The sequence below is a fragment of the Abrus precatorius genome, unplaced genomic scaffold (assembly GCF_003935025.1).
Source record: "Abrus precatorius isolate BTA unplaced genomic scaffold, Abrus_2018 Scaffold10, whole genome shotgun sequence".
Classification (NCBI taxonomy): Eukaryota; Viridiplantae; Streptophyta; class Magnoliopsida; order Fabales; family Fabaceae; genus Abrus; species Abrus precatorius.
This window is the reverse complement of record NW_020874292.1, coordinates 6,213,938-6,354,871: the sequence shown is the minus strand read 5'-3', so window position 1 is coordinate 6,354,871 and position 140,934 is coordinate 6,213,938. Positions and strand designations below refer to the sequence as shown.

The 140,934-nt window shown below is 31.6% G+C and overlaps 18 protein-coding genes and 1 non-coding gene across 32 annotated transcripts; 11 read left to right on the top strand and 8 right to left on the bottom strand.

The window, feature by feature from the left end:
* The first annotated feature begins 1,217 nt into the window (after nt 1–1,217).
* Nucleotides 1,218–12,824, top strand: LOC113864313 (E3 ubiquitin-protein ligase RKP). Of its 2 annotated transcripts, none has more exons than XM_027497911.1 (10): nt 1,218–1,502; nt 1,906–3,611; nt 4,508–5,323; nt 6,742–6,902; nt 8,458–8,596; nt 8,866–8,949; nt 10,134–10,415; nt 10,514–10,645; nt 11,106–11,305; nt 11,522–11,825. In XM_027497911.1, exons 2-10 carry the CDS (start codon nt 2,109–2,111, stop codon nt 11,745–11,747), a joined length of 3,543 nt encoding a protein of 1,180 aa, XP_027353712.1. In that variant the 5' UTR covers nt 1,218–1,502; nt 1,906–2,108; the 3' UTR covers nt 11,748–11,825. The 2 variants fall into 2 exon arrangements, with proteins under 2 accessions (XP_027353712.1, XP_027353706.1); XM_027497905.1 differs by lacking the exon at nt 1,218–1,502 and adding an exon at nt 12,199–12,824 and having other exon boundaries at nt 2,109–3,611; nt 11,522–11,726.
* Nucleotides 12,825–15,974: 3,150 nt separating this feature from the next.
* On the top strand, nt 15,975–17,809 carry LOC113864325. Of its 2 annotated transcripts, none has more exons than XM_027497923.1 (5): nt 15,975–16,355; nt 16,444–16,494; nt 16,582–16,715; nt 16,817–16,914; nt 17,311–17,809. In XM_027497923.1, exons 1-5 carry the CDS (start codon nt 16,101–16,103, stop codon nt 17,484–17,486), a joined length of 714 nt encoding a protein of 237 aa, XP_027353724.1. In that variant the 5' UTR covers nt 15,975–16,100; the 3' UTR covers nt 17,487–17,809. The 2 variants fall into 2 exon arrangements, with proteins under 2 accessions (XP_027353724.1, XP_027353732.1); XM_027497931.1 differs by having other exon boundaries at nt 16,008–16,355; nt 17,322–17,485.
* A 4,539-nt stretch (nt 17,810–22,348) lies between these two features.
* LOC113864335 lies at nt 22,349–24,770 on the bottom strand. The gene is made up of 2 exons (XM_027497943.1): nt 24,384–24,770; nt 22,349–22,623 (listed from the first exon to the last, which is right to left on the bottom strand). The coding sequence occupies exons 1-2, from the start codon at nt 24,687–24,689 to the stop codon at nt 22,420–22,422; spliced, it is 510 nt and encodes a 169-aa protein (XP_027353744.1). The 5' UTR covers nt 24,690–24,770; the 3' UTR covers nt 22,349–22,419.
* A 3,400-nt stretch (nt 24,771–28,170) lies between these two features.
* Nucleotides 28,171–28,887, top strand: LOC113850571 (protein MIZU-KUSSEI 1). The gene has a single exon (XM_027481157.1). It carries the CDS (start codon nt 28,171–28,173, stop codon nt 28,885–28,887), a length of 717 nt encoding a protein of 238 aa, XP_027336958.1.
* A 1,571-nt stretch (nt 28,888–30,458) lies between these two features.
* LOC113847658 (4-alpha-glucanotransferase, chloroplastic/amyloplastic) lies at nt 30,459–35,249 on the top strand. Of its 3 annotated transcripts, XM_027476902.1 has the most exons (17): nt 30,554–30,641; nt 30,688–31,028; nt 31,126–31,188; nt 31,260–31,348; nt 31,421–31,481; nt 31,663–31,741; nt 32,374–32,510; nt 32,622–32,780; nt 32,881–32,957; nt 33,283–33,422; nt 33,503–33,534; nt 33,614–33,688; nt 33,826–33,898; nt 34,001–34,089; nt 34,383–34,427; nt 34,519–34,671; nt 34,850–35,201. In XM_027476902.1, the coding sequence occupies exons 2-17, from the start codon at nt 30,711–30,713 to the stop codon at nt 34,952–34,954; spliced, it is 1,695 nt and encodes a 564-aa protein (XP_027332703.1). In that variant the 5' UTR covers nt 30,554–30,641; nt 30,688–30,710; the 3' UTR covers nt 34,955–35,201. The 3 variants fall into 3 exon arrangements, with proteins under 3 accessions (XP_027332694.1, XP_027332703.1, XP_027332711.1); XM_027476893.1 differs by having other exon boundaries at nt 30,459–31,028; nt 34,850–35,249; XM_027476910.1 differs by lacking the exon at nt 34,850–35,201 and having other exon boundaries at nt 34,383–34,389; nt 34,519–34,665.
* A 112-nt stretch (nt 35,250–35,361) lies between these two features.
* On the bottom strand, nt 35,362–35,442 carry TRNAL-AAG. The gene has a single exon. It is a non-coding gene; the product is annotated as a tRNA-Leu (tRNA).
* An 8,920-nt stretch (nt 35,443–44,362) lies between these two features.
* LOC113864907 (F-box/kelch-repeat protein SKIP6) lies at nt 44,363–46,016 on the top strand. The gene is made up of 3 exons (XM_027499137.1): nt 44,363–44,378; nt 44,409–45,555; nt 45,713–46,016. Exon 2 carries the CDS (start codon nt 44,478–44,480, stop codon nt 45,540–45,542), a length of 1,065 nt encoding a protein of 354 aa, XP_027354938.1. The 5' UTR covers nt 44,363–44,378; nt 44,409–44,477; the 3' UTR covers nt 45,543–45,555; nt 45,713–46,016.
* Nucleotides 46,017–48,923: 2,907 nt separating this feature from the next.
* On the top strand, nt 48,924–50,797 carry LOC113865189 (60S ribosomal protein L6-like). 2 transcript variants are annotated; one of them, XM_027499588.1, is made up of 4 exons: nt 48,924–49,288; nt 49,518–49,624; nt 50,156–50,337; nt 50,445–50,797. In XM_027499588.1, the coding sequence occupies exons 1-4, from the start codon at nt 49,032–49,034 to the stop codon at nt 50,598–50,600; spliced, it is 702 nt and encodes a 233-aa protein (XP_027355389.1). In that variant the 5' UTR covers nt 48,924–49,031; the 3' UTR covers nt 50,601–50,797. The 2 variants fall into 2 exon arrangements, with proteins under 2 accessions (XP_027355389.1, XP_027355397.1); XM_027499596.1 differs by having other exon boundaries at nt 48,994–49,288; nt 50,156–50,341; nt 50,445–50,712.
* On the bottom strand, nt 50,624–56,197 carry LOC113865159 (shikimate kinase, chloroplastic-like). 5 transcript variants are annotated; one of them, XM_027499571.1, is made up of 11 exons: nt 56,120–56,197; nt 55,543–55,785; nt 54,172–54,230; nt 53,947–54,001; nt 53,785–53,857; nt 53,370–53,457; nt 52,060–52,142; nt 51,847–51,976; nt 51,611–51,689; nt 51,411–51,475; nt 50,624–51,277 (listed from the first exon to the last, which is right to left on the bottom strand). In XM_027499571.1, the coding sequence occupies exons 2-11, from the start codon at nt 55,766–55,768 to the stop codon at nt 51,230–51,232; spliced, it is 906 nt and encodes a 301-aa protein (XP_027355372.1). In that variant the 5' UTR covers nt 55,769–55,785; nt 56,120–56,197; the 3' UTR covers nt 50,624–51,229. The 5 variants fall into 5 exon arrangements, with proteins under 5 accessions (XP_027355372.1, XP_027355365.1, XP_027355356.1 ...); XM_027499564.1 differs by having other exon boundaries at nt 56,093–56,129; XM_027499555.1 differs by lacking the exon at nt 56,120–56,197 and adding an exon at nt 56,013–56,106.
* Nucleotides 56,198–62,377: 6,180 nt separating this feature from the next.
* On the bottom strand, nt 62,378–64,851 carry LOC113850565. Its single transcript, XM_027481144.1, has 6 exons — nt 64,785–64,851; nt 64,541–64,702; nt 64,317–64,466; nt 63,298–63,972; nt 62,896–63,138; nt 62,378–62,682 (listed from the first exon to the last, which is right to left on the bottom strand). Exons 1-6 carry the CDS (start codon nt 64,849–64,851, stop codon nt 62,378–62,380), a joined length of 1,602 nt encoding a protein of 533 aa, XP_027336945.1.
* A 4,362-nt stretch (nt 64,852–69,213) lies between these two features.
* On the top strand, nt 69,214–71,200 carry LOC113845817 (60S ribosomal protein L6-like). 2 transcript variants are annotated; one of them, XM_027473423.1, is made up of 4 exons: nt 69,214–69,532; nt 69,762–69,868; nt 70,400–70,581; nt 70,689–71,200. In XM_027473423.1, exons 1-4 carry the CDS (start codon nt 69,276–69,278, stop codon nt 70,842–70,844), a joined length of 702 nt encoding a protein of 233 aa, XP_027329224.1. In that variant the 5' UTR covers nt 69,214–69,275; the 3' UTR covers nt 70,845–71,200. The 2 variants fall into 2 exon arrangements, 1 of the variants encoding a protein (XP_027329224.1); XR_003501581.1 differs by having other exon boundaries at nt 69,219–69,628; nt 70,689–71,019.
* Nucleotides 71,201–71,689: 489 nt separating this feature from the next.
* Nucleotides 71,690–80,259, top strand: LOC113863554 (developmentally-regulated G-protein 3). Of its 2 annotated transcripts, none has more exons than XM_027497194.1 (10): nt 71,690–72,139; nt 72,804–72,857; nt 73,735–73,908; nt 74,461–74,532; nt 76,628–76,687; nt 77,294–77,403; nt 78,250–78,549; nt 79,101–79,292; nt 79,639–79,690; nt 79,825–80,232. In XM_027497194.1, exons 1-10 carry the CDS (start codon nt 72,098–72,100, stop codon nt 79,873–79,875), a joined length of 1,107 nt encoding a protein of 368 aa, XP_027352995.1. In that variant the 5' UTR covers nt 71,690–72,097; the 3' UTR covers nt 79,876–80,232. The 2 variants fall into 2 exon arrangements, with proteins under 2 accessions (XP_027352995.1, XP_027352987.1); XM_027497186.1 differs by having other exon boundaries at nt 71,946–72,139; nt 79,787–80,259.
* A 1,442-nt stretch (nt 80,260–81,701) lies between these two features.
* LOC113863571 lies at nt 81,702–84,323 on the bottom strand. Of its 2 annotated transcripts, XM_027497213.1 has the most exons (3): nt 84,176–84,323; nt 82,911–83,153; nt 81,702–81,872 (listed from the first exon to the last, which is right to left on the bottom strand). In XM_027497213.1, the coding sequence occupies exons 1-3, from the start codon at nt 84,296–84,298 to the stop codon at nt 81,825–81,827; spliced, it is 414 nt and encodes a 137-aa protein (XP_027353014.1). In that variant the 5' UTR covers nt 84,299–84,323; the 3' UTR covers nt 81,702–81,824. The 2 variants fall into 2 exon arrangements, with proteins under 2 accessions (XP_027353014.1, XP_027353006.1); XM_027497205.1 differs by having other exon boundaries at nt 81,702–83,153.
* A 7,090-nt stretch (nt 84,324–91,413) lies between these two features.
* LOC113864843 (ABC transporter F family member 5) lies at nt 91,414–96,936 on the top strand. The gene is made up of 9 exons (XM_027499020.1): nt 91,414–92,432; nt 92,887–93,228; nt 93,772–93,912; nt 94,022–94,201; nt 94,330–94,485; nt 95,137–95,238; nt 95,324–95,452; nt 96,293–96,397; nt 96,499–96,936. Exons 1-9 carry the CDS (start codon nt 91,587–91,589, stop codon nt 96,592–96,594), a joined length of 2,097 nt encoding a protein of 698 aa, XP_027354821.1. The 5' UTR covers nt 91,414–91,586; the 3' UTR covers nt 96,595–96,936.
* A 1,815-nt stretch (nt 96,937–98,751) lies between these two features.
* LOC113852692 (programmed cell death protein 2-like) lies at nt 98,752–101,424 on the top strand. Its single transcript, XM_027483036.1, has 5 exons — nt 98,752–98,879; nt 98,961–99,396; nt 99,506–99,743; nt 100,386–100,587; nt 101,056–101,424. The coding sequence occupies exons 1-5, from the start codon at nt 98,775–98,777 to the stop codon at nt 101,173–101,175; spliced, it is 1,101 nt and encodes a 366-aa protein (XP_027338837.1). The 5' UTR covers nt 98,752–98,774; the 3' UTR covers nt 101,176–101,424.
* A 947-nt stretch (nt 101,425–102,371) lies between these two features.
* LOC113852892 lies at nt 102,372–108,137 on the top strand. The gene is made up of 3 exons (XM_027483289.1): nt 102,372–102,693; nt 106,268–106,348; nt 106,445–108,137. Exons 1-3 carry the CDS (start codon nt 102,600–102,602, stop codon nt 107,989–107,991), a joined length of 1,722 nt encoding a protein of 573 aa, XP_027339090.1. The 5' UTR covers nt 102,372–102,599; the 3' UTR covers nt 107,992–108,137.
* A 3,854-nt stretch (nt 108,138–111,991) lies between these two features.
* On the bottom strand, nt 111,992–114,052 carry LOC113850557 (probable WRKY transcription factor 50). Its single transcript, XM_027481131.1, has 3 exons — nt 113,820–114,052; nt 113,353–113,502; nt 111,992–112,196 (listed from the first exon to the last, which is right to left on the bottom strand). The coding sequence occupies exons 1-3, from the start codon at nt 114,050–114,052 to the stop codon at nt 111,992–111,994; spliced, it is 588 nt and encodes a 195-aa protein (XP_027336932.1).
* An 8,028-nt stretch (nt 114,053–122,080) lies between these two features.
* On the bottom strand, nt 122,081–123,827 carry LOC113850548 (glucan endo-1,3-beta-glucosidase 8). The gene is made up of 2 exons (XM_027481121.1): nt 123,466–123,827; nt 122,081–123,185 (listed from the first exon to the last, which is right to left on the bottom strand). Exons 1-2 carry the CDS (start codon nt 123,825–123,827, stop codon nt 122,081–122,083), a joined length of 1,467 nt encoding a protein of 488 aa, XP_027336922.1.
* A 1,452-nt stretch (nt 123,828–125,279) lies between these two features.
* On the bottom strand, nt 125,280–129,333 carry LOC113852504 (protein SLOW GREEN 1, chloroplastic). Of its 2 annotated transcripts, none has more exons than XM_027482799.1 (4): nt 128,580–129,333; nt 127,670–127,816; nt 127,453–127,533; nt 125,280–125,826 (listed from the first exon to the last, which is right to left on the bottom strand). In XM_027482799.1, the coding sequence occupies exons 1-4, from the start codon at nt 129,219–129,221 to the stop codon at nt 125,641–125,643; spliced, it is 1,056 nt and encodes a 351-aa protein (XP_027338600.1). In that variant the 5' UTR covers nt 129,222–129,333; the 3' UTR covers nt 125,280–125,640. The 2 variants fall into 2 exon arrangements, with proteins under 2 accessions (XP_027338600.1, XP_027338599.1); XM_027482798.1 differs by having other exon boundaries at nt 127,453–127,551; nt 128,580–129,323.
* Nucleotides 129,334–140,934: the final 11,601 nt, after the last annotated feature.

Below are 140,934 nucleotides of genomic sequence, written 5' to 3'. Positions count from 1 at the left end.
AACTTATGCTGAAATTATATATATATATATATATATATATATATATAGAGAGAGAGAGAGAGAGAGAGAGAGAGAGAGAGAGAGAGAGAGAGAATATAATTATTTTCCTAAGGTTTTTTATTTTATTTCATCATTAAAGTTTAATTTAAATTTTAGTTTAGTTATTTAACATTTTACAATTCAATTTAATACTTTTTACTTTTTTTATGTCAAAATTGTCCTTTAACTTTGCTCAATCTCTCAACTCAATTTTTTAAAATAATAATATTTTGTGCTAAGTTTAATTTTCCTTAATGTATATTTTGTTTCCATTCTAATATGTTAAATTATCATTCAAAATTCTCAATTAATTATTAAAAATATATTTTTGTAAACGATTATTAACTAATTAATTTTTTAAATATTTTTTTTAATTTTAAGAGTTTAAATTTAGTACATTATAAATGTAAAAAAAAATTATTAATCAATCAAAAAACATCATAAATATAATTTTTATATTAATTATTATAAAAACAAAAGATAGTTGTTAACATGACAATATGATTATGTAATTATGTAAAATTTATTAACAACAGTAGTAAATTTAAATTAAAAAATATTTTTTAATACCTAATAACCACATCCAAACCATATTATTAACCAAATTTTAAAAATCTAATATTTTTATTATATACTTATATTACATCAAATACTAAAATGTTTGTTAAGTAAATGAAAATTAAAAAAATGGAACAAGCTGTAGACAGTTTTTGGCACGAAAAACAACTTAAAGAACCAAATTACATTAAAAAAATCGAAAGACTAAATTAAAATTAAAAGATAAATCAAATAAGAAAAAGTTACAAATTATAATTAAAATTAGAAAATAAAAATGATAATCTCATTTATTATTTCGATATATTTTATATTGTATTGAATTAGTCAAATATTTATTATTGAGAAGATTAATTAATGAAAACATAGAATTATTGGATTAAAAGGAAAGAAAGAAAAGGAATTAATTTTTGTCCAAGACCGAATATGTCCCTTCAACAGAAGCGCAGGGAAGCGTAAAATTGACCTAACAACAGCAAAATAGATAGAGGAAAACACAGCGATTCAAAGAACGGGTGGCCCCTATCGTGCCAGTTGCCAGTACCACTACCTGTCAAGTCAGCAGCCAAGTCACCCATCCCAACCGGTGCTTTCTCCGACACGTGTCAGTCGCAACTCCATTCGCTACGGTTCGATTCGAGTCAGCGCGCACGGGCTTCTGCTTCCTTCTCTTTGCCTTTGCCCCCAAACTTTTTGGCGAAAATTATTAGCAACAAACAGAATCATTACTATTACAAAACAATTATAAAATCATCCACACCATTTCTCCCTCGGAAAATTCCACGTTCTCTTTCTCTCATATTACTACTATTCACTGTGTTACTGTAATCGAATCTCAAGCAATGGAGCCTGCAAAACCCTAGCAACCTTCCGCCGCCTTTTCTTTCTCCTCAGCATGAACTTTATCTGTAAGTTTCTGTTTTAAATTAATTCATTCTTTGATTAATAACACCAATTTCGAAGCCTTTTCATATTATTAAGGTGCTAACGCTTTTTGGTTTAATTTATGGGGCGATATACAATTTTCATCTTTTTTTTTTTAAATTTCTCGTTGTCAACGAATCTTCAACCTTTCGTGTATCTTCCTCCTTTTTTGTTCTGTTTATTTTCCGGGAAAAACTGATATATATATATATATATATATATATATATTATTTTATTTTTATTTTTATTTTTTGGAATTTTGTAAACTTGTTGAGATTTGTTGTTTTATTTGACATGAGCATAAAGTAGACTTGTTTGTTTGTTTTCGAATTTTTGTTCATTCAGGTTAATTTTTGAGCATATTGTATTTGTTACGCTTCTTTGTAGTTTTTCTGTTGTAGCTGTGTTGTGGATTTTGGGCCCAAACTGTTCATACGGCATGTAAGAGAATTCATAATTTTGTTTTAGCATGGATCACGAATATCTAGCGAGCTCAATTGACTTTGTGACAGTTGACGGGGATTTGAAATTGGAAAAGCTTTCAGCTGGCTTCGGGCTAGTTGAGGGATAGTGCTTTCTGTGTGTCACAGATGGGTGAAGATAGCCCGCGAGTTGGTGGGTTTTCAGCTGGTCTGGCTGTAATATTGAATGGTGAGGACAGTAAGAAAAATTTGCCAAAAACTCGGCTGCTTTCTTGCTGTGATGATTTAGGGCAACAGTCTGTGGAGCGAACCCTTGAATATGTGTTTGGCTTCCCCAACAGATCGCTCAATTCATTGACTGGTCCGGTTGACTGCAATTTTATTCGGTCTGTCATTCATAATGAATTCTCAAGATATAACATGAAATTGGGTGATTCTTATGGTGAAAAAGATGGGATTTGTATTAATAATAAAAATGGCAATGGGCCTGAAGTTGTAGGCCTAGAAGAATCCAGCATCTGTGGTGATATTAAAGTTATCAAGTCACCTTTTCTGATAGAGAGCTTGGCAATGTTCAGTAGTGCCAGGGCTAGTGCTTGTGTTTGGAAAGGAAAATGGATGTATGAAGTTATGCTAGAAACATCTGGCATACAGCAGCTTGGTTGGGCCACTCTTTCTTGCCCTTTCACTGACCACAAAGGTGTTGGTGATGCCGATGATTCTTATGCCTATGATGGGAGACGAGTTAGCAAGTGGAACAAGGATAATGAGACGTATGGTCAGTCATGGGTTGTTGGTGATATCATTGGATGTTGCATAGATTTAGATCAAGATGAAATTCTATTCTATAGGAATGGCAATTCACTTGGGGTGGCATTCCAAGGGATCCGAAAAATGGGTCCTGGTTTTGGTTATTATCCAGCAGTTTCTCTCTCTCGGGGTGAAAGATGTGAATTGAATTTCGGAGCCCGACCATTTAAGTATCCAATTGAAGGCTACCTTCCTCTTCAGGCTCCTCCATCTAAGAGCTACTTTGTCACCCAATTGCTGCAATGCTGGTCTAGGCTATTGGACATGCATTCAGTGGAACGAGCTGAGCATTCTTTAGTTCAGAAATTGAGAAGAGTGAATAGGTTTGTTTCACTGGAAGAAATTTTCCAACCTGTCTCCCATGCTATATGTGAGGAATTATTCTCTATACTTGAAGCAGATGTTGGGATCACAGAGTATATGGTTTGGGGTCCACTGTTGTCTTTCATTTATGAAGTTTTTGGTTTGCATGCACCCCATGATTACTCAAGCTTGGATAAAGTAGTAGAGGTTCTGCTACAATTTCAAGGATCACATGTGCTATTTGAGCACATCCTGTATGCCCTTTCCTGTGGTTGTAAAATAGCCTCATTAGCACTTACTGAATGTCCTTATTCTGGATCATATTCTCACCTTGCATTGGCATGTCATCTACTAAGACGAGAGGAACTCATGGTGCTTTGGTGGAGGTCACCAGATTTTGAATTCTTGTTCGAAGGTTTTCTGTCACAAAAGACACCAAACAAGCAGGATCTTGACTCCATGATACCAACTGTTTGGTGGCCTGGTTCATCTGAAGATGCATCTTATGAAGGTAACATGATGTTGACAACCACAGCTTTATCTGAATCAATCAGTAAGGTAAATTCTTTTTCTCCTTGATCTAGATCCATTTTTATTTATAATGTCTGAATTAAATATATTTTGCCTCATTGTTGCTATCGGAACTTTGAAGAAGCAAGCAAACAATTAAACTAACAAATTTTTGTATGCAATAATTATAAATATTTTCAAATATCAATTTGAATTGTTAGTTTACCTGTTATATAAAATTATCTATTGCATTATCACGATTGATGGAATGTGATAGTAATGAAAAGTAAAAGAAGAGTGTTAAAAGTGAATAGAAAGAGTGACATTTGGTTTATTCTACTTTTCTGCCCCTAGGCAATGGAGTTTCTTTTCTTTTTTGTTTTAAATGACCCATGTAACTAAGTCCCAAGTCCTATATTTGGGGAATAATGAATGTCACAGATCACAGAAATGATGCTGCGACCTGTCATTCATGCATGAAGCTGAATAAAATGAAAGAAACCTAATTAAGTTTACCAATGATTATGAGTCCAAATCTTATCAATTTAACACATTCCTCTCTTAACTAATCATGTGATCTAATTGCTGAATATGCGCATTTTCTCTTATTTCTGAAGTGAATTTATTTTCATTTTTGTTTTATATTCCTTTCCACCATATTTCCATTAGGTCATGGCATGGGACTCGGGATTAGGGTTGTGGTAAACTTATGCTATCTGAATTTTCTGCATTAGAAGTAATTTTTTCATTTACCCACTCATTTTTATCATATAAACATCATTATCATTATATAACTATATAATGCAAAAAATAAGGTTGTTACTATGAATTTTATGAATAATATTTCCTTCTTATTTGAGGGTAAAATTCTATGAACTATTGTGCTATTGGATACTCTTTTCATATTTTCCTTCATTTCTGAGTATACCTAATTTTACATGTAGATTGAGGAGAAACATAGGGACCTCTGTCGCTTAGTGATACAATTTATACCACCTACGAATCCTCCCCAGTTACCTGGAGCAGTATTTAGGACATTTTTACGTAGTCTTCTACTGAAGAACAGAGGAGCAGAACGAAATGTGCCACCCCCTGGAGTTTCTAGCAATTCAGTTCTTGTTTCAATTTACACAGTTGTACTCCATTTTCTGTCGGAAGGATTTGCATTGGGTGACGTCTGTAGCTGGTTAAAGAGCTGCAAAGCTGATGTTGGTTTCCTTCATAGAGGTGGTGAACAGAGTTTTCCAGCACATTTGTTTCTTAAAAATGATCCCCATAGAACTGATATTTCCAGGCTTGGGGGATCCTATGGCCATTTATCAAAGCTACACCCTGCAATTGATCATGAAATGGAAGAGATTCGATGGGATGAAGGTTGCATGGATGGTGAAGAAACCAGAGTCACTCATTTGACCAGGCAGAAGCCATGCTGTTGTTCTAGTTATGATTCTGATTTTACAAGAAATTTCAAGGTTCCAGCTAAATACCTGGCCAAAGGTTCTCGTGGTCATTGTAGCTCTATTCCTGAAAGACCTGCTCATGTTGCTGCTGAGTGCAGCGATGGGAGTTTGAATGATGAGATAACAGATAAACCTAGCTCCAGTGATCAATCAGAACCTGAGTATGGTTACCGCCAAGTGCACCAGATGAATTCTGTACCAAAGGATACTAACATGTCTACAGCTACGCTACAAGAAGAAGAGCTGCTTGATGCTCTGCTGTGGTTGTATCATGTTGGTCTTGCTCCAAATTTTAAGCAGGTGAGATCATTTTGACATTTTTTTTGTAATATAGCAAGTTTTGATGGTGAACAGCTTTATTTTCTCTGAAACGCATGAATTTTTTCTAAAGATTGAGAAAGAAAAATGTGAAGGAGTTGTGGTGGTACTCAAGACTCATACAAGTCAGTCCCCAAATCAAGAATAACTAGTTAAACTCTACTAAGGTCAATTTCTTCCACTTTAACAGTCAATGCTTACACTCAATATTATACAAATGATTGAAAATTAATCTAAAACTAAGATTCTGACTGGGTGTGTGTTTGCATTGGCTTATTTCGTGTTTGTTAAGAAACTTGGACCTCACTCACTCCCAAAAGTTAGCTCATAGGAGGAGGACTACCTTAGTACTTATAAGGAGTATTCTGACTCTATTCTTAACTAATGTAGGATATATTAACAGTGTTTAACACAACTTATAATTAAAATCTTACTAAATGAGCTTTTGAAAAACATAGCAAATTTTCTCCCAAAATGAACATAAAACAAACATGCATTTGAAATTTTAATTCAGATTAACCTAACTTGAGATTTATCTAAATTACACTCACATACACTATTGCTTAGTATTTGGTTTTTCACCTGTATGGAATGATATATCTGGAAAGAATTTAAACAGGATAGCTGTTTGATGAGAATTCGACCAGAGGTCAATCAGTGTAATTTCTGAAATAAGAGGAGAGGTTAGTTTAATTCACAATCATGGGAGAATATCTGTGTAATTTAATCTTAATTCTTTTTTTACTACCATCTCCATATTTTTATTTTGGCAAGTATGGTGAGAAATGATGTCTAGGGCTTGCGTTTCAAAACCATTTTCTTTGTAAGTTAATATGGGAGGGGGAAAGGAAACCAATACACATGGAGTGGAGATCAATTAAGACCATTTCAATCTGACACACTTACACCATTTAATAATCTTCTGTAGAAAAAAGTTTTTTTTTTTTTTACCAATCCAACTGTTGAGTATCAAATAACCATTATGCAGATCTTATACATCATATTCTAAAAAATCAGAATAAGAGTAATCTGCAATCAAATGGTTGGTATTTTTGTTCACTATAAACACAATTTCTATGTTATTTTTAGGCATCTTGATTGATTATTGATCAATTTTTGGTAAATGTAAAATTCTATGAGCATGATTTGCATGAAACAAAATTTCCATCTAGTAGTGAGTTTTACGAAAAAGTACCCTACAAAAATGATTCAGCAGTATGAATTGGACTTTGCTTTACAACGATGTCAATTATTCCTATTCTGGACTCTTCATCTGCTCATCTTCATTTTGACTGGTGTAATTTTCAATTTTCCAATTACTTAATTGATTTTGAATATCATTTAAATTTTAGGGAAAAGATGGAAAAGATATATGAATGTTATTCTTCCTGCTTTTGCAGGCATCATACTACATGACTCATCAGGCACAGTCAATTTCCCTTCTGGAGGAAACTGATAAGCAAATAAGAGAACGAGCTTGCAGTGAGCAATTGAAGCATTTGAAAGAAGCTCGTAATGATTATAGAGAAGAGGTCATTGATTGTGTTAGGCATTGTGCTTGGTAAGATAACCATTAGAAGTAGCACTTAGCAAATTTGTCTTATCTGTTTATACTTTCCCTAGTGTGCTTTATTTTTTTTTTTTATTTTGAACTGGCTTTTTACTTCACCCAAATGACATTAGGTTGAAATTTTCCAGTGGTGATGGTTACGTAGTAGTTCTTGTTCTCAACTTATCATTATGTTATTGAAAACCTAGTTTGATAACTTACATTTCATGACAACAGTCTGACTGTTCCTTAATTTTGTAAATTTTGGTGGTACACATTCTCGCTACAGATAATAAGGAGCTCCAAGCTCTGGTTGATTAACTTAATAAATGCCTGTTTCTCCATTCCTTTTCTCACTTTATTTACATATTTTGTTTATTGGACTCTACTTATATTACTAAGCTATAATAATTCTAATAAAGAGAAAGTTGTTGGATATAATTTGTAAGAATTGAAATATAGTTCATATTTTGTAAACAGCAGAAGTATGCTTTCAAAATGTTGTGTTTCTTTTCTCTGTTTTATGTTTCATAAAACTCGTGCTATACTTAAGGTCAAAGCTGTCAGTTTGATGGTTACTTTGAGAAACTCGCATTATAATTTGCTCCTAGTTTTAATAATTGTTTTTTGAGATCTAGATTTTGAACATTGTTGTTAATTATTAATAAAAAGTTAAATTAATCTGTAAGTCCTTGAACTGTTTGTGGATTTTTAAGTAAGTTCTTATGTTTTAAAAGTTTGTAATTAAGTCCTTGAACTTATAAATCATTTTTAATTGGGTCATTAACTAGGTTTCTGTCAATTACAAGAGTCTAATTCAAAATTTTCAAATAGTTTAGACTCCAGTTTACTAGTTTAATTATTAAGTAGGTCTCTAAACTATTTGAGTTCAAATAGGTCTTTGTACTTAATTAAACCTTAACAGAACCTTAATCAGGGACCCAAATTGAAAATAATTTATAAGTTCAAGGACCTAGTTATGATAGATTTTAGAAGGGAATGGCGGGCAAAATTTTTGTTCCTAATAAACATGATCAAATTTCATGATTTTTTTAGAATTAAAAATAAAATGATATATTAGTATAGATTTAATGTATTAATCTTTTATTTACTCTTATAAACAATATATGTGATTCTCTTAATTAAAAAATAAAAATTTGCTCTCCCCTTTCTCTTTCCTTACAAAACCCAACTCTCAATTCTCAAATATACCGTTAAGATATAAGGACCTATTTAAAGATCCACAGATTGTCGGGCCTTATAGATTAATTTAACCTTAATAAATTTATCATTTCAAAACTCGCGTGCTTTCACTTCAGAATTTTAGTTCTGATTGAACTTTTCAGGTCAGTGTTTTATGGCTACCTCTCTTTCAAATGAAGGCAACACATGACAGAAATTTAGGAATTTACATTATTAGAATATATTGTGTTTTGTTTGCTTTCTGGATGCTTCTCAAATACTAATATCCTTTAAAAAAAGCCTAGCATTCTAAGGATAACATTGGGTTACATGTCAATGTTGTTTCCTTACATCCTCATTTTTTGTGACATTTCTTGCTTTACAGGTACCGCATCTCTCTATTTTCTCGATGGAAGCAGAGAGGAATGTATGCAATGTGCATGTGGGTTGTCCAATTGCTTCTGGTTCTTAGCAATATGGATTTGGTGTTTATCTACATCCCTGAATATTATCTGGAAGCTTTGGTAAATAAATATTTATCATTGGTTTAAATTTAACAGCAGTTTTGATTCACTCAGTTGTGAGTACAAAACATCTTCACCAGCTATCCATTTTAATACATTTATTTTCTGTTTCTTATCCATCAGACATATTAGAATGGATATCTGATGCATTGTGTAGAGGGAAAGGGTCGTCATAATAGAAAAGCAATGCATTAATTAAATTTTCTCTTATCATTTCATATAATTATATAAAAAAATCTCTTGGCTTTAATATTATCTCCATCATACAGGTTGATTGCTTTCATGTGTTGCGGAAAAGTGATCCTCCATTTGTTCCATCCACAATTTTCATCAAGCGAGGACTTGCTTCATTTGTATGTATCACCCTTTCAATCTCTATTTCTCCAGTTTTCCTATTTTGATAATTGACTTGTGGTGGATGTAAATTAGATCCGGCATTTGTTTCTGGATTGTGAGTGAATGAAATTTGAACTACAGAATGTGTAGAAAATTTTTTGGGCCATTTATTCATGTCAACACCTGAGAAGAAATTAGATGATTTTTTTGGTCTCATAGTTTCATTGCCCAACATTTGTTCAATCACACAATCAATATAGTAAAGGAAGATATATATATATATATATATATACACAAATATGTGGCTTTTTAATTAAAGTGGTGTCCTTGTCTCTTATATGTTATATGGGATTCAGTAGATTTACTACATTGAGATCTATTGTTCCTTGATGTAATATACCTTTGCCTTTGTCTTTTTCAAGGATGATATCCTATCCTCTTCTCCCTCTGTAATATTCTTCTGTGTTAATAGAATTCTTCTATAAAAAAGGATGTAATCATGTAGGCCTGTCCCTTTGAACAGGCTAACTATACCTTTCAGAATAGACTGGTTGCTTGTGGTTGACTGAAAAAAAAAAAATACAGAAGTAATTGGAGGTGTCAGTTTAATGTCAATAATCCAAGACCTAGAACATGCTTATTATGATTCCTCTGTTTGGCAATAGCTTATCTCTACTGTTTACAAAGAGATCGTTTCCATTTTTATTTTTTGTCTCTAATGTTTTAAAAATATCTCTATCCTTATATATTAATTGAGCTAATATATTACTTATGTTTACAAAATTAATGTAGAAACTAGTTTGACATTTCAAAATACCCAAGTCCCGATTTTCTCTACGAACATCTTTTCCTTTTCTTTTACAACCTTCACTAGTTTTTCTTTCCTGCTAACGTTGTTGGTGATTATTTTTTTGGCCTCATGGATTTATCAGGCTCTCTTTTTTATCAAGTAATAAATTGCAAGAAAGAACTGCAGGGAAACACAATAAAAAAACTATGCTTGTTGAAGAGCTGATTAGTTATGCTGTGATGATGAAATTTTTGTTCATATACTTGTTGAAACTAACATATACCTGAAGATTACAAATGAATCTGTCATTTCTGTTGCAGCATGCTTGATGCTTGTAACCATTGCTTTAGTAAGGGTTTTGAGTGATCCTCCCTTTGGTTTTAAGTTCTGCTTGGATATCTTTTTCACTAGGTCACCTTTGTAGTTACCCATTTCAACGATCCAAGAATATCAAGTGCAGATCTTAGGGATCTTCTTCTTCAGTCTATATCTGTCCTGGTGCAGTACAGGGAGTACTTGGCTGCTTTTGAGAGCAATGAGGCAGCCACCCAAAGAATGCCAAAAGCTTTATTATCCGCATTTGACAACAGATCTTGGATTCCAGTGACAAACATACTCCTTCGATTGTGCAAGGGTTCTGGTTTTAGTTTTTCAAAGAATGGGGAATCATCTTCATCATCAGTTCTTTTCCAAGTATGTAACGTCCTCTTTTTTTTTTTTCTGAGTAATTCTTGCTTGGATTGATTTCTCACTGTAAAGGTTTTTCCCCTTCGATTCTTGATGCAATGCAGAGGTTGCTAAAAGAAGCTTGCATATATGAAGAAGTATTGTTTTCATCATTTCTAAACCGTCTGTTTAATACACTTAGCTGGACCATGACCGAATTTTCAGTTTCTGTTCGAGAAATGCAAGAAAAGTACCAGGTATGAATATCATTTTGAGATATGCTAGCAACACACTTTTTATTATTGGCTGAGACTTAATGAAAATCATAAAAAATATATGGGTCTCATATTCCACTCTTGTTTTTGTACTTTTTAATAAATTTCAGCCAATAAATGAGAGCGTGTTATTTTGCTATATAGAATTTCCATCTTGGTTTGTTTTCTATCCTAGTTGCGCAAGTTAGAGTTCTGTAGCAGTAGTAGTACATATGCTTCATGTGATAAGGGATTTCATATTTTATGTACTTACTTTTGTAGTTGATCTATTTTTCTGTTAATTTACCTTGTAGTTTATTTCCAACTTCCAAGTCATTGCATGCATAAAATTGAAGGTTTTTCTATTGCTAAAGTGATTGCTGGGCTCAATCAGAGTCTGATATAACCTGTCATCCTGTGTACTTCATGCCATTAATTTATTGTTGCACCACTTCTTTCGCAGGTAATAGAATTTCAGCAAAGAAAATGCTGTGTCATATTTGATCTCTCGTGTAATCTTGCAAGGATTCTAGAGTTCTGCACTCACGAGATTCCTCAAGCATTCCTGTCTGGACCAGACACAAACCTGCGGAGGTTAACTGAGTTGATTGTATTTATCTTAAATCACATTACTTCTGCAGCTGATGCTGAATTCTTTGACTTGTAAGTTCCAAGCTTGTGACTTAAACTTGGGTATATGGCCAGAAGTGAATGTGTGTGTATTGAAAATTTTACTTATCCATCTACCATATATGGATATTGCTTAATGAGAGACCGGTAGTTCAAGGGTCCTTTAGAATTTGGGACCATGTGGGTTAATTGAAAATAGTTTTTATTTATTGAATTTTGATGAGAGGTTATCCTCTTTTTCTTTTTCAGATCCCTTAGACGGCATGGCCAATCTTCAGAGAAAGTAAATCGAGGCATGATATTGGCACCTCTTGTAGGAATCATCTTAAATTTACTGGATGCTACTAATTTGGCAGAATATCAAGAAAACAATGATCTTTTAGATGTTTTTGCAAGCATGGACTGCCCAGATACCGTTCAGTATGGATTCCAGTATCTTCTGGATTATAACTGGGTTAGTTATTGTCACCTTTAATCTATGTTCTTGATTCCTCAATGTTCAGATAATTGCCTTTTGTTTCTAACGCAATCTTTATCGAACTTTTGTAATTTCCAATTGATTCAATTTATTTTGTTTATTTCAAACTTGGTGCTATGTAATGCGAAATTAGTAATGAACTCAACCAGGAAAGTTCAATATTCATAACAAAAAGTGCTCGAGGAGATATTAGTTCTGACATTAGTGGGATACAAACTATATGATTCATATTGGTCTTTCATTGGGACAAATCCCTCACAGTTTTGCAGACTTGCATTATTACAATATTAGAAGTTGATATCTTGTTACCTCCATAATATCACCGGATGATTTTCATTTTAACAAATTGAACATTTTATGTTATAATGTCAAATGAAAAGAAAGCTTTGGAAAAATTGACAATTCTTATATATATGATTACCATCTTTTTGCTCTTTCATTTTCTCAGGATGGATCTTTTCGGGGGGAAGCTTATGTGACAAAATACGAGCAGCTAGAGAACTTTCTGAGCCTTCTTACATGCCGCACTGTGTTACAACAAGATAAAATAGATAGCGTGGGAGACACAGATCTTGATGATAGCTTGTGCTGCATATGTTATGCATGTGAAGCAGATGCTCAGATTACACCTTGTTCACACAGATCTTGTTATGGCTGTATAACCAGACACCTTTTGAACTGCCAGAGATGTTTCTTTTGCAACGCAATAGTAACAGATGTTAGCAGAATTGGTGAGAAGACGAGCTAAGGAGCTTCTATTTTGTGATTGCTTGGTTCCTGGTGAAAGTTAGCCAGTCGGTAACTGATTATTTGCTTATTTGTGGACTCCATATACAAAAAATGACAAGAAATGTAGAGGAAAAGATGGGGAGAAGGAAAAAAAATAAAAAAGAGGGGGTGGGGTAGTCGGGTAGGAGTTAATACTGTTCCGAGATGGTGAAATGCTTCTTCATATAGGCTAGGAAGTCGCCATCGTTGAATTAAGAATTTTGTAGGCTATGTTAGAGGGTATTATGCTGTAAATATGCGATGTAAATGGCAGGCAAAATCATCAAAGTAATTTTCTTTCAGCTTGACAACTTGCATTATTCACTATATTGGCTTGGAAGGCCATAGCGTCAAACTCTGTAGTAGAGCAAAATAGATGCACGGGCATTAATGTTAAAAAACCTAGTACAGTTATAATGGGTGGAAAAGATGCCTTGACAAAGGTGACGTGGGGTGCAGGACTCACTTAAAATTAAAGCAGATTACATGTTTTGTTTATCATATTTAAAATACTTAAATAAATTATAATTGTAACATGAAAATTCTGAATTGGTGGTTTTTACACAAGTCAGTGTTCAATTTAGGTTTCAATCTTAAAACTGAAATGAATATTTTGAATTAAATAATATATTTTTAATAACAGATATTTAATGCTGAAAAAACATGTACTTGTCAGTTAAATTCAATCGGAGAATTTGGTAAAAGAAAAGTTGTCCTTTTTTATATTCTGGACCATCTACTAGCATGGTGGAAGGGTGATTTGTACGCAGAAGTATGTTCTGAATACGTTTCTATTTGCTTTCTTGGTCCATTTGATCACATTTCCAGTTTTGGCTGGAAATAGATTTGACAAAAAAATTCGAATCTGTCAGTTTGACTTTAAAACTTAAATTAGTTAACTCTGAAATACGGACAATCTAGGAAACTAAACAAGCGTAACATCAAAGGAAAATTCAGTCGTATCGTCTAACAAGCAACGTGGGTGATAATTGATGAAGGTCAATGGTATAAACTCATTTTGAAGCAGCTTTTATTATTATTTTTATTTAAAATGTTTTTTAGACAAATCAAGACATAAGGTCGATGTTTACATTGCTATTATATAGTTTTTGTTATTGATTTTTATTATTTTGTAAAACATATGACCTGACATTTTATATTAATTTCAAATTTCATTTAATTTAATATTTTATAATTTAAGGATAATAACGCTAACCTCTTTTGAAACTAGTGTTAGTTACGTTTTTACTTTATTATTATTATGAAATTAGACTTACTTTCCTTGTAAGTTTCATCTTTTTTATTGTTATTTGGATAGTGTGTATGGTTTTACATGAAAAATATATATATAATAGAAAATCTGAGTGATAAGTCTAAGAATTATATAAAGTAAAGTTTAATTAAATATTTGATCCTTAAAAATGTTGTATAATTTAAACATAATCTTTATATATATTTTTTGTTAGGATACAATCCTTATCTTTTTTTCTTGTACTTTACTTTTAGTTTCTCAAGTTGATGTAGTCTAACAAAAAACTAACACTACCAGTATATCAATAGACTATGTTTGTTAAACGGACTAAAAAAAAAGTACGAGAAAAAAGTAAGAATTATTTTTTAACAAAAAATTTAGAAGAACTAAGTAAGTTAAAATTATGTAATTTTTTTATGAATTAAACGCTTAAATAAGTCTATAAAATAATGAAAGAAGGTTTACTTTTTTAAATCAAGAAAAGTTTAAGTTGATTAGCATCATTTTTAAAAGAGGGCACTGTAACATTGTCAAATATGAAGAGTGAAAAAATTTGTTACCCTTTGTTTAAACAGTATGTGTTTGAGTCTAAACTTGCTAAAACAAGTCTTCAAATATTTAGGATAAAGTTTATCTCAATAACGCAACAAAAAAATTAGTAATCCAACAAAGAGGAACGCATGAAAGTCTGATAAAGAGATGTCCAGGATGCAGGCTGGATAGCAGAGCGTACATGAACATAAAAACAAGAAGCAGAATTGCATAAATCAACAAAGACAAGACAAGAGTGCAGTGATTCTCTTACAAATAAGATACAACGAAACATAGGGAAAGATTGAAACACTGTAAGCAGTTTAAGGGTACACCCCAAATCTGCAACCAATGTCAAGTCAACAACATGGTAAAGATGATGGCAAACATATTCACTTGTTACAAAAAGACAAAAGCTGAGTAGGAACATCAACATTGAGACATCACAAAATAATACAGATTTCTTTAAAAGCAAAGCATACAGCTTGACATGAGGCAAGTCTGAAACACTAGAGGTAAAGGCGAAGCATAAAAAACAGAGATCGTGTATTTCTAAAATGTGCAATTTGATCCGAGTTGTTCATCAATACAAAATGTTACTCGAAACTATCAACATCCTCCTATAAGCCACCCATTTTTTATGGAACCAACAAACTCCTTTTTAGTAGAATACAACATGAATAGATAACTTATGGGAGGAGAAATGAATGTCTGTCATCTTTCAAGAGCAATGTGTTTTGGCTAAAGCTTGGATTTCTTCGTTCTCCTTTGCAGAAAGTGACCTTATTTTGGATTCATGCAATTAATGTGCATTTTATCTATATTCACGCAAATGATTATCAATATGTGATCCTAATGTATTGAAAATAATCAAGATTGCAAACATTTTTACTTAACAGCAGTTTCTTTTTCTCTCACTTACATTATTAATTTTTTTTTATATATATATATTTCCTAAGCTTATGAACCCCTGTTCATTAATTTTCATCCTCAAATAGTATGAAAATAGGAAGAGGAAAGAAAATAAATGAAATGATAAAAATATCTTTGTTTGGATGCTATAAGAGAAAGGGAGGGATTTTATTTTTTTTGCCGGGAAAAGTTAACATGAAGTCTTTGTTAAATAAATAGAAAGAAAAAAAAAACTAAAGGAAAGGAAATAGAAAAATAAGTAATAGAGTAAAAAATATTTGATATTTGATGGGTTAAAATAAGAGAAAAAATAATAAAATAAAAATGTTTCTTCTATTTGTTTGAATGAGTGAAAAATAATTAAATTATATTAATAATAATTATAAAAAATTAAAATAATCTAAAATAATTTAATTTTTTACTGTAACATTTAAAAAATGAAAATTTTTATAATTTATTATATTAATATTTTTAAAAAAGTAAAAAAGTCAACATACCCCTCTTCCTCCCCCCTAACCCGATCCCTTTATAGTCTTATATGCCCCTCTGCAGCCCCTTCCTCCACTTTACTAGAAAAGGGGTTTTTTTTTTTTTTTGTGTGTGTGTGTGTGGTGGGACTAAAAAGATATCATTCATCCCTTTTCTTCATGCAATCCAAACCCAAATTGGGCTTTTCCCAGACACGAAGTTTCCTCCTTTCTTGGGCCCAAATTGAAGTCCGTTAATATAGAAACCGAGACCAACGTTGTATTTTTACAGAGAATGGGTCTGGTTCTAGTTCCGGTCGTTTAGTGTCGGAGAGTGCGAGGTGGAAACTACCTTCGGTGCTTTGTGTTCTGCGTCCGTATCACTGTGCCTGTGTATGCATCATCCACACAAACACAGAAATGCTTAATGCCCTCCGATTTCAAGGTTCAAACGCAGGCGTTGTTCTGCACACGAAAAACGCCTTCCCCACCAACATCGACTCACGACGTTCTCTCGCGTTCACAAGACGCCAAGCCTTTCCCCAACCCTTGTGCTCTTTCACCCTACAATCACCTCAATCGTCTCACTTCACTTCCACCGTTGGATCTTCACTGATTCAGCATTCGAACCTCACTCACCGCCATCTCACTCTTCTCAACGCCCTTGCTTGCGTGGTACTCTCCTAACCAATTTATCTCTCTCGTTTTTCAATTCATTTTAGGTTTTTCGGACGATGAAACACGTGCTTCTTGTCTCTACCAGACAGCGATATGTGCCACGTGGCTCTTTTGCTCTGCGATTCCTGCGCTTCTGGTTTGTGTTCTGGATTTGGTAATGGAATCAGTGTTTCTATTTGGAAATGCTTAATATTCTGATTGTGAGAATGTGCGTCCTGTGAAGGCTTTCAAGAAAGCGGCAGAATCACTGGAGAAGCTCATGGATGCCACCAGAGAGGAGCTTCCCAATACCATGGCCGCAATTCGATTATCCGGCATGGAAATCAGCGATTTAACCACCGAACTCAGTGATCTAGGGTTGCATTTTTTATTATTATTTTATTTTACTTCTGAATTTTGCTTTTGTCTAATTGTTTTGTTCCTGTGATTTTGATTTCACTTTCACTTTTGTGGTGTAGACAAGACATTACTCAAGGTGTTAGAAGCTCCACACGTGCAGTTCGGTTGGCGGAGCAGAGGCTTCGACGTTTAACGACTGTGCCTTCTTCTGCTTCAGGTTATTTACCATCAGTGGCTGTTCTAGGGTTTGGATAATGGTTTAGATTTATTCATTCAACAAGTTCTTATGATAGAAGGGATTTATGATTTGTTTGGAAGAGTTTACTTATAGAAATAGTCAGAAGGTCTTTTCTTTGAACAGGATTCTCAGTATAGTTTATTAAAATAAGTTATTTTTAAACTTATTTTTGGCAAGTTTTGTAATTAAATTTGATCATGAAATTTATTCACATAAGTTAATAATAATTTGAATAGGCTTATTTGAAATAAGGTAAAAAGAGTTTGTAAGAGTCATACTATTTTAATAAGTTCTTCCCAATGCACTTCACTTTATATTCCTATGATTTCAATTGGTGGCAAACAATTTTACTCCATGTTCTTTACTTGGTTATAGCTTCGTTGCAGGTAATGACGAGTCCGAAAACTGAGGATGACCCAGCGGTAGCCCGAACCGCCAGGGGCGTGAGGGAGGGCATTGTGAAGGGTCGTGCTATCTTGCAAATGTTTTTCACCCTCACCCGCTTTTCAAGGTTTGCTCTCAACTTTTTCACTGGACGTAGACAAAGCTAGCATCTCTTCTTGGGTCGTACAGAATGAACCACTATTCCTCAGCCCCACGTCTCTACTTGTCTGTTGATCTTTCTATTTGGTCATGGATGGTTTAGTTTGGTTGTGCACTCTTGCCATTTTCTCTATTGCAGATTGCAAAAGAGACATTTCCCTTTGGACATGAAGCAACAGGGTCTAATGTCTGTAACAATGTTTTTCGCAATTTCTAATGTTGACTTCGTTATTCACCTTAGTGATACGAGTAAAATAAAAATATATTTAAGAGTCATAGATCTGTACAGGAAGTGAGAACCTAAAATAAATGGACTACAGATTGAATTCACGAGACTCAGCACTCTAAAAATTCGTTAACACTTCATTTGTCTCTCCCAAGTCCAATATTCGTAAAAGTTAATAATGTCTTTATAAATATAAGATGGAGCAAATAATTTACGGAACTATTATTAATAACCTTTTTTTAATCTATTTTCATGTATTTAATCATGGGCCTCAAAGTTGTGCTTTAAACTATCCTTTGATCTGTGAAATTGTGTATCTAAGCTCAAAATGATAAGATAAGCCGAATAATAGTCAAGTCGGATGAGTGATGTATTTCCTTTAATTCCTTTGAAATGATCTAGACTAGAGATGCCTCACCAACAATTGTTACAGGGGTTTTTAGCTTGTACTTGTAGACTGTAGAGCACTGAATTGGTTGTGTGGGACGAAGAGATGCCATCGGCCCCGGGGTTTTAGTGAGATTCTTTAGGGGCTGAAGAGTAGAAAATTTTTATTACGAATTAGACAAAGATGAAGAGGGATTTGTTGGTTACCATGGACTTATCTTGTTAGACTCGTGACAATTCAGCTACGTTGCACCCCCGTGGTGACATACATGGGTTCCGGTCCATCGCCGAATGACCAAATCATTGCTCATCGTGCTGATTTTTGTTACCGTGTTTCTTCTGTGTCCTTAGACAAGTTGAACAGTCAAGTTACCCAAATAAATAGGGAACGACAGCACCGAATCAATTTCATTTTCTCGGCGATTCTTGTCACATCTGGGCATGCCGTAAATGAACATGATAATGCATGTAGCCCGAGCCAAATAAATCTTGAAAAGATAAACATTAACAATGTCAAGGGAGTAGCATTCTTGAATGCCTTGAAGAATAAACGAGACAAATGGTTGCAGCCATCTTGTTTGTGCACCTAGCAAGTTCAATGTCTTGCCTTGTTTCTGTTATGCACCCCCTCTTTAAGGTCGTTAATTTCGATTCATTAATAGCACATAAATTGATCTCTCAACATGTTAATTCCTTGTGTTGAATTTAGAATTTTCAGTAATGTATGAAGATGACCTCGTCACTTTATTAACCGAGTTACAAGGATAATATGCAAAACCAAAGTGGCAATATATATATATATATATAAATAAACCAACATAACTTTCATGTATGTCCTAACGGAAGGAAGTGGCAATATACAAATCAAAGTAGAGAGGTCAACAGAATTACAAGGATCCGTTTGCAAGAAAAGAAGCCTCAAATGCTGTAACTCTCTAGTCCTTAACCTGCTATGCCAAGGAGGCAAGGGCCCAGTCAGTGTAATTTCAAGGAAGCCTCTGGTGCCACCCTTCATTTTCAATGCGATGACTACTCCACAATGTATTACAGGGAAATTTGAGGCGAAGTTACAAGGTGAAAATCATGCACACACACATATATAGAATATTCTTACAAATTTTTAAAACGAAGAACGGTTGATTTGGCCCCCACGTCCCACGCTTAACGGTGGTCTCGGGGGCTTCCTTAGTGCTCGTGATGTTGCAGATGTTACTCCATCATCTTGCTCAAGAGGATCTTGTGCTCTTTCTGAAGTTGGATCAAAACCCAGGCATTTGTAGAAAGTTTTCACAACTTGTTCTATGAAATGGCATGGGCTGTGTGAATTCCATGCTGTTTGTCTTTCCCTCTGCACCTCTTCTGTTGGCGTCTCCATATTTCCTTCTCTTCTCTTCCCTTCCACTTTCTTGTGATGTCTTTGCTCTCTCTCTGATTTCACTAGTTTAGTGTGTGGCTTACATGCATCCCACTTTGGGTTTCAAAAGGGTGACAGCATTGCGACACCTGCCACAAAACACACACAGTTGTTTTCCGCTTTTGGCCGTTTGAGGTCTTGGTATAAGGTCTTGTATAAGTTTATTTGGACATCCCATGGCATCAGATGCACAGTATTACCTTGCATCTTACAAAAGCACAAGTAACAACAAACGTTATAGTTAGTAGTTCCGTCTTTTTGTAATTTTATACATTTTCCAACAAATTTTGTAAGTTTATTGAGGTTCACATTGGTTATTGATACGACTACTTTTACTCCCTATCCTATCTATGTTCCCATGTATTTAATGCATTAAAATTTTGGAGGGGGAGTGAGGGATTAGAAAGGTTTACTTTTTGTTTAGAAAATTTTTAATTTTTTGTAAAAGTTTTTAAAGTGAGAATTTTTGTAAAACTTTTTTAAAAAATAAAAAAATTAATTTAAAAATTATTAATTTTTAAAAAGAGAATTTTTTTTTTTTTAATAAAAAAGATAAAAAGTATTAATAATAAATATAAAAAAATAATATAATTTATATGATTAAATTTCATCTACTTTCAATTTTAAATATCTAAACAAGGAAGAGATTTAACCTCTTTCCCTTCTCCCTCCCTTTCTTCTTCTTTCAAACTCTTTCTTTCTCTTCCCCTCTAAACATCCAAATAAAGGGAGTAAGGATTTTAATGAATATCATAAAAATTACTCTCTTTATTTTTAACTAAATTATACAAATTAATCAAAGTAATTAAAATTAGTTTATTTAATATTATTAAACCTAATGTCCGTATCAAAACAATTATAATCTTATTTAATATTATTAAACCTAATGCCAGTATCAAAACTCACCTTCATTGATTTTAGTTTAGGTTTTTTCTATCTTTATTTATTAATAGTAAATAAAAAATAAATACTTCATAAAAATTTTAAAATATTTTATTAAAAAATCACTAAAATGTTCAAAATGTGAGTTATATAAAGAACAAAATAAATACTTATGATTGGTAACATTGGTATTATTGAAATAAATTGAAGTTTGGTTATAGATGATTACTTACAAAATTTTATGATTATAAAAATTATAATATTTAAAATTACTTATATCTGGGTAATATAATTAAAATTTACATTTAAAATTGCAAACATTTTTTGTTTTTCAATTAAGTTAAATAATTATATTTATAATGTTTCACAATTAATAATTTAGTTATCTATATTTTTAATTAAATTATACAATTTAAATTTAATTTATACTCTTTTTATTGAGTTCCTAATAATATTAATCTTATAATAATGTTTATATTTGGTAATTTATCGATCAAATGTACTACGAGAGGCTATATTAAAAAGAACTAAAATATAATTATAAATTTGAGTACCATTAACTAAGATGTGAAGTTTAATCTGTCCAGTAAGTCTAAGAAGAGCGTGGTCGTTATCTTACCAAGGATGAAACCTCGTTCAGTACTTGCTTTGATTGATGGTGAGGTGGGAGTGCGTGATGAGCTGCGAGTGGGTATTGGAGTGTGTAGCCACGTAGCCATCAATGGGTCCACGTGTACAGCCTCCTTCCTTAAATGAATTTTCGCTGCACATTGGGGGACCTCTGTGAGGTCACGGACTCACCAAGTTGCACTCACTTCCACTAATGGCTAACGAGTGCCTCTAGTTCAAAGCACTCTCAACTAAATAATATTTTAGTTACTTTTTTATTTGCACGGGTATTTAGAGTTACAATAAACATTCATTGCACATAAGTTTTTTTATTAAAATTATAAAATATCATAAATTTAATATATCAATATATTAAATATTATAGTTTCATATAAAAAATATTTATTAATTTTTATTATATATTTACATACTGATTAAAAACTTGTTATTTATCAGAAAGAATCAGTTAATTGGCACTCATCAATTATAGCAGGTTGGATTTTAGTCTTTTTTTCATTTGTTCTTGTGCCCCCACGACACTCAATTGAATATAGAAAAGTGGGCAATGCTATTTATAAAACATATGGTTTTACATCCATGTTCGATTGAATACGCTACTTAATTGAATTATCATATTTATTTTATTCTGTAATTCGTAAACCTAATTGTTAAATGTAACACTATTAACTCAATATAAAATCAACAGTGTGTAATTTAAACATCATTAGCTGGCTAAAAACATTAACTTTTTTCTCAATATCAAGTGGCAGGGTGTATTGAACGGCTATCTTAGTCTAAATTCAATCGTTCAAAATATTAAAAACGAATATATTATGTCGACATCACATATCAGAATGGAAAAAACAATAAGAAAGAGGAAGGTCTAAATCTTACTAACAAGAAGAAAAAAGAATGTCTACATCATATTCGATAGACACCAATAGCGTGTAATTTAGAAATGAGAATGCGACGGTTTTATAAATTATATGGTTTGGTGGGAGTAGTGTTTTTCAAGCCCTTTTTCTCGATATAAAGCAAGGTATATTGGACGGCTATCATCATTTCAAATATTAAAAGGGAAACGAAATCATCTGTCACCGACTTAGGCTGGACTTGATATAATTGTATATTTTAAATGTAAAAAAATAAATGAAGAGGTAGTATCGAAATCATATTGTGCTAACTATGGCAATTTAGTTTTTTTTATGCTTCTCTATCCAATTGTCGTGGTGTTAACTTGTTAAGTCATGCAAGGATCAATATGCTACAAGGAACAAAAGCTTTCTTCTCTGACTGCCACCAAATTGTGGAGAACATTGGGCTAAATGAAAATTGATGAGAAAAATGTTCAGAATGATGACATTTGCCTTTTTTTTCTTTCTTTTTTTCATAAGTGACAACAACATAATTTTCATAATCAGATTCATTTTCTTTTCCTATGTTTTCGTGTTGAAGGCCTATCAGATGTTGAATCCAGGCCGAAACACTTAAGAAATGCTACCGTGGCTAATTGAAAATAATGGCAAGGGTGAAAATCTAATGATGAAGCCTCCTCCTCCGTAATCTCTTCCCTTCTTATGCTTGGAGCTGTCGTTATCTCGCCTTTTGTAAATAGGTTCTGTCCACCCTGAAAACATTCTTTAAGTCAGTGCAAATACCTTGTTAAATCGCCTACTTCGAATTATAATGATAACATTAAATATATAAGTTATGTATATGAAAATTACTCTTGTATAAACTTGAGTTTGTGACAAGTTATCATATATTTCTTTGGATGTAAGTATTCGTATTTGAAGGAATTGATCTATAATATCCTCTTTGGACCACACCAATAGGAAAGAATAAAACTTCTAAATTAAGATCAATCAACAATCAACGGGAAAAGGCAAAAAAAAAAAGAACAACACAATATGTTCATACTTGCACTCCACATATTGCAGATCAACCATTGACCCACCTTCAAAACGAGTAAGGCAAGTATACAAAGAGAGGAGAAAGTACAAGACACATGAAGTGAAACTTACTTTGACAAGAAGCAATGAATCTTTTCATGAAAAATTACAGAAATCTATATTTATATCTTTTAACAGATATTAAATAAATATTAAGTAATAAGGCTTTAAAATTTATGAAAACTTATCAAACGAAAATTAGACACAGAATTTCCATATAATCATATTAAAATTTAATATGAAATGATTTATTCCATCTCGTTAGGTAAAAATTGTCTCTCTTTTGATAGATTTTCATAAATTTAATCGAACCCTACCTATTTAATGTCTCTGAGGAAAAAATATTAACACAAAACTTTTACGTGGCAAAAATCAAACAGAAGCAATATATCATGTGAGCGAACTCACGCATGGCACATGACTTGCCAAGTTTAGATTCAATATTTGTCAAACAGAAGCAATCCACGTTGGGTTCCATTCCAAACTATCACTTAAATTCAATATATGAAATGATTAATAAAACTCGCCAAACTTCTCTCACTCAGAATTCTAAATGGGAGTATAATTAAAATTTGGATATTCTCATTTTATTGAATATGATAAATTGATAATTCGAACTAATCAACTTCACCAAAAATCACAAGCTACATAGCTAAAGATAAGAACTAAATATATTCAACCTAACGAAACCAACTAATCTTGGGTGGCATAAAACAGACAGTTAACAATATACTAGTATAAAGTTTGGATCAGAGTTGTGTGTAATAATTTTTTCTGATACCAACTTTAAGAAGCAATAATTTGAGGAGTTAGCTCAAACAAAGCAGTCATAATTTCTCACACGCTTCTTTCTTTTTCATATTATTGCAGACTAGACACGAGACTTCCTCACATTAACTAGGCCCCAATATCAACCAAATATACCAATAAACAACCAATATCAAATGCATTATGCTCGGAACAAGAGAGCCAATGTGGTGACTCCATATCCATTTTCTAATTCAGATTAAAAAACGGTAAAATCAGATCGAAGAAGGCTTGAATAAATAAGGATTAATTTGATTTAAACTACACTATCCCACATAATAGGAGCAGAGGATTATGCAGCAATTTTTTTCACTTTTAACTTTCCAGAAAGAAAAGAAACGATTGCAATACTCATCCAAATTAAGAAAGAAACAAAAAAAATGTACATTTTACCTTCGCTGTAAGATTCTCAAAACCGAACAAAAAAAGAAAAAAACTGTCCTGAACTTTATTAAGCAATCAATTATCAATCAGATCTCTACGAAACAAAAAAAAATAAAAAATGAAGCCAAATACTTGGATTTCTTCGAGTAAAGATAATCAGTGCTCGTTAGAAGGATGTAAAAAAGAGGGGGAAAAAAGAAAAATTAATTAAAATGGTAAGAAAGGAAAAAGAAAAAAGGTTGACCTGCAGCAAACGGTGTTGACGGTGCGTTACAACAGCGGGCGTTGAACCATGGTTGGCGAGCGATTTCTGAATCTGCTGAATGTCATCCAAAGATGGAGAAGGGGAGGGCAGGGCGGTGATGTCGGCGATGACGTGACGGTGGTCGGTGGCGATGTCGGCGGTGGCAGGGCGGTTGTTGGGATCGGAGGGAAAGATGGCTAAGAAAAAGAGCAGGACAAGGAGAAGAAGCAAAACCCATAGCTGAATCCAAATCAACCATGGAATTCTAAAGCTCTCTATTGTCAGCTCGTCATCTATATCGAACATGTCAATCTAAGCACATGGAATTTTACTTTGTAGATTATGATAATAAGCAGAGAGAAAGAGAGAGAGAGAGGAACAGAGAAAGTGAGAAGACAGGTTGGGGGAGTTGAAGTGTTGGGTAATAGACGTTACACACAGCCAACAGGGTAGAATAACAAAGAAAATACGACACGTTCACACGGGCACTTGCTTCCAAACGTGTAGTGAATTAAAAAATAAAATGCGTCACGCGCCGTTTAACGCGTCTTCCAAAACGGAAACCAATTGTTCCTCCTTCCACCTTTAAAACGTCAACGACATTGAGGGTCGTGCGTTTTAAAGGTGTGGTGAATGAGATTATAACGATGTGGCCATGCAGCTCCGCCTCCGATTGACTAAGCTCCAATTGAATATTTTGTGATCACAGAAAGAGAAATGCGAGGTGCTTGTCGGGATTGTGCATGTGATTATCCTCAAGGCACTGCCTTTGCCCTTTTATCAATACGTTACTTGAAAACATGGATCCAAGTTTTAGATTGAAGTTGCAGAGGCGGTGAGGTGTGGTTTTGGAGCGAAGAATTGCATAAAGATGAGAGGTGGTTATGGTGACAAGTTGCAAAGATGACGAGGTGATGGCACAGCGATGGCTTGCAGAAAAGGTCATGGTGGCAACCTTGAAGAAACAACTCAATTTGCATGGATAATTCCATTATTGGTGCCTTAACACTTTTTATTTTATTTTTATGAAACCAAGATCATTTCTTAGCATGTAACTTTACTATTTTTAAAAGTCGACTCAATTAAGAATGAATTTCTTATATATGGGTGTGTTTAATGATGAGAGTTGAGAAATTGAGTTTTACCAACAGAGCCACTTGTTTAATCTGTGTAATTTTTAGCTCATTAAAGTGCAGTATTTAAAAAATATATATCTTTATTTTTTATATTACTTTTAAGTGAGATGGTTTACGATGGATGCATAATAAAAAATTTGATGGGTAATATTCGTTTTATAAAAATGCTAACCAATTTTTTTAACAGTTTTGATTAATGAATTATTTTAAAAAATTATAATATATTTATTATTGTATTTTTCAATACATCTCAATATAATTTATATATAAAAATATTATTTTATTGATTCCTTAACTATTATTATCTAAGGACCATGGCTTATTCGACCAGTAATCAAACATGTTATAGATCTGGACAACCCACAAATCGGGGAAGTAAACATCAATTAAGAACTGACCAGATTAATTGATATGAATCAAGTGTGAATCGATCTAAATCATCTTTATTGTAAAAAAAAAAAAAGGCTTTTTAAAAGAATTATAAAATAATTTTAAAAAATAAAATGTCATATGATATGTATTCGTGAAATTAATTAACAACCATTAAACTATATCTAATGGTTATTGTTGTTATTAAATTGTAAACTAGTATTCTCATTAGTTAATCACCGCCCTAATCTTAAAAGTATTACTAACGACGTTAATTAACAAATAATTGTTATTATTCTTTTATTAAATTATTAATCAAATTTATTTTTATCTTTTTTTTTTCACTTTGTTTCTATATATGTAATGAAATTTATGCTTCTCAAATGATGCTATATATATTTTTTCAAATATACATAAATAAAAATATTATTTTAATTCTTTAACTTTTTTTTTTCTAATTTACTTTATTTTTGTCTTCTAAATGTTTTTATTTGATCCTTTTATTTATTTATTTCTTCAATTCTCTAATTTTTTTTTTAATTCTTTAACTTTTTCTTAGTCCCTTTAACAATGTACAAAAATTAAAATTAAAATTATTGTCTCCCCCTTCTATCTTGTAACTGGCATTACTATCAAAATACCTCCACAAACTCAACAACAAGCCACTATACAAACTACCATAGTTGCCGCGTTCCTCTTCTTGGCAAACCAACATCATGTTACGTGCTCCATTCACCATATGAACACACTTAACAATCATTCTTAGAATTACTATCATCTTTGTCGTCCAAGTAACAAGACTCAATCAAAGAATCATCGTGTTGTTGATGTTGCTCTCTTCGATCCATTATTAAAGCGGATAAAAGCACTTACCCCAAAAGAAGAAAGAAAATTTAAAAAAAAAAGAAGAAAAATAAAAGTTGTTAAAAGAACCAAAATAGCGAGCAAAGCAAAAGAAAAAAAAAAGCTAAAAAATAGAAAATTAAAATACCATATTTCTTCCCTCCCACCCTCTCTCTATATAACTTTTAATAAAAAAAGGTATTGTTTATATATTTTTATTTCGTAGAAAGTATAAGAAAATATATAATAAAAAGTAGTTTTAAAAAGTCAAATTTTTGAGTTGTTTTGAAAAAAATGACTGTAACATATGAGATGGCCTTTTACACACACGTGTATATATATAAGGAAACAACTCATAGTATAATTCCTCAAAAGTTGTCTGTTCATATTACACGATTAATTGTAAACATCGATTGGGTTGGTTTGAAGTAAATGGAAAAAAAAAACATTGAGAGTTAATCACATTGTGTTGTAGATATTCTTGTTTCAAATGATATTATATTTTGTAAAAAATCTTTGTTCTTTAAAATAAAAATGTTTATAAAATTTATAATTTAAAATCTAGTTTAAAGAGACTGGAAGAGAGAAAAAGCTTTGAAATAGATCGGTAAATTAATAAAAATAAATTGTTTGAATCAATAGGTAATTCAATAAGGCACTAAAATTCAAATTTAAAAATATGAAAAAATTTGATATATATTAATAAATAAGTAATTAAATTTAATATTTTTCAAATTATTAATTTGATTAATGATATTTAAATAAATGCTTAATGTGTGATAATTAATATAGTGCTTTAAAAAATGTTTAAAAAAATAAATTTAGAGTAGGAACACTCAACCTTTGATAGATAAAAAATAATTAACACGTATAATTAAATTTACAAATTATATATAATAATTCTAATATGTATATATATATATATATAAAGGAGAGGGAATGAGGTTGAGACCCACCCCCACTCCCCTCTATATTTGTTTTTGAATAATAAAAAAAAGAAGATAGAATTGAGGAAATAAAATGTAAATTGTTATAGGTAATATCTTTTTATCTTTTCTATGAAAAAAAACATTTCCTTTATTAATTTAACTTTAGATTAGTTAGAGAAAACAAAAACTTATCAAAGGGGAAATAATTGGTCCATGCAACTTATCCCATCTTAAAGGAAAACGAAAGCGAGTCAGTATATAAACAAAATCCTAACAAGAAGAAGAATAAAAAGATGAGCTATTTAAAGCATGAAGAATTTACTTGTTAGAGGAGGAGGTGTAGGGAAATTAAGGTAGATATAGCAAAACGACAATTTAAGGTCCGAAGATCCATCTAAAGCCGCAAAACATAAACAAAACTTGGACGCTCACAGCATTGAAACCCAACCTCTCTATCTCTCTGATGGCATTGTCGTTGATTTTCTCTTCCTGGTTCGTGAAAATCGACCAATGGCAATCAGGGACCCAACATCACCACCCACGCCACCACCTCTCCCACCTTCACACACTATCTCTCTCGTCCAACCCTCCCACAAAAACAAACACAAACACAAACCCAAAGTCGTTCGCCTCTTCCGCTCCGTTTTCCGCTCCTTACCCATCATAAACCCCGTTTGCAAGTTCCCAACGCTCCCCCCCAACGGTTACCACAAGACCCTTAACGCCGTCAACAACGGCAAAAGAGTCTCCGGCACCTTGTTCGGTTACCGCAAAGGACGCGTTAGCCTCTCCGTTCAAGAATCCCCGAGGTGCCTTCCTTCGTTGGTGGTTGAGTTATCCATGCAAACAAGCATTTTGCAGAAGGAGATAGCGGCGGGGATGGTCAGAATCGCGCTTGAATGTGAAAAAAGGGAAGAGAAGGAGAAGACGAGGGTAGTTGAGGAACCGTTATGGACGATGTATTGTAATGGGAAGAAAAGTGGGTATGGTGTGAAGAGAGAAGCGACGGAAGAGGACCTTTATGTGATGGAGCTTCTGAAGGCTGTGTCAATGGGTGCTGGCGTGATTCCGTTGAGATCAGTTGATGATGTAGATGGAGGAGATTTGGCTTATATGCGAGCTCCTTTTGAGCATGTTGTGGGGTCTAAGGATTCTGAGACTCTTTATATGTTGAGCCCCGAGGGAAATACTGGGCCTGATCTTACTATATTTTTTGTCAGGATTTAAGATTCCAACGATTCATGTAGAATTTAATGGTCTTGTAAATATGTTTTATGAGGTTCTTTGTGGTGGTTGAGTGTGTTAGGATTGATCCATGATCCAGGATTAGGGCAGTCAAATCAATGTGTACTGATGTATTTTTTTATATGTTATGAATTTTTTTAATCTATTTTTTTAACTTCGATTAAAAAATTATATATAATAATATTTTTATGAAAATTATACGATTTAATGTATTCAAAATTACATAATAATATGCTATTTGTTAGTTTTATATTATATCGTTGAGTATAAATTTGAAAATTCATTTTTTAATTTCTTCTATTCACCAAGCGTTGTTGCATCATGCATGAGAATGTTTGGGCTTGATTAGCTTTTTGCATCATTGCAAAGAAAAATTTTGGTTTTTTGCACGTGAAATTTGAGAAGGTTTCAAATATGGCTTGAAATCGCCTTACACTTGATTGGCACGCCAATAAATAATGATATAAAATGAATTTGATGGATTCATATCCTCTCGACCTTTTAAGAAATTTCAATGATCCATCGTGTGCTTTCTTTGCTTGGGTTGTGGTGTTAAAACAGATAAAAATATCAACAATATGATTTTTAAAAACATATTCTTAATTATTAGCTTTTTATGTTAAAATATTTAGTTTACAGTTTTTTAAACTAATTAATCATAAAAATAATATTCAAAAGGACATGTTATTAGGTTTCTCAACACAAAAATATTGAGATCTTGTAAAATGTTAGATGGAAAAAAATTTGCCGTAGATAATCCAAACATGAATTTGATGGGTAGAAAATGAAATTACTATACACATAAATGAAAGAGAATGGAAATGGAAGCAATATGATCAAGAGGAATCAAATCATATGCGCAAGTTATACTCAATGTTTAATGATTTTTTAAATAATTTAATTACATATGTAAAATTTAATATTAATTTAATTTAAAATTATTTAATATTTTATTTATATACATAAAAGTTAATAATATATACTATAAAAATTTATAAAAATAAAGATTCTTTTAATAATAATACATAAATAATTCAAATAATATATAATTATAATTTAATAGTTGAATTAATAAAAAAATATTTTTTATATTAAATTATTAACGTTGAAATATAATTTGATTTTTTAATAATATTATATTATAATTTTTAAAAGAAAAATTATTAAAATTTATTTATATATTTATTTAAAATTAACATGTCATACCTTTAAAAAAGTTTCGTGTGAATCTCAAGGCGCATGTCATACCTCAAGTATCGTTGTGACTCTTAAAATGTGTAATAAAATTAGAGATTAAATTAAGTAATATAACTAAAAGATAAAAATAATTAATAATAATGAAAAATAGGAATAAAATTGATAAATTTTAAAATAAAAAACAATGAATGATTACTAATTGGAAACATTTATTTTCATTTCCCGAATATAAAGAATTAAAATAAGCAGCAATTAATTATACTTTGAGCGACTAAGTTCACGATCAGGATTCATTCTTGGCTTAGGTCAGCTAAGCTAACTTGAGTACATATTATCGTCATCCCAAGATGCAGATTGCAGTGCACTTGATGTTCTCGAAGTACAGTTACTCAAAAAGCGAAGGTACATTGATTGGTATTGCTGGGTTAAAGAGTGATGAGAAAGTGGTTCAAGTTCTACGGTCACGAGTTTCCTGCGACCACTCTACTCCTCACTTCCTCCGTTTGAGTGAACCTGCTGAAAGGCAAAGAAAATAGTAAATTGAACGATACTCCAATTCATTTCCGAGGTCTCTTCTAACTGAAAATTGAAAGATAAAAATTAAAAAGATGTCTCTCACTCTCAGCATCTCACACACTTTCCCTCAAGTAAAGTGGCCCAATTTCTTCAAGCCCACCAAACCCACTCTTACCTTCCCCATTCCCAATGCTTCCTCTTCCCATTCCTTAGCCCAACTCAGCGTCGGTGAAGATTTACCATCCAACTACGGTGATTGTCTTCCCAAGCCTCTCCTTCACCTTCGCAGAAGAGCCGGCGTTCTACTCCATCCGACGTCGTTTCGTGGCCCCTATGGCATCGGCGATCTCGGTCAAGAAGCCTTTCGCTTCATTGACTGGCTCCATAACGCAGGTTGCTCCGTTTGGCAGGTGAGCTCTTTCTTATCCTTCGCCTCACTGTTGTTTTCCTGTTTGTTATTATCGATTTACCTCCAACTATTTCAATCTAAACGTGAAATCTTCGCAGGTTCTTCCTCTTGTGCCACCTGGCAGAAAGGCTAACGAAGAGGGATCTCCTTACTCTGGCCAGGTTTTCGATTTCTGTTTTTGGTGGAGCCTCAACGCTTTCAATGCAATCTGGTTTGACATTTTGCTTTTCAGGACGCTAATTGTGGCAACACGCTCTTGATCTCTCTTGAAGAGCTTGTTCAGGATGGCTTGTTGGAAAAACACGAACTTCCTCAACCAATGTCAGATTTATCTTTATAACATACGCATATTTTTTAGCTTCGTATCTTATAGTTATTGTTAAATGAATGCAGTGATGCAGAGCGCGTAAATTTTTCAGTTGTTGCTGATATTAAGGATCCATTGATTACTAAAGTAAGATGTTTAGAGATTCGTTCTACTAGTATTGTTCTGTACTTCAACTTCCTTTTTTTTTTTTTTTTTTTGGTGACCCTTCCTTTGTTGCGCAGGCATTACTCTGCTTTGTACATTTGAGGTCCTTGTGTTGGTCTTGTATTTGATTTTAATTTTCCTCTTATTGAAATCCTACTTGTAGGCTGCCGAGAGGCTCATTTCGAGTGAAGGGGAACTGAAAACACAGCTTGAGAATTTTAAAAGGGATCCTAACATATCAAGTGAGACACTAACACTTGTTTAGTTGCAAATCTAATTTTAAATGTACGCATGCCTGTTGCATAGTACTTTGCTGATAAAATTTATTGATGTTACATGTAAGTTCATTGTAAGCTTATATGCTTCTTTTCGGGGATTCTTAACGTTCCTCTTTTGTGTTATTCTCTCTCTTAATGCATTTTTCTTTTATCTAAAGACTGGTCAACTGTGAAAATAAATAAAATTTAGAAGGTGATGGAAAGTCAAAGAAAATGCAATAACATCTACAAATTCTCCTCTCCTTAATTTCTGTTCAACGGTTGGGCCAAGTTAATTAATTCAAGCTAGAAACAAGTAAATTTCTTATAGATGCTTGGATGGTGGGGGTGGCTTTGGGATTTTAGGATTATGTGTTACAGAAGTTGGAAGGAAAGAAACATTAGGATTTGTGACAGTAATAAGTAAAATACTGAGGAAATGGAAAATTTGAACGTTGAGAATTGCTTATGCATTTCTTTTCTCAAGAATATGCACAAGCACACATGCATCTGTCTGAATGTTACCTACATTATTTGTTTCTAAGACTTGTGAGTATTATAGAAACTCATTGGAGGATTATCTTTTGTGAGGCTGTGATATCATTTCAATGTTGTAGGCTGGCTTGAAGATGCAGCCTATTTTGCTGCAATTGATGACAGTTTAAACACATTCAGCTGGTACAATTGGCCTGAACCTTTAAGAAATCGGCATCTTGTAGCTCTAGAAGAAATTTACCAACAAAAGTGTGATTTTGTAAGAACATAAAGAATCCTTACAGCTATAATTACCATCAATACTTTCTCATTGTAGGTCTACCTATAGCCAGAAGAGGTCTTGACGAGTCATTGATACTTTTGCATGCAGATAAATGTATTTATTGCCCAACAGTTCTTGTTCCAAAGGCAATGGCAGAAAATTCGCAATTATGCGCAGAGCAAGGGAATCAGCATAATGGGAGACATGCCCATATATGTTGGTTATCATAGTGCAGATGTTTGGGCAAATAAGAAACAGTTTTTACTGGTTAGTAGTCCCTAAAAATATGTCTCTGAGGTCTGTTCTAATATTTTTTCAGAGCATATTGTACCTTGTGATCATAGAATAATCTCCATCTGTCTGGCAGAACAGGAAAGGCTTTCCACTTTTAGTTAGCGGTGTTCCTCCTGATGCATTCAGTGAAACTGGTCAGCTGTGGGGAAGGTTTAAAGTTAATCCCTTTATATTTTTTCGTGACAAATCTTAATTTTCCATGTTCTTTATTCACTTATTGTCCTGATTTGAACATGAACTGATATTTCATTTTTCTTAAAAGATATCTGCTTATTCTGTGATCATGGTCAGCAAGACATCTTCCCTGACGTGTCATTTTTAGTTTCTTTCATCTTTCCATGCTTTAACCATCTATGCCTGCATATGATTTTTAATAATGGCTAACATATTATACTGTAGCTATTGCAGTAAGTATCCTGTCTCATTTAGATTACTGATGTCTCATTTTTAATATTTTCAAATTTTAATGAAAAAGCCCCCTGTACGACTGGAACTCCATGGAGAAAGATGGATACTCATGGTGGATACGACGTATACAACGTGCACAGAATTTATTTGATGAATTTAGGATTGACCACTTTAGAGGATTTGCTGGATTTTGGGCTGTTCCCTCTGGTGAGTCTGCACTAAGCTTATTTCACCTTTTCACTTGGTGAGATGTTTTTCTAACACGTGCATGCTTTATAAATATGCAGAAGCAAAAGTAGCTTTGTTTGGAAAGTGGAAGGTCAGATCCTGTCATTTTTTTCTACTTTTGATCTATTTGGTCAACTATAATCTGCTTCATATCACTTAAATGATAATAGGTAGGACCTGGAATGTCCTTATTTGATGCCATTTTCAGAGCCGTCGGAAGGATTAATATTATAGCAGAAGACTTGGTACACACTATTAAACTGAATTCTGAGATGTTTTAAAATTATCGCATAATTTGTTTCATGAGGGAGATTGCTTTTTATAATACCTGACTCTTGCTTAGACAAGCCCTTGAATGTTTTGCTTTTGTGATTTGCGGAAGGGAGTTATCACTGAGGATGTAGTGCAACTAAGAAAATCCATTGGGGCACCTGGAATGGCTGTTCTCCAGTTTGGTAATGATTATTTGCTAAATTTGTTTACCATCCTTCAGTATCATACTAGTAATTCTAATTCAGAGTACCAAGGTATTTTCTGATCTATTTTACTTGTTCCAGGGTTTGGAAGTGATGCTGACAACCCCCATTTGCCCCATAATCACGAATGGAATCAAGTTGTCTATACAGGGACTCATGACAATGACACAGTAAGAATTTGTTCTGCCATATATTTGTCAACGTTGCATATCTATCTTCTTAGAAAGGACGACCTGGGTATACTCTGTAGAAATCAGTCAAAGATTGCCAATGCAGCAAATAAGATTTGCTATTTGGTGTCTTTTTTCTTTTTGTAAAATGTTTTACCACTTGAAATAGATGCACGCAACCAACATGCATAGCTTATGATATCTTAGTTCATTTATTTCTATATTTTCATGTCTTGAAAAAAATATTACCTGACAACACTGATAAATCTTGACAAGAAATATCTCTGCTACAGATTGAAGGTTGGTGGGAAGCTTTGAACCAAAAAGAGAAATCCAATGTGGGTGCTATAGCTGATATGTAGGGTGAAATGTTTTTTATTTAACCAAGTTGGATGAGAGTTCATCTCATTCTTCATTTTCATGTTCCAGGTATTAAGTTATCTTTCATTAAGTGAGGAAGATAGCATTTCGTGGGGGCTAATCCAGAGGGTACTGGCTTCCGTTGCTCAAACATCAATAATACCTATGCAAGATGTTCTTGGACTGGGGAGTTCTGCCCGGATGAATATTCCTGCAACTCAGGTAAAATTTTAGTCATTATGTTCACAGTTTGTTCTGGCAAGATTTTGGTTTATTAAACGAGAAAAAAAAAATTATTTTAGATGACTTGTAACCTCTGGAGAAATTGTCTTTGGCACCCCCTCCCTGAAATACATGTATAAATAAAATCATGACATTGTTGATCTCGTGACTGTTGTAGTTCGGAAACTGGGGTTGGAGAATTGCAAGTTCTGTGAGCTTTGATAGCTTGGAGAGAGAGGCATTCAGACTCAAAGAAATGCTTTCAATGTATGGCCGGCTTTGAATATAGAATCCTTTTTTGAGTGTAAAGCAGAAGAGTTTGCTTTGTCACGGCAGCTTTAGTAGAAAACGCATGAATAAGCTTGATATTGATAAATCAATGTTGGGGCGTGTTGGTCCCGTAATTTGAGAAAGTTGGATGCTTTGATGGGAATTTGTAGGCGATAATGCAAACTCGAACAATTTTAAATGGCAGACAGAAACAGCCTTGCCATACACACGAAATTTGAATCCTGAAAGGTTCACAATGAACACGCGTGGATTTTCTCAAATTATTTTATAAAGTCAAACTTTGTTTTGCTTATGTGATTCAAAGTATAAGAAACCATAACATCTGCGATTGAGGAAAATTTGAGGGTCATATGTACCACAGATACTTCCATTAAAAATATTTTGTCAAAATATAGAAACTGTTGAGAGTGGGATTTGAACCCACGCCCTTTCGGACCAGAACCTTAATCTGGCGCCTTAGACCAACTCGGCCATCTCAACTCTGTTAACAAAACCTGAAGTTAATTAATTTAATATATTGTTTCAGTGAGTTTCCAAAAAAATGCCATTAGCGACAAATTTCAAGTTATGCAAGGTCCTTGACAATTCACCAGTGACTATTTTATGGCAGAGAATCTTTGAAGAGTTCTATCTTGCAATCACATTAAAGCCAATCCTTAAAAACTGTTTTTTAGTGCAAAAAATCACTGCAAGTCCTGTACCATGGAATCCCAACAACTTGTTAATAGCTAATAACGATTAAGAGGGTTACATATTGAGTTTGATGCAGAAAGGAAGCGAGCTCAGTGAGAAAGAGAAAAAGGAAAGAAATACCTAGAGAGAGAGTAGAAAAAGAGATAAGGAAAGAAAATGGAATTGTGACTAATATTAGATAGAGGGGTTTATTTTGAAAAAAAAATTCTAATTAAAGAAGTGGAAGAGAAATATATAAATTTTTTTTTTATGATTCTACCATAAATCTATGTAAACATATTTTAATATTAATTCACAATGATAATGTAAGCAATTCTAAATGTACAACTATTGTTCTTTGTTTATATATATATTTTGTAGGTTAAGTGTGATAGTGAATTTATTATTGATTATTGATATCATAAAAATATTGGATTAAATGTTATTAAATAAATTTATTTTAATGTATAATAATTTTTATTAATAAATAACAATTAATAAAAAAATTAATAATTTATTAAAAAATCTATTTAATGTATAACATATTTGTCTAATATTTACTAATTTATTTTGAAATTTAATTTTACATATTAACATCATAATATATATTAGTGTTCAATTATTTCATATTTTAGCAATTATATTTTTAATTGGTTTATTATTTGTAATAGGTGATGAGATTATTACGACTTATTAATAATGCCACTTAGGGATAAAATATATGATGTTTTATGACATTTTGGCCTTCATTGTATTGCTTTGTTAAATTCAAATAAATAACCTATAATATACTTGTTGAATAGTGAAAGTTAGAAACAAACATATTTCATTTTTCTTATAGAAAATGCATAATTATATTAAGAGATATTGCTATTTTACTTGGAGTTTGTATTGACGTTCTACAAGTGGTTGATTCTACTAATTCTAAAAAATGTAACAATCCAGGATATGTGAAAAGTTACTGAGCGACTAACTTGGATCCAATGATATTAAAGGATAAAAAATAAATTTAAAGTAGTTGCTTGTAGTTATGTATTATATTTATTAGAACATCATTACATCATGATAGCACAACTTGCTTGTAGTTTATGTATTATATTTATTAGAACATGTTCTAATGCCAAAGAAGAGGAGTGCTATGTCCATAAAAAATTCTTGCAATTGTTGGCAAGAGTGAATGAAATTAGACTTTAAAGTTTTGATCTATTTGGTAACTAGGATAAGAGTATACAGTATAGGATAACTATCATATATGTTTTTAATTAATTAAGTTTTTGTTGAATCACAAAGATATGATTAACTTAACATGTTACTTATCTTATTTTATTGGGCTAGTGTAACTCTTATCCTTAAAATATAGCTGAGTCAAAAAAAGAAAGAAATGTTATCAATTATCTTTCCAAAATACTCTCAGGGAGATGTATTAGTTTAGGATTTCATAGGATTTTAAAAGACTTTTTTTAAGTAAAAAAGTCTGTTGATATTTAATCAGGATTTTGTGCTACTTAAAAACAATCCAGTGATATTCAATCTGAATTTTCAAGATTTTTTAAAGAGTCAATTAAAATCCATTTGTATTCATTTGAAACTTTTTATAACTTAAAAACAATCTATTGGTATTAAAAAAATATAAGGATTTTAAATGATTGTTGTATTAGAGGGATTTTGAAGGACTTTTTAACGGTATCTATAAATACCAAATTCATAAAACAATCTCATCTAAACTCATCAAATTTTTTAGGATTGTTTGAAGTGACTTTTCAAGTGTTTCAAGAATTTTCAAGTGAGTTTTTCATCACTTTTTTTTCTATGCTCTTGTCTTCTCCATTTTTTTTTTCTGCTAATAATACTGTACTACTGCTTATATGTAATACTGTACTACTATTCTCATTTCATTCTCCTATTTGGTGAAAATGTAAATGATAGTGCTATTAACTTACTTTATTTTGTTCTATTTAATTGAGTTTATTTCTCAGATATATAATACAGAAAACGTTTGAAATTTTAACTTTTAAATGTTAATTTTTTTTAACACGTGTAAATAAAAGGAAAAAGTGAAAACTGAAATTGATATCATGATCTCTACAATCAACTATAGATCATCAAATACCATATAATATTTTTTTAGTTGAATAAATAGATGTTTAAATATCTAAAATATAGAAATAATAATTATACCCTATATATATAGTAGTTAAGCCTTTCACGGGGCTATAGTATTTTTTTAATTATATAAGTACCTATTAGGTGAAATATAAATTTAATAAGTATTCTTATTCAGAATTATTTATATAACTAGTTTCCAAATGATAGATTCACAAGGAAATAATAAATGATAGAAAAAGGAGAAAGAAAACTATGAAGCTTGGACTAAGGAGGATTCCGATAAATTGTTACAGCTGATAATGAATGCTATGAAAAGTGGACTGCGTGAAGCTAATGGGTCAATTAGCAAACTAAATGTGGAGAGAGTCATCCTTCCTCGTCTAAATGCTAAAATTAAATTTCGTAAAATATATAATCATTATTTGAGTCGAATGAAGTAGTTTAAGAAACAATATAACAATATGTCAACACTTATGCACAACAACTCTCGATCATAATTTTGAGTCTATTATTCAAACGCAGAAGCAAAAGCGAGAAGACGCTAATGCTTGAAGGACTAGTATAACTATGGATATGTGGGTGAATGTTATTTAGGAGGACATAATATTACGGAGAATTATTATAATTATTTATCCAGACATTGTTATTTTTTATTATTTTTATCTTTGACTCTTTTTAAATTTGAACGTGTAAAAAAAAATTAAACTTTTTATGTCAAAAATCCACAACACTTTGCAAAGTCCACAAAGTCCCACAGAATCCATTAAAATTTTGACTTAAAAGTCTTACATAATCCATTAAAATCCTGATTTGAAAGTTTTGCAGAATCCTGCAAAGTCTTAAAAGTCATGAAAATCCTACAAAGTCTTTTAAAATTCACAAGACTTTTTTCAACTAAAAAAGTCCTTTAAAATCTTAATCTAATACACCCCCTTAATTTATTTTTCTATCTCTATCTATTTCTATATGTTTTTAAAATATATTAAATTATTTATATATTTTCTATAAATTAAAAATAAATAACTTATATAAAATAAAATTTAATCTAATATATATTGATAAAATAGTAATTTTATAATTTTTTCCATATTTATGTCATATCTTTCTTTTTATAAAGTTGCATTAAACATTGGATATAATAAAATCTCATCATACTTTTATCTTATACTATTATCCAACATTCTTCTATCTATCCTGATTCTGATTCTATCCTAGCTACCAAATGGGCCCTTACAATTTAACATGTTTTGTTTTTCTTTATAAAGGGCTAAATCGTGATAACATAATGATGCTAAAGAAATCTATAAATATCCAATACTGCTTGTAATATTCTAAATTATACAAACTTAAATTCCTATGTTACAGGAATGAATAGGATATATGTTTTGAGGGATTTTTTTTTCTTTTCTTCCCTCTCTCCTTATCTTTTTGTTATATTTGTTCAAATATTAATTATTCACTATATTTGTTGGTTATTTATTTTTGTTTTACTACCCTGTCCCTTGTATGTGACTAACTTATAGTTATAGTATGATTGTAATCTCACAATATTAGATATTCATTATATCTTATTTACAAGTTTAATTTCTTGTAATATTACGAAGACCCTTGAGGTGGCCAAAGGGGATGACCCCTAATCGTGCATAGTAGCTCATTGTAACTCGGTCATATCGCCAACAAACTCTAGCCAATTCCAACGAAAGCACATATCACTAAGATCGTAGTAGGTCCATTCCTAAATGATATTGTAGAAGTATGTTGTGTCAAAAAAATTATTTATAAAACATTTGTGCTTTTATGCAGTAGGAAATGAAGTCTCCTGATTGCCTCTAACAAGGATGATTGAGTTGGAATGTGGAAGTATGATAATAAGTATCCATGCATTGCATCATTCAACATAAATGAGAATTTAATCTGTACTTGACTTATACCATGCCTCATCAAGCATTGTGATTAACTTGTGGTTAGAGTATAATTGTGTGAATAATCCCTCTTGTATATTGATTCATGAGATTAACTTGCTGGAAATTGTCTTGATTAGTTGAATATTAATGTGTATGTTAGACTTATCCTTTTTGTTTACTTGGTATCCTTTCTTGTGTGTTGTTTGTTAAATGATGCATGTGCAAATGAGTAAAGAACTAATTAAGATTTAACTGCACCCTAGGGAGGAGGACTTATGGACACATGATCCTAACCTCCACAAGCGCACTTATCGAGGGGAGATTACCCTCAGTTTTGACCATGTGATAGGTAGTGAGTGGGAGCCATAGTGGTCAGACAGTGTACTAGCTGAGATCCACATTCTTTTACTGGAATTTGAAGACCTTATGCCTTTTCCTACATTTATCCCTAAGCCTGTACCTACAGCACCCACTTCATGTCTTGTTGCACCCTTGCTAGATGATGGAAGCTTGCTCATGCAAACCCATAGTCTCATATTAAACACCTATATAGATATTGGTCAAAATATAGTTCCTCCTTAAAATCATTGAGTCCTTCATTTGCCCTCTTCCTGTTTCTCCATTTTTTATACCTACTCCAACCTCTGATAAGGCAGGTCCTTCTGTTTGTCGCCCCTCACTTCCACCACCTCAATATGTAACGCCCAGAGTTTTGTAATTTATTGATTATTGATATAAATATGTGAATTATTGTTTGGATGTGTATATATAAGTATGTGTGGTGTTGGGATGCATGATTTTGTTTTGTGTGAAGATGTGGATGCGTGTATGGTACAAATATGAGCATATGTGAGTATGTAAGTATGCAATGATTTGTAATATGAATATTGATTTGTGAATTGGACTGAAATTGATTGAGAAGTAGGCCTAGTGTGTACTATAGGTGCAGTCTCGCTGTAGAAATGGGGCTCGCTGTAGTAAGAGTATTGCGACCAGAAGGGTATTTGAAGTAGGAGTGATCGCCGGTCAATTTTGGGTGGGTTCAGGTCAAAAATTAACTAATTATACTTAACTGAAATGCTTAAAAAAATATCCAATGTTATCCAATTTTTTCTGATAATTTGGATTCGGATACGTCAGATAACTTCATAAGTCGGTTAATTAATTTGGTTAAATCTTATACTAATGGAGACCTTAGGACCTGGGCTCACTTAATTATGGTCTACTTTCTTGTGTGTCACGTGTTTCGCTTTTTTTATTACAACTGTTAATCACCACCAATAACGTGCATTTCATGCGGCTAATTGATTTTGTCTTTACCATGTTATGTTGGATTACTGGGTCTTAAGCTCTGTTGAATTTCAGACACACACATACTGTCGTACATATATATAGGAATGAAATCAATACCTACCCAGTACGAACGTATATCCACCGATAGTAATATGTTTATTCACACGTTTAAAAAGCAACACTCTTACACATTTCACATATATAATCGGTCGGTTTCTGATACCGACAGTATCATAATTTTATATCTGTCACCTACCTTATTTAATCATTTTAATCCAAAAACATTATTCTATTCATTCAAAATTTATTAATACCCGTTCTTACTCGAGTGGATTGTTCGGATTCATATGAATTGAAATGGATTGATCAGATATACTCACCTCTAATTTGAAGGGTTTAGGGTTTGGGAAATACATTTCTCACTTCTCCCTTCGAGCCCTCTTCCTATTCTCTCGATTCTCAATCCATTCTTACTGTTTAAATTGCCTTCAAAGCTGTTTGAGAGCTAGATTGAAGGTTGTTATTATGTTTGGAGCATTTGGAGGTAAGTGTGAGGGTTAAGGTTTATGTTTTTCCATCCTTTCTTGGTTCTTTCCAGTTTCTCATGGATTTCCTCCATGCATTTAGCTTGAGATATTGCATTGGAGACATTTTCTACTGTTAGATTGTATTGGATCTTCGATTTGAGGTAAGGGGAGACTCTACCTTATCTCTTGTGTTTAAATTTCATTTATAATACTATGTAATGGATTTTGGTTGAGTTAGAATATAGGAAATGTGTGTATTGATGGAAATTTTGTGCTAGTTATGATGCAGTAGACATTAGAAAATGTATATGTGATGAAATGACCTTATTTTCCATGAGATGGTGGTGGATGTTGAATAGTATTTATGATGGATGGAATGCATTGATTGGTATGGATTGTAATGGAAAATGTTGTGTGTTTGAATACAATGTGATTGATATTGAATAATGTGAAATGGTTAATATGTGTGGAAATGACAAGTCGATGTTGATTGTGATTGTGATTGAATATGTTGGAAAGCTATGAATAGTTCAACGATACACTGAGTGTGTAGAATATGAGGGCGGTAGATATACCTTGGGAAGAGAAAGTGGTGGTGACACCAACAGTGAGCGTGGGTGCACCACAAGCCACACACTTTCTTTCTGACTCGACCTCTGACTAACACCTTTGCTAAAGGATCCATGACCACACGTTGTATCCGTGAGGCGGAAGTTATCCGACGACCATTCACGGTGTTAACTGAGTAAGTCTCTAAGATTGAGTGCATTAGAAATATGTGATCATAGTGTCACAGTGAGCGTGATTACATGCAGTGAGCGCACGTATGTGTGGAATGTTTGTTAGTAGAGTGACCGCACCTCTCTGTGAATTGAAATGGAATATTTGAAAAGTGTTACTTGTGTTTATTGATGCTTGATTTAAGTTATACTAGAAAATATGTGGAGTGTGCAAGGTGAGTCTCTATACTTGTGTGTGTTGGATAGTGTAGAGTACTCACCCTTACTTTTATTTTTCAGGTGACAAAGACGATCAGCACCAGGCTCAGTAAAGGGATAAATGAAACTGCTATAGGACTTAGAAAGTTATTTTCTTAGAAAACTTTGATGTAATTGAACTAGTCCTGTAGTAATGACTTGATATAAATTGTAATTCATCTTTATTTTGAAACACTTTACCGAACTGTGTATTAGGAACTGTTTGAATGATAATTTTTTATTATTTTCTATTTTGTGAAATTTATTTATTTGAAAAATTAAATTAAGATATTACACAATATTTATCATGTTCATTAATACTTGCTTTTGGATGGAGGGATAGCGATGATGAATATCCCATTGATATTGGGCCAAGAGGAGTTGATACTTCTCTAGAGATCTTTGAGAGTTTTGACTCTAACTTTGAGTCTGAGCCCATTGAGATATATTCTCCTTTGAGCAAGGATGAGGATTAGTCCTTATTTTGTTGGTTTACAGGAATTGTTCTTAGTGTCTTTATCTTATACTTTTAGATGTTATGTATGACATGAATTTTGAGCGTGTTTTGCTCACTATTACTGTTTAAATCTCTTATTTTGATTAGGAAGGTTTATTTTCTTGTGTTACTCTTATTATGATTAATTATATTTTGATGACTAAAATATTCATGTATATGCATGTACGAGTGATGAGAATTAAACCTTGAGTAGTAATCTATCTTAGCTAAATGATTCTTTAAATTATATTATTACTGTATCCAAGTACTGCAATGCATGATTATTTTGCCTTTTAAAATTAGATGGAAAATTGATGTCAACATATTTAAGTTATATGTTTTATAACAAATTCAAACAATATTGTTTGTCTGGAATGTTACAAAAAATAAATATATATATATATATATATATATATATATAATATTATAAAGTGCATCTATAAAGAATCAATAGAGATGAACTCTTTTACTCTAAAATAATGAGATTAAATTATTTTTAAGTGTTTTAGTGCACTCAAAATATTATATGTTGTTTTGGCATCTAATTGTATGAATTAATTATTTATAATCTTTTCATTTTAAGATTAAGGTTGTTACATATAATGAATAAGTTATACTCTTAAATTTTTTAATATAACAAATTGTTCAAAATTTCTTAATTATTATTTGAAATGAAAAATTAGTTTTCTAATTATACTTTTGAAAAATATAGATAATATGTATGGTTGTACAAACTTGATGATAAGATGAGTTCTTACATACTTAAAACATAAGTAATATCGAGAAGTAATTTTAGAAAGGAAGTTTTTACTTTTCGATTATCATTAATACCATCCAATTTTAGAATTCTTTTAAAGTTTCAAAAAGGAGAAATTTTATATTGCAATTTCTTTTTTAATAATCATAAATAAGAGTTTAAGATAATATATCAAACATGTTGAAATTTATATTATAAAATTAATTTTTTTCTTATGACTATATCTCAAAGTGTTACAAATAAAAATGAGTTAAAGATACTTATAATGATACCGAAGGTCAAAATTTTCAAAGTAGATTTATAAAGAAATTTTTTGTAATGGCTTAAGATTAATTAAGAATTCGATAAATAAACATTAAATATATAATTAGATATTTATAACTAGACTTTCTATTTGATTCATGAAATATTTAAAAAATTATATCTGAACATTTTGTGATATTAATTATATTAAAAGTGCATGAGTTACACAAAATCATTATTATTATTTATTTATCGTCATTACAAATATTATATATATGAAGGAACTAGTGTTATTAAAAAAGAAGAGTTGTGGGGTGTGGACAGCGAAGAGGTTGTCATCTTACACGGTGGGGTGTGGACAGCGAAGAGGTTGTCATCTTACACGGTGGGACAAAGTGGATGAGCTGTCTTTACTAAGAAAGAAAATGGTAAAATATAATGGTAATGACAAATTGGGTGGGGACTGGGAAGAGAATAACCGAACAAAACAGAGTATGCCACTGGGTTGGGGTGTGACAGCACTCCCCACCAAAACAAAGCATGTCCTCATCTTCAGAGGTCGAAACAGAAACGGCGACACTGATCCCATGCCTCCCAGACGACGTCGCTTTGAACTGTCTTGCAAGGATCCCTCGCTCCCATCATCCGACACTCTCCCTCGTTTCTAAACCCATCCGTTCCCTCCTCTATTCCCCACTATTCTTCAACACTCGCTCTCTCCTCCACTGCACCCAGAACCTCCTCTACCTCTCTCTCCGCTCACGCGCTTCCACTCTCCAATGGTTCACGCTTCACCACACGCTCCTCGCCCCTCTCCCTCCCATCCCCTCCCCCGCCATCGGCTCCGCCTATGCCGTCATCGGTCCCACCATCTACGTAATCGGCGGTTCCATTAACGACGTTCCCTCCCCCCATGTCTGGCTCCTTGATTGCCGCTTCCACCGCTGGCTCCCCGGCCCCGCCATGCGCGTCGGCCGTGAATTCGCCGCCGCCGGCGTCGTCGACGGCAAGATTTACGTCATCGGCGGCTGCGTGGCCGACACGTGGGCCCGGTCTGCGAACTGGGCGGAGGTGCTGGATCCCGCCGTGGGGCGGTGGGAGAGGGTGGCGAGCCCCGTGGAGGTGCGGGAGAAGTGGATGCACGCCAGCGCCGTCGTCGACGGCAAGGTTTACGCCATGGCAGACCGCGGCGGCATCGCGTTCGACCCTCGCAGCGGCGCGTGGGAGAGCGTGGGGGGAGAGTTGGATTACGGGTGGAGGGGGAGGGCGAGCGTGGTGGATGGGATTCTGTATTGCTATGATTATTTGGGGAAAATCAAAGGGTTCGATGTGAAATTAGGGTTGTGGAAGGAGTTGAAGGGGTTGGATAAGGGTTTGCCTAGGTTTTTGTGTGGTGCTACCATGGCTGATTTGGGTGGAAATTTGGTTGTGGTTTGGGAGTGCCAAGGGAGTGGGAGTGTGAAAGATATGGAGATTTGGTGTGCGGAGATTGAGGTGAAGAAGAATCCCGATGGGGAATTGTGGGGTCACGTTGCTTGGTTCAGTAAGGTTCTTTCTGTTCCTAAAGGCTCCTCCATTGTCCACTGTTCTTCTGTTGCCTTGTGACCTTCCTCATCAGGTTTTCCAATATTCTTCTGTTTCCTGTTTTTGTTTAATTGGACAACTTAACTCTTTTTCTGAACTGGGCTTGACTTTTAATTGGCTAATAGATTTTGAGGTTCAGTATTGTCTTCTTCCTTCCTATTCATTCTAATATTCTTTCTGCTATCTTTCAGGTCCTGATATAATGTAAGCATTCCTTGACTTTACATTAAATTGATCTTGCAAGTTCCTTTCGAAGTTTGATCAGGTGACGTTTCAGCTCCAGTGTTGTCTGTAAATAAATGAACAGGTGCTGCTCAAATAGTAGTGCACTACCACAACTGTATAGTTAGTATGTAGTGTATTCAGTTTAGTACTTCCGTTGTGTCATCTTTCCCTTGTATTTCTTTTTGTATCTGAGTGAGTTTGTGAGTTGCACAGTTAGTACTAAATGCCAAATGCCCTCGTCCAATAAAATGCTGTTAGTTTTCAGGTTTATATTGTTCCACTTTTACCAGGTTTTAAGGAGATTCTTTGGATTAATTCATTCAAATTAAGTGAACAAGACCTCGTAGTGAATGTGAGCTTATTACCATAAAAAATTGCTGCAATAGGCATACTGAACAAATGCTGCTGCACAGTGCCTGGTGTAATGTGTGTAAAACTGTGTTAAGTTGATAATAATGTCATGTGACTCGTGCTTGTTTTGTTGTACTAATTGATATATGGTTTGATACGAAGCATTGGCTCTATAGAGTAATGCTTTATGGTCATCGCTTCATACTCAAATAAAATCCTACATGCACGAACGTCAATGTTAGTGTTTAGTTGCATAGAAGTTATGGTACGATCAGCTGGAATCAGATTATGGAAATTGTGCTGGTGCAAAGGCATGTAGAGTGGAAGTAAATCAAGTAATGTGTAACAAGCATTGTTTGTGAAATGAAAGTTAGTCTCCGCGACTTTGAAATTCAAAGGTTAGTACAGAAGTATCTCTGCTTTGAAATTTCAATGTGTCTGGATCTTAGCAATAATCTTAATACATGTCTATCCTATATCCATGACATGACATCCATTAGCAACATTTGGTTCAAGAAGTTTAATGTTCCTGAGAGTAGGGATTTAGCATTGTTTTCCCCCTTGGAGAGTACTGAATTGACAAACAATGTGAATATTTTTAAATGGTGACCTCATAAATCACTCTTTTGAAATTAAATGGTTAAAAAAAATTGAGTAGTATTCAATCTATGTATATAAATCCTGAAATTAAATGCACGATAATGTATTGAAGGATTTCAAATATTCTTAACTCAAATTAATACGCATTGGTTAACAACTTTTACCAATTCCAACTTCTAACATTGAAGTGATCTAAAATTTGATGATAATATTAATTTAGATAGAACATCTCGATTATATTTTATAATTTAAATTAATTATATCACAATAAATTCCATCAAATTATAAGTCAAACGGGTCGTAGGATTCTTCATCAACTCATTCCAAACCTTTTTTAAGGCCTACAAATTGTTTCATCTTGCCATTTAAATTAAGATTTAAATTCTTTCATGTAATGGTGTTCTACTTAGAGGAAAAAAGAAAGAAAGAAAAGACTTATTAATTATTTTTTTATATTAGATATGTGTAAGGTTAATTAATAAAAGAAGATTTAATTTTCTTTAATGATATACTCAAATGTTGTTAACATGTTTCTCTTTCAGGCAAATGTTTTCCGGTGGCATGATGCATATTTTATTTTAAGAGTACACGTAATGCTGTTCTTAATCATCTGTTTCTGTACAATTTATTATATTTTCTTCTAGCCAAACGAGTGTGCAGTTTTGCATCAATCAAATAATTTAACAATTAATTCAGAAGACAAAAAGTAATTGCATTAGCGTGCTTTATATTAGTTCATTCGAACAAAAAAACTATAATTTCTAATTTATTTTAATAAGTAAAAAAATACACTTATAAATTATTTAGTTCTTATATTTAGTGAGCTTTTTTTAAAACTTTTTTTTCCTTATATTTTTATGAATTTTTTGTTTAGACTTCTCTTGTTGATGTGACTAAAAACAAAAAAACAAAAATTGGCATGTTGTAACTTCTTAAATAGGTACCTCATCATAATCATTGGAGATCAAAAGTGATAAATTAAAGAAAATTTTTTGAAAGAACTAAAAGCAAAAATTTATAAAATTATAAAAAAGATATTGAAGTAAAAAAAAAAAAATATATATATATATATATATATATATATAATGGTATTAGTAGTTGTTTTTTTTTTTTTTAAAAAAACGTATCACTATTTCAGTTTTGCTTTAACATAAGTTTGTTATAAATATATTATTTAATATGCTTTTAATTATTAATTAAAATACAATAAACATCATAAAAGTACAAGGGAATTATTAAACTCAGAATAAAAGTTATTCAGGTAATCTATATTTTTTTATTTTTAAATAAATTTTAACTATTAACTAAGAGTGTATCGCTAGTATTTAGTATTTTTTTTTAAAATTAATTACTGAAAGACAGAAAAAAAAAAAACCCTATCTAAGATGATTTATGCTATACTATTTGTTCATTTAAGATGCATCTCACTTGCTAGTGGATACAAATAGAGATGAGCATCGATTAGATTCAACAAAAAAAAATTAAAATCGAAATAAATAAATCTTCGTATAACATGAATCATTTCCGTCCGAAACACTTATTTAATTGGAGTGTTGTCAATGGATGTGATAATAATGAAAACAAAAAAGCAAGAGAAAGAGAAATATGAACACCAATAATAATTAAATATGCATTTTGGTCTTTATATTTTATGATGTTTTAAATTCATTCTCATACTTTTTCTACTTCAATTCTTATATTACTCCATTATTTTTATTTTAATATCTTCTACTGATAGTATTTCACAAAAAAAAAGCGTCATAGTCTTTATTTAGCTATATCAATTACTAAAATATTGTTAAATATACAAAAATGAGAAACTAAACTAAAATATTTTTGAGAAAACAAAAAGTTTGTAAAAACGTTGAAACCAAAACACAATCAAGCTAAATAAAGAGTATACTTTCTAAAATAAAATTGTAGCAAACAAGGTATTAGTGTTTTGAGAATTTGCTAATAATACACTTTATAGCATATTTTTGCAAACACATATTTTTTTAGTTAAAACTTATTAAAAATTATAAATTTTTCATAAATCTCAAATTTGATTTAATAATCCTGACTAATATTTTAATAATAATTTTTACGTAATAATTAAAAATATATAAAAAATATATTTCTAACAATTCTTTTGATACTTCGTTATTCTCTTTGCATTAATTTTTTTTTTTTCAATCAAGTTACAGTTTTCTTTAGTAAAATGTATACAGGGCTATGAATTTTGGCAGATTGGGCTGCTTTGGGCCCAGTAGTGGAAAGGTCGAAGAGTATGTTTGATAGGAGTGGAAGAGGAATTAGGGTTTTGTGAGAGAGAGAGAGAGAGAGTGAGGAGCAATGGCGCCGAAGCAGGGAAGAGCGAGGGTTAGCAGAAACCCAGAATTGATAAGGGGAATTGGAAAATACTCAAGGTCTCAGATGTACCATAAGAGGGGTCTCTGGGCCATCAAGGCCAAGAACGGTGGCTCTTTCCCTCGCCACGATCCCAATCCCAAGCCTCAAGCACCCCCTCAGAAACCCCCTAAGTTCTACCCTGCTGAAGATGTCAAGAAGCCTCTTCTCAACAAGCACAAGCCCAAAGCTACCAAGCTCAGGTCACTCACTACTCTTCAACATCAACACCTATTTTGTTATCAATTGTTGAACATTTGGTGTTCTCAAACAAGTTATCCTTTGATATGAAACATAAGGTGGTCTAGATTGAGACTTTAGGTGGTGAATGAGCCCTATATTTTCTTTTCATTTTAGCTATAGTTTTCTTATCTTATTTAGATAGAGAATCTGTGTCTCTGATGATTTTAAATGGTTTGTTTTGGTTTTCAGGGCCAGCATTACTCCCGGGACTGTGCTGATTCTTCTTGCCGGCAGATTTAAGGGAAAGAGAGTAGTGTTTCTTAAGCAGCTTCCTTCTGGGTTGCTTCTCGTAACCGGTACCCCTTTTTAATCTTTCTGCTAAATTATTTATTTTCTGCGTGCGTGTGCATTTGAGTAACCATTGTTATATAAAGAGGGCAAATGCTGTGGCTGCTACAGTTTTATGAGGGAGTTTCATGTTGAAGTCTTTGTTCTTATCTTAACCAGTTGTATCTTGTATGCATACGTATTTTTAAAGATAATTAAGAATGGCTTGAAGAGGTATACTATTTCATTGTGAATATTGAGCATTTTAGTAAGGATCAGTTTAATGTTTACAATATTACCTCACATTTTATTTCTTGAATTGACTGTTACTCTTATTTCTTCACATTCTTAATGATGTCTCCCGTACTATTTTCTTTTGTGCATGTCTGTCTGTGGATGTTAGTGATTACACCTGTGCGTGGATTCTCTAACCTGTTTTACTTTAGCTTTCGGTACCAATTGATTTCTGTTTGAAGGCACAACACTCTTCCTATAAAGATTTACCCTACTTTCCAGTCTTATCTGCCCATTTTTCATAGGCTTCTTTCTCACCATTTCAGGTCCTTTCAAGATTAATGGAGTTCCTTTGAGACGCGTGAATCAGTCGTATGTTATTGGCACATCAACCAAAGTAGATGTTTCTGCAGTTAATGTGGATAAATTTGACGACAAGTACTTTTCAAAGGAAGTCCAGAAAAAGACAAAGAAGGGAGAAGGGGAGTTCTTTGAGGCAGAAAAGGAGGTTAGTTTGTCAAGTTTTGTAATTTCCCCGCTCTTGTATCAGTAACTTAGTGCCATGTTATTGGCTCATGTGTGATGTGTGCTGATCTGTGCGATGTCCCAATGTAGGAGAAAAATGTGCTCCCCCAACAAAAGAAAGATGACCAAAAGACTGTGGATTCCGCATTGATAAAAGCAATCGAGAGTGTTCCAGACTTGGTGGTTTACCTAGGTGCCAGGTTTTCCTTGAAGGCAGGGGTGAAGCCTCACGAGCTAGTCTTCTAGATGAAACTAGCGTTAGAATTGTCTTCCTATTCTTTTTCTTGGCTGAACTTTGATCTTATATTTGTATTCATTGGTAATAGACATATGAAAAACGCGAGTTTTATTTATGTAGTTAACATATTGTTCCAGGGTTTTTCCTTCAATTTTGCTCCCTTTTTTAAATGTCTAGAATTTTACTCGTGAACCGAGTTATTTATGATTTTAAGGCTTGTTGGCTTACCGAATGAAGATAGTTTCAAACAGAAAAAGTTCGAAAGATAGATGATCTACCATTTGGGCGTTTAAAATTAATTGTTTTCCATGTTAATGCTTAAAAAGTTCAATGAATTATGAATACGCTATTTCAGGAAGTATTCAATGCAACTTTGATAAATTTGATGAAATCATTGTAACATGCTAAAAGCAAAGAAAACATAGGTGCATCCATGGAAATTGGAACCGACTATGTTAGATAAAATGTTGAAAATAAGTTACGCATGCATTAACTGATCTATCCAGTTTGGATTATAACAAACGTCAGATCTACCCACAAATATACAACCAAAAAAAAATGAATTAAATACTGCTTCCCGCCAAAGTATGCTCACACAAATTACGCATTTGTGTTGAAGTTTGTACCAGCATCATGCTTAACAGCCATTTTGACCTTTAAGAAAGCCTTTGATTTGTTCTAGAGCCTGACAAATACACAGGCACAAATAAGTATCAATGATACAAAATGTAGATCCTATTTTAGCTCTGGGGGATGTTAGTTGGTCTAAGAGCAAACTAAAATGAAGTTCAGAGGGGATGGAGCAAAAAGTAGCAGACCTCAATTGCAATAGCAGCTGGAGATAAACCTAACACGTCTTTTTGGCCCCGCTTTGCTGCCATATCTGTACAAAAAAACATAACACAATAATAATAAATGGATGTTATCTGGAATCAGATCAACAATGAATAGTACACTTTAGAGCTTCACCGAACCACAATTTTTATTTAAACAAGTGAAATAACATTTGCAAGCATACTTTCCAAGGAGACCCTGGCATTGGCGTTTGCATATGATTCGCTTCTTTCTTCAAAAAGGGCAGACAAACGCATGAAAGTCTGCAGGTAAATTCCACAGGGTAAAATTTGTTAGTGGAAAAAAAAATTTGATGATAATTCCCTGCTAAGATCAGTTCCTCCAACTTTGTGATTTAATATTAATATCTTACATTTTGTGAAAGAAAAATACTCATGTCATGGAAGAGAAATTATTTACCCTTGTGAACGCATCTCCTGCTTCATAATGTAGAAGAGGGCGAGAATTAGTTCCTACAGCTGTTATTCTCTGAGCCAAGGCTTCTACAGGTACATCCAACCAAACACTAATGCCCTGGTGCATATATTTCCTGGCAATCCATATACAAATATGTAAAAACTAATCATAAAATTGGAGGTACAACTTTTCTCATTGGTATGTTAATTATTATACCAATTGATTGGCCTCAAAACTGCACCTCCACCAGTAGAGATAACATGTCTATGCATCATTGATAGCTTCCGCAATACCTCAGTCTGCAACAATAAAATAAGCACGGCAAATTAACAGCGAATGTGATAATCCGATAATAGAACCTGGAGGAAAAACAGAACAATTCACAAATCACAATTCCCCAAGTGTTTTTATTGTACGTAAGAATAATAGCAATTGGGAGATTTTGTGGTGGCTTGTTAGCATGTGCAATCGTAAGACATTAAGCCATCTACTTTTATCCAACACCATATTCCATGAGCCTTACCGTTAGTTATTTAACAACTTAACCAAAGTTTTAACTTAGGCTGATATCAATCTAACTCATACATCAAATGATCAAGCACTTAGTATGAGATCAAACTAACTGCAGAACTTGAAGTGTAATACACACATCCCTCCCTTGATGGGCTGTGGTTGGGTTACAACTCCGCCGCCACATTTAAGAGTTAAAAAAGATACAGGGAATATGATCCATAACCGGGGACTGTCCCCTGAACCTTTTCTGAAGAGAGGGGGATTTGTTTGGGCAATAGGGGAGGATCAACAGAGGCGATTTTATTAAAAAGAGCAACGCTATTTGTCAAGAATTTTTTCGACTAAAATGAAGTGCCGCCAATCACCTTCGAGCTCTATGCAGGCATTACAAGGTTGAAAAGTAATTTTCTAAAATAACTTTCATGCCACTTTGATTTGCATGGAATATTGTAGAAAAGTTTTCATGAAGTTCAGCATTTTTCTGTTAAAAAAATATCTCAAACCACGTAGGTAATGTAGAGGTGAATCCACTCCTTGAAACCAGGCTGATCAAACACTAATTCAGGACTCACTCCTGTTCCTAACCCGTCGAGTTGGACATCGTGTTTCATGTACATTCCACACCAACAGATGGACAGACCAAGCTCAGATGCCGCATAACGTAGACGAGATCACTCATTAAACCTGTATCAGTTTATATTTAATTTCTCTACATACCAAACACAACCAATTTATTTGCAAAATTCGAAAGTTCCTAGAGTAATGTTCACAATTTATTGACAAAGGAGACTAAAATGTTGGACAATTTAAAAGAAGCAAGCTATCGCTAAATCATTAATTGGTATTCAGAATATAATGCTCCCACCTCCTTGTTGCAGCTTACTAAATGAAGGTAGACATTCTATGCAGATTGAATTTGGATAGAAGAAATAGGAAAACCTAAAAATTCAAAAACTTCAACAAAATTTTCCATATACGAATGTAAACTGGAAAGCTTGTGTTTTTTGACTGACCTCTTTATCACGGAAAAAATCCTCTCCATGGTGCTTAAATATATCAGCTACAGAAGTTCCATCTACTTCTTCCTCCACCAATGCATCACTACTCCCATAAATGCAAAAGAGAAAATGTGGAAAATGTTCAGCAGAAACTTTAATGCGATACTCAACATTTACATAATGAATATTGTATGCCAAAGTAAGACCAGACATTAATCTATGGACACAATACATTTGTTACATCTCCTTAAAGTCAGATGATATGAATTGAATATAATCACGAGTTGAAGCTCATTCTTTCTCTATCATGCTAGTCTATTATGTTTTCAAATGATGCATTCTTCACTTACTGTCATAATTCTATGTTTCTCTTCAATAATTCTATGTTTCACTTTGAAGAGAAGACAGGTAGGGCAATTACCACACTAACCTATCAAAAAATGAATAAGAAAGCACTTGGGACAAAATCTTTCCTACAGTTGTCTTTCCAGAGCCCATCATTCCTGCATGTCAAATTCAAAACATTTTGAATGCCCAAAGTAATTTTTCTTGCAATGTATGTAAGCATAAATACTTCGACTAAGAGCCTTACCAACAAGATATATACAATGTCCATTTAAAAGTGGCTCGATCTCTTGTGATTTACTCTGAAAGTTTATTGATTCAAGTAAGATAATGGCACTTAGATGCCAAGAGAAGCAACAACTAAGCTCAGATTACCATGTCTAAATGCTGTATTATAACCGAAGGGTATATGGCATCACTAAACTGAAAGGGCATCAATCAATTAAAAGTGGCAAAAGGCAGCATTCTATACCTTCAAAATCAACTCTTCATCAATAACAGCATGAAGGCTTCCAGATTCTAATGTTGAAGCTACAATAATGACATTTGAAAAAAGTTGTTAATACTTAAATGGGCAACACTTATTACAGTCATTAAAAATTACATCTCAGAGCATACTTATATACTAGATTTGATCAAACACATACCCTTCCTTAAAAGATATATATTTTTTCAACTAATCGACTTAGAGAATAGTGATTGAAGCTGCGGATAATTAAAAGTAGTTCAGAATTGAGCGATGTAGGAACATCTAGCTCACCAATCACCATCATAGAAACTTTCTTGAAGTCACAATGATTTTCAATGCAGACACCTTATCTCTGGTGCCCCTGCATTTGATGGGCCAGTGAAATATATTCTACTTGTTTTGTTTGTATAAATATATTGCGATTCAAATTAAAAATATATTCTTCTTTTGCAAAGAAGTGCTTCGAGGTTTATATCATTAATTTAAAAAGTTAATTCCTCTAGTAATGTGGAACGTAACCCAACTTAAACCTTAGCTTTATCGTAATAAGTTTTCATTGATATTAATCTGTTGAAAGGTCATTCAAATTTCTGCAGAAAGAACCTGGAGGAAGTAGATCCTGTGTAAAAGGTTTGTTGGGTGTAAAATTGGTTCCCTTCCAATACCAATAGACAGTAGAAGGATATAGAAAATACATCTGAGAAAAAGACTAATGAACGAGATTCATGTTCAAATTCTAGATACGATCACTTCGTGAGGAAATCACTAAATCCCAAGACCCCACATGCTTCCTATACTTATTTTTTCAAACATTTTACAAATTTTAAGAGTGTTAAAGCTCTGATGAAAATTTATTTGACGTTTCTGCAAATGATTCACTGGGGAAGCAGCGAACTACTTATTAAAAGGGGTATAAACTAATGGGAAGGTACATTCAGGGCAGATTTGCAATTTCCATACAGCTACTAATTATAAGCTCTATCATCCTAATTCATTGACAAATTTACAATAATAGCACAACCTTCTTCCTGTAACAGTAGTAACACAATTTTTAAAATTGCAAGATGGCGACTTCAAAATTAGTATTCGTTTGGTAAACCATCACACTCCAAGTAATTAACATCGAGAATAACATGACCGCAATCCAGCACCGCCTTTTGAAGCCATTATTTTGATTTCAATAAATTGACACTCACAAATCAGATTTTATTACTATTACTGTTTATTATATCATATTATTTGAAACAATACAGTCAAAATAAGATATATAATATAATAATACGTACGGTTGAAAGCTAAAGGGGAAAAAGAGAGAAACAAAAGAAATTTCATAGTTTGCAAATTGTCAAATTATGAGTAGTTTTTCAAGGCAACCTGAAACATCCTTATACGAACATGCAACCTCCAAAGGTACCCTCCTTCGCGGTTTCCTCATTGAAGGTCTCGCTGGCTGCAACTTAGCCGAAACAAAAACCTGAAGCTTCTTTGGGTCCTTCAATTCACCAGATATTCTCAGAGAACCACGTGGCCTTGTTTTCCCAAGCTTGTCGCAATACGCCATAGTTGAAAGTTGCAAGCCTTGAACCACTTTAGCTTCCATGGCGCTTCACCTCGAAACTGCCGAATTCACCAATAAACCAATCAAAAGTATAATCAGAAATGGTTTCAGCGCAGTGAGAGGTAGTTATCGATTACGCAAACTCATTTTAAAAACCTTGTATCCAAGTTGATGAATAACAGTGGAGCAAGAGGACAAAATTAATTGATAAAATAGAGTGAGTGAATCCAGAATGAAACATAAACAAATATATAAATATAAATAACGAAATTCGATGTCACGTTGCTGTATCACTTTGACTCGAAATGTTGAATTAGTTCATTTGAATGTCGAATATAATATGCAAATAGATAGAAATTCCGAAACCTTCAGATTTCACCTCGCATTACTTACTTGGTGGCACTCAGAGCCGAAGCTGCTCCAGTGGTTTATTGCCAATCACAAAACAGTTTAGAAGCGTAATCTAATCCTAATGGACATCATATCATATCACACATATTTTTTGGTAATTTTTAATGCGTTGACCTTATAATATGATAAAACTATAGTGAACTGTAAAGTTTAATTAAAAATTATTATCTTTAATAAAGAAAATATAATATTTTTACTTTTTCATCACATAATTAAATTATACTTTTATCTATTTGGCTAATAAGTATTAATTTAAGTGAAATATATTTAATTTCTGTTAAGTTTTGAATTGAAATTTCATGCATAGCAAACAAAAAACAAAAAACAAAACTTCTGTTAAAAGGGTTAATATTGTAGTATTATGACTATTTAAAAATTAAATAAAAGTAATTTTATAAAAAAAGAAAATATAATCTTAAATAAATATAAAAAAGCACTGTGTTAAAGTAATTAATAATTTGTATATAATTATCTAAAATTAATTTAAAAGTACATTGTAGATACAGAAAATAAGTGTATATTTATGCACATCTATTCATGCTTAAATTCCTTATATGTAAGGTTTTGTGCTTGATTTTAAATTTGAGTAAATTATATTTTTTGTTGAAAGATATATATTACATTACTCTCATTTTTATTTTAAAATTATATATCCTTCTTTCTTAAAAAAATTAGAATGTATCAAAACTTAATTAATTTTAAATTTTTAGTTAAAGTATTATACAAACACATGTTTGACAATTTTGTTTTCCTGTAATACTCTTTTAAATAAATTTTGTACTTTCTTTATCAAACTTTTAAAAATCTCAATGAATTCAATGTACTTTTTATGGAACAATATACCCTCGCATTATTATAAGAGTTTTAAAAGTCTGCCTAAATATTAAATAATAAAAATAAAACTAAAAAAGTGTCACTTTTAATAAAAATATATAAAATATTAATGACTTGTATTATTAATATATTTGAGACCAAAAAGTGGAGAACAAAAATTTTATAATATAAATAAAAAATAGACTAGGACTAAAAAATTAATCAATAAATATATAATTAGAGTGGAAATGTTATTTTTTAAAATATTAGTATGTTTTGGTGAATGCTTCATTCTTCGTTCGAAACTAGTGAATGTCGGGTGTAAACAAAGTTTGATAAACAAAATGATTATGTTTTATTAAATTTTAAAATTATTTATGATCCATTTAAAGTATGAGCTAAAAATACATTAAATTATTAACACATTTTTAATCTGTGAAATATTGTATAGGATAAAAAAGTATATATAATTATTTATTAAAAATTACATAATTTAATACCATTTACTGCATTAATATTGTTAGATATTATAATTTTTAATAAAAATTTATTATATATGTGTTTTTATCCTTTATAATGTTATATAAGTTTAAAAAAATTGTATTAATAAAAAATATAAATATTTGTAAATACACCGTTAGAATGCATAATTTTTTATGGCATTAGTATGTGATGAGGATGAGTGATGATTGTCGTTGGGGGAAGTGTAGCTGATGAGAGGACTTCATCTACCAATTCCGTTCGTAGGTGAGGGTTGTGGCACGTGAAACTATCACAGCACATCATTTCACTAACTTTCTAACCAAATTAGACAATTGCGTACTTTCCTTAGAACGGGAAACAATAACGTACCCTCCTTAAAACGGGAAATGATGGTTGGTTATGATACAAACAATTTAAACATGTATTTAAAGTAGTTTTTTTATAAGATTTATATTAAAATGTCCAGCGTGGTAAGAGGAATTAATTACGAGTAAGTTAAGGTAAATTTGATTATTAAAATTAATTTAGATACATGCCGTAATTATGTTTAGTGATTTAAAATACAAAATATTTTATAATTTTAGTAGGTTGAAGGTTCCGCGTGACTTATAATATTTTCTTATACAACAATTCAATGCGAGTTAGGTACATTTACAAAGTATTTAATACAATTTGAATTTGAATTTCTCTGAGTTAATCCAAATGTTCGACGGTGTTTAATTATAATGTGATAAAATTCATTTTAATGTAATTATTAAATATGATTAAAATGTAAATTTAAATTATTGTTATTTATTGCTGAGCCCATGAATCAATTTTTTTTTTTTAAATTATTTCAATTTAATGTGTGATCTTAAATTAAAGTTTCAGTAAAATAAATGTGTTAAATGCTTTGTGTATTAATCTGAGTAAACATTTTAAATTCCTTCAACATGTGAAAAAGTTATCTGAATATGAAATATTAATAAAAGAAATTCAAAAATATAGTCTTTTTTTGCAATATTACTAGAATATGAAAAAGAAAATGTGAATGACAATTTTACCATGAACAACACTATAGCAGAAACGCAAGCGACAGTTTCATGTCTCTACAAAAATGCTAATAGCGATTTTAATATGAACATAATCATGGCAGGATGCAGGCTGCAATTTCGAGTTTCTATAAAATTACAAATGGCAATTTTGATGGTGATCAGGAACTAAACTCGCTAACGACACTTTTAAGCAACTATAGACACTATAATACACAGAAATATGTGAGCTCTGAATATTATAAACTCGTCGTCAGCGAGTTTTGACTTTATCTATCGGGCCATGCAAATAACTGTTGCAATGAAGACTATATATTGTTTTTTATACATTGCCACCTGAGCTGATGCTCAATGCACAAGAGGGCGATTCAAAAGGAACCGCTCTCATAACTCATTTTAGAGAGCGGTTCAAAAGGAACCGCTCTCATAAGTCCATTTAAGAGAGCGGTTGCTTCTGAACTGCTCTCATAAGTCCATTTTAGAGAGCGGTTCCATTTGAACCGCTCTCAGAAGTGCATATTAGAGAGCGGTTCTGCTGGAACCGCTCTCTTAGATTTAAAATGGACGGCTGGTGAGATTTTGATACACGTGGCAACATCTGAGATGAGTCGCACTGCTATTGGCGAAAGCTCATTTCGCCCTGCAGTTAGCGAAACTGCTTTTGACCGTCTCCCTTCTTCCTCCTCCGTCACGGTCCTCCTTCGTTTCCATTTACATGTTCTCCGTCTCTGCTCCTCTTTCGTCGTCCATTTAGCTTTTCTCCGTCTCTGCTCCTCTATCATCGTCCGAAGTTTCAAAATTTGTTTTGATTTGCTGTGAAGGATCAAATACTGCTACGAATTTAAGAGGTATGGAATTATAACAACATGCATTTATATATTATTTTTAATTTGATTTTGTTAATTAGAAAATCTGATAATAATATTGTAATATTTTTAAACTCTACGTATGTAAGTGATTTGGTAATTAAGTGGGGGTGAGTGAAGAATTTGCTGAAAGGTTATTAAAGATTAGTAAAAAAGAATTTAAAATTTAAATAGTTATTTATTTATTTATATATAGATTAATATATTTTTAGAAAAAATGAAATGTGATATAGTTAATTAAAATATAAAATTATAATTAATTGTTAAGAAGATAGGTTAAATTAAGATTTATAAAATTTGTTTACAGGAATTATTATAGATATTTATTAAAATACAGAATAATAAAAATTGAGTTAAATAAAATAAATATATAAAACTAAATATAATAATTTATACTTAGTTTGATTGTAATAAATAATTTTTACACTTATATTGAAGTAAAATTTTAAAATTGTATTTATATAAAATTTATGTATTATTAATATGTTAGTAAAATATAAATTATTATTATTATTATTATTATTGAATGAAATTTTTTTACTAATATTTTTTATTGTTGTATAGATGGCATCATCTTCACAACAAAGTAGGGTTATTAATCCCGGGCTAGAAGATCCATCACTTCTTCGGTTTCAGAGTATTCATGTTTCTGAGCATATTTGGGATGGACGTGATCACCCGACATTGAGAGTTAGGAAGAGTCCAAATATTCCCGGTGGATTAGAAGGTATTCCGGAAGAAATTATTCCACATCTGGAATTAGCGGGTTTTGTTGGAGTGGCTAACTTGTCTAAGCTTCCTGTAGACGTGGGATTGATTACTGCATTAGTAGAGAGGTGGAGGCCCGAGACGCACACCTTTCACATGCCCTCTGGAGAGTGTACTATTACCCTTTAGGATGTTGCTATTATATTAGGATTACGCATAGATGGGAGACCTGTTATAGCACCCACTGGGGGTGATTGGGCTCAGATTGTGGAAGACAGCCTAGGTATGAGACCAGGATCAGAGGCTTTTGTAGGGAGTTTCTTGAAGATGAGCTGGTTGGACGAACACTTCACTCATATTGCCATGCATAATCAGACTCCACTGCAGATCACTCGGTTTGCTAGGGCATATATATTGAGGCTTATTGGAGGGTTCATGCTTCCTGATCACTCTAGCAGTAGGGTATTTGTGAGGTACTTGCCTTTGCTTGAAGATTTTGAGTTGACCGGTCAATATAGTTGGGGTTTTGGAGTTCTAGGTTATTTGTATCAAGAGCTATGCATGACCACCAACATTGATCGTGTTGCTATTGGAGGACTGACTGCGTTAATTGTGATTTAGGCTTGGGATAGATTTCCCCAGATAGCACCTATCAATCCTCCCTATAGTCGTCCTTATCTTCCGTACGGTGTTAGGTAAGTTGGTATTGTTATTGCTAGCACTATGCATTTGTAGGTGTTCTATAATGTTATTTGTTTGGCTTCATGTTTTTATGGTCAATTACTTGCAGATGGTTATCCCACGGTATCAGAAGGGGAAAGAAAGATGTCCACTACTACAGATATATTTTTGATCGTCTAGCACGTGATGAGGTATTATAGCCAACTTTTGCTGAGTTACTTATTTAAATAACTTGTTAATTACGTACTTTTTTGTTATTAATCTGTTTTGTATGTCATCATACAGATTGTGTGGGTGCCATACAATATGGAACTCATCAATATATTACCACCTATTTGTAGAGATGGTATGGACTTATGGAGGGCAGTGGTGCCACTTATATGTTTTCAGGTATGTGAGTGGCATCAACCTGATAGAGTAATGCGTCAGTTTGGCATGGTTCAACACATACCAAGGACTCCTTACCAGCCTAACCAGCTACATGACCTTACCCTCAGAGGGAAGATTGGTCAGCCAAGTTCAATGCTATGTTAGAAATTTGGGAGAGTAGACGACTTTGGGTATTGACTAATGAGCCTCAGTATGGTTTACTTAGCTCAAATTCAGAGTACATGCGATGGTATGTTAGTCATACTCGTCGTTGGATAACCAGGGAGGCAGCAGTATCAGCTTTGTCGGTATGTTTACAAAAATATATACTTTTTGCACTATTACTTTCTGTTTTATATACAAAATTACAGTAATGGTTACTTTTGACTATTTTTAGGGTGATGTGATGGAGAGATTGCATTACTTGAGCACTGATGGACATGATTCTTTTACCTTTAATGAATTGAAGGACTTGTCTGAGACTCTTCTGTCATTGAAGAAGGAGCAAGATCGCATATTAGAGCATGTTTCAACCTCAGATCCACCAGTACAAAGTGGTAATCCTGTCGATCCAGACTTACACATAGATCAGCCGCATCAACGAAGAGAAGGAAGAGGCTTGGCACGTCGACGGAGACAAGTGCAGGAAGCAGAGTGGGCTGTCCCGGTTATGCCAGCGCGACCTGATGGTGTCTTTCCAATACCATCAGAGTTTCCTTTTCATCCATCTAGTTTGATGACAGCCCCGACTTATTTCCATTCATCACAGGGTACACACCATCCATCAGAACACCCATCATCACCTTTTACAGGAACAGAAGATTACATCCCACGACCTGATTTCTTTTTCACACCTCCTCACGAGCACCATTCGCTTTTGACTCCAGGTGCCCCATACAGTCAAGTTGACCCTATACCATCAGACATACATCCTATAGAGTTAGGTATTGATCTTAATGCCGAGTTTGGTGCAGTTGCTGATTTAGGATATGTTCGTCGGAACCCTCATCGAGGAGCTCGAGATAGACAAAGGCAATGCATCTTGACTCCAGACGATCATCATCATCAGGCACACAGGGGGGACAACAATGACATGTTTTTATGTAGCAACTTATTTTAGTTAACATATATTACTGTTAGTGACTTTAATGCTTACCGTAATTATTAATTTGTTTGTGCCTTTACTTGATATAACATTAATGGTTTCATTACAATAATTAATGACAATTACGATAAATAACAATATCACAAGATAAAAAAAATACAAACACCAACATTGTATGATTTGGTTAACCAACATTGTTTTGTTGAGGACAATGACATCGATTGTGACCTACTTCGTTACACTTGGAACACCTTTGTCTAGTTTGTGACTCAACCCAGTCCATTTCATTCCTAATGCGAGTTGATTTTGGTCGGCCTTTACCTCTTGCTCTGTCAACATCAGGCATTAACTTCCATTCGCAGTTTGTAAGGATGTTGCATTCATTTCCCAGGGGCTTCCACTGTGGGGAGTATGCATTTACAACATATTGCATTGAATAAACAGGATCCACATATTGCCAAAAATTGATACTCACGGCTATACAAGCGACTATCACATGTGAACAAGAAAATCGATAAGACTGAAATCTTCCACATTCGCTGAATCTTCTATCCAATATAACTGTCCATTTGTGTCCACCCCTTTGTGTTATTGGATTAAAAGCTTCTTCAACCTCAAAACTTTTTCTTTGTATGTCATACCGACGAACTTGGTGTGATGAAGCTTCTTATTGATTTTTTTGAATTTGCAACATAACTTTACGACAAAACATGCTTCCATTGTGAAGGTCAGACATGGCCTCTTCTCCACGCTTCACAAAATATTCAACCAATCGTCCATAGGTGGCTTTAACTAGTGCACATATGGGCAGGTTTCTAGCACCTTTAAACACTTTATTTACTGATTCTGAAAGATTTGTAGTCATATGTCCATAACGCTGTCCTTCATCATCATAAGATAATGCCCATTTCTCTTTTGATATACTATCAATCCACCTTTCTATATCTTCAGATTCATTGCGAATCTAGTTAACTTTTGCTGAAAAATGACATTCGATGGTGTATAACCTACATATACAACATTCAAAACATTGAAATATCTATCCACGGATTCGATGGATATATAATAATTTAACCATAATCTAGATAAAAAAATTAAATATACCCAATTTGATGAGCTCTTTCTTCAATGCTATATTCTTAAACCGATGATTAAAGTTGCTGGCAATATGACGAATGCAATATACATGATACGCATTTGGAGGTTGCCACCCAATGTGTGGATTTGACACAGCTCCTTTTATACTTTGATGTCTATCTGATATCAAACAAATTCCTGCTCTATCGGTAACATGCAAACGAATCAATGCCAAAAACCATTCCCATGCTGACAGTGTTTCTCCTTCAATAATTGCAAAAGCTACTGGAAGAACACAATTGTTTCCATCTTGAGTTGTTGCAATTAGCAACGTATGACGATACTTACCATATAAGAACGTCCCATCCACTTGTAATATAGGTTTGCAGAATTTAAAAGCCTCATGACATTGTTCGAATGACCAGAATAGTCGTTCAAATACTCTATACCTATTATTCACTTGATGACCAACCACATACTCTTTTGTTTCAAGTTTATAAACAAATCCAGGAGAATTTAATTGCATGTATTCTAACCAACGAGGCAAGGTAGCATATGATTCATCCCAATCACCAAATACTTTAACAATGGCTTTTTGCTTTGCCTTCCAAGCTTTTTTATATGAAATTTTATATCCAAACTGAGCACATATTTGCTCTTGTATCAATGAAATATGTACCGACGGTTCCTCGTTGACCATTCCTACATAAAATAAATTTTCTCAAGTTAATAACAATGTCATTGTAAAAATAAAATAAAAAACTTGATATTTTACTTACCAAGAATGCATGAACAAATTAAATCAGAATCTAACTTTTGATGATCTTGAGAAATTCTCATATTGACACATGTACGTGAACCACCCCACCTAGTAATTTTCCACTTGTTTGAATTCTTCAACAATGAAGCTCTCACTCTCCATGGACAACCAGATGTATGATTTAAGCATTTAACGTACAAACATGTTGGTTTAGACTCAGCCACAAAATAACTTTGATGAATCTTCATTGCGTAATGTTTTAATGCATTCTTCACATCTTATTTACTGTCAAAATATAAGCCAACAAATAAAGGATCTCCTTCAACCCACGATTTGACTTCTTGAAGATGTTTTTCATCCATTTCTTGATCAGGATATTCCCAATTAATATACTTATACTTTGGAGTAACATTCCAAAAAGGAATTACAGTATCTTCTGCATTATATTTATCATTAATATATAAATAAATAACCACAAAAAACAAATTCTTTATAATTATTTCACATTACCTCCTACATTTTCGGTTACTTGTATATGTAAGTTGGAATTAAACTCGCCTTCAACATCAGTAGAAGAAGAACTGCCTAACGAAATTTCTGCTTCATCATCTCCATCAGTGTAACTCTCATAATCTGAGTGTTCATTATCTTCATCAGCATCATTCCTAACTCCTTTTTTGCAACAAATTTATCAGTTTTAATTCAATCAATTACATATATTAAATAAAAGACATTAGAACAAAAATAATTTTACCTTCATTATAATCACGACTCACAAGGGTCCTATCATTTTGTTGTGAAAGTGATAAATTTAAATTCATCGTCTGTAAGGAGATTGATGAACTTCCACCAACAGCAATATCTACATATAACTCAATAATATTTCTACTAGATTGTTGTTGAAATGAACTTATCATACAATCAATATCTTCATCATCACATATATCCAAAGCTGTATACTGTCTAATATTTTTATCAATCAAAAAATGAGAAATTAATCTAGAAATCACTTGATTATGATTAAGATTGAGTTTCACATGAATTTTTCTTTTCAATGTTTCATAACTTATTCCTCGTTTTATTTGAATTACTTTTTTACTTCCTTCAAAACTTACTCCTTCATTTCCTTCATAGATTCTACCATTCCAATATATAATAATAACAATCCCACTCATCCTGCATTTTATTCAAATAAACTTTATTTAATATTTAAACTTTACAATAATTAACATAAATAAAATAAACAATACTCATTAATTAAATATAACTAAAATTATACATTCAAAATTAAATAATAAAATTATTAAATAACACATACCTGAGATTTTCTTCTAATGTGTCCTTCCGATGAAAATGAGAGAAGGGTTGGAGATATATATAGCGTTTAAACTCTGAAATTGGAGTGTGCAATTTCGCCACCAAAATGAAGAAACTGCTATTTGTTTCGCCAGTCCGGTAACGAAATTAATTTAAAAATATATTAAAAGAAAATTTTCGCCATCAAATATGCGAAACTATACTTACATTTCACAATTCGGTTGGCAAAATTCGTGATACGAGTTACTGTATATACCTAAGAGAGCGGTTCAAATGGAACCGCTCTCTAAAAGGAGTTATGAGAGCGGTTCCATTTGAACCGCTCTCTTAAATAGACCTATGAGAGCGGTTTTAATTTAACCGCTCTAAGAAGTCGTATTTTGTTCTTTTTGTGGCGAAATAGGTATTAAAAAATTCAAAAATTAATACTTTCGCCAGCCGTTTGGCGAAATTTTGATCCACGTGGCAAAATCATCCTAGATTGGGAAATTGTTTCAAATTTCCTATAAAATAATAAATTGTTTTTTTAATTTACAATATTTTAATAAATTTACTTTTAAATTCCTTCAACATGTGAAAAAGTTATCTGAATATGAAATATTAATAAAAGAAATTCAAAAAAATAGTCTTTTTTTGCAATATTACTAGAATATGAAAAAGAAAATGTGAATGACAATTTTACCATGAACAACACTATAGCAGAAACGCAAGCTACAGTTTCATGTCTCTACAAAAATGCTAATAGCGATTTTAATATGAACATAATCATGGCAGGATGCAGGCTGCAATTTCGAGTTTCTATAAAATTACAAATGGCAATTTTGATGGTGATCAGGAACTAAACTCGCTAACGACACTTTTAAGCAACTATAGACACTATAATGTACAGAAATATGTGAGCTCTGAATATTATAAACTCGTCGTCAGCGAGTTTTGACTTTATCTATCGGGCCATGCAAATAACTATAGGAATGAAGACTATATATTGCTTTTTATACATTGCCACCTGAGCTGATGCTCAATGCACAAGAGGGGAACCAAAAATTGGAAAAAAAGAGAGAGTCTTTTTGGCGAAAAAGAATAAGGCTGAGAGAGAGTAGGAAATTAGAAAAAAATTAAAAAAATAGTAAAAATTTAACCGTTGATTCAATAAAACATATATTTAAATAAATTCAAAATTTAAATGTAAATTTTATAATTTTATTTAATATATTTTTAATCTATATTTTAATATATATATATATATATATTATCATTAATGTATTATGTGAATTTTAAAATTTTTTATATATTATATTGTAAGGCAATTTTTTTGTTAAATTAATTAGGTTAATTTAGTAATAAATTATTTAATTTTTATATGCAATGAGTTAGGGTAATTTATAATAAATGAAATACTTAATAATTAATAATTTACATGTACACAATATTTTAATAAAATCTTAAAGTTAATTTAAAATAATTAATAACAAGTAATTACTATATTTCATAATAATTATTTATTGTATTTTAAATAATTATAATTTAAATAATAATTATTATGAATTTGTTTGAAAATAATTAAATATATTTAAGTTTTACATGGAACGAGTTAGGATAGTTTATAATAAATGAATTAATTAGTAATTAATAGTTTGTATGTATAAAATATTTTAATAAAATCTGAGAGTTAATTTAAAATAACTAACAACAAGTAATTATTATATTTTCTAATAATTATTTATTACATTTTAAATAATTATAATTTAAATAATAATTATTATGAATTTGTTTCAAATTTATTAAAAATACATTATTGTTAATAATGCGTTAATGTTAATATTTTGTTAATTATATTACTATAATGAGTTTTATATTTATAAGAATTATATTATTTTATAAATATTTTGTAGGAGTTATTTAATATAGATAATGTATTTTAATAATATTTTTTATATTATTTATAATAGGTAATGAGATTGTTATGATCTCGTCACTTGTGGATAACACTTCTAAGGACAAAAATTATAGAATTTTTACGACATACTAACTTTGAACGAATTTCTCAACTTTGTAAAATGCAAATAAACGATTCACTTGTAAATGCATTTGTAGAATGTTAGAGACCTGAAACACACATATTTCACCTAGTTTATGAAAAATACATAATTACATTACAAAATGTTTATATGTTAGTTGAACTTAAGATCAACGGTATAACAATGATTGGTTCTACAAATCCCTTTACTGTTGTAGTACAATATATGTGTGAAAATTTAATAGGAGGCTGATTTGATTCAAAAAACAACATTGATGAATAGAAACTAGATTAAAGTGAGTATTATAATACATTAGTTGGCTTCCTTTAAATTATAACATTAGGTTACAGCATAAAATTGCCAAATATTAACACTGGATATCAATAAATAACACTTTCTATTGTTTTTAGAAATGAAACTTTATGAACATATTAACAAAGCTAACATTTCAAATCTTCAAATGATATATTATATGAAATATACACACATATTGATTTCTCGCATATAAATGACACACCTTTACTTGTATTTAGTATAATCTCACCGTTAAAATAAATTATAATAGACACACTTATTTTGTAATTATAAAAAATACATATATTTTAAAATATATTATAAAACTCGTTTGTTTAGATTTTTTAAATACGGTTGACTTAAAAAACAATTTTTAGTGTATTTATTTAATCTTAAGAAGAACTACATTTTTGTTTATTTTGAAATGTTATTTAAAAAAAATTGTCAAAAAAAATTATAGTTACCTTCTAAAATAATTTTTTTTATAATCATAGATAAACAAAATAAACTTTTAATTATAGCTTTATATGATAAATGTGTTTGTTTTCAAATAATATTTTTTAATCTGTTTATAATTAAACTCGACTCTATAATAGATTAACAAAATTTAATACACATACATGAAAACATACTTGTAAGTTAGAAAAGACCGAGGAAAAACAATAAAATAAAAATTAAGGGCATGTTTTGAACGATTATAGAATTTTATTTGGAAATTAGTCAATAATATATGAAATGTATAAACAATTTATCATATATATATATTAATAAATTTAAAATTATATAAGTTTTTCTAATAATTATATATATATATGTATGTATAATTTTTTAAAAATTAGTTTAGCTTAAGTGTATAATCACAAAATATAAAGTAATATTTTTTTTATAAATTTAAATATAAGTATTTATAAAAATTATAAATTTATATATAATAATAAGATAAGTTTAAGTAATATTTTTTATCTTCAAAATTTAGAATAAAATTACCAAAAAAAGTAGTGAAAATTAAACCGGTTGTAACTAAAAAAAAAAGAAAAGAAGCATTTTACACGTTACTTCACTCAATTTTAACCATAAAATGTATATATGTAAAAAGGATTAACTCTACAAAATGTCTTAGTGTACTCTCATTTATAATATAGAATTAATAATTTTTAAAACAAAATATATTTTCCTAGAATATAGTTAACTTTTTTAAACTCAAATTTAAAATATTTTATTTTAATATTTAAAATCATAAAAAATTATTTTAATTTTTAAAATTTAGTTGTGAAATCATCAAACACATAAATTAGTTGACAAAGAGTTATTTTAACTTAATCTATAGTCTTAAGTTTGAGTTATATTAAATATGGCTGTATTAAATATTTTAAAGGATAAAATTAATACTTTGATTTTTTTAACTTGACATTTTTTTTACATTATTTTGATTTGATTCTTTTTTTAATATAAAAAATATATGTGAAAAATGTGCCAGCAATTTTTTATTTTTTATTTTCAGTAAAGTAACAGTTTTCTTTAGTGAAATGTATATACAGGAGTATGAATTTTGGCAGGGTATGTTTGATAGGAGTGGAAGAGAAATTAGGGTTTTGTGAGAGAGAGAGAGAGGAGCAATGGCGCCGAAGCAGGGAAGAGCGAGGGTTAGCAGAAACCCAGAATTGATAAGGGGAATTGGAAAATACTCAAGATCTCAGATGTACCATAAGAGGGGTCTCTGGGCCATCAAGGCCAAGAACGGTGGCTCTTTCCCTCGCCACGATCCCAATCCCAAGCCTCAAGCACCCCCTCAGAAACCCCCTAAGTTCTACCCTGCTGAAGATGTCAAGAAGCCTCTTCTCAACAAGCACAAGCCCAAAGCTACCAAGCTCAGGTCACTCACTACTCGTCAACATCAACACCTATTTTGTTATCAATTGTTGAACATTTGGTGTTCTCAAACAAGTTATCCTTTGATATGAAACATAAGGTGGTCTAGATTGAGACTTTAGGTGGTGAATGAGCCCTATATTTTCTTTTCATTTTAGCTATAGTTTTCTTATCTTATTTAGATAGAGAATCTGTGTCTCTGATGATTTTAAATGGTTTGTTTTGGTTTTCAGGGCCAGCATTACTGCCGGGACTGTGCTGATTCTTCTTGCCGGCAGATTTAAGGGAAAGAGAGTAGTGTTTCTTAAGCAGCTTCCTTCTGGGTTGCTTCTCGTAACCGGTACCCCTTTTTAATCTTTCTGCTAAATTATTTATTTTCTGCGTGCGTGTGCATTTGAGTAACCATTGTTATATAAAGAGGGCAAATGCTGTGGCTGCTACAGTTTTATGAGGGAGTTTCATGTTGAAGTCTTTGTTCTTATCTTAACCAGTTGTATCTTGTATGCATACGTATTTTTAAAGATAATTAAGAATGGCTTGAAGAGGTATACTATTTCATTGTGAATATTGAGCATTTTAGTAAGGATCAGTTTAATGTTTACAATATTACCTCACATTTTATTTCTTGAATTGACTGTTACTCTTATTTCTTCACATTCTTAATGATGTCTCCCGTACTATTTTCTTTTGTGCATGTCTGTCTGTGGATGTTAGTGATTACACCTGTGCGTGGATTCTCTAACCTGTTTTACTTTAGCTTTCGGTACCAATTGATTTCTGTTTGAAGGCACAACACTCTTCCTATAAAGATTTACCCTACTTTCCAGTCTTCTCTGCCCATTTTTCATAGGCTTCTTTCTCACCATTTCAGGTCCTTTCAAGATTAATGGAGTTCCTTTGAGACGCGTGAATCAGTCGTATGTTATTGGCACATCAACCAAAGTAGATGTTTCTGCAGTTAATGTGGATAAATTTGACGACAAGTACTTTTCAAAGGAAGTCCAGAAAAAGACAAAGAAGGGAGAAGGGGAGTTCTTTGAGGCAGAAAAGGAGGTTAGTTTGTCAAGTTTTGTAATTTCCCCGCTCTTGTATCAGTAACTTAGTGCCATGTTATTGGCTCATGTGTGATGTGTGCTGATCTGTGCGATGTCCCAATGTAGGAGAAAAATGTGCTCCCCCAACAAAAGAAAGATGACCAAAAGACTGTGGATTCCGCATTGATAAAAGCAATCGAGAGTGTTCCAGACTTGGTGGTTTACCTAGGTGCCAGGTTTTCCTTGAAGGCAGGGGTGAAGCCTCACGAGCTAGTCTTCTAGATGAAACTAGCGTTAGAATTGTCTTCCTATATTCTTTTTCTTGGCTGAACTTTGATCTTATATTTGTATTCATTGGTAATAGACATGAAAAACGCGAGTTTTATTTTTGTAGTCAACAGATTGTTCCAGGGTTTTTCCTTCAATTTTGCTCCCTTTTTCAAATGTCTAGAATTTTACTCGTGAACCGAGTTATTTATGATTTTAAGGCTTGTTGGCTTACAGAGTGAAAAATAGTTTCACCAACAGAAAAAGTTCGAAAGATAGAAGATCTACCATTTGGGCGTTTAAAATTAATTTTGTTTTCCATGTTGCTGAATGCTTAACAGTTCAATGAATTATGAATACGCTATTTCAGGGAGTATTCAATGTAACTCTGATAAATTTGATGAAATCACTGTAACATACTTATGTTAATTATTATTATTATTTTGTTAACTGATAAAATGTTTTTATCTTTTGGGAGTGTAAAATTCATTAAAATTACACTTTTATTTTAGTAAACCTTTTTCATTTAATATTATCGTACATTAACTGTTCTTTAAGTTTTGTCCAATAACATTTATATTACATGGCAATTGCTGAAACGCACAAAAATAGGTTAACGAAAATATTTGAAAAATTTGTATACTATCATTACCCTTGATTTTTGTCAAATGCTATCTTATTTTTCATTTTTTAAATATATTATTTAAACTGAGGATAAGAAAGCAGTTTTTGTCGAATTTGTATTCCAAATTTTCGTACTATTTAGATGATTTATCAAACAACTCTATTAGTTTATTAACAAAAAATAAGATATAATGTATACATGTATATTACCAAATACACTCTGAACACTAGAATTTGTACTGCACATTTGTTATGGTTGTGTTCTTTTGTTTTTGGTAGATTAACGATGGTTGGTTTTGGTTTTGTATTTGTTCTTGTTTTATCGTCTTGGATTCAACTGCAGTAGATTTGGGTCTAAAAAAGAAGTCGGGACCAAAAATATTTGGAGCTAGATTATTTTGGGCCTACCCAGCCCATATGACTCATCGTTTTTTGCAATTTCGATTTCAATTCGAGAGTCGAATACTCTACCCTAAGTCCCACCGTAAGCATTTGTCCATATTTGTTCTAGCAGCTTCTTCGTTCTCCTCCTCCCCGGCGCAAAACACCGTTTCCCCACCCCAGAGTTGTCCGGTTCCAATCTCACTTCCCTTCACGCCAGGAGTAACCTGAACCTCTTTTGCGTTGTTTTTCTTTCTTCCACAATGGCGACGGTGATGCAGAAAATCAAAGACATCGAAGATGAGGTACCTAGTTTGAGTGTAGCACAGGGAAATGGTTATAATCATGCGATTTATTCAATTGAATCATTAACTTTTTTTTTTGTATCAGTATCGATTTAGCACTTTAAAATAATCCATAAAAAATTGAGATGGTTTGCGTCCCCTCTTAAGTTATCAATTTACTGCCATTTGATAACGAAACACTTTTTTTAAAGAGCTATTTCTTACAGATTCAGAGTTTATCCTTCAATTTTTATTTGCATATATATATATATATATATATATATATATATATATTATCCTTCTTTTGATTGCTGAGATTCAGTTTTTGGAACGATGAATTTCCAACATCGGAATTGTAGCCACTTAGTTACTTAATTGAATCTAATTGATGTTTCTCAATTGGGTTTTTCCCCCTTTCTCGCCAGAAGTTCATGTGTTGTGTTTTCTTTGGAGTTCATATTGTAACTATGGCGGTTTACATTTTCAAATGTATACCCATTAAGTGCGGTACTCCTAGTCGAATTACATTTTTGTGTAATTCTTTAGGAGTCAGGACATATGTCAATCGATATCCAAAGGATTAGATGATATGTCTACTGATTATTTTTCAACATAGCAGCTGCGAATTTCATTCTGTCCTTAAGTTATTATTTTGATATGATCGTTGGTCAATTGTATCTTTCAGATGGCAAGAACCCAAAAGAACAAGGCTACTGCTCATCATTTGGGCTTGCTGAAGGTAATCACTTAAATGCATTTTGTTTTAATATTAAATGGCGTACAAAAAGATCAATTATGTTAACAACCAGTGTGCTACTCTGAATTTTATTTTAGTTAGATCATTACATGTGTTTTAGCTTTAGTTGAAGTTAAATTATTGAAGATAGTGGGATATCTTCTTTTTATTTCAAACTTGGAGAAAGCTTTTATTTCAAGTACTGAAATATTCTCATGATCTTGTTTGAGTTAGTTGAAGGAGAAATTTGTTATAGACTCACCAGGATTGCATTCAGAATTTTATCTGGTTCTTGACGATATTGTTTTCCATACATTTCATATTGGAATTTGTAGGCAAAAGCAAAATAGCACATTCTGCCCATGCATTTGGCCTAGTTTGTTCTTTAAGGGTTCTTGTTGATTTGTATGTTGATTTTCTTAATTTCCATCCCTATATTCACGACGGAAGGAATAGCACTTTCTGCCAATGCCGTTGGCCTACACTGTCTCCACTCTCCATTTTGGGAGTATCTACTGACTTGTATAGTGATTTGTTTATGATTTTAGGTACATGATGCTAGTTTGCTTGTGCTCCTTTGGGTAAAAAAGAATGCTAAAATATCAGTAAATAAAATCTGAAAATATGAAATCTTATACTTTTTATCTTTTTTTTCTTGTTTCTATGGTCTACATGGATCCTTGATATTTTTTCTTCTTTGATATGATATTAAAGGGAAGATGAGTGTTTCTGTATTCTCCTTCTATATGGAATCCGTCTTCTATAAGTATTAATAGAATTTTATTCTGTATTGCCCCTTTTTTGAGCTTTTTCAGTTCCTCTTTTCTATTGCTGTTTTTGTTGGGGAGTTGATTAATTATTAGTAACTGTCTGGTGCCAGGCTAAACTTGCAAAGCTGCGGAGGGAACTCCTTACACCTACATCAAAAGGAGGTGGAGGTGCTGGTGAAGGTTTTGATGTTACTAAAAGTGGGGATTCAAGAGTTGGTCTTGTGGGCTTCCCTTCAGTTGGCAAATCTACTCTGCTGAATAAGTTGACTGGGACATTTTCAGAGGTATGGAAGTATTCCAGGTGTTACACATTTTCTTCTTTAATGTAGGTATAATATGGGCCAATCTTTATTTCTTTGTTGTGTCTTGGAAAGGGAATTTGATTCAATGGAGTCCAAAGAAGTGCAACCTTTTAATAAAAAAATGGGCTTTTAAGAAGTTAAAAAATGCCGTTGGATACATGGCTAGATTCACAGATTTAAAATACTAGGATGCTAAAGCTCTCTCAGGAATAATCATCTTATTCTAAACCTTGTGAGCAATGTGAGCATAGACCTACTATACAAGTTCCATTCTTCAAATAATTTCCATCATTCTAACTCTAGAGCACTAATGGGGAATTATAAACAGAAGTTCAAGTACACTAATTTTCTTATGGATAATGCTACAGAGGTGATGCATTGTGTTCATTAAGTAATGAACCATCATGTGTGTGCAGGATAATTTTCTCTCTGTATTTGGTTTGGGTGGTGGGCAGCATTACGATTTTCCAAATTATCTTTAAGTTTGGTTAGTACTAAAGAATTTTCTGAAAGTTTACTTGTTTTGGTTTGTAGGTTGCTTCCTATGAGTTTACTACCTTAACTTGCATCCCAGGTGTGATCACATATCGAGGAGCTAAAATTCAGGTACCTCCACATGAGCAAGTTATATATTGATAAATTTATCACCTTACTATGCAGAAGATATGCTGATTGTGGGTTGAAAAACTTGTGTTTCCTAAAATTAAATGCCTAAATTTAGTTTTTTCTGATAATGGTTGAGAGGAGTAAATAATATGTGAATGCTGCCAGTCTATATTAGTAGCTGCTGATTGTAAGCTGTGAGTGAGTCGTTAGTTTTAAGGAACATTTTCTGAAACCAACATTGTTTTGGTGAATTTTATTTCTTATCCTCTTCTTGTTCATACTTCCTGTATATATGAGTAAATCGAGTTGCTTGTGTTGGTTGTTGAACTAGCTATCTCTAGATGACTTAAAATGAAAGAGATGAACACCTAAAAGCTTTGTCTTGTGTCACTTGGTTTTTTTTATGATATTTTTGTCCATGTTATGATTTTACAAACAAATATATCTGGATTTTTATTTTTTGTTGGGCTGAAGAATTTTTTAAAATTTGATAATATCTCTTTAAGGTTCCTAATGTTTGCATACAATCTAATCCTGTTCTATTATCAAATTAAGCATAAAAAAAATAAAGATGAAATCTGTGCAACTACATGGAGGTATTTGTTTTGCAGATTTTTTTCTTTGTTAAATTACAAATTTAGTTCATATACTTGACCCATCTTTTTAATTGGTCTCTACATTAAAAACACTATGATTTAGTACCTACATGAGTAAATGCTTTCAAATTAGTCCTTGCCATTTAATATGTGTTAACGGTGTTAGATGGAGAGATCAAAATATTAAAAAAACTTGGTAAAGACTAAAACATAAATTTTTAACTATATAGCTTAACTTCTATTATAATTCAATTTTGTTTTCAGATCACACCTATGTCTTGTCTAACAAAATTTTACTTTATTACAATTTTGTTTATCTTAGTCCTTAAAGTTGAGTTTAAGCATCTAAAAGCAGAAAATTTTTATTGAGAAAGAATTCATTCATTATGAAAAATATAAAGTGTAATAAATGTTTCTCTTTTTAATATATTTAACTATAATTAGTTCTTACAGTCTTAAAGGCTAGAGTTAACACTTTTTTATTTTTATCTTTTTTCATGCTTTCAAATTAATGAATAAAGTATCAGCATTAAAATTTTTACTATACATCAATAATTATATTTGAAAAGAAAAAACTCTTTATAATAGAGGAGACTTATTATCTTTGGAAACTCTTTATAATAGAGGAGACTTACTATCTTTGGAATATGAAGTTACACTATAAAGAAGTTTGCTTGAATATACAAAGTCTTAAGTATCTTAAAACTTTGTAATTTTTTTATTCAGTTCCTCATTCTTTTCTAAGTAAGTCCAATTTTTTAAAAAATTTCTAATTGGAATATACATTTGTTTATGATAAAAGTGTAATAAATGTTTCTCCTTTGAATAAAATTTTATAATATTTAGTAATTTAAACTTAGTCCTAAGGACTGAAGTTAACATTTTCTTATTTATATTTTTATCTTTTAAAAATATAAGTTTTTAGTCACTTAAAATTTTGTGATGTTTACATTCAGAACTTCTTTTTTTCCTAAGCAAGTCCAATTTTTTTTAATTTCTAGTTAAAATATACATTTGGTTCTTATAGTCAACATTTATTTACAAATAAGTTCCTATGAAGTTAACATTTTAGTTCTTATACAAATGTTTTTTTATATTTTGTTCTTCATCCAACGTTGTTAACATTATTTTAAATGTAAAGGACTAATTCAAAAACGTTTACCCCATGTAAGGACTAAATTGTTACTTGTTTTATGTTGGGACCAAATTAAAAAAGCGTGACAAGTATAAGGACTGAATTTAACTTTTTTGTTTTACATTTAGGCAATAATAAAGGGTTAATGTTAACTCTTCTTTAATTCTCTCTCCTGGGAACCAAGATGGTCCCATTAATATTGTTTACTTCAAAATAAAATTTTCCCTGAATATTTTTCATCAATTAGTTGGAACTTATGACTTTATGATGGTCACATATTAATCATCATACAACTTATAATAATATGATTGTGATTAAATTATGTTCAATATTTAACTAGTAATTATTCAATTTTATTTGGCAGTTGTTGGATCTCCCAGGAATTATTGAGGGTGCTAAGGATGGAAAGGGTAGAGGACGGCAGGTAAAGAAAAAAAATCCATAGTATGCTCTAGTTATGGTTTAACAACATTTCATATGATTTGTGACAAGATAAGCAGATAATTTCAATTAACTAAACCGAAGCATATCTGTTGTAATTAAATTCGGCCATGTGGTCAAAGTTCCTTTGTGAATGAATATCTCTTATCATTTTTTTTAAAGAGAGCAAAGTTCCTCAAAATTTTTAAAAAATGTTTCTATTGATCTTGTATTGAGGTGATATCCATGGCATATTTTGAGAAATTATGGTTTTGTTTTGTCATTAATGAACTTCTGGCTTTTTTTTGGATGGGGTGATTCCTGGAAACTGTTTTGGTACTTAAACACCCTGATCCTACTCCTTTTTATTTTTGAGACATCCAGTTTCTTTTAGAGCATGGAATGCTGTCTTTATTGTGATTTATTTTTTTGATTTACTTACACAATTAGCCTTACATGTACATGAATATAGCTTTCTTGTTCGGCCTGCAAAATATTCCATTTGCTGCAACTTAGGACTATGTTCACTATGCACCTTTTATTTTTCACACTTCATTCAGACACAGACAAACACTCATAATTTATTTTATATACTGTTCTGCAAATGCAGGTTATTAGTACTGCAAGGACATGCAATTGCATTTTAATTGTCCTGGATGCAATAAAGCCAATAACTCATAAGCGTCTTATAGAAAAAGAGCTAGAGGGATTTGGTATAAGGTATGGTAACTTGTAATTTTTTTTATTTACTATTTTATGTTATGTCACCAATTGTCTGGCCAATGTGATTTACTTGCATTTTTTTCCTCTCTGTGTGCAGCGACCTATATTTGAATGAATAGTTCATTTTTTTGGGCTCTCTTAAAATATATTTCCTAATGTAGCATGAATATGATGAATGAATAAAGTGGTTAGGCTTTTGACTCAAAAGCAAGCATTTTGGGTTATGGTTGATGGCAGCCATTGCATCCATTGGCCTGAAGCAACTGTGATTTGATGTTTTGGTTTGGTGTGGATCGTGTGTTGAAGGATGGCTTTGAGAGATAATTATTGAATCTTGTGGAGACTTGCTTCATCTTGGTTCTTTGTGGAAGCAGCCCCTTATAAGTTGGGGGCTTTATTATTTCAAATTTCAACAACCAGACTTGTTTTATTTATGTATCAACAAAAAATTGCGATGTTGCACTGGTGATTTTGTTTGTAGTCTGATAAAATTCTGTTTGGCATTCTACTTGGACTTTGGCCCAAGTAAGGAGGAATGGAACAGCAGCAGGGGTTCATGCATCAAAATGAGCAACAAGGGAAGTGGGACTGCTTGTAACTAACTGTACATGTGGCAGGTGGGCTAGCACTGGGAGAGAAATTTTGTTAAAGAGAATTTGGTTATATAATTTGTAATGGACTTTATTGTCTTTGGCTGTTGTGCCCTTCAAATGACCACAATCATTTGTAAATGTTCTGATGTATTTCAATTGAAATTTTGATTGATGATTTTCTGTTATTTATTTTCTTCTCTTTACCCATTTGTGCCTCTTCTACTGATTAAAGTTTATTTTCTGACTGTAGGTTAAATAAAGAGCCACCAAATCTGACTTTTAGAAAGAAAGATAAGGGTGGAATTAATCTCACCTCAACTGTCACCACAACACTTCTGGATCTTGAGACTGTGAAGGCTATATGTAGTGAGTACAGAATTCACAATGCGGATATTACCCTCAGGTATGATGCCACTGCCGATGATCTTATAGATGTCATTGAGGGCAGTAGAGTCTATATGCCTTGCATCTATGTTGTGAACAAGATTGATCAGATCACACTAGAGGAACTGGAGATCTTGGATAAGCTACCTCATTACTGTCCAATCAGGTAATTCTTTGATTCACTGGTCTTATTACTACCTCAATCCTTTTACCTACCTTTGAGCATAAAAAACATAAGAATTTTGTACATCCTTGTGGAAGGCGCTTAGAGGTTATTATTTCTTTTTTACGAGTACTTTTTTGGGATTTCATTTTGCAGTATTCTCTTGTGATTTTCTCACACATAGCAAAAAGCACTGAAGATTTTTACTATATCATTGTTTTGTTTTTGCTAGGATCTTCCTTTTGACCTTTGATTTGGTTCCACTGACTATAGTTACTTGGCATGTTAAATCCTTCATACTCATGGCCATCCTTAGATTGTCTAAATAATTTTTTCTTCCTTGTTTATGCCTTTGTTTGATATTAGTTAATCTCCCTCTTGCATTGCATCTATATCGGTTCAAAATTGTTGCATAGATTACTATACAAAGCATCTATGATATGATTGGCAACTGTCATGTTTCTCCCATTTCCATTGTTGTGATTTTTGCAATAATTGATTCACAAAGCTGTTTTCTTTCTAAAAATTTGTATAATTTTCTATCTATTCCTCAGTGCACACCTGGAGTGGAACCTTGATGGTCTTCTAGAGAAAATTTGGGAGTATCTTAGCTTAACTCGGATTTATACTAAACCTAAAGGGATGAATCCTGACTATGAAGATCCTGTCATATTATCATCTAAGAGGAGGACAATTGAGGACTTCTGCAATCGCATTCACAAGGACATGGTTAAACAGTTTAAATAGTGAGTGCCTTGTTCGAAAACCTAATAATATCTTAAGCTTCATTCCTTCACAATGTTGAGTAATCTCTCTGTTTTGCGTTAATAAGAATTGAGCGGCAGCATATGTGAAGATTAACTTAGTTTTTCAACTAGAAGGTCTGAACTGTACTTAGTTTTATACTTTTATTAAGAAACCTTTCAATAATATATTCAAAGCAGTCATTTAGGCTATTCCCTCTTTCTCTCAGGCCTATGCTCTACTGAACTTACTTTATAACTTAGAATTGATCTTTAGTTTGATGGATGAACTAGCTTCGCCGGGGGGTTATTGGAAAAAAAAAATGCTTACATTTACCAAATGATGCAGTGCTCTGGTCTGGGGTTCAAGTGCGAAACACAAGCCTCAAAGAGTTGGCAAGGTTGATACTATACTCAATTTACTTTATTTTCTGCTTCGTTCTCTTTCCTCGTACTGTGTGTTGACTTTTTCTTTTTTTCTTATCTCATAAGTAAAGATGTCATGTACTAAGTTGAATATGATATTACGCACCAGGAACATGAACTTGAAGATGAAGATGTGGTTCAGATTATCAAGAAAGTGTAATTTGTTGTAATCAAAAGGAATCCAAGATGTTTTTTTTTTCCTTCTGAAAATGGGTCAGAATGCCTCCACGAGATATTAGAGAATGTTCTGAGGCAAATCAAAGATCCCTTCTTGAGACTTTCTCCAGAATCGTAGATTACTCTCCAATTTCTCACTTTTTTCAGTTGGGGGGTTAGGTAGATTATATTGAAGTTTGATGCGTAGTTATATTATTATTATTAGCTATATCAGGGAACGCCGTTTGTCGCGTTAGTTTTGGAATGTTTGTGTCCAAGACAATTAATGAGTGGAATAATAGGGGTTTTTCTTGTAAACATTGATAGGGTTTGCTGGATATATATAATTCAGGTGGGTATGTTAATATGCCTATGTTGCTGGATATTCTTAACAAAATGACGGCACAAGTTTGGTACAGCATTTACATAAAGCTTTATTTATACTAAAATTAACTTAAAATATATTTTTCCTTGAGGAAAACTCAGCTGGATATGTATTGGTGGTCCAAACAATCCGACTCGGCAGCCTGTATTAGGCTGTCCTGCGTTTTTATTGTGATAAACCCTGTGTCTAAAATTTTCACATCTCCCTTTCCTAACTTTCAATCCCCCTTTCTTAATGAACATAAAAAATTAAAAAGAAAATAGTAAACCCTTCTTGACCTACCTGCATTAGGGGTTTAAGTTTTGCCTAAATTAATCGGAAGAAAATAATACACATCCTTTCTCCTCCATTGCAAGTTTGCAACCTTAACCAAGTTTCATTTTTGTGTTAATTGGTGCTTGTTTATATGAGATTTTAGCCTTGTTCCCTTTACGTCGCTGACCTCTATGAGAGTCTCGCCAAAAGACCAAGTAGTATCAGGTAAACACTTGTAGTAATGTAATAGCAGCTGCTGCTATTAAATTATTGGTAATTGATTGTCCAATGACAGTCACAAATCTAATATAGGCAGCTATAATATTTTATTGAAAAGATAAACGGATAATAATAGTAAAATTTTATTTTAAAAAATATATTTATATAATTTTAATAACACAAATGTGTATATTTTTCATAAAAAAAATTTATTTGTAAATGCTTAAACTTATTTAGTTTAACAAAACCTTATAATATATACATTAAAATCTATTTACTGTATCTGATTTTACATTTACTCAGCTGAAATATGAGTTTTTTTTTTTTTTTATATGCTACATAATGTAACATGGAGCTACCAGATGTGCATTTATTTCTAGATCCCCATCCATCCCTGGCTCCACTTAGCGGGGATTCAAGGCTCACCTTAAAATGCCCCTCGCATTTTCTAACACCCCTAACCCACGGCTTGAAGAATAGAGGGGTTCATTGACTATCTGAGCGATGGAGCTGAAATGCTCATGGTCCAATAACAAGCAGAAAATGTCTAATAAATGGATCCGAGGCTTCGTATAATAAATGAAAACAACAGGGAGAATGAATGAACAGTAAACGCAATTCATCTTTCTATGAAAAGTCAATGCAGGTTACATTGGAACAACATTTATGGATGACCTCTAAATGACACCACTGAGAAAGACAATTGCAAGTTCAATCTAAGTTCAAGCATTCAACTCAAGACAGAATAAATAATTGAGGAACAAAATAAAAGGAAATTACAATGTCAACGACTCGAGCATTACTGTGCTAGATTAATTCATCATCATAATTTAGAACTGGTGGTACAGGTTCAAGAGTCCTGACTCCTGAGCGCCATTTACATCTTTATCATCCTTACCTCTAATTAGATACACAAATTTCAAACTACAGCGCAAGTAATATAGAATCACCTGTTGAAGATTGGGGCTAAAAGGAAAGGTTTGTTTACCTAAATAAAAAACAAGTGCAAATTAATTATCACCAAGCAAAAAAGCATAGTTGTCCCTGTCCACGGCACACGGCAGACGAGAAAAGGTTGTAGATTCCCTTGAGTATCAGGCCTTTACACAACAGTTGAAGTAGCTCAGAAAGCTCCTCCTTGTCTGTCAGGGGAAAAAATCAAACAAAATCGCAATACTTCAGGCAACACAAATATCCTAGACCAATATTTTGTGGATCTAGAAAATGAATATGACATCAAAGTTCCACTAAAGTTTTTCTCTTTTTTAATCAATATAACCGATCACCATATTTTATAGCCCTCTTACCAATGAAATGAATGTAACTGCCCCGAACATTCATTGCATGTGCAGCAACTAGAATTGCGTGTTGTCTTTGGCAAATAGTACATATATCTACATATAAATATTAATATTTACATGGTCCTAACCACCGCCCCCAGCTCAAATTTGTGCGAGCAATAGCATAAAAAAAGGAAGAAGTTTATCATGGGTCCCACAGTATAATTCCCTGCAATGTATAATTTAATATATCCGTTTTTTCCCTTTTTTATGCGTTAAAAAACATTAGTATAAGCTTCCACTACCTGCTTTGGCCAAAATAAGAAGATGGACTACTACGTGAATTTGTCATTAACCAGCAGGCCCCGACCTTAGTTTTGATTTGTTTTCTTATGCTACTAAAACCTCCTTGCCAAGAGGTTCCTGGTGGGTTGTATTTGTTGTTGTTTTCCACTCTTCACAGAAAAGAAAAAAAGTTTCCACCACATTATACTTGATCTCTTCAAATTATGTTCGTTATTATAAAAATATATGGTACAGTTCTTAGAACTGTCAAAAACTACAGATTTATGTGCACTATTTCAAATGAATTAAACTTGAGAGGGGGGAAATGAAAAAAGAGAGATTGGTAAGAATGATTTTTAACGAGAGAGTAATGGAAATTTGATGTGGATCGAGTCTACTGTCAACTCATGTATTTTGAATTCTCCATCGTTGCGAAAATGCTCGAGAAAAAGGGGGGAGCTCTAATGAATAACATGTGCTGACTGCTAACCACTGCACCATATTCACTGGTGAATATTTTTTGCATAAATTATAATAGTATTCCTGTTCCTGAGGGGCCTTAAAAAGTAAGAAGCAAACAAAATAAAGAACATTAAATCTGGCCAGGAATCTTACAGTTGGAGAACTGGTTTGGTGGTAGTGGGGGTGCTGGCGTTCAGTTTCACTGTGATCAGTGTTTATATTGGTAGTGGTAGAAGTCATCAGTTCCTCTTCATTACCAAGACTTGCCCTTGAAATATTTGTCTTGTTTTGCTTCCTCATTTCCCGAATTTTTGAGAAATCCATTGAGTAGTCTGGCACTTGTCCCTTCATATCCCAGTCCCCAAATTGTGGCACCGATAACCAAGGAGCATTTTTCTACAGTAAAATGGTTTATAGGTTAGACAGCTGATCACCATAACAGAACTATTTTCTGTTATAATAATAAGAAAAAGTTTCATTATTTCCCATTATGATATGAATAGAAGTTATTAGTTATACTGCATACTAAACTTTCACAAACATAATGATTAATTATTGAAAATTTTATACTAAAATCCAGAAATACTATTACAAGCATAGTGCCAATGTGCAGACAAAGTTTAGGAACTACTACGTATATTTTCAGCTAAATTAGCATTAAAAAAATGTCATCTGAAAAAAGGCCAGTGTGCTGTGTGCACGATGCTCCCACCACATTGAGGTCTGGGGAAAGGTATCTTTAATCATAAATCTTAAGAGTTCATTAAACAAAATTTAAAAGACAGAAAAAATCTTCATTATATTCATACAAGAGGCAAATGATGAAAAACAAAACAGATAAGTATTTATGGCTTCTATAGAAATTCAAAACCCCCTAGTCCTCTACCATCTGATCATCAATTTGCTGTACAAAGAAATTTGTAATTACTTGCGCGATTGCAACAAACTGATATCATCATATCAAAGTTTGAACACAAAACAAATCGATTAATTAAATTAAACTGAGCTTGTAATGAAAGAGTATTATCATCATAGTCGCCTCAAATCTTGAAGTAAAACAAAAGTTTCAGCAGCACGAGCAAGAAAATCGATAAATACTACTAAATCAGAGTATGCATGTTTTCAATGACCGAAACAAAAAATCGAATAAGATAAACTAGACGCCAGAAAATGCATGCTAACAAGACTTTCACGGAAACATGACGAGCTTAAAAAATTCAATAACTCTCTGTTTCTGTGTTCAGGTCGAAGGAATCGAAGTTGCGCGATTCTCTCGGAGTGGAATTGCAACCAAACACACATAAACAACAAAATCATTGGATTCCATTTGATTATTTTTCCTTTTCCTTCTTAGCCGCCAAACACATAACATCATCAGAGTGAGCGAGAGAGAGCGAGAGAGAGAGAGATGAAGTTACCTCCTTACTTTGCTCCATCAGAGTTATTTCAGATCCTGAGAGAGAGAGAGAGAGAGAGAGAGAGAGAGATTTGGCACAGGCTTTGCTACTTTGGTAAAATGATAGGCATAGCTGTTTCGCCATGTATGTTCTCAATATATACACACAAGAAAAAAATAAGAGTTTTCCTTTTATTTTGTTATTTTTTCTGAAAATGTTTATATCACCTTTTGTGGTGTAAATGTGTTAAGAGAAATGATATAACGTATAACTTTATTTTATTAATACCTATTTTAAAATAAAATAAAAAATATTTAATAACAAGGACTCTGTTACTCTTTAGTGTGGATTTTAAATAACAAAATATTTTATAATATTAAACATATAAATATATAGTATTTTTTAAATAAACATGTATTAAGATTAATAAAATAAGGATGATAAACGATGAATTCAGGAAATAGTAAAAATAAATAAATCTGTCATACTTTTCCACGAAGGCAGAGAAAATCTCATTAAAAAAATTCCCATTCAACTCTAATCTTGGACACATAAAAGGAAGGGGATATATCACTGCTTTTTATCCTATGTAATAGATGTATAACTTAGTCAAACAAAAATATAAAATATTTATTATATTAAAAATATAAAAATCATTTAACATATTTTATTTGGTTAGTATCATTTGTATAGTTCATTCCATTTCTTTGAATTTTTAAAGAATATATTATTCTACTTTATTTCTTTTTTAATAAAAGCTAGGCGGTTCTTTTCCGCTTTTGATTTTTGTTTGCATATTGATATTCTAAAATACACCTGACGAGTATGATAGAAAAAGCTGAAACAGTTCATTCCATTTCCACGAATTTCTTAAAGAAAATCTCACTATTTTTTTAATCTAAGCCCCTATAATTTTAAATATCCACTAGATAAAAAAAATTATAATATATATATATATATATATGTTTTATTATCAATTATTTATCTTGAGAAGATTGAGATTAACAAAAAAAATTAATAAAAAACAAGTGATCTTTTTTCTCTTTATTTTTCATTTTAAAATTATTTTTTATAAAATTTAATTATTAAATATATATATAGATATAGATATATATTATCTCTCTTATTCTAAGTATTAAATTTAGACACTACATAACTTAATAATCTTTTATAAAAAGTAAAATTAATCAATCTAATTATTAATTTAAAAAATATTAATTTGATTAATTTTATAAAAATAAAATAAATAATTATTCTATCACATTATTTCATTTTAATGTATAATATATTTTTAAAAATATAAATAAATATTATATTTAAAATAACATATTTAAAAATGTCTAAATGATATAAATTTAATATAAAATATTGTTATTAAAAAATATTCATTATACTATTATAATTTTAATATGTAATTTTTAATAATAAAAAAATATTATTTTCCGTTGCAGTTGTCATTTATTAATTATGGGTTTAATTTATTGTAGCTTCTTTCCGTGTGGTGGCGCCTGTCTCATGCTTTCGGTTTTCTAGCTGTCTTCCCATCACACACAAATATTCTCACCAGTTTGCAACTCACAACTACACGTCCTCCTTTTTCATTCTTATCTTTCAGGACCAAGAAATTTTGCCCTTTTTTCATTTTTTGATTAAAGAAGATGAGTGTGACGCATAATTAATCAGTCAATGACATTGGCATATTTGATATTTAATCGGGACCAACTATTTTATTTATCTGTTCTAAAATTAAATGAACAATTAAGTCGTCCCTCGACAATGACAGGTCATAAAAGGGTGCAATCTTTTTTCTTTAGCAAAAATCTTAGAAAAAGGAAACATTCATTACCAAAACAACAAAAGTAAGGGAGAAAGAGTGTAAAGAACATTAATTATTACCTCCATTATTTCCATCAACGTCTTTTGTTTTAACCATCATCTAAAGCGTTCTAAGGACAAAAATTTAAACTGTAAATGCTACACAGATGCGTTAACAGCACTAATCAGAGAGTTCAAATTATTCTTTTAAAAGATATATTAATACTTTTTTTTTAGACTAAACCCTCATCCTGATTTTTGAAAAAAAATATATTTTACATTTTAGTTCTTAAAAAATAAAAAATGTCACGTTAGTCTATATCTTTTATTTCTATAAGATATATAAATCTTTAAATTTAAATACATTAACAAATAGTAATAGAATGTCACATTAAGTAATGATAAGTATTATTAATTATGTGACAAAAATGACGTCATATATGATATAATATATGTTTTTATTTCATTTTAGTTTGTGAGATTATTGCTCATCAGACATTTTAGTCTTTAAGATTGTCATTAACAGATATTTTAGTTCCTAAAATTATCACCGACGAGCATTTTAGTTTTCAGAAAAAGAGAAAGTAGAGAAGAATGGTGGAGGTTATGTTGAAAGAGAATTTAATAAAAAAGATGATAGAAAAAGTTCATGTGAAGCTGCATTTACGAGATGGTTAGTAGCTTTGCAAGAAGGAGAAGGAAAGAGAAGAGAGATTGGAGTTCTTACACTTATCAAATGATAGAAAAATCATGTTTTAAACCTTTATCGTTGTTCTAACTCCTTGTAAAATCATCAAGACCAGTTGTTACTGTTCAAAGCCCAACACATCATCTTCAAGTCACATCCATATAATAGATTGCTCTCACACTAATAATAGCTTCATCACTTATAATTAAAGATTTTATGCTTAAATGAAGGCCAAATACTGGATATGAATGCTACAAAAAAAAGTGTGTAATCACATTTTCACCCGAAGAAGTTAAAGAAGATGTGAAGGAAAGATATAAAGATGAAAGTAAAACAAACCCAGAAAGTAACAAGTTATAATTTCAGGGACTAAAATGTTTGTTAGTAACAATTTTAGAGACTAAAATGCTCAACGTGAAACAAAAAAAAATCATATTCTATAACAGTTATACGCAATTCTGTAACCGATATTTTAAAAATCTAACTAATGTTTATTTCTAACTATTCATTTTTTTTTAAGAATTTAGAGATGCACAATAAAATTTTGTCTACGATAAATTAACTATAAAAAATAAATGATCATCCTACCAAATTATATTCTATAAGCAGTATAGCATATTATCTTAAAAGAAAAATTAATTTAATAGGAGTTTGGATCAATAAACTTTACCTACCCTTTTTTTGTGTGGCCTTATTAAGTTACCAATTTGCAATTTTATTGACTTTTATGTAAATATGCAAAATTTTGACAATTTAGCCTATATGCATGAATTCCTTAATATTTATGATGAGAGGTGTCAATCAGTGAAAGTTTGCGTTGTCAGAATTAATAAATTGAATAATTACTTTAGATCAATATTCTTGATGAAAATTAATAATAAATAATTATAAAAATAGTAATATGTAAAAATACTTAAAATTGGTTAGGGGTGGACATCGGGCAGGTTTGAATTCAAAAATTACACCACAACAAACCAATTATAATGTTGAAAGACTTGTCTCCTATAACACTGTGCAGTGGGTATGGTGTGTCATGAGTTAGGCTTGTCATAGGTTGAGCGGGTGGGTTCGTTCAAATTTTGCAAAGTGTAGGCTTTAGTACAATGCTTGAAGAAAGAAGAAATTGAGCAAAAGCACAGCATAAGATGAGAGATCAGAGTAAAATAGAAAAAGAAAAAGAAAAAGAAAGAAAGGATGAACATTGAGAAGTAGCTATTTGATTTCCTTACTAAACTTTTAGAAGAATTCTATCATAATTGATTAAATTTCACTTCTTATTCTTTACAACTAGGAATAGCCAAATAAATTAAGTTACACTTTACATAAATAGAATTAATATATTTAATAATTTTAAAGTTTAAATCTAACATATTATATCTATTATAAATTTTTTATTATGTCTATCTTAATCTTTTTAAAAGTTTATTTTAATTTACTAACTTTTTAATAGTATTTGTATTAAGATATTTAATAGGTTATTAAGCTTATTTATAAATATATTATTAATTAAATTTAGTTATAATTAATTATTTACAAGTACAAATACAACTAGATAAAATTATTTTATTAACTTTAAAATAAAAAAAAAAATAATAAAATTACATATAATATAAACATGTATACAAGAAGATATAAATGAAACAAATCAGTGATTGATATAATCGAAACAATGTAAATACTTATATAAGATAAAATTAAATAATAGTAATGTAAAAGACTATAGCAAATATGACTTTCTCTTAGAAGGTATGTAATATAATTTTCAATTTAAAATTTTACTCATTTTAAAAATAATCTTATTTAATTAATATTATAATTTTTATATAAATTTTTTTAATATATTATTATAAATTTTAAATAGGTTTAATAATTTTTTTTAAAATTCAAGCTTAGTGTATTATTTAAATAGATCAAACCGAGTTAACATTAAAAATATTAAACTCCTGTCAAATAATTTGACGTATTTCATTTATATTTACAAGTGATAGTATACTAATTCTATTTGAATGCTGTAAATAAAACCTCAAGAAGACTATTTCACCATTTCCAGCTTGCATGTTTCTTTTTGCAAGTGAGTTTCAGGTGCATTGAGCCAGGAACATGATTTTAGGCTATACAAGTAAATTTAAAAATGCATATAAAATGCATTAGTTAGTTGGGTTGGTCAACGGTAGAAAGGAATTATTACTCGAAAACCTTTCTTATGTTGAAATTTTATATTCAAAGACCCGATGTTTGAATTGATATGATTCTTATTTTGTTCACTTATGGAGGGTATTCTTTAATTCAAGTACCCTATCTTACCATTCTATGTACCTGTACTTCAACCAAATTTCTATTTACTTTAGTATTGAAGTGTTTATTGTAAGAACAAGCACCATGAGAAACTTTCAGAAACCACTAATACTAGGTATTCAGAACATCTTCAATACTCAAGTACTAACCATAAGGTATCAAAGAGAAGGATAACCTATAAAATTTGAAGGTTTAATGACAATATTAAAAACAAAGAAAGCAAAATAAATTTTAGATCAAATAGCAATAACTATTTTAAGATACTGCGGAATGTGAACAAGAAGAATTAAAGGCTGATTTATTGTGTTTTAATTAAAGTTTATGAAAATTAGTATTAGTTTTAATTTATGTTTGTCTAATTTTTATATTTATTTGTATTTTGGACCATAATTTTATATTTTAGATTAGTGAGATGAATCACGTTTATTATTAAATTTTTTAAGGTTTTATGTTTTATTATGCTTAATGAACTTAGTTATATTAGTTATTAATTTTTTCTAGAATATTTATTAAATTTATGTTAGCGTGATTTTTAAGATTTTATTCTATATTATAAATACTCACAACTCATGTATCTCCGACGTGATTTTGTTGTCTGCTTTGAGAAACTTTACCAAACAAAGTTGGTGTTTCAGTTTGCCATAATTCAACCAAGCAGCTCCAGACGCTTTACACCATGCAATTTCTTCCTGTCTGAGCAACTCTTCCAAATCGTTCTTAGCTACCATCTAATAATTCACTGTCAACTTTGTTTGTGGCTTGGATTGGAGGTGTTTAATTTTGAAATTTACAAGCAATAAATAAAAGTTAACTAGTTAAATCAATGAATTATATAAATGAAAGTGGTCGGTCCAATTGTTTCTTTTTAACTTAAGATGATTGAAAAAAAAAAGCATAAAATCTGGTTTTTAAATAATTAGTGTCACTTCATGTAATGATTAAAATTCAAGAGCAAATTATAACGAGGTTAAAAATCAAGACTCCCTTTTGTAAACAATTAAAAGTCTAGAGGATTGAATATATATATTTTTTCATAATATAAAGTTTATAAACTTTATTAGTCCGCGACTTGTAATTTCGACAGAGTTTTTTTTTGGTCAAGATTAATGAATTATCTTAATACAGAACAGCACATATGTTCCTCATTTTAGAAAAAAAAAATGATTATAAATATTACCATGACATTTTTAAAATAATTCTCCTAACTATTAAATGAATAAAATATTAAATAATTTATACATATTTAAGATATTTAATCTCATTATTTCAGTTAATATTTTTATAAAATATTAAAAGGAAATATAATTTTTTTAGTTTTACAATAAAAGATAATAATAGACTTAAATGTAAATAACATATTTCTTACCTGTCTCTCTTTAACACATTTATAATTATTAATTAAAATTTATTAAAAATTATAAAAATTAAATGAGTCTCATTATTTTTTATATAATATTTTTATAGTTTTTAATTATTTATTTTAACTAATAAAAATGAAAAATGTGTTAAAACGAGTGAGACTAGTGTGATTCTATTTGGGCTTGGTTACAGTTTAAACTTGTAATATGAAGATGGCTCACCTGATGGAAAGGATTCAGGAATTCAGCACACAGGCTGGTCTTTTATTTTTTGAAGTTCACAATAGACAGGTTTCCCAGTAACATGTTTTGGACTATGGTTTCTCAAGAATTAACATCGACATGGGCATACAATACAAGGACATGAAAACTAACCCAAGGTTTTTCGTTTTCAATGGTGATCGTTTAAAACATTAAAGTATTGGGCCAGAAAAAGTAAGTAATAAAATACCCACCATGATATAAATCCCCAAAGAGGACAAAAGAACCCAAAATAAGTCATAGTATTTTTGTAGTTTGTGGTTGTGCGACGTGGACTGAAGAGCGTGATGCAAGTCTCCCAGCATCAACTCACGCGTGGCGCAAAAGAGAAGGCCGTATAGCGTTACTCTGCACCACACAAATCCCTTATTCTAAACACGATTCGTTATCTGTTGGCTGATCTTTTTTTATATTCATATTTGTGTATTTAGTTGTGGCCACAATAAATCCAAGGGAACAATATGTAACTTTTTACTACCTATATATTTAATAATTTCCGTTTTCTTTATTTTAATTAATGAATCAATTAACAGAAAAAGCCTAAAACCCCTTTAATTGATTATTAAAAAACACCATCTAGGCAAATGACCGATAAAATCGGGTATTTTAACTTTATTTTAACTTATTTTCCTGGAACTTAATTGACAAATTTAACTAAGCAAATTTTACTTGTAATGAATTCAAAGTTCATTGAAATTTCATTAAAAATAAAGTTATAATTAATTTGGTCACATATATATCCTCCATAAATTTGTAACTTAATTAAAATACAGTAATGATATAAATAATTTTAATATTATCATTCGGTTTAAAAACTATTAATTGGGTCGTCAAATGATAACATTTTCGTAAATGGTTTTTGTTGTAATGTTATCTACTGATAAAAAACAGAGTATGCTTGGGAAACTGGTTTATGGGTTGAAATTTGGCAGAGCATTTGTGGGGGGAGAAGTCACACCATATCAGTTCCCTTCCCTCAGAATCCGTTAATCTTCTTTGTCATTAGCATTCACCAATGGACTTAGCCGCAAAGCTTCATCACCTCGACCTCACCGCGCCAGTCATTTTAGACGCGCCGAAGCCCTCCATACTCCGCCACTTTCCGCCGCGCACACTCACCAGAGTGAACATCAACACCAATTTAATTTACACCAATCGATTCTTGGGCCCACTAAGGCCCAATTCCACTTCCAATGCTTCATCGGGCCTATCCACCGTCACCGTCGAGGACGACATCGAGTCTCTCTTTTCTGAGCCTTCTACGGTCGACGAACGGCGCGTGAGGAAGCAGCCGAACACGGGCGCGTCGAGTGTTTCATCGGGCGTGAAGTTAGAAAACGTGAGCAAAACGTACAAGGGTGTGACTGTGTTGAAGGACGTGAGTTGGGAAGTGAAGAAGGGTGAGAAAGTGGGTTTAGTTGGGGTGAACGGTGCGGGTAAGACGACCCAGATGAGGATTATTGCGGGTCTGGAGGAACCGGATTCGGGGAACGTGATAAAAGCGAAGCCGAACATGAAAATCGCGTTTCTAAACCAGGAATTTGAGGTGTCGTTGAGTAGGACGGTGAGGGAGGAGTTTATGAGCGCGTTTAAGGAGGAAATGGAGGTGGCGAGCAAGTTGGAGAAGGTGCAGAAGGCACTTGAAGGTGCTGTTAACGATTTGGAGTTAATGGGAAGGCTTTTGGATGAGTTTGATTTACTTCAGAGGAGGGCACAATCTGTGGACTTGGATGAGGTTGATGCAAAGATAAATAAATTGGTACCAGAACTTGGTTTTGCTCCTGAGGATTCTGATAGGTTGGTCGCGTCTTTTAGTGGAGGTTGGCAAATGAGAATGTGTCTTGGCAAGATTCTACTTCAGGTGTCTATGTTATACTACTTCACTGCATGCTGCTATTGTATATTGGGTATTGCCAATTTTTATTATTATTACATCATCATCATCATGTGTGTATTATTAGTTTGAAGTTTTTAACTGAGTGAAAGGAATGATTCAATTCTGTGAACTGTTACTTCCTGGGTGAAAATGTCTCCTCGGCTGCACTGCTTTGTGGCAATTTTATCTGCTCTAGCGCAGCTGTGTTAATGTTTTTTGAAAAATCAGCATACTGATAACTCGGACTTAATTGCTTTGTTCTCGTCTTCTCTCTTCAATGTATGTTGTATAATAATACTTGCTTGTTATTAACATTATGCATATATGACCAATCTTGCTGTGCTATGTGCATATTGATATTGGTGAATTTGTGATGTAGATGATGTGGGTTTGAGTGTATGATTTTGATGATAACAAGGCAATTTGTCGTCATTTGCAGGAGCCTGATTTATTACTGTTAGATGAGCCCACAAATCACCTTGACCTCGACACCATTGAGTGGCTTGAAGACTATCTTAACAAGCAGGATGTGCCGATGGTTATCATTTCCCATGACAGAGCTTTTCTTGATCAGCTGTGTACAAAAATTGTTGAAACTGAGATGGGTGTATCCAGGACATATGAGGGGAATTATTCAGAGTTTGTAATTTCAAAGGCAGCATGGATTGAGGCACAGTATGCTGCATGGGAGAAGCAGCAGAAAGAAATTGAACAGACAAAAGACTTGATAAGTAGGTTAGGTGCTGGAGCAAATTCTGGCCGTGCTTCATCTGCTGAAAAGGTATTTGTGATCAATGAGTGCAAAGTTGACAGTTTAATAAATATATGGTGTTTCTTGTACAAAATGTGAACAAGCCAAAGTTACCAATTAAACTAAGTATGTCTAAAACCTATTTCTCTTGAAAGTTTTGAAAGTTTATGGATGATTTTATATCCAACACACCCCTCTTTCAAGAACTCTTTGGCCTTGAAGTGTACAAGCCCACCATACCTGTCTGAAATTCAGCTTTTAATTATTTAGAAGAATAAGAGTGGAAAAGGATTTAACTCCTAATCACTGGGTTACAATTTATAAAGGTTCGAAATCCTCGCCATGAATTAACTCTCCTCAAAGCCTAAGCGATTGGGTGAGAGTTCATAAATGATTTGTTGTAACAAGGTATTAGCAATCTTAAATAATAGTCACTTAAGATGACTTAAAATACAGTGCTTGTGTTAATTACCGAGATTAGTTGCACTGCATCCTTCTTCATTGTAAATTTTAATGTTTTGTTGTTCTACAGTATTTGCTTAAAAGAATTTCTTTGTTTATGTATGACAACAGAAGCTGGAGAGACTGCAGGAAGAGGAACTAGTAGAGAAGCCATTTGAACGGAAGCAAATGAAAATCAGGTTCCCTGAGCGCGGAAGGAGTGGAAGATCTGTCGTAACAATTAAGAACTTGGGATTTGGCTTTGAGGATAAGGTCTGTTAGCTTGGTTTTATGATTGAAAACCAGAGTGACAAAACTTAAAATGTTTGACTGTCTACATGTCAGTTATATGACATCAACTGATCAAGTTTTTCTGTGCCAGACACTTTTCAAAAAGGCAAATCTTACAATTGAAAGGGGAGAAAAAATTGCCATTATTGGTCCAAATGGATGTGGCAAGAGTACTTTACTGAAATTGATTATGGGTTTAGAGAAGCCAAGTGGGGGTGAAGTTTTGCTTGGAGAGCATAATGTATTGCCTAACTATTTTGAGCAAAATCAGGTGTGCTTCTTTAACCAGGGAAATGCTAATTGTAATTAAATTGATGATTATGCATTCAGTTCCAGTTTTTCATGTCAAAACTTTGTTGTGGTTAATATATTTTAGTGCTAACTTGATTTATTTAACAGGCTGAAGCACTTGATCTGGACAAGACAGTGATTCAGACAGTAGAAGAAGCTGCAGAGGACTGGAGGATTGATGACATTAAAGGACTTCTTGGGCGTTGTAATTTTAAATCTGATATGCTTGACCGAAAAGTTTCACTTTTGAGTGGTGGTGAGAAGGTAAATTCAAAATTGTTTTCTTTTTCAGTTGCCATTTATTTAGCATTTGTGAGAAATGCAACATTCAATTTCCAGCTTGATTCTATGACTCAATGGTTCTTTTTGTAATTCTTTTGCTGTTAACAGAGAATTACTTCATTACCTGCAGATTTGAATAGATGTTCTGTTAAATGTAATAGACATTTTGAAAATCTTTTACTAGACATTTGATTTGAGTGGTTATTGCTTCAGTAAAAGCTTTAAGATGATTGTATTGAAAGAAATTTAAGATACAAGAAGAATTGAAATTGGTAAAGAAATTGGTAAATGATATTAAGACATATGCTCCAACCTTGAACATTGAGATGGGTGTTTCTTTTTTCCCCCAGTAAATGTATTCGATAATCATGGGATGCATTAATATCCTTCCATTCATTGTCATGCACTGTGTAATCAAGAGTAATATATTCATGAATGGTTGTAATTCTTGAAGGTCCTGATTTTCTCCTAGCGTATGTATAATATTTTAATTAACATTGTAATTCCTCCATCTTACTCTCTGGATGTAACAATAGCTTTGCTAGTTTTGCTGCAATGTTCTACTCTTTTTCACTCTCTGCTAACCGGGATGCATAAATATTTGAATTTATCTTGTCTCTTGTGTTTTCCTAGGCTCGACTAGCTTTCTGCAAATTCATGGTAAAACCATCGACTCTGCTTGTGTTGGACGAACCAACCAACCACTTGGATATACCTTCAAAAGAAATGCTCGAGGTTTGGCTCACTCTCTTCATATGTTTCTCCTTATTTAAAAGCTCACTGTCTGCTATAAGCCTAATGATTTCAACTTCTTTTACAGGAGGCAATAACTGAGTACCAGGGCACTGTTATCACAGTATCTCATGACCGATACTTTATAAAGCAAATAGTTAATAGAGTGATAGAAATTAAAGATGGCACTTTACAGGATTATGCAGGTGGTTACAATGTAAGTTAGTTAATCCTCTCTCTGCTCCTCCCCTTTCTGTGGCCCACTGAGTGTGATAGTAGACAATTTTTTTCCAAAAGATTAGAGCTAGTTAAAATGGATTAACTTAAATTTATTCATGATGCAGTTGGTCGTAGGAACTCATTGATCAATAGTACAAATGTGCTTTTTAGTTGGATTCTATTTTTAAAAACTTTTCTGATCGTACTTGTTCAAAACATTGGCATTTAGTGTTTAGTATTATCCAGGTGCTTAGGATGATTATGGATACCCGACTGCTCAATCCTCAATTATCTTATATTATCCCCTGCTTGACTACACTTGATCCTCAATTTTCGTATTTTATCCCTGTTGCCCTCTACTAGGTGTCTTGTTTACATCAAGTCTCATTTTTCGCATCATATTTTAAAATTAGAGAAACTGTAATTCACTTTTGATCCCGCACAGATTTTCTCACCTCATTTGGATCTCTCAAAATTATTCTCTCATTGGACCAAAATGATGCTGGGAATATATCTATGCGGTATCAAAATAAAAGAAAATTACTCTGAGATTTGATATGAGAGGATCCAAATACTGTTATATTCTTAAAACTTCACATGATAACAGGGTTAAATAATTATGAGGGTGTAATTTACTATATTTATGGCAACTTGTGATCATTTTCCAAAACCATATTTTCATTGAAATGGTGTAAATTTAGCAGACATATTGAATTTTAATATTGCTTATATTGCTCATTTAAATCTTATCCGATTTTTTATATAATTAGTACAGCATGATGAGGCATTGCATGGCTTATTATAGATTTCTAACATGTTTGAGTCTAAAAAATTGCAGTATTATTTAGAGAAGAATCTCGATGCTAGGGAAAGAGAACTTGAACGCGAGGCAGAGCTAGAGGGCAAAGCTCCTAAAGTGAAAGCCAAATCTAAGATGTCCAAGGTAAACTTTTGTTGGTTAAATCCATATATATTGGTGGGTTGTTAGCAGTATTGAAGAACTTCAAGAAGAGCTTGTGCATTCTAATTGTTTTGCAATAACAGGCTGAGAAAGAAGCACGGAAGAAGCAAAAGATGCAGGCCTTTCAGGCAGCAAAACAGAAGTCTAAAGGTGCGAAAAATGCTAAGAGATGGAATTGAGTGAACCGTTCCTTTACATCACGTGAGCTCCATTTTAGTCTAATTTACCATGTCAAGAGGATAGAAGGTGAAGTAGCGTATTGGGTTAGCTACACACCCTTTGTATATATCATGTACGAATACATTTACTTTTTACGGGGATATACAAGTTTCATTATATCATATGTTATTCTCAACTGCAACTTGCTACCCCCAATCCCATTTTTGCATGTATTATGTAATTCGACTCATTAAATGCGAATAATACGAAGAAAGCAACTAGCCCAGATATACCATGATATCAATTATTGAGTGTAAGTTATCAAGGACCTATTTTACTTTACTAAGCCAACTACCTTTGTTGTCAGGTTAATTTTCTTTTATTTGCAAAATTACATATTTTTAAGGTCAGATTATAGTTTTCACATAAATTTTATTTAAATAATATAAACATATGTTGAAAAATACATTCTCAATATTTCTTCAGAGTTATTATGATCAGAAATAGGCTTGAGGTCAATATGCCTTGTACGGATATATTCAGTTTTAATATGCATGAGCATCCACCAATGGCAAATCTAATCAAGTTACACACAAATAATATTCCTGGAGTCCAGACATATGGCTAAATGTATTTATAATACACTTTTGATATTTTTATAATATTTACTGAAAATTATTTAAATTTATAAAATTATGAGTGAGATTTGTGGCTAAAAGTGAGATTTATATTATTTTGTACATTTTAATGATTCAGTAAAAAATATATAATATATTAAAAGGAGTTTGTCAAACTATAAATAAAAAATTATAAGTCTAAATTAATTTTTCTCGAAAGTATGTTATCAATGTTTTATCATTTTGAAGAAAGGATAATTACTGTACCGAGCACTAATTTAGAAGGATAAAGTTAACATGGTGAAATTATGAAAGTGTGTTTAGATTGATAAATTTAATAAAGTAATTAATTTATCTTATTATTTAAATATATTATGATGGAATTTAATAAAATTTTCATTTGATTATTTAGATAGTAAATAAAGCAAAATAAATAAAAACATTTTTATTTTTATATTATTCTTATCTTGAAAATACTTTTTGATTTTAATCCTTATTAGTTATACTCTATGTTGCCCCTTGCCCTTCACTATTTAATTTTGTGAGTACATTTCTTGCAATATTAAGTTTTGTAATTTTGTTAATATTAATTTTTTCCTCTGACAATATATAAAATGTAAAATTATTATTTTTTAAATTTAAAACATTGTAGGACAATAATATATCATCCACAAAATAAGATACAATACTGAATGGCCAGTTTTATACATATGTATTAGTTTCAGAAATCAAGATATAATACAGTCACATTAGAAATATTGAATGGCTATTTTAAAATTTGATTGTCTTAAATTTTTAAAATTTAAAATTTATTTTTAAGACTCCTATCTCTTAAATTTATGGCTATTAATATATATTAATTATTCACATCTAATTAATTTATTTTGATACTATACAATGAAAATATTATTTAAAAAAATTATATTTTAAAAATGTTTTATTAAATATTTATCATTTTAATACATATTATTCATAATTATAAAATTAGTTAAAATAGTTTTAAAAATTTATTATTATTAAAATAATTTTATTATATATAATTATTTATAAAATATAAAAAATATATTTTTTAATTATTAATATATATATATATATATTCTAAAATAAAAAATTATTACATTGCACTGTTACTATACTAATTGTTTTAAAGCTACTTTATAAAATGATTATCTTATGAAAAATAAACATTTAAAAAGAACAAAAAATTATCTGTCCATTATCTTTCAGGTGGTCAAAATTGATAAAAAGAAATAATAGTATAAAGTAGAAATCAATTCTATTTCATATTTAATTTTATAATTTAAACGATGGAACTTAAATATATTCAAATATTTTCCATTTTATTGCTTTGTGTTTCATTAATCCATATATACCCTAAATGTTTTGAAAATGATAAAATAGAAGAACTGTAATTAATTGATTGCAATTATAATTGTGGTATAGATAACCCTAGTATGGAGACCGGACTGGGTGGTGATCCAGTTCAGGATCGAACCCGGTTCGGTTTTTGAGGTGTTGAAAACTGAATAATTAAATAATGAAAGCTAACCTGATAATTGGGAGGATAAACCCTAGTTGAATCCATGGTGAAAGAGATGGCTGCAACATTTCTAGGCATGCCTGGGCCATGGGCTCTGAATTATCGCGAGCCCTCTGATCCCTTCACAACTAAAATTGGAGGAATCCCTGTAAGTCTAACTCGAATACTACTCTTACGTTGCTTTATAAATCAACCATGCTTAAACGACTCCGTATCTTTCTGAACGCAGGACTGGCCTTGTCCCAAGGACGCCATAAACGACGATTTCCTTCGCTGTGCTTCATGTGCCACTCAACTCTCCCTCGTTGCACAGGTTTATGCTCCTCTTTCTCAGCACCGCATTCTTTTCGTTCTCGGCTGTGTCTCTCCTCAATGTGGAACAGCTTGGCGAGTTCTTCGCCTTCAGAATATTGCTGATGTCGATATGTCTCCACAAAAACAAGCCGCACCGTCCAATGATGTTCTAAGTGTCAACGTGTCGGAAGATGAAGATGATGAAGGTGACATGGATTTGGAAGAACTGGGCAGGGCTCTCTTTGAAGCTGGGATGTTGGCTTCTAACACTAAGACCCAAAAACCCCAGAGAAGGCGCCGGGACAAGCTTCCTTCGTCTTCTCCGTGTCCAAAAACAACAACTCTAATTCATAAAGATAATGATATGCCCGGTATAAATTATGATATAAAAATTCACTGCATTTTTATAATTACTTATGAGAGCATTCTGAATTTTGTGCTAAAGTTGTTGTAGTTGGCTGGTGTGTTGGTTGTTTACAGTGGTGCCCTGCTTTTATATATATGCCCAGGAAGAGCCATCTTCGGGGGATCTTACTTCAGTATGTTCTAACTACTCATCACTTTCTATTAAGGAGAATGGAAGTGATGTTGAGGATCCTTCACAAGCAGAAGAAACCTGGGAAAAGGAACATTATGAGTATGATAAAGCTTTGACTGCTGATAGAACATATCTCAAGTTTAAGAAACGATTGGATGCTTATCCTGAACAATGTTTCAGGTATGTAATAAATGATGATTTGGAGTGGACTATAGAGTTAAATGCACTGCCTCGCCCATATCACTTATTTTGATCTCAATTCCTTGTTAAAGTTTTAATTTGTGCTGGATTTAGAACGGTTAACATGCTTTGTTGAAAGTGAAAGAATTGTAGGGACCAGAGCAATAGCATTAGGGTGATAAAGTGGGATTGTGGTTTCAAGTGGGGAGTGTGTGATTCTGATGTGGCATGTTAAGTAATTGGTGAAAGAATTTATTTGCTCAACCTTTGCCAGAGAAATATAATTTCTCTCTAGTCACTACTAATTCATAATACCTGAGTTGCAATAGCAGTACCTGGTGTGGACTTTATGAAACATGCAGTAATAAAAAGTTAAATCCACTTGAGTTGAGGAAGCTGGAGAAAGTTTGGGTTTATTCCATCCGTTTTTCTTTCTGTGGCTCCCTTTTGATAAGTGGGAAAACATACAAGTTGAGGGCATTTAAATACATTCATTGATCATGCCATCATTCTATTATTTATATTTTTCATAGCATTTAAATCTTTCCTTTTCTCTGCTTCACTCCCTCTTCTCCCTGTTTTTCTCTTCCTTCATATTTTTGGGGATCAATAACATGCTTTCCGTATCATTTCTTTGTGTAGATATTCATACGGTGGGAGGCCAGCTTTAGCTGCAGCTGGTGAAATAAACTCTGGCAGCTGCAAGCTCTGTGGTAGACCAAGGCAATTTGAGATGCAGCTAATGCCTCCATTACTATACTTTCTACAGGAAGCACTTGGTGACCAAAGACAGATGGTAGAAAAGTGGGATTGGATGACCCTTATTGTATATACTTGTCCAGAGGTTGGTATTCTTCTGTTGCCCTCTGATTTAGATAACCATTCCCTGCCCTATAAGTTTTACCATATAAGAATGGCTTAGCAATAATAAAGCTGTTAGATGTCAATTGTATTTATAGGGTGTATCAGGCCTTGTTATATCAGCCAAATGCGTGCTTATTAGAAAATGCAGCCATCCCTCCAAACCTGGTTGATTGTTCAACCTTGTTACGCCTTCATATTAGCCTTAGTTGCTATAATTCATCCATTTTTAGCACTTTCTCTTTTTCTTCTATCTTCATCATGTTACTTTGAATGGGAGAATAAGTTATCTAAGTTTTGTCAGAAAAATGTACAGTTAGACAACTAGGTTTAAATGTCTTAAATTTGTTCTTTATGGAAGAATGTAGGTTAAAGTTTTTTAGAGAATTATATATATCTTGTGAACTTGTCTTTTTATGCTCACTATGTTCTTATGGCTTGATTTTCTCAGAGTTGCTGTGAAGGGATTGAACAGGCAAAGTCCAGTAGTAAGGGCTGGATTGTAGTGGAGGAGGCAGTTGTAGCTCAATATGAGGAATCCATGCCCGTTCAGCTTGGCTATTTCTCATGATCGCTGACGTTGGTTTAAAGAATGCAATATAAAAATTTGAAGTGTTAAGAAAGTAGTAGCTTAGTCGAAGAAAAGGGTTTAAGAAAAGTATGTTACTTAGCATTGGAATTTTGTTTACAGTGAAGATTTGGTGAGGTGGTCTTGTGTATACTATGCCCATTTTATTAACAAAAATATTGTTTTGCTTAACGGCATTAAACAAGAAGCAACATAATACGACAAAGGCATTGTGTACCTGCTCGTTTTTATCCAATCTAGTTCTAAACATTTTTTTCAACTAACGCGGGATAATTTCTTTTTAAAATTTATAAATTAATTTTATTTTTCAAAAAATAAATGCTAATATAAAATAAGTCATAGAATACCAATTCTTAAATGTTTTTACGCAAGCAATTGTGATAGTCTTATTATAGCTACCAGAATCATTTGGACGGTCTAAACCAGTAAAAAATGATTGTTATAGACAGCTACAAATTCCATACATAAAAATATAAGATAAACCATATTTTTCCTTTTATGTTACTAAAATTTTTAAAAATACTCTAGTTTGATAATTTTGAAGCGGATTATTTCACATTGATAAAAGGCCCTTGTTCTGTGGCCTTGGAACCATACACGTTCATCATCATCCGCAGCTAAGGCACATAAATTTTGTAACTGTAATTAGAATGTTGAGAAATTTCCCACAACCTAGAAAGGAGCACATGTCCGTCACAAAAAAAAAACTGACATTCTCGTAACCGACAAAAATCCCAATTGGTAAGCCTGTTACTCATTTACCCTTCTATGATCTACCGCTACCTTTGTCCGTGACTGCCACCACCTTCACGAAAGTGACAAACATAAGTGGAGAAAAACCAAAAAGGTAGATTATTAATTTTTTAATCCGTTACACTTAATAAAGAAGTTAAATATAGTGATTTTTATTAAAAATATATATTTATATATAATCAGTGTCGATATATTAAATTACATTAAATTTTATATTTTTAATAAAAATTTTGCTATAAATATTTTTTGTTATGTAATATTATACAAATTAAAAAATCATTAAAAGAAAGAAAACAGAGAAAGAAACATATAACGAATCATCGTTACCAAAAGTGGGAAAGCAAAATGGGGAAAAAAATAATGCTCAACTTTTTAAAAATACTTTAATTTAAGAGGGAGAGACAGGGCCATAAGAGGCTGAATCTATGAAAAGCAAGAAAGTGGATCCACCCCATACCCAACGAATCCCCATTAGCCATTATTATTTATTTAAAGCAAACCTGAAGTGATTAGTGAGCAGTACCCACCACAACCAAACTTTGTGCTTTTCCTGCAGTTGCGGTGAACTGCCACCAGACACTGCAAGACTTTCCAAGGGTCAACAGTTTTTACTAACATTTTCAGAGATCTGAAGTTTTGAAAAATATCACAAAATGGCTCTCAATGTGGGGTTCATTTGTGTTGTGTTCCTCTGGGCAACCATGGCAATGGGGGTTCCTGCAGCTGCACCATGGAAGCGTTTTCCAGGTACTTCTTTCACATTTTTTCGTTACTTTATTTTTTCTTGTTTCGTTGATTCCTTTGTGCTGGCCATTTTTCTTCTGTTATTTTATTCGGATCTCTATTCTCTAGATAAGAATACAGGGGAGTACCAAAAAAATATATTGGAATATCTCTTTTATAATATAGGCTGCGAAAACTATGATTAGAGATGATGGTGATGCCTAAAAAATAGTAAATATGTAAGTTTTTCAGATTACAAGTGAATATTATCATATTGCAGGAGAATACCTTAATACATTGCAGAGAGAGATAAGAGACGGAAATTATATACATATTTTTATAGGAAAATGGTACTTCACACTTAAAATGAGGCGTAAAATGAGCAGAGATGGAGTTAAAAAATATGAAAAAAATATAAAATATAGAGGTAATTTAAATATGTATAATTTTATCCTTTTCATATCTTTCATTTTATTAAAGAGAATATTAATTGGGGGCTGTGATGGCCTGAGGCGCACGTAAAATTTGAGTACGAGTGCGCACGACTCTCTCTCTCTCTCTCTCACTGGCATGTGTTTTTTAAGCGTATTTAATTGAGTTCAGTGATATTATATATTTTTAATAAAAATTATTTTTATTAAGTCACATAATTTAATTTAACTTTTAAATCTTAATATACTATGTTAAATTGAATATATTTTTATTTTTCTAAATATATAGACTATAAATATATAATTGAAATATTAATAAATATTAATTTAGGTTTGTTTTTAAATTTTAAAACATTATATTTATAAAAACTATATGTCTTGATTCAGTTATTATGTTCATGATTTTGTTTTTAATTTGAATTCTTATCTTTTTTACTTATTCTTATTTAAGATAATAAAATATTTATTTTAATAATAAAAATATTTATTATTTTTTAATTAATTTATTTATAAAGTTTGTTTAAATGAAAATTATACATCCAATGCACATAAACTTTTTCTAGTATTAACAAGAATAAATTTGTCCAAATATACTTGCTCTTGATAGCATCATTATTTTGTTACACCAACTCAACCTCAGCTAGTATTTGGATCTTCTCCAACAGTTTCTCTTCATCCTCTCTAGTAAAATTGTAATGGTATATGACATTTTCCAACACACATTTAATAATTTATAAAATTGAACTATTTGTTGGATGATTAACCAATGGATCTTAGGATTGGCTAATATTTATGTAATCGCTTTATTTTTAGAAATCAGTCAATTAATATCAAAATTGGTTAATGGTCACTAATAGTAATTAATAATTTTGAAAAATTGAGTTTTTTTTCCTTCTAAATCATCAACAATAGTGATAAAGTCTTATCCCATCTGGTGAGGTTTGCTTATAAGAATTATACATATTAAACTTGGTTAAAAATTAATTTTTTATAAATTTAATTAATTAAAAATATCTTTTAATAATTTTATCTAAAATTCTTTTTTTTTAATTTCTTTTTATTGGATTAAAATTTATACAATCTATTCTATTCAGGGTGTTTCTAAAGTTTTTTTAACATGTAATCAGATTACCTTTAACAATTTTTAGTTATTTTTTTTATTATAGGTGTTATTATAATATTTTCACATGGTCACTCATCCACTTTAACACTTTTATTTTTAGTACTTTCACTTTTTTTTAAATTGTTTCTTTAAGATCCCATATTTATGAACAATTGATCATATTAGAGGATGATAAAATTTTCTTTTTAGTTTTACAGATACTTTATTAATAATTCTTTATGCTTTTTTCTACTTCTTTTCTAGATTATCCATACAAATATATTTTGAAAGTGTAATTTTCAACAAAGTCTTAACAAAGTAAAAAGTTTTAATTTAGGCCAAATAAAAAGGTAATATTATCTCAATTTGTTGTAATATATATAATTTATGGGTTATAAATAAACTCGTAGTTTTCAATTACTGCCAATTTTATTAATCAAAATGTTTGAAGATCAATTTATACGTGTTGCAATTAATTAGATATTTTACACGGATTAGAGTTGTACATAAAAGAAACAAACAAACTTATATGCATAAATATCAGCATCGGCGAGGAAAATAATCAACCTATTATTAAACAAGTATTAACATTGGATTATATGTGATTAGCATTCCATGCTTACTTTATCTGCAATTAGTCGCATCATTTGTGTCCCCACTTTTTGGAATATTCCCACATCTGGGAATATTTAATGCAAAGTTAGCCCGTAGGTGAAGAAACTTGACAAAAAGGAGGAAAAGGAAACTAAGACAGACAATTTTTCCTCCAAGTCTTGTTTGGCTTAATACAGTTTCTTGTTAAATTGTGTTTTATAAGATCTTGCTTGCACATTTTTTATATTTGATGCTGCAGCTAACTTGAACCGTACGATTAGTTTAGTTTGTGAGTAAATACTTTGTTTTAGTCTTTAAAAATTTCACATTTATTCTTGTGTTTAAAAATTTATTCATTTTTGTCTTACTTTATTTTTCATTGCTAAAATGGATTTTTTTAGAGTCAGAAATTAAAATAAATTTTTGTAAAGTGAAACACTAGAGTGATTATTGAAGCTTACAATTTGAAAAATTAAAATGGGTATTCACTCGTTAGTTTGCTATCAACGCAACCTGTAGCTCTACGAGGCAAGGATACGAGTTTTTAAGTTTGTATTTGTGTAGGATTCTCCTAAACCATATTGATAATCCGTAATGATTTGAACTTGTAGAGAATAGAAATTCGATTCCATTAAACATCATGCGTTCTTCATGAAACAAAAATAATATTGACAGAAATGTTGAAATTTGCTTGATTTGCCTATCATCTCACAGATTTTTCATCACCTGTTATTTATAAATTGATATTTCAATTTTTCATGTAAGTTTTGGTTATGTAACGTAATGTTAATATAATGAATACAACTATGTACTTAATCATATATAACAGAGTACCCTGTTTTCCACTAGTTCTTCCCCTCTGTCAATAAAAAGTGAGGCAAATACAATGGATGATGATAATTCAACAATCACCACTAAATATTCAGTAGACAAACAAAGTTGAAGGTGTTTTCCACATAAATGCCAAATAATTTTTTTTTGCTCCATCTCATTATGGGAGACATTTGGACACACAAATCCGAACTTATGGGATCGTAGGATACTTGTAATGTAGTTTGCCATACAAAACAAGTACATAATAAAAGGAGAAAAAGGACCCCTGGATGGTTGCCCCACATCAGAGTCACATACGCAGATTGACATCTTCCTTCATGGAAAGGGATACAAGGTAAACAAGTCAAGCAAATAGTCTAATGAACATCTTGGTGTACAAGTGAAGTTGAACAATGTTTAGAAACTTGGCTATGTAGCCAAATTAGCTTCCTTGTACGACTCATCCTTGGGGCACCCTTTGTATTTATATTTATATTTATATGAAGACCCTTCTACCTTCACAATTATGCTCGAAGGAATATACTAAACCTCTAGCAAAAATCGATACTATTATATAATAGCCAGTCTCCATACTTCGACAATCATTCTTCTTTGGAAAAACCAACGATGGGTAATTGTCTTACCACATGTTGTGCAGGAAATATCTTCAAGAAAAAGCAAGCACTCCCCATTGATACCATATTCAAGTTTCCTGTTGTAACATCTGCTTGGCCTCCAGGTATATCCATTATGTGATTGTCATATTTGCTCCTTGTTGTGATGTAGTCTAGTAAATGCATGCTGATTATTGCTAGTGTTGAATTGCCTCATGCAGGTGGTAATTTTGCAAATGGAATCATTGATCTGGGTGAGCTGCAAGTGTCTCAAGTATCAACATTCAACAAAGTTTGGAGCACCCATGGTGGTGGACCAGACAATCAAGGTTTCACCTTGTTTGAACCAACAGGAATACCTCAAGGATTCTTTATGTTAGGTAGCTACAGCCAACCCAACAACAAGCCTCTTTTTGGATGGGTCCTTGTGGCAAAAGATGTGTCTACAAATGCCAGTAACCCCACTTTAAAGCAACCAATTGATTACACACTTGTATGGAATAGTGCATCTCTGAAGATTAACCAAGATGGTCCTATCTATGTTTGGCTACCAACAGCGCCTAATGGCTATAAACCTGTAGGCCATGTTGTGACCACCACACCAGATAAGCCTTCCCTTGACAAAATCAGGTGTGTCAGGTCAGACCTCACCGACCAATGCGAGACAAATTCATGGATTTGGGGATCAGATAGCTTCAATGTTTATGATGTTAGACCAAGCAATAGGGGAATTCAAGCTCCCGGTGTTCCCGTAGGCACTTTTAATGCACAAAATGGTGGGAATACTAACCCTTCATCTATTGCTTGTTTGAAAAACACCAATACTCTCCCAAAATACATGCCTAATTTGCAACAAATTAAGGCAATACTCCAAGTGTACCCTCCAAGTATGTACTTGCATCCTGATGAAGAATACCTTCCATCTTCTGTCAATTGGTTTTTCTCCAATGGAGCACTACTATATAAGAAAGGACAGGAGTCAAATCCTGTAACAGTAGCACCAAATGGAACTAACCTCCCTCAGGATCCTAACAATGATGGTGCTTATTGGCTGGACTTGCCTGCTGATGCAACCAACAAAGAGAGGGTCAAGAAAGGAGATTTGCAAAGTGCCAAAACTTATGTACATGTGAAGCCAATGCTTGGAGGAACCTTCACTGACATTGCATTATGGGTCTTCTACCCATTCAATGGACCAGCAAGAGCAAAAGTTGAGTTCATTACCGTGAAATTAGGGAAGATAGGTGAACATGTAGGTGATTGGGAGCATGTGACGTTAAGGGTAAGCAACTTCAATGGTCAACTATGTCAAGTATATTTCTCACAACACAGTAAGGGTACATGGGTTGATTCCTCGCAACTTGAGTTCCAAAGTGGCAGCAACAAACCTGTGGTTTATTCTTCTTTGCATGGCCATGCATCATACCCACATGCTGGCCTTAATCTTCAAGGTGCAGATAGCATAGGTATAAGGAATGATACAGCTAAGGGCGACATGGTCATGGATATGGGGGCATTTGAATTGGTTTCTGCAGAGTATTTGGGGTCTGCAGTTATAGAGCCATCATGGCTTAACTATTTCAGGGAATGGGGTCCTAAAATTGATTATAACATAGACGAGGAGCTGAAGAAGATTGAGAAGGTATTGCCTGGAAAGCTAAAATCTGCTTTAGAAAAGATTATAAAGGGTTTGCCAAGTGAAGTGCTTGGAGAGGAAGGACCCACAGGTCCTAAGGTGAAACATAATTGGAGTGGAGATGAAGTTTGAAGATTGCAGACTTCAGTTATATTGATTCTTACAAACTTCGTATTGATTTAGATTAATCATAGTTATTGTGTGCAAAGTGCAATTGTACAAGTGGCCATAATTAATTGGAAAAATAGAATAAAAAATCAAGGAAACTAGCAATAGCTTTAAACTAGGACATTACCTTACCAATTCTCAGTGTGCTACAAATATGGATTTGAATTTTCCCATGCTAATTATCCCGTGTTATGAAAGAAAAGTTATGTATATATATATATAATAAAACTCATCATCACTTATGTAGAGTTTATTAAACTTACTATTTTGCTATCTGTCCCTTGCAATATAAGAAGGAACACGAGAAAATTTATCAACCTAAAATTTGTTGGTTATTACATGTATAAGGAGAATAAAGACGATGTTTTTTGTATGAATATTTTTATAGAGAATTGGTCTTTTTTGAATTAAAATAAAAAGTTTAAAAGTTATTTATTACAACTACTGGCAGGTTGATAGGTACGGCATTTATTTTATTTTATTTTATGGTTATTAATTTAGCTTAGAAGTAGGTCTACAAAACTTGAGGAAACTAATCTATAGTGTCATAATTTTCGTCGATTTCATTTAATGCACATTTTCTATATTTTTTAAAAATATTTTAACTTTTATATGAATCAATTACTACATATCTTTTATAATTCAATATATTTTCTACTTAGTATTTTTCTTTTACTTTAATTTGTTAAGTTTTACTAGAATTTTTAAAACGTATAATATATAAGACACGTATTAATTATCTAATAATTCTGTTATTATTCTATTTAATTCTTTTATAAAATTACTCTAAACTTTCAATTTGATTAATATAAGAGAAACAATATTTTAAATAAAATCTAATTCAATATGGATAACAAAAAACATCCGTTCTTTTCATTCATCAAATACATTTAATTCTCTCTTTTATTTATTCCTTCTCCCTCTTTCTAATTTTTAATTTTTAATTTTGTCATCGGATATCAACTAGACTTCTTAGTACAACTTTAATGAAAGTTATTTAAAAATAAAGAAATGTTGCTTAGCAGGTTATAGAGTTCAATAAAAAAAAGATATAATAAAAAAGAGAAAATTGCTTAAACAAGCAACTGTTACTCCCTAGAAAATAGGACGTGTACTAAAAAAGAGTTGCATATTTTTTTCACCTCATATTCACACACACCATGCGTGTGTGGATCTTATTTCAATAGTAGTTAGTTGTGTAATTAAGTAATTATCTCTTTTTGATATTTTTTTTCTTTTTTCACATTAATTTTAATGACATAACTTACTAAGCAACAATTCCTTATTTTTAAGCAACCTCTATTTAAAGTTACTCTCGTCTTTGTATAGATTATGTAGTTGCATACTTTTGTGATTGTAAGTTTTGTCCTTCTATTGGGAGCTAACACGGTTGGGCTGTTGGCTATGGCTATAAGAAAAATAGATCCTTGCCTCTTTCAACTCTGTGTGATATAATCAAGCAGAAAGTTTGGAAAGATGATACAGATCTGAGGAATCTTAGAGCTACACTTTTTGATATCTTTGGGAAGATGAGCTTAAAAGTGAAGAAGTCCGTGAGTTTTGACTTGAACGGATTCCAACGTAGATATGATGAATATGGGAAGGTATGTATGGTGGATCAATATAAGAGTAGCCTTTTAGATGGTAGAATTCTGTTGAGTGCTTGCCAGAGTTACCAAATAGCATGCAGAGACAAGTCTTTCTAGATTTTCTGACGTAGTTTATGGAGATTTAATTTTGCAATGCCATATAGGCTATATAATTGAGAAGATTAATGGTGAAGTTGCAAATCAGGAGCTTGTTCTTAAGGCTAGGAAGAAACTTATAAAACAAGGTTTCCTTCAAGAATCCAAATGCTCTATTGCAATGATACCACCATGCTTGTACGAGTTCATTTTTTGGGTGCTAATGATTCGATAGAGACACACGGAGAATAGACATTTTGGTTAGGATATATAGTTAGAATTAAGTTCAAACTTTTTTTTGTGTGTGAGGCAAATTAATCATGGCCTCATAATAAAACAAAGAAAGGTTTTGTAGCATCTGTTAGCCAAGAACTGTTAGGTACTATTAATTGAATATGCCAATAGCCTTGAGTATGCTATTTGCTAGTACTTAAAGGCTCTGAGTTTGTATGCCAATTACCTGAATGATTTGCAATAATGTTACTTTTTTCCCTCTGTTCAATTGTGGTTTGCAATATCATGTGATTAGTCTTGAATATCTGTTGTACTTAATTTGATTATTAAAATATGCTGAGTAATTGGGTGGTTAGTGTTTTATCTGGCATCTTGTGGATAAATCACTGGTATTTGTGGATCTACTGTATATACCCATTCAACTTTCTGCAGAATAACCTCTACTCAGCTGCCTCTCACGGATACGAGCAAGCATTAGAAAAAATGTGATACAGTACGCAAATAATAAATATAATAATTTTTAAGATTTTAAAGTACGAAAATGACAATATATATTAATCAAAATATAATTAATTATAAACTAAATTTTATATTCCTATAATGTACAAGTTTATACAATATTCAATTATTTTTTATATTATTAATCATTTATAAATAAATTATTAATAACATTAAGTAGAATTTTTATTTAGGTTAAGTATACGTTTAATAAAATGTTTTCATAACTTGAAAAACATTACATTATTTATTTAGCATTGAAAATATTTATTTAATATCAATTTAATTATTAAAAATTTATAATATTAAATAAGTTTATCAAGTGTTACTAAATTAGTCATTTTCTTAATTTATAAATCAAAATAAAAATTATTTTTGTACCTTTCAATATTAAAAGATGAATTTAATATCATAAATATTTAAAAGACTAAAAAAAGTTAACAAATTAAATTTTAATTTATACAATTTATTTTACATATAATCACTTTATATATATATATATATATATGATTAAGAATATAAATTATATTTATCTGCCTTTTACAGTTTTAATATATATATATATATATATATATATATATATATATATATGATTAAGAATATAAATTATATTTATCTGCCTTTTACAGTTTTAATATATTATTGCATGAAACAAAAATTTATATTGTTATTTCGTACAAAACGATGTATTTTTCGTTTTTGTGAGTTATAAAACAGTTATCAGTGTATTGGTTTTTCGTTGCCTCAAATTGATAGCATTCTATTTAATCCAGATTTATCTACTTAAAATTTTTATATACAAGATTTTATATTGATTAGTGGTGTCGCTCTATATTTTTCTACATAAACAAATTATCTAAAGGCCATCGAATATTTAAGATCTCTAAGGAGATTTCCTATATGTAGTGAAAATTGGAATACAATATATTATCTATCTATGCCTCGCCCGCACTTATGATAACTACAGCCTTTAAGCCTCTCCTCTGCTGTTTCTTTTCTGTCCACGTGAAAAACTTAACCATATTGCTTTGTGCTAAAATGGTTCAGCTCTTATCTTATTGCATTGTTGTCACATGATGCAAACAAGCCATTGTGTCAGATTCCACATCAAGTGCACTTTTGAAAAGGCAAACACTATACCCTCAAACCTAGATACATCAGAAACGAATTGGGCTAACACACTCTCGTCATGCCCAATAATGTGAATATACTATACGAGTCAAACAAGGTTAAAATTGACTAGATACCATATTAAAGATAAATCAAAGATTAAAGAGTCAATATGGAACACTTTAATATGATTGATAAGCATATATATAAACTCCAAAACGAAGGCTTGAACAGTGCGATGATTAATTAGACACATTACAGTATAAAAATAAGAATTTGATCCTTTCACGGTGATAAGTAACAACATATATATAAGAGATACAAGGTGCTGGAATGGTGCTTATAGTTGGTGTTGGGTGCCATTCAGCGTCTATTGGCATGTACATAATCAGTATACATATGGTAATGGTTGTTGACAAGCTATGTAATACAGATGACTAGGAAATAGAGGATGAGTTTACAGAAGGCTGCAGCGCCCAATCACTAGAATGCATCAAGGACATTTGGCTGTAGTACGCAGTACTGGGGGTCTCATGATTGTGCACACCATCATATGTCGTTAACACATAGCTTGAATCTTCCCTATCCCTTTCCACCCTTTTCTTCACATCGCATCCTTCACCTGAACACTTGTAGTAGTTCCTGTAATCGTCAATGATTTGAAACTCAACTGGTTATAAATGGAACAGTTAATTATTATGCTGAAAGTTGACTAATTAAATGAATATATAGCATTTTTTTTATAACAATAAATAGCATGTTTCAGACACCGTTTAAATATATTTTTAAAAAACATTAAGGTAGTACAAAATTATAACAAATAATAGTGTTAAAATAAATGTGAATGTGAATCTCTTATCAATCATGAATCCAAATCTACACAAAATAATAGAACTAAGTAACGCCATCAAGGACAATATATATATATATACACACACAAAGTCATAAGATGGTGGCTAACCGCTACGTAGAGGGGATGGGATACGATATCATATGGTGAGTCTTGCTAACTAAAACTAGGTGATGGTATCTATTTTTATTTAGCAAATGTAAAATATTTTTAAACAGGAGTTTACAACCTTCAAAATATATTTGCAGTAACTAATCAAATTATAGTAGTACTATTTATGTAAAGGTAGTCTATATCTTGCCGTACACTAAATTACAACTAGTAAATATTTTCCGTTTAGTTCAGCTACCTTTTTCTTCGTATTAATCTTTTCTAGGCAAAGAGACGAAGGAGCTGAGTCTGCAAAAGTGCCAATTATTTAACAGGGACTAGTCGTTAGATCGTAGTGAGTGAATACGTCACGGTCTCGTCTCACATACACATGTTCACAAAGAGAGAATAGTTACTTTATTGTCCTATATAAACACTGCAAATGAAACTACTTTTATTTAATACTAGACCAGTTGCTTCTTAAGCAGCCAAAAATGCATACATCTACGGCTAAATATATGGGTCCATGGACAACACTACAATCATGTATACATATATACCTGTCCCCTCCATTAATTAATTAGCAGTATATATCCGCCACCATCACATTCATATTTATCTATCTATCAGTCAGGCCCACTACCCTATCCTAGTTAACAGTGGTTGACATGATTCCCCGATTTCCCCCTCCATTCATGTCTACACTGACTACACACATTGCTTTGTTTTAATTTACATGCTTCTAAATTCACCTACTTTAAAAACATTAAATCTGAGTACATCGATCGCATTCATGACGCAGGAAGAAAACTGAAATAAAGCAATAATATGCATTAACTATATATTAGTATCGATTACCTTGGGTATGGAGTGTTCTTCACTGACTTCTTGCCGTATTTCCTCCACTTATATCCATCATCCATATTCTCAAGCTGCGATCTGGTCCTAAACGTGACCCTTTGGCTAACTTCTACCTTCTTTCGCCTAATCCCACTATTTTTGCATTTTCTGTCAAATTATACATTATATATCAACAGTTATAAACAATTGCTTAAAATCTCAAAAATATTAATAAATATTCATACATAAACACATTTTATTTATAAACACTCTAACGTTGTTTAACTCTTCCATATTATTATTTTTTCTTCCTATCACATCATCTCATTTACCATATCTATCATTTCTCTCTCTTCTCTTTCTATCTCTCTCCAGGTTTACTCATCTCATTAGATGTCTAAGAAACATTTTTCTACATAAAGTAGCATATAATAGACAGTGTACTATTTCCTTGTTAAATAAAAGAGCGAGAGAGGGAGAGAAACACTTGCATGTTGGTGGTGGTGGAGGTTGCATCACCGTGTCTGGCATCGCTGGAAGCTGCTTTCTCGGATGATTCAGTTTCTGTACTTTGGGACCAAGACTCTTGATGATCAACAACATCATCGAGCATGAGATAATCAGATAACATGAACTCGGAGAAGGGAGAAGCCATATTTAATACGGCAGAGTGACGGTTACAAGGGTTCGGATTAGGGTTTCCAAAATAGTAATCCATTGTGTTGAATGGTAATAGATGAGTCAGTGAAAGATACTGCAAAGACTAAGAGAATTTAGCGTTTTATCAATGCTAAGACTAAAGCATGCTGCAAGTGGATATTTATAAAAAAAATATTAGTTAATATATAAAATGCTTGCTTTGGAATTGGAATGATACTTCCAAACACCTTCGGGGAGGATGCAGCGAAGGATCCTCACTGAGCTACGTGGCAAAATCAGAGACGTGAAGGTGACGTCATGGTGATGACGTAATATAGCTAGTAGGGGCTACCTAGTCCCTACAACTTTGGATTTGCACAATCGAGAGAATGATACCATTATTTGTTTTTTAGGAGACGCCGATGCATATTGTGGAGATGTTATTGGTCTATAAATCATTTTATATTTTCGATTATCCCCTGTGGCCTGTGGTTTCGTTTTCTTAGTTTAAATAGCAATCCATTATCCGTCGATAGCCCTGTGCAACCCATCTTCTTCATAACTTTGATAATTACTTCTCAATGCCGTATTCCCAAGGCTTATTTTAAAGTGCTTAATCATATTTATATTTATATTATGTGTACATGAACAATATATCCAATGCTTTGGTTTAATATTATCTAAGATCATTTGTTTGCTATGAAATATAAGATTAATTTAAGGAAATTCAAGAATGATATTTTCTAATTAAAAATTATGTTAATATATATATATATATATATATAAAGTTTTTATCTCTAATCTTTAGTTACAAAATTGAAGATTATTTTTTTTTATTTTGACTATTTTATTTTATTCATTTTTCATATATTTTCTATTTTATTATAATATATATTATTCAACTATTATATATATATATATATATATATATATAAATACAAGTATTATTATACTTTACACTATAGTCATAATATTACAACTAAAATTATAAGATATTTATTTATGATATAAAAATTAAAGTTTTATTATATGTATAAAATTATCTTATTTTAAAAAATAATTAAAATAATATTTTTATTTAAAATTATAAATTTGATTTATGATTTTAGTTACAATTTTATCCTCATTTCCACGCTTCTCTCTTCAACTATTATATACATAAATAAAATAAAAGGTGAATATAATACATAATATATTTGATATAATATAATAACATTATTTTATTAAATAAAAATTTAAAAAATATTATTTATATAATATATAAACAAATTTATATTTTTTCAACAAAATTTAAATAATAAAATTTTATACTTGTTTATGCTGAAAATATTACAATTATTTTTGTATAATCTTTTGTAATGTTTGATAACGATGACTGCACTATGAAGATAAGTGTTGTCCACATTTTTTTAAATAAAATGGACATATTATTTCATATACAATTAAGGAATATTTTTTAAATATAGGATTTGAATATATATATATATATATATATATATATATATATATAGTGTTTTTTTTAAAAAATTATAGGATTTAAAAATTGTAAATAACATTTTTTTTAAAAATGTTAAGAAATTATAAAAATAAAACAAATTGGTCAAAAATTATCACTAACGATCTTGTCATTGGTAATTTTAAAAAAATCTCATGTTTTCGTAATTTTTTTTAAAACATCGTATTTTAGTTTTTTTTTTCATATAAAAAATGACCCTGCAATTAACTGTGAATAGAAGAGAAAACTTCATTTCAACTTAACACGTACCGAAAATATTACTCACTTTGTCTTCAATATGTTACAAATTTTATTTATATTTATTAAAACGTTAAAGTAAAAGAAAAAACTGCTGTTATATAATATTGTAAAACCAATTTTTTTAGAGTTTTTATATTTCATTTTTGCTTTTGAACATCAAAATGTGTAATTATATTCTGTAACTTTTGTTTATTTAATTACATATAATTTCACATATTTTGTTAATTGTGCTATTCCGAAGGAAGTTTCTTGCCTTGACGTCCATTTTATTAGACGACTACATTAATTGTTTGTAGAGTTAGTTATTTTTAGAAAATTAAAAAGAATATAAATAGTTCCTACTACTTATATATATATATATATATATATATATATATATATATATATTTGTTTATGCCTATATTTTCAGTTATAGTTTTTTGGTTAAACATTTCTTGTAAAAAATTAAAACTCTACATTATTATTATATTTTATAGTGGAAAATAATAAAAAAGAATTGGCAGACAGGTAATATCAGTTAATACGCCAGTACATTGAATAAATTCTAATTATCAAAACTTTCAAAATCAAAATCAAAATACGCATATAGATTAACGCGCTTTTCTCACTATAATAAGTTCAATATTAATTGATGCATTTTAACTTTGGTATTGTTATTATATTTATATATTCAAATAAATTGAGTGAAATAGTAAAAAGAATTCAGTAGTTTAGTGTTTATTTAAACTCAACAAAAATGTTTTAATGATTTAATTTTAAAATGTTCTGAAGGTTTTTAATTATTCCTTTAAAAAATTGTTTTTTACTTATCTATTTAGCATAAATTTTTATATCTTTTAATAAACTAATTCCTTTAATTTTAAAAAAAAACTGAAACAGACATTTAAGAAATTATTAGTTTAAATTTTATTATCTACATTGCAAAAAAGGGTTAAATTTAACGTTTCAGAAGAATGTATTCTATGAGTGATTAATTTAAAAATTTGTACATGAACAACATATTTATATTTCTTTATGTTTAAGATAAAGGTCGTTTTACCTTTCACGATTGCTCAAGGTTCAGTTCACACTTCTTTTTCTGTACCCTTTTACATTTTTTTAAAATTATTTTTGGGGTTGTTATGGCTTAAAATATTAACAAATTAAAAAGGAAATAGCATCGTTATGTCTTTTATATTTATTTTAAACACTCCTCCCTGTTATGTTCAAAAAGAGATCATATTTTCACTTTTAATAAAGATGAATCGTTTTGAGAAAAACTTAGCTAACTTATTATTATTATTATTATCGTTGTTGTTGTTGTTTTCTTTCTGATAATTAACTCTAAAATTATCATTAACTATTTTATTTGAATTAATGAGTTTTCCCACTATGTATGAGCCTTTCAGACTGAGAAATTTTAAACGTTTAGAATAAATGCAATTACATTTCTAGATATTAAACTTGAAACTACAAAATCTGTCGATAATAGTGTTAAGTTTAGATATTTACGTTACCTAATCACTTTTTATAAAATCTAACATATATTAATTTTATAATTATATATATATATATATATATATATATATTAAATTTTATATAATTTAGACATGTTAGTAAGTTTATTTAAAATTTGATATCTATTTATATATTAAAAATATATTATAATTAAAATAAAGCAATATGATCAAATATTTATTCATTTTGTTTTTTATAAATTTAATATACTTGATAAAAAAAATAAACTAATGTTTTAATTGATTAATCTCATATTTTATATATAAAAATTTATTAAGTGGTGTAAGTGTATAAAATTAACACTTAATATTAACAAATTCTAACTGAATATATGTGTGTGTATGAAGTTAAAATTAAAGTTTTAGATTTCTTTTCTTGTTTGTTGTATAACGATTGAATGATCTGTTTGTAGTTTCGTATTTAAATATTTTTTTTAATTTTATAATGACATTTATATTTTATTATGTCATAAAAAGGTTCTGAGAAATCATTTTTCAATTAATTAAACTTAAGTAATAAAGAGAAGTATGAAAGTTATAGTTTAGGTATTGAAAATATACGGAGATACAGAGTTACTTCAAGTAATTTTAAAAGAACAAATATAAAATTATATACTGTAGTAATTTTTTTCTTTGCGTTTTCCTAGTTTGTCTATTTTTTTTATGGTTGTGCTTTTTGTTTTGTCCCTCTCCAAAAATAAAAAATAAAAAAAGCTAAAATTGATCCTTTTTAACTGAGGAAGTTGGTCAAAAGTGGAAAGGGACAAATCTCAAACGTGGAAAGGTTCAATGTATCTTACTGTCACAGGAAATAATTCGTGTCGATGTGGCCATATATAACGACAAGATCGTGCAAAGCGTAGAAACATTCCATACATTGCTAGAAACCCTTTTATTTTGGGGATGACTCATGACATGATTCAAATGAAATAAATAAAATTAAAATTAGCTGTTTGCCAAATGTCCTATGTTACATCAGACCCGGTAAACAGCTCAGAAACTTCACTTCCATAACAGTAAGTCAAGGGAAAAACTCAAAAAGATAAGAATATAAATTGACTTCACAGAAAGTGAAGTTTTTGGGGACATGCTTTTTACTGCATCAAAGACTGTAAAATATTCGTACGTAACAGCAATCAAAATTATTCTAGTTGGTAAATATTTGATTTCTATCTCACAAAACTCGAATTCAAATAATATTTGGTTTACCTTAGCAGGACTCTTGCAGTCTGTTAACCTGATTATAACATGATAAGTATAATCTAATTACACAATTTATACTTATGCATTATTAATTTAACATTAAAGGCATATATAGTATTATAATTACATTTTTGTTGCATAACATACAGTTCAACTTATGATTTTTTTTTTCATATTCTATTTCTTTTTTAATCTTTGAAGAATTTTATGAATCCTCAGTAGCATACAAGTAAACAAGGAAGTCTAGCTAACGATAGTCACTAGTGTTAACCGTTAATCTGTTTTTTAATATAACTCACTAATCAGATAATCATTTTATTTTTTTATTAAAAAGCCTTATATCCACGTGCGCGTACAATTATCAGATATCTATTGATGTGAATTTATTATACATGCAAGCGAGTGATTTGACTGATCCTAACGCAAGAAACTTCTCAGTTTTTAATAATCGCACTGTATAAGGAATTGAGGAGGTGAAAAAAGAGAATATGAGAGAAAAATTGGCTATACACTCAGAGAAAAGTAGTATACAATAAGTCTAAAATGAAATGGCTAAGGAAATGAATATTTCAGTGATAAACAGGAATTAAGATAAATTTAAATCATTAAAAAAATTAATGGCTGAAGAGTAGGCAAATAATTTATAAACAAGGTGCATAATTTTTTTCAAATATATATGAATTTTTTTTACCGAGACAGAGTAGTTTAGGCGAAAACGGAAGCGTAACTATGACGCAACTTGGCGGCAATATGGGGGGGCAGAGCAGTGGTGTTTGAAAAGAGAGTGAAATGGTGTCATGGTCATGGGAGACGTTAATGTCCAATACAAATAGAATAGCAAGGTGGAGTCCAGGACCAGTACTAGTTGGAGTTGGATTATGCACGCCACCTTAGTATCCACCAAATATGAGTTTTCCAATAAGGCTTGTACACCCAGGTGAGGTGATATATAGTAAATAACAAGTATTACTCATTATATATCATCCAATCCAATAAGTAAGGGAAGCATTTAGCATTTTATTTAATTAATATTTAATAATTAATAAAATAATAAATTATAATATATTACATATAACTTAAATAAAAAGTTTAAGTGTAAAATTTTTTAAACTTACACTGGTACGAAAAGATTATGTCCATAATATATCTATAAAGATATAATTTTTTTATATTAGTATAAGTTTAAAATTTTTTACATTTAATTTAAATTTTTTGTTTAACTTCTATTTAATGAATTATAATTTATTGTTTCACTAACCGTTATATGTAAGTTAAATAAATGGCTCAAATTGAGTGTAAGAATTTTTAAATTTATATCAATTAAAAAAATTATTATATATATATATAAAGGAATATTATAATATCTAAATATTACTCATTATACATCGTCCTTACTTACATTTGGTCATTATATTATATAAAATCAAATATCAAAGAAGAATGATAATGATAAACGAAAAAGCATGTGCACAAAACGATAATGAACCAGAACTTTCTTAGAATTATGATACTATCTATTGAATGAAAAAGAGGCAAGTATTTAAACGTAAAGAGAATGAAAAATTAAATGTGCCATTTATACTATCTATATTGAATATACGGTATCAAATATTTATACAAGAATTGACAAAGGAAAGAGAAAATAAGTTAAAATAAAAAAGTAAGTTACCAAGATACATTCCCAATCGAAATCTCAAGAAACTTAACAGATTTACGATGTAGACTCCTAATATACTACAGTATTATAATTTTTTCGTATCATGCAAACATATAAATAATCCTACACATGAACAGGAGACACTTCTTTTATAAATATATAATATAATATTTTGACTAAAAATGAGCTCGAAAAAATTACGGTATCTCATATGGTAGTATATGTCATCAATTAGCTATCTCTTCATTGAATTTGAAAGAAGTATAATATGTAAGTTTGAGTTTTCTTACTTTTTAATTTGAGGATTGTGAATATACTTTAAGACTATGTTTATGGACTCTAAATGGAAGTCAGAGAAAGTTAGGACAAATCCTATGCTAATACCATATTTTACCGATTTTCGTTTTTGCTGGCCTCATTATCATATAAAAAAATAATCTAATTCAAAATAGTTTCATATTTAATTTATAAAACCCAATAATCCATGCTAGTTAGATAATATTAATTAATTTTTAAAATTACTAAATATATAATAAATTTATAATAATTCGATGTATCCTTTCATTTATAATATGCTATTTGTGAACCACCATTCTTGAGTTTTAAATTTTAAGTATGTAATTGCGTTAAAATATTCAGTTGAAAAATTTTGGGTCAAAATATTCAAGTAATATTATTTTACGAAAATATATGTGATTTAGAAAAATAAGTATTTTTTTTATATCAAGCACATTTTTTTTTCTATGCTTATATATTAAACAAGAACATATTATTCTTTAATATAATTTTTTAATTGGTCAATTTAAAAAAAAATATTAAAATAATTTTTAAAAGATAATCAATTTATGAGATAATTATTTTTATTTTTAAAAATATAATTCAATCACATAAAATGTATTTAAGAGTATGTTGTTTGAATTTTTTTTATGTCAAGTATACTAAAACATTATTAAGAGTGGGATCAATTATTCTTTCTCTATGTTCTATATTCCGTTTGCTTATTATTTTATGTTTAAATTAAGGAGCTTACATATTAAATTATTTGAACTTATGAACAAAATTTATAATTTTTAGACTCTTAAATTTATTTTAATTTATATAATAAAAATATTAAATAAACTATATTTACTTTAAACCATTTTGAATCTTAAATATTGATATTGCATGCACACGTGTATATAGACAGATACACTTCCTACTCCTTCACACTTGTTTACTCTATTCCAGTAAGCCTCTCAATAACGATCTTACGTATAATTGATTTACTTAATATCTTTGAAACAACAAATTTGAAAAAAAGAATCTAATAGAACGTCAACAACTCGAATACTAAGTTAAATTAATATGGATAGAGAATATTAACTGCATATTATTTAACACAACCTTTTAACATAATTTTTTTTTTATGAATTTTAGATAAATCTTTATAAATAACCTAGCTTATTTCGCTTTCCAAGCTCCCATTTTACAACATTAAAATCGAACTTTAATATTACACGTCAATATTTCTTTCCCACAATCAGTATAAACTTTTCCTTTTTGCCTTTTCTCATTTCGTTGTATTAAGGGATTTGAAAATTTTTCGGTACAAAAAATGAAGTGATTTGATATTTGACTAGTGATATAAAGAGATTGTAAAAAAAATGACACGATACAAACATTTGTCCTATTTTACTACTGTTTCTTTTTCTTATTGCTGAATATTCTCAACAAGCTGGTGTACATCTACCAAATCTTGCATTGGAACTATAGAGTATCTCAACATCAATTATTTTCGTGATAACAAAACAATAAAAAAAACCAAACTATATACATAACTGAGAATTGTAATCGTTGATTACAACAGCACCCAGTGCTGTTACTGGATCTCTATCTAATTCTTAAATCACTATTACAAAGCCCAATAGGAAATAAAAAAAGGGCATGGCTTTGTTAATTGCAGTACATCAGCATGCCCCATGATAAATATTATACTGGTACTAGCTATATATTTTTTTATGCAAATGTTATAAAAAACAATGACAACCCAATTAAAATGCCTCCCAGTGTATGTATTGCTCTGAGCTTGTCACCACTGCTCTCAATCTCTATAGGGAATAAGCAACTTCCCTTTGATGGATCCTCCGTTACAATAGTGGCCAATCCATTGAAATCACATGCCTCAACGCTTTGGTCCCTAGTCTGAAAGTATTGGTTAAAAGCATACGAAGCATTACCAGGAAGGCCTAAATTTCCACAAGAACAACCAAATCCTAAGCTTGTACAATCAGCACCTCCACAAGCATAATTTAATGCATCTGGTACAAGACTGAAGTTCCTAACATCTTGGCTAAGGACACACCATTTATGTTCTTGGTAACGAACACCTTTGGCTGCTTCTGGCCATTTATTTTGTCCTTGACCAGAAAAATCTATAGGAAACTTAGGCTTTCCATCGTAGCGAAAAATTCCCCAATGACGCTCAAAGTTACCAGGTTCAATACTCTTCATGTTCTCATCATGAAGAGAAAATAGATATGCCTCCATGGGTCCAGGTCTTAGTGGAGTACCTTTCTTGTTTGCCATTTTCTCAAGCAACCCTTGGTAGAACCTTTGTGCATTATTGATATTAGCATTTTTTTCACCATCAGTTGGCCATCCAATTTCCCCAATTACAATTTTCATGTCAGGGTAGCCAGCCTTTTTCAATGACCAAGCAAGAGTGTCGAAATTCGCATCAAACACATTGCTATATTGTGCATTTTTGTCATCAATCGTTTTGCTTTGACTATCAAAGAATGCTAAATCTTCCGGAAAGCCTTCAACTTGGTGCAAACTAAGGAAAGGGTATATGTTGACAAGAAATGGGGAGCTCCTTTCATGAAGAAAATTAAGTAATGGTTTCATAACGTCAATTATGTCACTTCGAAAATCTCCATCTGATGGCTTGTTCGAAGGAGACTCATAAACATCGGCATTCAATGCAGTTGTCACCTTCACTTTGTCTCCAATACCAGCCTTATCAATAGCCTTTTGAATATTTTGCATTGCTGGGAGTGTAGTCCCTACATACGAACCATTGTAACTCTTCAGGAATGGTTCGTTTCCAACAGATACGTATCTGAAATAACATAATGGGTGAGGAGAAGAGAAAATTTCTGAATTTTCACTTATGACATGATTTTCATGATGAGGATTAAAATTACCCATTCCTATTTTACGAATTAAAAGTTATCCATAATGAAAAAACAACACTTTATTTAATTTGTTAATAGAGATATATACATATATGCTAAAGTGTTGTTTTTCGATTGAGGGGATAATGAAAAGGACAAAAGAAGATACCAAAATGCACGAAAATGTAACTGATGAATCCTATGTGAAGGAATTTAATGTTATACCTGATGTTCACACCCCCATTATGAAAATGTTTGGTTAGATTTTCTTTCACCCAATCTTCTGCATCTCCGCTACTTCTAGCAAATTTACCCAATTGAGCATTAGGAATTCCAACCATGACTTCAATGTCAGTACCAGAAAGAGCATTCACGGTCCAAGAATCTGCATCGAAAAGTTTTACCTTCTTGATCCCATTGTCCTTCAACAAATTTACCACAATGTTTGGAGGCAAAGGGTGTGATGCTAGTGCACCCCAATTGATACCAAGACCTGATATAGACTGTACCCCTTGAGCACCTTGTAGTTGGCAATGAGCTAGAACCAATATCAAAAGTGCCCACATGCAAAACTCAGCTTGTGCCATGGCTGGAGCCGTTGCATGTGGTAAATTAGGCAAGTTAACAAAGATGAGAGTGAAATATTGGAGGTTTATATATGCACAAATATTGAGTATTGAAAAATGAAAGGGAAAATAAATAGTTACTATTACAAGTATATAGAACTGACACTAAATATGGGTTTTGGTTTTAGATGTTTTTAGTTATTATGTCTAAAAAAAGTGTTAAAAAAATTGGTCATTTAATTACGTAACTCATTGCTAAATAATTTTATAATAGTAGTTCTCGTACCATACATTATAAATAGGGTATAGATGTTTAAATAAAGAAAGAGAACCGAAATAAGTTTTATTAATGATGTTTATTGGATATAACATGTACTACAAGAAGTTATAGGTAGACGAGTACTCTCAGTTCTTACTCATCTCGAGCCTTTTCTTCCTTTCGGGGCACGTTTTATTTAGCCCCTTACACTCTGATGATTCTGCATGCTTGTGAACATTTAATTATACATAATTCTTTTTTATCTTCTGTATTATAAATATGATCTTCGAACTTAGATATTCAGTAAAATTATTCTCTTTTAAAGGTAAATACATGTAATTTTTCAGATTAAAATTTGTGAAATGCATTTTTTTTTGCTGCAACTATTTAATTATATTCTAAATTTTAGAAATAAAAGTTGTTACTTAATTTTTCATTATTATCTTATATAAATATTCAAAGAAAGAAGAAGGATACACGAGAAAAAAAAAGTGATACACTAACAGAAACACATCAAATTTTAGAATTACAGTAAGGACCATGGACCAAAATAAAAGACAATTGTCAAGCCGCGATTTATAGCGCTAAGATATAATTTATTTACATTTATGTGTTATAATACTATATAAACCATGTATTTACATATATTAGGTCTCACATAATATAAATTTAATATAAAATATTTTTTAAAATGATTCTTAAAACTTCTATCTACAAATTTTAACTCAATCAATCTGTTTTAAAATATTTTAGCAAGAAACTCGTAATTTTGATTTTTTTTTCATTACACTTAAAAATACGTGGTAGTAAAACAAATCGCTGAAACAAAATAAATTACAAATATTCCTTTCTTCTTTTTTAAAATATTAAGTAATATTTTCTTGTAAATAAATTCTCCTCTTTATAAAAAAAATAAAAACCATTATTTTGGAGTTTAATAAATACTTTTATATTACAATCAATTTAAGATAACTAGTTTTAAAATAAACATTGTAGGATTACCTTTCCTAAGTAATGACTCACGAAGCCAAATCTAATATCAAAGATCATATTTTCACTTAAAAAATTATTTCCATTTAATAAACCTTCTATGACTGCTCTTCTAATTTTAAAAAACACTTAATCGGTGTTTTCTTAAACACCTGCTCTACGCAAATCACGTGTACCTCTAGGCAAATTTTGAGTAAGCATAATGGTAATGGATGAAGGATATGAGACCAAAACACAAAAGATATCATGTCATATCAACATTTGGCTTACGTGAGCTCCAATATTTTACAGAAAGGAATTGCAAAATCAACAAAATAAATATCAATAACACGTGTTTTTATGGGGCCAAGGCACTAACACACAAAAAAGACAACAAATGTTATGCCAAGATAAAGCACCGTGTTCAAGGATTGAATTACAATAAAACAAGAAAATCCTACCCAAACCATGAGCCATAAACCCAGGGGGAAAAATCTGCGCTATACATTAAAGTAGTCTAGCTTTTCGCTTATACAAGAACCTGCTGCTGAATTGCATTAATGATTATTGCCAAGACAGCAAAGAAGAAAACATCCTCTATTATCTCTATTTCCGGTAAGAAAATTGTCTTCTAAATTCCTTCAGAAACTGTTCCCGGGATGTTCTTTTCGCTGCTAAGGTAACATCATCGAGAAATCCCCTCTGAGGAAATTCTTCAGGCACAAGAGTTTGATATGTTTCAAACTGCTGTGCAGCTTCCTCTCCTTTATTCAGGAGACTGTATATTATTCCCTGCAATTTTGTATAAAATCAATTTTGTATTTTCATGAATCAAATCAGCCAAATTCACCTCTATCTCTTCCAGTCATATAAAAAAGCCAGAGGATGAAATTTGGAAATAAAACTCATCCACCTTAACACTGAAAGAAAACTTCTTTTTTATTTTTAAGTTTAGTGTGTCCAGGACACACAATGCAATGCAAACACACAGAAAAATGGGATGTAGAAGCCCTCATAGGGTCTTACTCTTAGAACCCAGCAAAATAGCTCATTTATGATATTAATGAACTTTTATTGAAGAAAAAGAAAAGCTACAAGACAGTGGATTGGGTGCGGGGTGCGGGGGGCGGGGAGACTAGTCAAAGTATTCAGTTCAAAGGTGATTAGCTCCACTCTTCTTATAAATTAAAATCAATTTATGCACCTAATATTTTGAAAGAGTTAATTGAGAAAACTTCTAAAAGAATAAAAGAGCATAAGTTAATTTTAACATATCAGAATGATTTTATTTGATTTATTCCCTTATTTTTCCCTCCTACAAGTACTTCAAAAGTTTACCCACATTGAGTCAGGTCTACGAGGGTTTCTTTCACTTCACGCACTAGAACTTTTGTTATATACAATCAAACTATAATCATGTAGGTGAAATTTGTGGAGTCTCTTGAAAACATTTTCTCTCCCTTGGTTTTGCTCAGTAGTTTTTCAAATAAAAATAATGTTAAATTTAAATTTTGATATTTGTTACGGTACTCCTAAACTTAAGGGGTCATTGTATACTCTCTCTAAATTGAGGATTAAATTGAGAATTGTGATTCTTTTAATATCTCAGAAATTCAAGAATGTTTGTCTTTTTCAAATAAACTACTAACTCCACTGTCTATTGATATTAAATTAATTGTCATAATTGTTCTATGTATAAGAGAGCATAAAATCATCTCTCATTTTACAGAGCACTGTAGAATTTACCTCAAATTTTAGTTCCTACAATCGACACCAGTTTTTTAATCCCTATATGAAACAAATTTACATTTGGGTCCCTACACAAAAAAAAAATCTACAAATTGGTCCTTATCATCTGTAAATACTATGACTGTTATATTTTGCTAAGTTGTCCACCATCTTTGCTGAGATGACACAACGTATCAAGTGATGATGGTATTAGATTTTGCTAAGCTGTCCCCTTAAAATATTTAAGGGCTATAACACTACAACTCAATAGAAGATGTCAAATATTTCCATTTTGCTAACATTTTGTTTTTGTTTTTTATTTTTACCCCCTTTCTCTTCTTTAATTTAATTCGCCCACTTTTGACCAAGATCAAAATATTCAACCAAACTGACTTGAGGACCGAGTCAATGTTTTTTTGTTTTGATCCACTTGACAGCTAATATGATCTAAGTCATTTATTTTATAATTTAACAGATTAATATGTAAATGAGCTCACCAAAAGTATTGCAAATTTGAAGTTAGGAAACCAGATGGACATAAATTTTTGCAATATCATGACAAGACAGTAATTTTTTCTACAGAAAGTGCAAGGGTGCTATCCTAATTTCAGAATAAGTCCCATCAATTAACTATGTACTATAGCATGCTCAATTCGTTAAACTGGTGTGCATGACTGCTGACAAACTCACCTGGCAAAGGTAAGGCCTAAAATCTCGAGGATTTTCATCAATCAAATCTTGAAATCTTTTTAATCCCTCCTCCAAATTATCCTGCAAAGCACACAAATGCTATGCATATTGAATTATTAATCCAGAAAGATATTGTTTATGCTTTATGCTAAACTGGTAGTAGATAAGCAGAGGAAGAGGAAACTTGTCTGAGGGAGCTGATGGATCAACAGTTCACCTGTACAACATGCATTTGTGCAATTAAGATTCTTATATTTCTCTCCTCGGTAACTCTGTTTTCCCGGGAAGCTAGCTCTTGAGCCTTGTTTAGCATTTCAAATACAGCAGGACCTTCATGGTTCTTGTGCATCACCATAGCCAAACTCTGTAAATGAAAGTGTCGCTCATCTCAGGTCATAAATTGAAAAATGTAACAAAGAAAGTGTCATGTTAACTTGATTGCATGATATGGAATTGTGATAAAGTATGAATACAGTAACCATATCTCTTTTAATTTATCAGCCAAGAATTGTTGTCAAAGAAGCATCTAACATACCACCTCCAAAGCTAAATCTTGAGTAAGAAACACATCTCTTGGAATGAAGACATATTTTCCAACTAATCTAATAAAAACCTACCTAAAGATTGCATACAACAAATGAAAAGTCCAAGTCAAAAAAATTCAACAACAACGTCTTATCCCACAAAGTAAGCTCAAATACATGGATAATACAATGCTACTGGTTGAAAACTCAATGTAATTTATGGTACAGAAATAATACCAAGAAACTTCTTACAAGAACTCTTTGAACTTCAAGGCAGACACAAACTCAGTTGATGCAATGTTCACAACTCAACCAAATAAGAAAATGAATGGTACACTTAAACACAATAATAGAATAGAACTTGGAAGGTGCAGGACCATGACAATACACAGGCAATAAGCATGCTTACACCAATCAGAATCCCTCCTATGATTTAAACAACACAAATAGAACTACGTTTGCTGTCATGTCAGCATATGAGTAACCAAAACAAGGCATTCCCATCTATCCAACTACCTTAATCAGAATCAAAATCGAAACATTTCAGCAATATTCAAAATTCCATCAGAGAGGGGGAGAGAGAGAGAGAGAGAGAGAGATTACATGCAGAGCTCGGACAAGAAGAGGTTTTTTCTGTAAGATTTCCTTTAACAATCTCTTAGCAGTACTGAAGCGCCCCATTGTCTCATAACAAAGTGCCAGCAAAAGTCTCCACTCAACCTGATTTGGTTCCGCAGCAATCAAATCCTCCACAAATTTCAAAGCCTCCTTCGATTTCCCTCTCCTAATTTTCCCATACAAAACCACCTTCAGAGCTTCAACGTTTCTCGGATCCTTCTCCAAAATCTTCTCACACATTTCTTCTTCTTCCTCCTCGCTTTTCTCTTCAGTTGGCTTCATCTTCTCCTCCAACGCTGCACCAGAACCCACAGAAGGCACTGTTTCTGCAAAGGCAACTCTTCTGCTGAAGCAACCCATGAAGATAAACGACCCAATGAGAAAAAATGCTATCTTTTCTGAGAGGAACTTGGATAAACTTCTTCCGGGTGAAAATTTTGAAGTGGATGTGCAAGGAGTGTGGGAACAAGTGAACACTGTGAAAAGGGTAGTGCGAGCTATAGCTGGCTGAAACGAAATTGATGTGCGTTTGTTGCAGCTGTGAATCAATGGATGCCCAAGCAGATTGAAAAACTTTGTTTGGGATTGCGAGTAGATGGAGAAAGTCGTGATAGAAGTTGATGCCATGTTGATGTACTCGCCGGAAAAACAGTTAACGGTGGCCGTCGGGGTTTATGAATGAAAGACGCCTCTTTTGTCTTCGGCGCTTCCCTCCCACTGTACCACTGGGCACTTCAATGAGAATAAAAGAGATATTTATTAACAAAATTAGTATTTATTACATAAAAATATAGTAATTTTTTTAATAAATATTATAACGGTTAGACTTGTGCATTAATAGATTCTAATCTATATGAGAAGTTCTATTCTTTATTATTATTATTTGAAGGGTTACAGTGAAATAAAATAAAAATATCATTCTACTTTTTAAATATTATACGTTAAATATGTATTTTCATAAACTTTGAGAAAAAAAAATAAAAATAAATAATTTACTTTTCATATATTTTTTTAAAATAAAGTTTTTTTTTTTAAATTTAATTTTGTTCACAAAAAGTTTCAAAAACTCTAATATTTCTTTTTTGAAAGTCATCAAAGATGTCGCTAAAGTCTTTCTCCTTTGTTATCCAACGAGAGTCGTGACACTTTAAGTAAGTAAAAAACTTTTCTAAAGTGCTTGCAAAGAAAGAAAATTAGTACTTCACTTGCTCTAGAGGATATGAGGGGATGAAACATCCTGAAGTTAAAAAAAAGTATATAGAAGTACTAGATCTGATAAATCGTAGCATAAAGAAGGTCAAGATGGGCTTAGAGAATCCAATGGAAGAGAAAATTTGGCACATGTAGAAAGGTTTGTGTACTGAATAGTTGCAAGCAAATCAAGTGTTTTTTAAACTCTTTTTTCTAGTTCTTGCACTTACAAAGATAAAGTGCTAGAGTCATAGGACATAAATCTAACTTTAAATGATGATGAAATCCTAAAATCTATCTTAGAAGACTTTAATATTTGTCCTGAGTTTGAAGATAACTCTAAATTTTTTTATATTTCTCAAGATTTATGCCCTGATATTAAGATCCCTATAGAGGATAATGAAGATTGGTGCTCACCTTGGAACTTAGCTCTGATTGTAAAACTTCTAGAAAAATCAGCGAGCTATAGTTATTTAAACCAGAAACTAGCTAATAATTGGGAAAAAAAGGGCTTTAAAAGTTCTTGATGTTAATAATGATTTTTTCCTAGTTAAGTTTGAAAATATTAATGATTATAAACTTGTCATTTTCGAAGGGCTTTGGTTAATTTTATATCACTATCTTTTAGTTCAGAGATGATGTCCCTTATTTAGACCAAAAGATTATAATATAAAAAAGATCGTTGTTTGAGTTTGTATACCTTATTTACTCCTAGAACTGTATAATACTAAGTTTCTGTGGCAAGTAGGAAACTATTTAGGAGCTATGTTGAAAGTTGATCCTCATACATCCTTAATTTTAAGAGGAAATTTTGCTAGAATTTTTGTAGAATTAGATTTAAGAAGGAAGTTGATTCCTGCTTTTCAAGTGTTAGGGCATAAATTTAAGATTGAATATGACAGATTGCATCTCATATGTTTTGATTGTGGTAAATATGGATATAGGCAGGAACTATGTACTTATTGTATACATCAAAGTCAAAAAGAAGGGATTTAGGATAATATCAAGAGTTTTATTACTGCTAGAGATGAAGAAAGTGATGCTATTAAGAATGAGGTAAATAGATATTTGTGTATGTCTGGGCAAGGCAGTAGCTCTGGTCAGGAAATGGATCAATTTGGTCACTGGATGCAGCAAAAAGTCTCCCTTAGAAAAAGATCTAATTCCTCTCTCTCATATGGCATTTTTGGGAATTATGGTAGGAAAAGGGAGCCCCAGGTAGGTCATAAACTTCTTTTTGGCATGTGCACCAAATCATTAAAGTAACAACAGATTATTGTCCACAGGAATTAATGCTAAATACCAAATTACAAGAATGACACTAGTTGGGTCACCAAAAACAAAGTAAAAATAAAATAAAATTTAATTAAGTGCAGAATTATAAAAACTAAATTAAAATGCTGGAATTTAATTGTATAATACGCAGAATGATAAACTAAATTTGGAAACACAAAGTAAACTAACTGCATAATGTAAATATTGTGATTACTGAGATTGAGTCTGATAACAATTTAAAACAAGTTGAGTTTGGAATCCCTTATCCCTTTCCCTTTGCATGCAAGTATATGTATAACTCAAAATACAACTTCATCTAAATGGTCATGTTTTCTAAAGTACTCAACCCCAATTCCTTGTTAATTGGTTCTAAAATGAAATTAATATCTTAATTCTTTAGATACAACTAAAGACATTCAGCATTAAGAATTAAATCCGTTGACCATATCATCAAAAATTTCTATTCCTAGACAATTCATAATCAGCAAATTAATCCCTTTCCAAGAAAGTTTACTCCTTTCCAGCAATAAACTCCTTTTTTATCAATCTGATTCACGTAAAACAGAAAAGTATTAAGTTCAAAATCAATGTGTTAGATTAAAGCATGTATCTTGAGCTATATTCAGTGTTAGTTCATTGTAAAGGGCAAAGGTATAGTTCATCCTTACTCAACCCATAGATATTTATCTAGACATAATGAAAGTAAGTAATATAAAACTGAAATATATTGCAGAAACAGAATTCATGTTTACAAAAACGCTTATAGCAAATAGATGAAATGAGAAAGTTACTGTTCCATTACATAAACCAGAGAAAATGAGATGCAATCCAAGTTCTCATAAGAATCCTCTAACAAAGATGTAAAAAATATATTATAGCTACCATATTCTACGTAAACTGTATGTAAAAACCTAGGTTTCTGCGCTCTAGAATCGTAAAAGACAGAAAAGTAAAAGATGCTTCTTTTCAGAATTTTTTTATTTTTATATGCTCAGTCAGCATCGTGTCCCCACAAATGAGTTCTGCAACATTTAACTTTAGCTTTTTAAGTCCAATTGCAAATTTCTTTCTAATCCCTTAAAAATAAAATCGTTAGCCATCAGAATATAAGTGATTCATGAATTTTTCAGCAAATACAATATTTCATTGAATTTCTCAATTAATTACATTAACTTATAATTTAAATTCAGTAAAATATGCCTAAAACCTTTAATTTTCTAGATGAGTTAGTGACTCATCAGTAAGGTCTAGATTCGATATCCTAGGGAAGTCTGACCAACTTTTGAGTCATGAATCATATCATGAGAATTTGAAGAACCCTTATCCTTAGCCTAATAATAAGTTAGAATTCCTAAGGACTAGTCTAGACAAAAATTCGGTACTAAGTCCCTAATGGCTTCAATTTAAGTGAGGCTAGCAAAAAATCAATTAAGGCCAAATCTTCCTCAAATATTGAGAAAATAGATAAAGGTATTGAGGAATCTTTAATCCTTAAGAAACTAGAATTCCCTAATAATAAACAGGTAAGTTAGGAGCCTTTAGATGAGAAGAAAGCACGAAAATTCTCTTGCTTATGAAACAATTTCAAAATATTATCTAGAAAAATTCTAAAATAAGACTTTCTACACATGATCTTATAGGCTCAACTCTAAAATTTTGTGGAATAACGAAGAGTTTTAGAAACTTCCCCTTACTAATAGACTCTTAGACACTTATTTATCCTGGGAACTTGACAATACTAATAGGCTAGTATCTAATTCTACTGAAACTGTCCTGCCTTTAGAGTTAATCACAATAAGTTATCTCAATATCTTAAAGATGCTCAAAATTCTATCTAGTTAGTTCTTGAATTGCTTATTTTGGAATTGTAGAGGTGCTGGAAACAAGACTTTTCATATACTAGTTAATGACTTAATTAGAATTCACAATTTATATTTTTACTCTTTTTGAGCCCAGAATCAATTCTGAGAAGGCTGACTCTGTCATTAAAAAAATTAACCTTGATGGTGTTGTTAAAGTTGATGCTTAAGGGTTTGCTGGGGGGGATTTAGTGTTACTGGAACACCAGAAAACTTAAGGTCAGCACTATAGCAAAAAATAATTACATGATTCATCTGAACATTAGTAATGAGCAATGGAATTGGATCTTATCATCTATCTATGCTAGCTTCCAAGAGAACTTGAGAGCTGAGTGCTAGAAGCCATTAACTGAATTCAACTCTTCTATTAAGAAGCTCTAGTGTCTAGCTGGGAACTTCAACTCTGTCCTTTATCAACATAAAAAAGCTAGCGATAGAATTGCTAACATGAACCTTATCCAGTAGTTTATTGATTCTCTGAATTTTTGTGGTTTACAGGATATAGGTTTTAAAGTTGACCATTTCACTTGGCATAAAGGCAGTATTAGGGAAATGATTGATAGAGTTGTTGCAAATGACTCTTGGAGAAAGTTATTCCATAATAGCCTTCTGATTCACCTTCCTCTCTTAAAATCTGACCATGATGAGCTCTAGTTAAAAATTAGAAATAAGGATAGTTTTGTTTCTCATAAAAAAAATCCTTTAAATTTCTAGCCAAATCAAGTAAAGAACTCTTGGTTATTTTCTAGATCTTGGAATGATAATATAGAATATTTAAAAAAAAAAATTCTGATTGAAACATAAATACCTTTGGTAACATTTTTAAAAGAAAGAGGCATTTACTAAATACAATTACGGGTATATCCTGCAAGTTGTCCTCAAAGGAAAACTTCTTCCTAAATAATCTTATGAAATCTTTATAGAATGATTATAAAAAAAAACCAAAAGGAATTGTTCTAGTTCTATCACTATAAATCCAATTGGCTTAAGCTAGGTGATAGAAACAATAATTTTTTTTCATAGAACTATTATTATTCGTAGGCAAAAAAATCGTATTGAAACCCTTAAAGATGATTTGGGCGATTGGGAATATGACCCCAAGAAACTTTTAGCCCTTGTTGTTTAGTACTTTAAAAATACATACTTTGACCCCTACCCTAATAGCCCTTCCCTTAACACTATCTCTTCTTTTCCCTTCCTGAAAGAGTCTAAATTGGTTGTTTTAAATGCTGACCTCATTATGGAAGAAATAAAATCATCTTTGTATAGTATAGAAAATTTGAAATCCCTTAGTCTAGATGGTATTCATGCTTTATTCTTTAAGAATTAGTGAACTTTTTTAGCCCTTTTTATCCATGATTATGCTTCCTCTGTTCTTAGTAACCCTTCTAAGATTGCTGAGGTGAATGCCACTCTTATTGCCCTAATCCCAAAAATAAAAAATCTTGAGCACTTAAAGAACTTTAGGCCTATCTTCCTTTACAATGTTAGTTATAAAATTATTATAAAAATCCTTGCTAATAGAATTAGGAGTTCATTGCCCTGCTTAATCTCTAAAAATCAATCCAGTTTCATCCCTGAAAAAGAAAGCATTGACAATATCTTAATCCTCCAAAAATTGATTCATTCTTTTAATAAACTAAATAGGAATAATAGCTATTTGATGATTAAGTTGGACCTTGAAAAGACTTATGATAGGTTCAAATGAGCTTTCATAAAAGACACCATTCAACAAATTTGTCTTAACTAGAATTTAGTGGATCTCATTTTTTAGTGTGTCTCCACTTCTTCTATGTCTATTATTTAGAACAATAACCATATAAAGAAATTTACTCCTAATAGGGGAATTAGGCAGAAGGACTCTGTACCCTTACCTTTTTGTTCTTTGTATGGAAAAATTGGTTCACCTTATCTAGGATAAAATAAATAGTGAGGAATGGACTCATTTCTCTTTTAAGAATAAGGGACCCAAAATATCTCATTTATTTTTTACTAATGATATAATTCTAATTGCTAAAGCTGATATAAATAATACTGAAATAATCAGTTCTGCCCTTAGTGACTTCTACTCTACCTTTGCCCTATTTATTAGTAAGGAAAAATTCTCAATTTTCTTCTCTAAGAACTATGACCCTCTATTATTCCAGGACATTAGTCTCATATTAAGTATTAGGCATTCTGCTTAATTTAGGAAGTACCTAGGCATCCTTTTCAACAACCTTACCCTTACTAATTAGGATTATACTTTTCTAGTTGATAAGATTAGGAAAAACTTTTTCTTTGAAAAATGAATTTTTTACCTATGGCTGGTAGAATTACACTTGCTCAAACTTCCATTATGAATATTCCAACTTATTTTATGCAATCTATGTTAATTCCTAAGACTGTGTGTAAAAGCATAGATACTATTTGTAAAAAAATTGATTTGGGGGTCTTTGGGTGGTAGGAAGTGCCATTTATTGGCTGGGGGAAAATTTGTAAACCAAAAAAGGAGGGGGGGCTTAGGTTTTAGAGAGACCCATCAAGTTAATCAAGCTTATATTATGAAGCTTTGCTGGAGATTCTTAGCCTCTCCTAATATTTTGTGGGCCCAAGTTATTAGCAATAAATATAATTTTGCCCTTAGGAAGAATCCAAATTCTGGTAGTTCTCAATATTGTTCTCATTTATGGAAAAATATACTTTATGTTTGGCAGACTTTTTATAAAGCCCTTGGCTGGATCATTAGAGATGGTCTGTCTATTAGATTTTGAGAGGATAAGTGGTCTCATTCTTAAGATAACCTTAAACATTTCTCCAAGTTTCCTATCTAGGTTTCCTGACCACATAATTGATTTAATTTCTCAAGTTAACCCCCTGTCCAAACAGGGGGACATGACTTATTTTATTGGAATCACACTAGTAATGAAACTTTCTCTGTTAAATTTCCTTTTAATCTTGTTTCCTATCCTGACCAAAATCATGCTTTGCATAACAATTTGTTTAACTTGGTGTGGAGCTGGGAAGGACCTCCAAAATTTAATGTTTTTCTGTAGAAACTGGTTCATGGTAGACTTCTAACAAATATTGAGAGATATAATTATGGTATGTTGGTGATCTTTTTGGTAACACTTGGCAAGTGGACCAAGCTTTAATATAGTAATTTGATATCATCCTCAAAGATTTGGTGATAATAGTGATTTTCTTTCTTGTTGTATATAAAGACTGTGATGAAATATTGATTTGTTCTAAAATATATAAAAGCAACAAATTGAAATTTAACAGAAAACCTTATGCGAGAAGAGATCGGATTCAAATATACTTTCTAACTCTTTTATCTTCATTGAATAAATATGATTCCAATTCTATTACTTCTACGTTTATTACATTACTTAACTAGATCTCTCAAAATTATGTCCTAAGGTAATTAATCCTACAATATGATTCCTCTATGTTTTAAGATTAATACCTTGCATTTAGAACAAAACTTGAACATATGTGGCTAACAACCGCAAGTCTATTCCTAGTACAAGTGATTATTATGTGTGTGATTCAGTTCGGGTTTTCAAAAGCGTTTCTTAACATAATTCAAAAGCCGAAGATCATAAACCGGGTAATCAAGCCGAATTAAGCATTAAGAATAGAATCATACTCATGAAGTAATTGAATTAGGAGTTATATTGAATCCAATCCAAAAGAAATTAGTCACTCATAGTGAGGGCCATATCAAGATGTAGATTGAATTTACAATGAGAAAAAGTGAATATGTGATTCTCATTCTGAAGCGATCCTCCTCACGTCTTCCGTTGTTCCGTTCTTCCTTTTTTCCTTCCTCCGAAAAAAATCCCTTTTTCTCTAATCTATTATGCTTTTATCTCCCCCTTTCACTTCCCAAACGTTTTTCTTTTCAGGGTTTTCAAAACAAAGAGAATTTGAACATATTTTAACTTCACGACTATAGCTATGGATTCACCACTGTAGCTGTAGCTTTGGCTTGCACTAATTCTCTCACGGCTGTAGTTACAGATTCACAGCTTTGGCTGGAACTATCTGGAATCCTCTTTTTGTTGCATACTTTCATGGTTGTAGCTGTGGCTTTGGGTTGTAGCCCTGAATTTCAAACTTCACCAAATTCTGTACAAAAGAGATATTTTAAAAGAAAACACTACTACTTTTGTGACTTCTTCAATTAGATTAATTCATCCAATTGGGAGTTAAATATACCCAGAATTATTTACATTTCAACCAAAAAAATGTGCCAAATTAATGATAGAATATAAATTTATAGCACTTAATAATTCTCCCAATTTACTTTTTTGTTTGTCCCCAAACAAAAGAAGGACAACCACAAGTCAACTTGCAAATTACTTTTTTTATCAACAAAAAGAAAGTTCATTAATCAATTCACTTTCATAGGACTATCTTTAACTCACTTGAAGTGCTCCCAAAAATCAATCATACTTAACCACAGAATTCACATGACAAGTCAAACGTGAACACTACAAATCAGTGACCAAATACGATTCTCACAGTGTATAACTCTCATGGGTGAGTGTCTCTCTCTTTTCCACTCATCATTTCTATGAACATAAACATTGATATCATCTCTCTACTATCACTCTTGAAAAGAACATTAAGGATCACAAGGACTTTCGAGGGTTATAATGGGTCTGGCTAACAAGGAAAGACATGGTTTTTCTAGTTGAACAAAGTTCCAACTCTAGAGGGCAAAATGAACATGAATAACATCAATCAACAATGTTTCATTCTCTTCAATTTTCAACTCCAATCACATCTCTCAGCCCAATTTCTTCCTTCAAAGTTCACTTGTACCCTCTTAATAAAAATTTTCTGTTGAACTTATTGTGGAGAACCCTCTCTCTATTTTAAAATTTATGTACACTATTTTAGCTTCTTTCTCTGTTTTTTTTATTTTAATTTTCATGAAGCTACTTTTTGTCATAGTTGAACCATGATAACACTAGGGAAGTAATTCTCACTTTACAATTTACAACATGCTAATTTTTTTTCTCTTTCCTTCAACCTTAACAAACTTCACTCCCTCCAACTTAACACAAATTCATTGTCATCAAGCTCTCTAAGGTTTGGTAAAGGTGAAGAATTAACATTTTTGCTTAGGATTAAGGGTTGAATAAAGCAGCAGGCTCAAATAGGTTTCAAAAGGATTTTTCTCATTTTAGAATAGCTATTTGGCTTTGGGTTAAAAAATTTTCAATAAACACAATAAAATGCCTTAATTCTTTCCAAAATTTCTTATAAGAGCAACCATTTCAAGACTCAACCAATGCAAACACATATACCATGATGATGGCTCTCAAAAATGTTATAATATGTATCAGGTTAGGTACTCTCACTCACTAGCTTAGCTAAATGATTCAATCACTGATCTTTCATGTCAAGTTAATGAAATGCTTATGGAATCCCATGATCATGCACAATCAATAGAATGCAACCACAAGATAAGCATTAAAACATTATTATTATTTTTTTATTTTTTTAAATTTCAAGTAATGTAGAAATAGAAATTTAAAATTGCAAAAAATGTAAATGCGAAAATTTAAAATTGCAAGGAATGTAAATGGTAAAACTCTTTCGCAGAAGTTTGATGACTCAGAACCGTCCTTTTCCTGATTATCTTCTTCCTCATCTTCATGCTCTGTACCTTCCTCCTCCATCTATCTCTAGGTTGCACAGTGTGGGCTCCACACTCTTGCACTCCATGTTGTTGTGTTCCACCCCCTCTAGAAAAATTAGAACTGTCTCCAGGCCATAGAATTTGTTTGGCAAATATCTCGGGTGTAGGCCATGGGTACAAACTAGCTCCAGTGTCATCCTGGTGGCGTGTGTAGTTGTAGAAGTAAGAATGGAGAGCAAGTTACCCTTTATGGTTAGCTGATTACTGAAGCTGCATATGACGAAGGTGTGCCATTTGTAATTGGTGTTGCTTCTGTTGTTCTTGGTACATTTCCTCTGCTTTTTGGGCCTGTTCGGTCATGAAAGCTTGCATAGTTGACATATCAAATGAACCATGTGGCTGTTTGGGTGGGGTGTGAGGCTGGGGCTGTTGTGAGCTTGGCTGGAATTCTCTTTTGTTATTAACTCGAGCATGGACAAAGGCTTGGTTGATGGAATTTTTTATGGATTTCAAGGGCTTTGGTATGACCACATCAAATGCCTTGCATAACCCCGTGATCAAATCTGGGAATGCAAGGGGCTTCGCCACCCCTTTTTTGGAAGGTTTAGATAGGACAATTGAGTGATCTCCTTAGAAATTATAGTTGTCAAATCCTCGTCTTTCTTTTCAAGAATGCAGTAAATAAGTTTAGCCTTTGAAATGGTGATGTCAGAATAATGGCCACTAGGGGTGATATTAGGAACAATGACTGTTTTCTACATTCGAACCAGAGTTTTCAGATAAGCTCTTAGAATAGAGGTCAGTTGCCCTTTTGTACCTTGTCGAAATCGGCCTCCTGGAAGACATAATGTACTCAGTAACTCTGCTAATATCTCCTCATTCAGGGCAATGTGCATCATCTTGGAATAGTTATCTTCCTCTGGAATGTTATATTGAATCTCCAAATAGGAATTGATAGCATTTGGGTCATAAGGTACTCGCTTCCCTCTAATCCAAGAGATTCTATCTTTGGAGTTCATTTGAGTAGGGAAAGCATTTGCATAAAACTCCCTAATGATAGTATCATTATACTGCAATTCTGGCTCAACAATCTTGTCCCAATTCCTTCTTCTCAACTTATCATAAAAATCTAACACTGGTGTCAAGTTATGAATGGGCCTTTTAGCTATTATTTGCCTATCTTGGATATCCAAAAATCTCTGCTGCTTATGTTTATTTTTGAACTTGTTGGGCTGTAAGGTTAAATGTCTTTGTGATGGTGTATGTTGTGGCTCCACTTTAGAAGAATCTGATGATTGAGGATGAGAAGTGGAAGCTACACCTTTCCTTTTTCTGCTAGCAGATATCTTATGTGTGGGTTATGACCCTCGTGCTGCACCCCCTCCTTTAGAACAAACCATCTATACCACATCATTTACAAAAGAATTTTTACCATGGTTAGCATAAGGATGCAAATAATGCTTCCAAACGGTTAAGTTATGCACATAATATATACCATAATCACAATTCATCCATCATTCAAGTATTTCCCAAACACTGCATGCACAATTCATCAATCACCAAAATTTGAACCAATCATCACAGAAATTATACAAATGCATTCCATCCATGATAAGCTTCTATGATATGTTTCAATAACCACATCATTTCAATGCAATCATCCCTTTAATCTCACACAATCATTTTAACAAACACCTTGCATGCAAATCTTTGAAGTGTATTTTTCAAACACATTTTCATTTATGCTTCAACCAAACTGTACAACAAGATATCCACAACTTAAATCACGGTGTCCATCACATAAGAATCAAACATTAAGGTACCCAAAACATGAAAATTTAACAATGATAATTTTTCAAAGTTAGGGTTCAGCACATGAACCCCGGAGTTCAAAAATGTATCCACATGAAAGTAGGAAGCAACTCAATGATATTATAATGCACTTACTCAGGCAAGATAATCCATTCCTTCAATGAATCCATCATACAATAAGAGAGAGAGAAGCTTGGGTTCCCTCCATGGTGAACAAGGAAAAAGAAAAGTGGACAAAAGGGAGGGAAAAGAGAAAAAAGAGTTACCTTCGATGCCAAAAATTGAAGAAAAAATGCGCAAGAAATTGAGGAGAAGTGGAAAAAAGGGGAAGGGTTAGTGATGGGTTTAGAGGGCGTAAGGGCGCGAAAGAAAAATGAATGAAACTGATGTTTTGAATTCACTTAAAGTGATTCTCGCGCCTCACCGCTATAGCCATGGCTTTGACCACTGCAGCACTGGATAATATTACTTTTGTGCCAAAAACAGAGTTGGCGCTATAATAACCATTGAGATGAAAAGACACCACTTACACCTATACCTTCCTTCACTCTCATAACTCACGCTCACC

Coding starts and splice junctions, on each gene's coding strand:
- LOC113865159 (XM_027499571.1), bottom strand. CDS start 55,768: ATGGAAGCTAAAGTGGTTCAAGGCTTGCAACTTTCAACTATGGCGTAT. Junction 52,143..53,369: donor ATTTTTTCCGTGATAAAGAG/GTCAGTCAAAAA, acceptor TTATTGTTGCAG/ACTGAGGTATTGCGGAAGCT. Junction 51,977..52,059: donor GTTTTGAGGCCAATCAATTG/GTATAATAATTA, acceptor ATGGATTGCCAG/GAAATATATGCACCAGGGCA.
- LOC113847658 (XM_027476893.1), top strand. CDS start 30,711: ATGTCTCTCACTCTCAGCATCTCACACACTTTCCCTCAAGTAAAGTGG. Junction 31,189..31,259: donor GATCTCCTTACTCTGGCCAG/GTTTTCGATTTC, acceptor TTTGCTTTTCAG/GACGCTAATTGTGGCAACAC. Junction 32,958..33,282: donor ACTGGTCAGCTGTGGGGAAG/GTTTAAAGTTAA, acceptor TTAATGAAAAAG/CCCCCTGTACGACTGGAACT.
- LOC113852692 (XM_027483036.1), top strand. CDS start 98,775: ATGGTGAAAGAGATGGCTGCAACATTTCTAGGCATGCCTGGGCCATGG. Junction 99,397..99,505: donor TAAAGATAATGATATGCCCG/GTATAAATTATG, acceptor GGTTGTTTACAG/TGGTGCCCTGCTTTTATATA. Junction 99,744..100,385: donor TATCCTGAACAATGTTTCAG/GTATGTAATAAA, acceptor TTCTTTGTGTAG/ATATTCATACGGTGGGAGGC.
- LOC113864335 (XM_027497943.1), bottom strand. CDS start 24,689: ATGTTCGATATAGATGACGAGCTGACAATAGAGAGCTTTAGAATTCCA. Junction 22,624..24,383: donor GTCAACACCGTTTGCTGCAG/GTCAACCTTTTT, acceptor GAATGTTTTCAG/GGTGGACAGAACCTATTTAC.
- LOC113864907 (XM_027499137.1), top strand. CDS start 44,478: ATGTCCTCATCTTCAGAGGTCGAAACAGAAACGGCGACACTGATCCCA.
- LOC113852504 (XM_027482798.1), bottom strand. CDS start 129,221: ATGGCATCAACTTCTATCACGACTTTCTCCATCTACTCGCAATCCCAA. Junction 127,552..127,669: donor CACAAATGCATGTTGTACAG/GTGAACTGTTGA, acceptor CAATATGCATAG/CATTTGTGTGCTTTGCAGGA. Junction 125,827..127,452: donor TTAGGCCTTACCTTTGCCAG/GTGAGTTTGTCA, acceptor ACAAAATTGCAG/GGAATAATATACAGTCTCCT.
- LOC113864313 (XM_027497905.1), top strand. CDS start 2,109: ATGGGTGAAGATAGCCCGCGAGTTGGTGGGTTTTCAGCTGGTCTGGCT. Junction 5,324..6,741: donor TTGCTCCAAATTTTAAGCAG/GTGAGATCATTT, acceptor CTGCTTTTGCAG/GCATCATACTACATGACTCA. Junction 6,903..8,457: donor TGTGTTAGGCATTGTGCTTG/GTAAGATAACCA, acceptor CTTGCTTTACAG/GTACCGCATCTCTCTATTTT.
- LOC113864325 (XM_027497923.1), top strand. CDS start 16,101: ATGCTTAATGCCCTCCGATTTCAAGGTTCAAACGCAGGCGTTGTTCTG. Junction 16,716..16,816: donor ACCGAACTCAGTGATCTAGG/GTTGCATTTTTT, acceptor TTTGTGGTGTAG/ACAAGACATTACTCAAGGTG. Junction 16,915..17,310: donor TGTGCCTTCTTCTGCTTCAG/GTTATTTACCAT, acceptor ACTTGGTTATAG/CTTCGTTGCAGGTAATGACG.
- LOC113850565 (XM_027481144.1), bottom strand. CDS start 64,851: ATGAATTTAAATTTATCACTTTCACAACAAAATGATAGGACCCTTGTG. Junction 63,139..63,297: donor GAAAGAGCTCATCAAATTGG/GTATATTTAATT, acceptor ATGAATCTGAAG/ATATAGAAAGGTGGATTGAT. Junction 62,683..62,895: donor CAATGGAAGCATGTTTTGTC/GTAAAGTTATGT, acceptor CACATGTGATAG/TCGCTTGTATAGCCGTGAGT.
- LOC113850557 (XM_027481131.1), bottom strand. CDS start 114,052: ATGGATTACTATTTTGGAAACCCTAATCCGAACCCTTGTAACCGTCAC. Junction 113,503..113,819: donor ACCACCACCAACATGCAAGT/GTTTCTCTCCCT, acceptor ATAATTTGACAG/AAAATGCAAAAATAGTGGGA. Junction 112,197..113,352: donor AAGAACACTCCATACCCAAG/GTAATCGATACT, acceptor TGACGATTACAG/GAACTACTACAAGTGTTCAG.
- LOC113863571 (XM_027497205.1), bottom strand. CDS start 84,298: ATGGCGAAACAGCTATGCCTATCATTTTACCAAAGTAGCAAAGCCTGT. Junction 83,154..84,175: donor TGATGGAGCAAAGTAAGGAG/GTAACTTCATCT, acceptor ATTTTACTGTAG/AAAAATGCTCCTTGGTTATC.
- LOC113864843 (XM_027499020.1), top strand. CDS start 91,587: ATGGACTTAGCCGCAAAGCTTCATCACCTCGACCTCACCGCGCCAGTC. Junction 92,433..92,886: donor TTGGCAAGATTCTACTTCAG/GTGTCTATGTTA, acceptor CGTCATTTGCAG/GAGCCTGATTTATTACTGTT. Junction 96,398..96,498: donor CCAAATCTAAGATGTCCAAG/GTAAACTTTTGT, acceptor TTGCAATAACAG/GCTGAGAAAGAAGCACGGAA.
- LOC113850548 (XM_027481121.1), bottom strand. CDS start 123,827: ATGGCACAAGCTGAGTTTTGCATGTGGGCACTTTTGATATTGGTTCTA. Junction 123,186..123,465: donor AATGGGGGTGTGAACATCAG/GTATAACATTAA, acceptor ATGTTATTTCAG/ATACGTATCTGTTGGAAACG.
- LOC113845817 (XM_027473423.1), top strand. CDS start 69,276: ATGGCGCCGAAGCAGGGAAGAGCGAGGGTTAGCAGAAACCCAGAATTG. Junction 69,533..69,761: donor CCCAAAGCTACCAAGCTCAG/GTCACTCACTAC, acceptor TTTGGTTTTCAG/GGCCAGCATTACTGCCGGGA. Junction 69,869..70,399: donor TGGGTTGCTTCTCGTAACCG/GTACCCCTTTTT, acceptor TCACCATTTCAG/GTCCTTTCAAGATTAATGGA.
- LOC113852892 (XM_027483289.1), top strand. CDS start 102,600: ATGGCTCTCAATGTGGGGTTCATTTGTGTTGTGTTCCTCTGGGCAACC. Junction 102,694..106,267: donor ACCATGGAAGCGTTTTCCAG/GTACTTCTTTCA, acceptor CATGTTGTGCAG/GAAATATCTTCAAGAAAAAG. Junction 106,349..106,444: donor AACATCTGCTTGGCCTCCAG/GTATATCCATTA, acceptor TGCCTCATGCAG/GTGGTAATTTTGCAAATGGA.
- LOC113863554 (XM_027497186.1), top strand. CDS start 72,098: ATGGCGACGGTGATGCAGAAAATCAAAGACATCGAAGATGAG. Junction 72,140..72,803: donor TCAAAGACATCGAAGATGAG/GTACCTAGTTTG, acceptor TGTATCTTTCAG/ATGGCAAGAACCCAAAAGAA. Junction 72,858..73,734: donor ATCATTTGGGCTTGCTGAAG/GTAATCACTTAA, acceptor GTCTGGTGCCAG/GCTAAACTTGCAAAGCTGCG.
- LOC113850571 (XM_027481157.1), top strand. CDS start 28,171: ATGGCAATCAGGGACCCAACATCACCACCCACGCCACCACCTCTCCCA.
- LOC113865189 (XM_027499588.1), top strand. CDS start 49,032: ATGGCGCCGAAGCAGGGAAGAGCGAGGGTTAGCAGAAACCCAGAATTG. Junction 49,625..50,155: donor TGGGTTGCTTCTCGTAACCG/GTACCCCTTTTT, acceptor TCACCATTTCAG/GTCCTTTCAAGATTAATGGA. Junction 50,338..50,444: donor TCTTTGAGGCAGAAAAGGAG/GTTAGTTTGTCA, acceptor GTCCCAATGTAG/GAGAAAAATGTGCTCCCCCA.